This window comes from Cyrtonyx montezumae, unplaced genomic scaffold, assembly GCF_038088225.1.
Source record: "Cyrtonyx montezumae isolate F1298 unplaced genomic scaffold, pur_monq_1.0 scaffold_55, whole genome shotgun sequence".
NCBI lineage: Eukaryota > Metazoa > Chordata > Aves > Galliformes > Odontophoridae > Cyrtonyx > Cyrtonyx montezumae.
The window spans coordinates 303,125-447,303 of NW_027072062.1; the positions used below are offsets into that span (position 1 = coordinate 303,125).

At 45.5% G+C, this 144,179-nt stretch overlaps 1 protein-coding gene and 1 pseudogene across 1 annotated transcript; one reads left to right on the top strand and one right to left on the bottom strand.

The window, feature by feature from the left end:
* Positions 1-14,369: 14,369 nt before the first annotated feature.
* On the top strand, positions 14,370-73,171 carry LOC136056593 (transitional endoplasmic reticulum ATPase-like). Its single transcript, XM_065748879.1, has 17 exons — positions 14,370-14,522; positions 24,526-24,637; positions 24,963-25,135; positions 32,687-32,829; positions 60,939-61,069; positions 62,700-62,831; positions 63,220-63,322; positions 66,457-66,590; positions 66,841-66,976; positions 67,921-68,033; positions 68,177-68,341; positions 68,442-68,564; positions 69,302-69,514; positions 70,552-70,860; positions 71,745-71,900; positions 72,232-72,386; positions 72,770-73,171. Exons 1-17 carry the CDS (start codon positions 14,506-14,508, stop codon positions 72,873-72,875), a joined length of 2,421 nt encoding a protein of 806 aa, XP_065604951.1. The 5' UTR covers positions 14,370-14,505; the 3' UTR covers positions 72,876-73,171.
* Positions 73,172-84,133: 10,962 nt separating this feature from the next.
* Positions 84,134-92,154, bottom strand: LOC136056592 (dnaJ homolog subfamily B member 5-like; annotated as a pseudogene).
* Positions 92,155-144,179: the final 52,025 nt, after the last annotated feature.

Consider the following 144,179-nt stretch of genomic DNA (forward strand, 5'->3'; position numbering starts at 1 on the left):
AATAGTTGGTTCTCAGATTCTATGTTGTTATTCGTTACTTCCAGTTGGTGTAGCACCAGGGGCCAAGCCACAGCAAATACAGCTAGCTGGTACTCCTTTGTAATAAGTACACCCTTATCTAAACCTTGGCAATAATCCGTTAAACAGGCCGGAGAAGGAGAAACAGTCCCCGTAACACACAGGGGTACCAATTTTTTTACAACAGTGGCTAAGCCGTAATAGGGTGACCCCATAAGTCATTTGTTCTAGGGGGTTAACATTCTCCCCCCTGCCCCATTTGAAGATATTACAAATGTATGACAACCCTGCTGATGATATACATATATTTATTTATTTATTTTTCCAAGCCTCAGCTTGGAAAGCCTTCCTTTTTCTCAGTCCTCGTGATCAACTGCTTTGAAATCGGCACAGCTGAAGCTGCAGTGGCTGATTTGAGGTACAGGGCGGGTTTTGGGGAGGTTCCTGTCTCACCGGAACCGAGTGAGAGCGGCCAGATCCTTCGGCTGTTCTCGCGAGAGGCTAACGAGGCGTAGGCGTTGCCAGGGTATCAGCGCCCTCGCCCACACCCCTCAGCTGAATAGGGCTCAGGGAGGGCAGCGAAGTGTCACTACCCACTGTTTGTTTGTGTTTATTTTATAGATATATATATTTTAATTATTATTATTTATTTATTTTTAAGTTATTACAATTCATATCTATATATATATTACTATAAACTATTTTTAATTTCTTTATTTACTTTCAATTTTTCATTTTTTGGTTTTTATTCTTTTTTGTGCCATGGTCTCTACTAGACAGAGGGCTTGCCTTAAAAAGGCTGTGGCGACCCAGACAGAAGGCCTGCCTAGAAGCATGGCTACACAGGTCTCTGGTTGCAAGGAGTGCCAGAGCCTGCTACTGCTGGATGAAGGTGGTAAGCAGTTCTCCTGTGCAAGGTGTGAGCAGGTGGAAGATCTGCTTAGCATGGTGGCTGAACTGAAAGAGGAGGTTGAGAGACTGAGGGCCATCAGGGACTGTGAGCGGGAGATTGACTGGTGGAGTAGCTCCCTAGAGCGCCAGAGAGAAAGGCGCCGGGGAGATCCCCCGCAATTGGTGGTGGACTCCCTGACCTATCCCTGTAGGGCAGAAGGGGGATATCTGAGGGATAGGGAGGGCTGGCAGAGAGTCCCTGCTTGGTACCCTGCTCAGTACCGTGGGCAATCTCCCCCTCTGCCTCCCCAGTGTCCCCAGATACCCCTAAGCAATAGATTTGCAGCACTGGATGTTGAAGAGGTGATAAGGGGTGAAGTGCAGGAAGATTCCCGCAGGAGGTCACCAATGGCAAAGCAGTCAACTCTGCGCATTGAGACTGCTACTACTAAGAAAGAAAGAAAGGTGATCGTAGTGGGTGGCTCCCTTCTAAAGGGAACTGAGGGCCCCATTTGCAGACCAGACCCAAACCGCAGGGAAGTGTGCTGTCTCCCTGGGGCCCGGATCAGGGACATTGCTAGAAGACTCCCGGATTTGATACACCCCACCGACTACTACCCATTACTCGTAGTTCAGGCAGACTGCAATGAAATATCTCAGAGAAGTCTGCGAACTATGAAGAGATTTCAGGGGATTAGGGCGATTAGTTCAAGGGGTGGGAGCACAAGTGGTGTTTGCTTCCATACCTTCTGGGGTGGTGAAGGACACGGAATGGGCTAGGAAAACACAGGTGATGAATAATTGGCTGAGAGGTTGGTGTAGAGACAGACACTTTGGGTTTTTTGACCACGGGGCAGTTTACTCGGCTCCTGGCCTTTTATCTTGTTGCGGTGATCCCAGGAGGATGGACCATGGCCGCGCCGGAACGATCTTCTTAAGATGCCGATGCAAGGACTCAGAGAGACATCAATATGATTATGCAGCTGAGCCAACTTTATTGCGCAGGTTACATACTTTTATACCCCTTGAACATATGCTATTTTTAGAATAATTGTTAAGCAGTGGTTCTTGCACTGTCCTTGCAAGATAAGTAGCGTCCAATTAGTTCTTCTTTTCCCACACATACCAGGGCCATCTGGTTCCACTGCAAACTTACTCCCTCATCGTTACTCGGTCAACGGTGCACCACTTCTGAAAATTCAGTGATCTGAACATGCTGTTTTGTTCGCACTGCTACAAAGATAAGCACACACAACCTCCTTTCCTAAGCTAGTTCTCCACAATTCCCCCTTTTTCTTTTTGCGCTAACAAAACAGCAGAAGGTAGTTTGGACAGTAAGCGTTTTACAATGCCAAGTATAACTTTACTGCAAAATCATAACACAAATTGCATTAGTAACATAACTACACCTTGTACGCAGCATCCCAACAACCTGATTTACAGCTCTCTTCATTTTGTGTAAAACTTTGTAACAGCATTGAATGGTTCATTTAGGTTATCACAACTTAGTCAAGGTTTCAATAGTTAACACGCTGAACGTAAGAAAAGATACAAGGCAATCATATCATAATGACAAGAAATACTATTAAACTTATTAACAAAAGAACAAACATATATTCTACCTACGGCTTAAGTTCCTGCAACCTGAAAAAGTGTCCCTGAGGGTATCATTCTATGTGACTCAGTAACTGATTAGGAAGAATCTTTTAATTTTTATATACTTTGATATAGTGGTTTTCTAATGTTCCCTAAGATTCATATAACACGTGCCCTTAAAATCTTCACCATCATACCTTCGGTTAATAATGGAAGATCAGTGGTGGCACAACTTTGTTAAGTTGCCTGTCAGACAGAATCAATATCAGTGGGTAAACCTGCTAGAGCATCACTAGTGGTATAATTTTCCTTTGCTAGCTAACATCCTAACTTGGTGACTGTGATTAAAACTCAAGTGGTGCTGTGTTGCGGTGACCCCAGGAGGATGAACCACGGCCGCGCCGGAACGATCTTCTTAAGATGCTGATGCAAGGACTCAGAGAGACATCAATGTGATTATGCAGCTGAGACCACTTTATTGCGCAGGTTACATACTTTTATACCCCTTGAACATATGCTATTTTTAGAATAATTGTTAAGCAATTATTGCTCTTGTCTTGCTCTGTCCTTGCAAGATAAGTAGTGTCCAATTAGTTCTTCTTTTCCCACACATACCAGGGCCATCTGATTCCACCGCAAACTTACTCCCTCATCGTTGCCTGGTCAACGGTGCACTACTTCTCAAAATTCAGTGATCTGAACATGCTGTTTTGTTCGCACTGCTACAAGGATAAGCACACACAACCTCCTTTCCCAAGCCAGTTCTCCACAGTGCTTTTTCAGGGTATGCTGGATCTGAGAAACAGGACATCTCAAGAACAGGAGCAAGCAAACTGCACATTCAGAGTAGCACAAAGGGTTAAAGTTTAAGTCAGCATACACTCAGACACACACAGACATCTATTTTCAGATAGGAGTAAGCATGAAGCAGAAACTCTCTAAACAAGTGCATTATCAGCTATTGACCCTGGAGAAATGGCAAATCACCAGAAAGAACAGAGAAAAGGAACATACCAGTGGTGGATGTGAAAGGCAGTGCTAGCAAGGCGTCCCCTGCTTCAAGGTGCACTTTTCCTCTCTCACCCATCACAGATTTCCTCCAACTTTAATTCTTCTCAGAGTTTGCAAAGTTTTCTCCATTTGTACACTGCATATGCGTGGCCAGTGCATGATGCAGAATCCAAAAGGAACACCTGCTTGCAAAACAGAATAAACTATCAAGATTAGCTCTATCTAAAAATATTTACAGTAATAAATATCAGTTGCCCTAAATCTTTCAGAATACTTTGTTCCTTCCCAAGATCATTCTTCTGTTTCTGGCTTTTAGGTTACTAATATAAGTGCTAATTAAAGGAATCAGTGAACTTAAATATCTGTTGGGCAATATTTCTCTGTTAGAATCATATGCCAAATTGAAGTAAGATAGTGTGCTTTTATCTCATGTGATGCATAGTTATGAAGAACTGTCTTGATTAATTAATTGAAAGAGAAGTGATCATTCTAAAAACAAGATCATTCCTTTGCCTGGGATTCTTTTTCAGGTTTGTTTTAGCAAATTAGAAAAGAGCTAATTGATAGGCTAACAACATAACTGTGCGTTCTAAATACATTAAAAGTGCTATTTCCATAGACTCCAACATTAGTAACATCAAATCCTATCTAATTCACACTCGATTTACTACTAAAATAGAAAAAGCACACAGCAACCTAGATAATGCCTAATAATTCTGATTCTTAAGGCTACATTGGTAACACAGAAAAATCACCCATTTTTGTCATACCATGATCAGTGTTATTAGTGAGATACCATTCAATGGCTAATCCAGCTGTTTCTCATCACATACTATGGCATACATAAGTTATCAAAAAGTACAACAATTTGCAAAAAAAAAAAAAAAGACAATAAGAAAGAAACACACAATCCCAGTCCTTATGAGGGTTGGATGCTATTTTCTGCCTTGAGATAAGGCCAAATGTATCACGCTGGAATCCATGTAAGGTACTCATGTTTTCCCGTTGATCCATGCAATGTAGTTATTTCTGGTCATGCCAAGGGCGAACACAGCGAGCAGGAATCCAAATTGGTCCATTCTGATCTGTAGAGACACAAGAATAACCCCTACCGGAGAAGATTAGTGTGGCTGGTCCAGACCATTCTCCTGTTGTTGGATCCCTATACCAAGACCTCCATTATGATGACTGCATTGTGGACATTTTTGTACAAACAGTCTTGCATCAGCTTGACTGATATGAAACTGCCTCTGCAATCCTTTGTGGTGAATGATATTCTCTCAGCTTATTAGATATAGGTAATCTGTCATTGCCTTTCTCTTTGTTTGTCAATGGCATCCTTCTTAGACATTGTAGACATTGCTGCCTAATATCCCCCACATCCCCCTTTTCTTTTTGCCATTGACAAACAACTGCAAAGGCATGAGTACTTTGGACATAGATAACAACCGATAACCAAAGGTCTGGACAATACCGATAAGATATTCCTGCTTTGATTATTTTGCTGATTTCCTGCAATGTATCAGAAGCTTCCTTAGTCAAGGTAATTTTAGTATTGGCGGACCGTTTTCTCCAAAGTAATTGTACCAATGGTTCTAAGTGACGATTTGTAATCCCTACTGTAGGTCGTAACCACTGTATATAGCCCAGAACTGTTTGTAAATCAGTTACATTGTGCACATTCACATCAAGCTCTGCAACTTGCGGTTGAATCATTATGTCAGACAAAGACCAACCAAGATACAAATACGGACTTGACCGTTGAACCTTCTCAAGAGCTACCTTAAGGCCGAGCTCTTTAAGATGCTCAACAATGATTTTTTCCCATTGTTTTGTGAATGATTCCTGCTAGCAAAAAAGGATATCATCCATATAATGGTAGATAATAGTGTTGGGTTTTTGCTGCCTGATTGGTACCAACGCCGTAGCTACAAAAAATTGACACAGCATTGGAGAATTTTTAATGCCTTGCGGCAAAACAACCCATTCATATCTCTGTACAAGTTGCATTTTGTTTATGGCAGGTTGTATGGGAACTGCTGAATCACGGACAGAACCACTAATTGATCACCTGGGGTGAGCACCAAGTCAGCCATGGGGGCACAGGTGAAGGTGATATACCTGTGTGAGTGGAAGGGGTGGAGCCTGGTTCCACCTCTCCCAAACCCCATTTAAGGGCTGACCACCACCAGGGAAGGATCTCTTCTTGGTGATCCCTCCCATGTGGAGTCCCCTGTGAGCCTTGTCATCATAAAGGTGAGCCATTTTCTCTTTTGTATTATCTGTTTACTGTTTATATAGGACTACTTAAAATATACCATCCCCTATACTATCTCTTTGCGGAGTACCATCATTGGGAGTTATTTACCTTACGCAGGTACTGAGAAGGCAAAAGGTTTACAACCTTGCTCTGCTATAGGAATTGTAAAAAAAAAAAAAAAAAAAAAAAAAAAAATGATCCTTAAGGTCTACGATCAGTATATGCCAGTTTCTGGGCAACATTCATAGGGATAGCATACCAGGTTGTAAGGTTCCCTTAGTCTCCATCTGATCATTAATTTTTTGGAGATCATATAGAAAATGCCATTTTCCTTTTTTTTTTTAAGGATTACAAAGATTGGAGTATTCCAGGGGCTTGTAGAGGGACAAATATGCCCTGCCATCATTTGTTCTTGAACCAATTGTCGTGTTATTTCAATGTGCCCTTTTCTCATAGGCCACTTTTTCTCCCATACTGACTTGTCAGTTTTCCAACTAAGAGGAATCGGTGGCAGCGCAACAGTGGCCACTATCCTAAATTTTGATTTGTTAGTTGCACACCCAATTGACTATGTCTTGTCCAACCAACATTTGTAATCCTCCAGGCAGAGGGGCTACATGCACCAAGCATGGCACTGGTCTCTCATGTACTATTTTTACTGTTACAGGATTAACAGCCTGTTTAGTTTCAGCTGCACTGCCCACCCCGCTGTCATGGTTTTATGATTTTTGGTACTGGTATTCCACATCATAACATCATGTAGTGCATTTAGAGTTAGAGTTAATGTTCCAGCTCTGTGGGTCATCGATAGTTCCAGGTATGCCTGTCTCAGAAGAGAAGTAGAACATTCCCCAGAGGACTTTGCGATGCTTTGCGTTCTTACGTGTTTACGCTCAGAGGGAAAGATAAAAACTGTCTGCAGTCACGGGACTCTCTCTTCCCTTCGGGACCGAGCTCGGCAGTGGGTGTTTGTTGCAGCCATCCGCCTTCAGCGTTAGCGTAAGGCCTTTGGTTTATCGGACACTCTCTTGCTCATTTTATTTGATTCATTTGCCTCAATTCCAATTATATTGTGTTATTTTCCTTTCTGATATCTTATTTAGTAAATTAGCTTTCCTCCTCAGATCGTTGCCGCTGTTTTGTTCCTAGACCCATCTCCCTTCTCCTTTTTCCCTTTTTCCCCCCTTCCCCGGGGTGTGGGCCCGTGGGTCCCCTGCCTCAATTGTCACAGTACCGGGTCAAACTGTCCCGCAAACTGCTGACACCCGCTAATTCCAGTCACTATTTTTGTTAGCCAATCCAAGAGCCACTTGTCTGTTGCCACAATTGAAATGTCAGCCCCAGAATCGAGTAATGCTGTTACCTGCATCTGTTTTGATAGCATAACGTGACACTGATGGTAGGTCGCTCCCCTAGATCAGTGACTAAGCAAACCATTGCCCCTGTGGAACCGAAAGCACCTGACCGCTCACAGTCCATTCCAGGATTCTGAGGAGTGTCCAGAATGGGGATAAGTTGCCCAATTCGAGTCCCTTTATGGATAAAGATTGGAGCATTAACTGTAAAAACCATAGCATTAATCAGCATCAATTACCCATGTGATACTCCAGGAAAGGACTGTCCCATTAGTATCACATGTAATTTACAAATGGTAGATAGTGGTCCCATAGCATCTAATGGAACTTTTTGCATCTGTGTATCTGTTAAATGAACATCTACTGCTATTGCCACATCCACTCCAAGGCTTCCTTGGGTTTGTGGATGGTGGATATTGAGATATCCTGTTCCCTTGGCCCTGATATGTGTCCCTGCATGACGGGGTTTCGCGCTGCGCTTCCCGTTTCCCTGCTTCCTACAGGTTTTGGAATCGTGTGTAGGTTGGTTACATTTATCACACCACATTTTGTACACTGATGTTTCATATGTTCGAGTGATCTGCACTTACAGCATCTAAAAGTTTCCCAAATGCATGGTTCCTTCCTGCCTTTTGCTTATTGTTGCTTGCACAGCAGCGGTGATATGTAATGCTTGTTGTCTCTGTTCTGTTCTCGCTATGCGTTGTAACATAACATCTACCGACACACCTTGTGGAAGGGTCGCAAGAATTGACTTGGTAGCCGCATTAGCATTATCATGAACCATTACTCGAAATAAATGCAGTTTTGTCTCCTCTGGTAATTCACTACCACAAATTGCAATCCACATACGATCAACAAAATGTGTAAAAGGCTCGGTTACCCCTTGGCGCACAGAAGCGAAAGCTGGCTCTCTCTTTCCAGCCGGTATAGCAAAAATAGCTTCTAGGGCTAGTTGGGCAGATAACTGATGGAAATTCCTTGGGAATGTGACCTGAACCTCCCCACTACTGTACTGGCCAGCACCTATCAGTGGTAAGACCATAAAGGGGATCATTGGGCTGATGAGTTGTCGCCGTGACTTTACCTGCCCAATCTGCCCATTCCTGATTGAATAAAAGCAGTTCAGAAGGGGTTAGTAACAAACGCGCAATATTTTTGACATCAAGTGGTAACAAAACATCTGCAGTAAAAATCCACTGAATAATTTGTTTAGACGCCTCAGATTTTAAACCATATTCAGTAATATTCAGTAACAGTCTTTCTTGCCTGCTGCAATAGCTTCCAGTCGTGTGACTCCCATTGAGCCGTACCAGTCTGATCATAGATGACTGGACACAGTACACGGGAGGCTGCTTGCCATTCCCCATCTAATATTGAGTCCCGTATAACTCCAGACCAACGAGAAGCCGCTGGCCGGGGCCCTGCCGGTGGTATCGGCAATAGTGGAGCGGATGGAATGGCCATTTGAGACCCCGGCGCTGCAGGTGTTGCAATCTTAAGCTCCAGTTGCCGAAGTCGTTCTGTTAGGGATTTCATCTCCTTTTCTAACTGCGCTAGATCTGTATGAGTCTCCCCGTCAGGCTCAGTTTCCGAGGGTGGCATGATAGCGGCTTGCGGAGGGGGGGGGGGGGGTGGGGGGGAGCGACGAGTGGCAACGGCGCGGGGTGGAGGGGTGGGGAGGAGACGGCGAGCGGCTACGGCGCAGGGTGGAGGGGGGGGAAGGAGGCAGGGGTGCAGCAGGAGGTTTCGAGTTCCCTGCTACCCGGGCGGGGATGAGGTTGGAATTCGAGATTGAGTCCCGGCATGAGCTGTTTCCCGTGCTAAGGGGCGGCGGCGGGGGTGGAGGGGGGGGCATGGGGAACAGTCAGAAGAATTTGCCCTTTCCCGTCGAGTTAGTTTGAGCGCTTCCTAATCAGGGCTATCCTGCTCCTTTACTCGTTCAGTACCAGTCATTTCAGCAGACTGAGCCCCCTCTCTGCCCTCTACAGAGGAAGATTCCAATGCCGCTTTTACTTGGGCTGCTGTTGAACAAACGGGGTGCCCTATGCCTGGTGATGGAAAGTCTAACAGGTTTATCGTAGTTGTTGGAGATGTAGTTGGAGTGGAGGAACAGACAGGGCTTGGACAGCCACTGCTGCAATCTGATGCTCTGCCTGCATATGGTTCAAGCTATTGATAATGGCCCGCCAGGTTGGGCCTAGCAATACTAATTGTTTTCCCTCCTTTTTATCTTCTGTAACTGCGTTCCACATATGATTTCCAATCTCACGCCACTCAGAGATACTGAATATCAGTGCAACCTCTGATAAATGTCCATTTTTTCGGGCCCATTTTATCAGCTCCAAAATGCCTTTTGGAGATGCCTGCTTGCCTCCCTTAGAAAGAATACATAGAAACAGTTTCTCTGCAGCTTCCCACTCCATGATGGCACAGAGGGCAGGTCGTGACCCCGCTTCCAGCTACCGCAACACTTAAGTCGTTTAGAATGCTGCAGTGCCAACCATCTGTGAAGCACCAGTCACCTTCCTCACGTCCCAAGCTCGGCAGTGGCTTCAGGGTCCCTGTTCGGGCGCCAGATGTTGCGGTGACCCCAGGAGGATGAACCACGGCCACGCCAGAATGATCTTCTTAAGATGTCGATGCAAGGACTCAGAGAGACATCAATATGATTATGCAGCTGAACCAACTTTATTGCGCAGGTTACATACTTTTATACCCCTTGAACATATGCTATTTTTAGAATAATTGTTAAGCAGTGGTTCTTGCACTGTCCTTGCAAGATAAGTAGCATCCAATTAGTTCTTCTTTTCCCACACATACCAGGGCCATCTGGTTCCACCGCAAACTTACTCCCTCATTGTTGCCTGGTCAACAGTGCACCACTTCTGAAAATCCAGTGATCTGAACATGGTGTTTTGTTCACACTGCTACAAAGATAAGCACATACAACCTCCTTTCCTAAGCCAGTTCTCCACATTATCTGTTGATGGAATGCAACTATCTCAAAGGGGGAAACGAATCCTAGCACAGGAACTAGCTGGACTCATTGAGAGAGCTTTAAACTAGCTGTGATGGGGGAGGGGGATAAAGCAGGGCTCACCAGTAAAGAGCCTAAGGAGGCTGTGCTGGAGAAAGGGGTGAAGCAGATATCTCAGCTGAAGTGCATCTATACCAATGCACGCAGCATGGGCAATAAACAAGAAGAGCTTGAAGCCATTGTGAGGCAGGCTATGACCTTGTGGCTATTACAGAAACATGGTGGGACCTCTCCCATGACTGGAATACTAGGATTGATGGCTACAAGCTCTTCAGAAGGGATAGACAGGGAAGAAAGGGTGGTGGCATAGCTCTCTATATCAAAGAGTGTTTTGATGTTGAAGAGCTTGAGATTGGAAATGATAAAGTAGAGTCTCTATGGATAAGGATCAGGGGGATGGTCTTTAGGAGTGACATCGTGGTGGGTGTCTGTTATAAACCGCCTAGTCAGGATGAAGAAATAGACGAGGTGTTCTATAAGCAACTTGTAGATGTTGCATGATGGCCAGCACTTGTTCTCATGGGGGACTTCAACTTCCCTGACTGTATGGGAACTACTGAATCATGGCCTGAACCACTGATTGGTCACCTGAGGTGAGCACTGAGTCAGCCATGGGGCCACAGGTGAAGGTGATATACCTGTGTGATTGGAAGGGGTGGAGCCTGGCTCCTACTCTCCCAAACCCCATTTAAGGGTTGACCACCACCAGGGAAGGATTGCTTCTCAGAGATCCCTCCTGTGTGGAGTCCCCTGTGCGCCTTGTCATTCTGAAGGTGAGCCATCATCCCTTTTGTGTTATTTGTTTCCCATCTATATAGGATTACTCAAAATATACTATTGTCTATTCTATTTCTTTGTGTTGTATCATCCTTGGGAGTTATTTACCCCACACCTGACATATGCTGGAAATATAATACTGTGCAGAGAAAGAAGTGCATGAGATTTCTAGAATGTGTGGATGATTGCTTCCTGACACAGCTGGTGCAAGAGCCTACCAGGGGAGATGCCTTGCTAGACCAACTCTTCACTAACAGAGAAGGACTAATAGGGGATGTGAAGGTTGGAGATTGTCTTGGCCAGAGTGACCATGAAATGGTGAGGTTTGCTATTCTTGGTGACATCAAGAGGGTGACTAGCAAAACTGCTACCTTGGACTTCTGGAGGGCAGACTTTGACCTGTTCAGGACACTTGTTGTAAGGGTCCCTTGGGACTCTCTCCTGAAGGGTAAAGGGGTCCAGGGAGCCTGGATGCTCCTCAAGATGGAAATCTTAAAGGCACAGGAGCAGGCTGTCCCAGAGTCCTGTAAGTTGAGCCTGAGGAGAAAAAGACCAGTGTGGATGAACTGGGAACTTTTGTTGAGACTCCGAGAGAAAAAGAGAGTCTATGTCCTCTGGAAGATGGGACAGGCTACTTGGGGTGACTACAGAGAACCGGCCAACTATTTGCAGGCAGAGACTTAGAAATGCTAAAGCCCAGCTTGAACTTAGACTGGCTACTGCTGTAAAGGAGAACAGGAAACCCTTTTACAAATAAATTAACAGCAAGAGAAAAACTAAGGAAAATTTCTCTCCTTTACTCTTTAATAGACAGAGCTGTTGTCCACAGGGTACTTGCCCTGACCTGGAAGTCTGGGACAGGGCGCATAATGCACCCCCTGTGATCCAAGCAGAGATGGTCAGAGATCTACTCCTCCATCTGAACTGCCACAAGTCCATGGGGCCAGATGGGATCCATCCAAGGGTGCTGAGGGAGCTGGCAGAGGTGATTGCCAAGCTGCTTTCTACCATCTATCAGCATTCCTGATTATCTGGGGAGGTCCCACAAGATTGGAGGCTTGCCGATGTGACTCCCATCTACAAGAAAGGCCATAAGGAAGACCTGGGAACTACAGGCCTGTCAGCCTGACCTCGGTATCAGGGAAAGTTATGGAGCAGATGATCTTGAGGGAAATCACACGACACGTGCATGGCAATAAAGGGATCAGACCCAGCCAGCACGGGTTCACCAGGGGCAGGTTGTGCTTGTCCAACCTCATCTCCTTCTATGACTGGGTGACCAGACTGGTAGATGAGGGAAAGGCTGTTGATGTAGTCTACCTGGACTTCAGCAAGGCCTTTGACACAGTCTCCCACAGTATTCTCCTGGGGAAACTGGCAGCCCGTGGTGTGGACAGGTTCACTCTTCTCTGGGTAGAGAACTGGCTGGAGGGCTGTGCCCAGAGGGTAGTGGTTAATGGAGTTAAGTCCAGTTGGCATCCTGTTACGAGTGGTGTCCCCCAAGGGTCAGTTTTGGGGCCCATCTTGTTTAATATCTTTATTGATGACCTAGATGAGGGAATTGAGTGTACCCTCAGTAAGTTTGCAGATGACACCAAGTTGGGAGGATGTGTCAATCTGCCTGAGGGTAGGGAGACCCTTCAGAGGGATTTGGATAGGCTGAACAGCTGAGCTCAATGGGATGAGGTTCAATAAGACCAAGTGCCAGGTCCTGCACTTTGGCCACAATAACCCCATGCAATGCTATAGGCTTGGGGCAGAATGGCTTGAAGAACGTAGAGAGGTAAAGGACCTGGGGGTGTTGGTTGATGCTCGGCTTAACATGAGCTGGCAGTGTGCCCAGGTGGCCAAGAAGGCCAACAGCATCCTGGCCTGTATTAGAAATAGTGTAGCCAGCAGGAGCAGGGAGGTGATCATCCCCCTGTACTCAGCTCTGGTACAGCCACACCTCGAGTACTGTGTTCAGTTTTGGGCCCCTCACTACAAGAAGGACGTTGAGGCCCTGGAGCGTGTTCAGAGAAGGGCAACAAAACTGGTGAGGGGTCTGGAGCACAAGTCTTATGAGGAGTGGCTGAGGGAGCTGGGATTGTTTAGTCTGGAGAAAAGGAGGCTCAGAGGAGACCTTATTGCACTCTACCACTTCCTGAAGTGAGGTTGTGGTGAGGAGGGGGTGGGCCTCTTCTCCCTGATAACTAATGACAGGACGAGAGGGAATGGCCATAAGTTGCGCTGGGGAGATTTAGATTAGACCTGAGGAAACATTTTTTTTCTGAAAGAGTGGTCAGGCACTGGAATGGCCTGCCTAGGGAGGTGGTTGAGGCGCCATCCCTAGTGCTGCTCAAGAAGCGTTTAGATGAGGTGCTAAGGGATTTGATTTAGTAGTTGGGTACGGATAGTGATAGGAGGATGGTTAGACTAGATGATCTTGTAGGTCCTTTCCAACCTTATGAACCTGTAAGCCTATCTGGCTTGCCAGTTGTAGGGTGAATAACCTAAAACAATAGTAACCACATAAATTAATGGAGGCAGATGGCATGTTTTCTGTGGCTTATCTGGGTGGCATACAGACAACCACTAGATAAAGAAAGGCTTACCTATCATTGATGGTTAAGGCTTGCCCAGAATTTAACAGGGGAGGGATCTCCAAGAGGTACTTCCCTAGCAGTGGTCAGCCCTTCAATGGGGTGTGGGAGAGGTGGAGCCATACTCCACCCCCATCCAGTCGCACAAGTGAATTGCCTTCACCTGTGTTCCTGTGGCTGACTCAGTGCTCACTTCAGGTGATCAATCAGTGGTTCAGACTGTGATTCAGCGGTTCCCATACACACACACACAAAAAAAAATCTTAAAAATGGATCGAAGTGAAAGGCTTGGTTTGACCCAGCATTCTGCACCCGGACCTCTGTCCTTGCTGTGTGACGTCAGCAGCAGAACAAGTCCCCGTACTCTCACCCATATATGGTTTGCACGGCAGAGCCCGGGCATGCTCAGTGTACCACTGACGCTCTCTGATCTGTCAGTCACTCGCCTCTCACCCTTCTCATTGGCTACAGCTCCCTACTCCGTTTCTCTTTGCTCATGTGCTAGCCAATCGCGAGGCAAGAATCGCCTTCGGAGCATGCCTTCCCACCTCGATTTTCCTATTGGCGGATTTTTGCCGTTGGCTTTCCGGCCCGCGTTGCCTGATAGAGCTACCGTGACAGAGAGGGCCACTGCGATTGGCTGATGGCTGTCACGCTTGACTCATAACGATTGGAAAGAGGAGAGAGAGGGCGGCGGATGGAGAGCTCGTTCTTTTATTTCCTACTTCCCCTTTTTCCCCTTTCCGATTGGTTGAGGCGCTCGCCGGGCGGAATTTCCGATTGGCCAGCGCACGTTGTTGCTAGGGAGGTTAGGAGGCGCGGGGTGGAGCTCCCTCTTCTGATGAGTCGACTCTGAGGTTTAGTCAGCGTGAAGCGTCTCGATTTGCTGTTGTTACGAGTCTATTCCAAGATCTTCTGTCCGATTTAAGGAGCTGTCGCTGCACGCCTATTCTCACCCCTTTTCTCTTTAACGCCATGGCCTCAGGATCTGAGTAAGTGTGGGCTGCCCGGTGGTCGGCCGGGGCCTAGGCCTGGCGGCTGAGGCGCAGGTCCTGGCCCAGCCCAGTTTAGCTCCGCTTCCCTCGTTTCATCGCGCTGTGGTGTTGCCTGAGCTGAGTCAGACGGGGCCGGGCTGATATTTCTTGATCTCGATATGTTGTGTGGCATTTGAGGAGACAGAGGTATTGGGTGGGCTGCTCCTCGCGCCTTCTAGGTCTGGTGCGTGCCCGTGGGGGGGGCCCTGTAGACCTTTGCTGCCTTCACTCCCCCCTTCTCTTCCCTGGTTTTCCTTTCTGGAAAGTGTCGAGTCACGGCAGGATGAAGGTGGGCCGGGTTCTCTCGCTCTGATGCTGCATGCCGTGCCCTGGACTGTTCTGCGTAGGCTAGGCCTCAGCCAGGCAGGGCTTTGTCTCGTGGGTTCCCGGGAGCCAGGGGAAACAGCAGCGCTGCGGACGAGAGGAGGAACAGGCATGTTTCAGTCCCCTCCCTGCAGGCGCTGAGTGGTCTCAGAGCTAGGGCTTGTGTGTGATTTGGCATGAGGAGGCAGACGTGCTGGGCCGGCCCCAGTTGCAGATGAGGTAATCTGGTCTATTTTCATCTTAAGTGTCTTCTTGCTAGTTCTAGGTTGAAGATCATCTCTCATGCTCCTCTAAAATAAGTTGAGTGATAGTGATCTCTCAGCTTCTGTCCCATATATGCAAACCACAGTGTTGTCTTTTTAGAAGAATAAAAATAACACCTGTATGGAGTTTTCTAAATCAAAGAATACTTGAAACAATTAATTGGCCTTGCCAGAGGCACTTTTAGTCCCTTTAGCATCTGTTTATGATCTCATTCTTTTGGAATTCCTGATATTTAGATCTGCTTGGCCCTTTTGAGTCAGTTCCAGTGAGATGTGCCAAGAATTCAGTGTCCATGATGAGCTTGTGTTGGAAATGATAGACTAAGAGATGTCACTTCAGCTGAGTGACATGAACAGGGCCTTTAAAAAGAAACATCTGCTTCTACGATGTTCTTTTTACCAGGTAGAATTTCAAACTTGCTTTTCAACTGGAGAACAGTTGTTCTTTATCTGTAGTTCTTGGTACAATGCTGTTAGCGACCATCTTGCTGAGCTTTAGCAGAGCAAGTATGAGAGCTAAGTGTGGTCTCTGAAGAGGTTCTCGTGTGCCTACTCATCTAACACAATATTTGAGAATTTATCTCAAGCGTGGGTGTGAACTTGCTGCTTGGTTGTCCTGTGCTGCTCTAGTAAGTGGCTCCAATAATCAAAAACGTCGTTCATTAATAGATAAAATGGGGAAAGTAGGTTAGTCTGTAACATGTATGTACGTCCTCAGGATGGTAAGAAACTACTGACAGGTTTGTCTCAAAAGGAAGTTTGTGAGGATGTGGATTAAAAAGGCCCAGCAGCCTACGGAAGGCATATTTTTTTTTTTTTCATTACTGAAGCTGGAGTCATTATGAGTCTGTGACTTTTCACTATGTATTTATCACAGACTTGCAGGAATATCATAGTTACCTAGTTTATTTGGAGTTTTAGAGATCAGTGATTTTTATGAAAATAACAGCTAATCAGTAATTATTTTCTGCTCTCTTCATATTGTCTGTCATAACTCATAGCACTGTGTTCATAACTCTGTGCTCTGATGCAGAAAAATGTTGAAATGTTTTTTTAAAAAGTGCCCCTCACCCTTTTCCAGTGTAAAATGGGTCCTTTACTGAAAAAGAAAAGAGAGCTAAGAATGCGACCTGGGAATCCATTATTGTTAGTCTTTAGGGCTAGTATATATTTGCTTCAATTTTACTGATGTTCTTTATATAAAGTTTGACCATTAATTATGCAGGGGATTATGTCCTCACTTCTGCCCTCTGATAGGGGCAAGCTTTGAATTTCCTTTTAATTCTCATACAGCTCTAAAGCATTTTTGTGTTCAGTTTCATGCTTTTGACAGTGAAAGAAATGAGGGAGAGGGAAAGCAAGCGAGGGAGTAGATTAATGGGATGAGTAGGGGTGATGACCTAGAGAAATTGTGGTTTCTCTCTGACTCATTGAAGAGCTTTGAAAATTATGTAGGGTAACTTGTCTGTCTTTGCCCTTAATTGAAGTTTACCAGCATGCATAGGAAAGTTGGCAGAAAAGGTTTGCAACCCATGTCTTAAGCTTTCTGGCTTAGTATTTGCAGTTCAGGCTCTCCTTCCCTGCTGTGTAGATTCTGGGATTGTCCAGGTGTGGTTAAGGGGCACAGACATATTTTGCTCTGTCATCATGGTTATTGCATGAGAAACCCTCAGGAGAAGTGCAACAAGGACAAGTGGTGATTATGATGTTCTAAATTGCTATTATTGGAATATGGAGTAGCACTTGTCTGTTGAAGTTATTGCTTTGTTTGTAGGAGAAATAACAACATTCCTGCATTGATATCATGTATTTTAACACTTCGCTTGTTTGCACAGATGTTAGGTCAGATAACTGAAGCTGGCCCCATGTATTTAGATATGTTCACTGTTACCTGGAGACTGTATTAAAACTTTTTTCTCCTGTTTAGCAGAACAAAATATGCATCTTGCTATGCTGTTTGGTGCTGCTGGGTAATGGAAGTTAGCTGATTTTTTTTTTTTTAATTTTTTTATGCAGCTTTTGGTTTATTGAAAGCTTTGGTCAAAAGGCTTTCACTTGCTGCTCAGTTTCTCTTCTGTTTGTTTTTATCTTGTCTCAGTGCATTTATTTATTTATTTAAGGCTTCATAATAATCTGCATTCCAAGGTGATAGCTACTTAGGTTACGTAAATCATCACTGCAACTAAGTCTGGCAACAGGCTCTTACCAAATGCCTTTAGATCCATGCCTTGTGTGCAGAGGGGTATGGTTTACATTCAAATGTTGAACAGGCTAAGTAGAAGTACTGTTGCTTTCTAGTGCTCCTTAGTTCAAGTTTTTAAATGTACCTGCTAAATTAATTTCCAGTTTCTAGGAGCTTACGCTGATGCAGAGTCCTTAAAGTACTTTATTTCTATCCACTGTTTATTGATTTCAGTTTTCTTATTGCTGTTAGTTTCTATTAAAAATCTCTATTTTTTAAAAACTTTATTAAGAATGTGTTTTAACTGGAAGATAGAATTTGGATACGTTTAAAAACAAACAAAAAAGCTCACAACAGCCTTCCTTGTGTTGCTTTGGGTTTAAATGTTGTATTTGTAATGTTTAATGTACTCATTGAAAGGGAGGGATGTTAGTTTCTTAACTATTGCAATCTTTAATGAAGAAAGGGAGGAAGATGATTTGCCAAGTTTCTATGTCTCCCTGTTCTAAATTGTCAGGGAAAGGAGGCAGCACTGCATGGCCTGGCTTGGAAAAACATGTTTCTTGAAGGTGCTTGGGTGTCAACGATTTATGCGTTGGTTCGGCCCGGTTCCTTCTCAAGGGAAAAAGGAAAAGGGAGATGGTCCTAAAAATAAAACAGCAGCAATGACCTGAGGAGGAAAGCTAATTTACTAAATAAGATATCAGAAAGCAAAATAACGCAACATCATTGGAATTGAAGCTAAGAAATCAAATACAATGAGCAAGAGAGTGATAAACCGAAGGCAGTATGCTAAATGCTGAAGGCGAGATGGCAGCGAGCAACCACTGCTGAGTCAATCTGAAAGGAAAGAGCCTATGTCTTGTGACATGCGAACAGTTTTATCTTTCCCTCTGAGCAAAAAAACATAAAAATACAAAGCAATGCAAGGTCCTCCGGGGAATGTAGTTCTTCTCTTCTGAGACAGGTATACCCAGAACTATTGATGCTCAATGGAGCTGGAGCATTAACTCTTTTAATTCTTAATTCACTAAATGATGTTATGATGTGAAATACTGTATGGGAACTGTTGAATCAGGACCTAAACTACTGATTGATCAACTAAGGTGAGCGCTGAGTCAGCCACAGGGGCACAGGTGAAGGCAATGCACCTGTGTGACTGGAAGGGGTGGAGTCTAGCTCCACCTCTCCCAGACCCCATTTAAGGGCTGACCACCACAGGGGAGGGATATCTTGTTGGAGATCCCTCCCCTGTGGAGTTATTGGTGAACCTCAACCATCTGCAAAAGGTGAGTCTCTTTATTTAGTGGCTGTCTGTTTACCATCTAGATAAGCCAAGCAAAATATACCATCTGCCTCATTATTTTCTGTGAATACTATTCTTTTGGGTTATTTTCCCTACACCTGTATTTAATGGGATATCACTTTTGTTTGGCCATGTTATACAGCACGCAGCTGTTAACCATCTGATTAATGAATGCTTCTCATCATTATGTTGGACAGCATCATATAGCCTCTGTTTGAGGGCAGGGTGAGTGGTAATGGATGCCTGTTTTGAAATTTGTCTCTTTTACCATAACACTTTCTGGCCCCATGTCCCATAAGCAGAGCAGCCATGCTGGTACACTTTTTTCTAAACTGCTGTACTAGAGCCATTAATTTAGCTGCTGTATATGGGTGAGCTGTTACATGTAAAGTGCTGTGGGCAGGGGGCAGCCCCACTGGTCTCTCCTGCGTTTTTGGGGTTTTTTTTTGAGTTACAACTGGTTGGATCTCAAAGGGATCTAGCTCAAGTGGAACAAGAGCTGACCTTTTAGTGCCTTCATTTTCAGAAACCAGGTTATGTGGGTTCTCTTGTACAGGGTCCCTGGTAACTTCTAGAGAGATATTCTGGACACTCTGTAAGGGAGTGACTGGTTTAGGTGTTTTTCTTGTCAAAATTGCAACTTGTTTTTCTAGATCTTCAATACGGTCACACAAGAGTTGATTTTCATCAAGCAGACCCTCTTCAGTTGTGGTCATCTGGTTCAAGGCCGCCAGCAGTGGCCGTGACACTGCAGATGCAGCTAATTGTCGCTCCCAAGTTGTCAGTACGTTTTTGTGAAGAGAGAGAAAATACTCAGCTAGTTGGGACAGGGATTCATTAATGTTTCCCCTGTCTCGCAAGGGGCCCCCTTTTTCAATAATAGAAGCAATCACATGGTACAGGGATTCTAGTAATCCTGGGATGTGCCTGGGCAAAAGGTCACTTAAGGAGGTGGTCTTTTCCCATGCAAACCACCCCACGATATTATTCAGAAATGTCATAGCGGATGTTTTAAAGGTATTTGGCTGCCTGGCTCACCAAATGTAAAGCAAGTAAAGGCAGTGACAGAGCCTTTATTTGAGGTACAGGCTCTATCAAAAGAGATAATAGAGATAAGGGGAATGAACTCATCCCTCATAGTGACTGTTTAGGTTAAGGAATGCAGCCGCCTCTTGTTTGAACGCTGGCATGCCAGAAGGGAGGGGGGGGGTACCCATGCAGGCTCTGAGCATATCTGTGCTCCCAGAAGCACCACTGAGAGGGAGAGAGGGGATGGGTTGACCTGGGCTCATCTGTTCCAGTCACTCAGATGCTCGTTCACTGGTTCAGGCTGTGACCAAGCAATCCCACTACAATAAGCCATACAAAATATACCATTCACCTCCATTATTTTGTGTGGCTACTATTCTTTCAGGTTATTCACCCTACAGCATCCATCTGGGTACACACCCATCTATCAGCTTGCTTTCTTCCCTTCCAAATCATTAATTAGATTCCTGTCCTACCTAGAATACTTTGCAGGTTCTGACTCAAGTTCAGAGATTTGAAGTTTAATTTCCAGTCTACTGTCAGGAATTAAAGTCTGTTCCTCTAGCTGCCTACCATGCCACCTGTCTAGTCACCTATTATCTTATTCTCAGTTCCCTGTACAGTGTTACAGAACATTGTAAAAGACATCAGAAAGGTGTGAGCTCGCTCCTTCCAGATGGTACTATGAGCATGTAGCACACCAAATGTATACTTAGAATCTGTCCATATATTTAAGGCTCTTGTCAAGAGCAGACACAGTGCCTTGAAAATGTTACAGACAAAATGGGCCTCCCAGCTTAGGATCCAAATTACAGGCACTGATAACTGGGTAAGACCTCAGATTGGCAGTGAGAACAGTCTTCTGCTCCCTGCCCCTGAGAACCTAAAACCAGGCACCAGTAGAATAAAATGGCCTTGGAAGGTGCAGGTAGGACCAGGGTGGTGTGGCCTACTTTCACCTTGTGGGAGATTATAGGAGGTGAGGGGTTCAGTAGTCCTTCCGGTAATTGGTACATGGCCTGCTGAGATTGTGGTCAACACTCCAGTCTTTATTGCTAAAGGGACCCCTATCATGTCTCTGTGGCAGATCAGGGCACTCCCTTTGGTGCCTGATATAGTTGTGCAGCCACAGACATCAGGTCAAAAGGCTTAGTACAGGTGGCCAGGGCATGCCCCTGTACAAGCTGGAGTGTTGACCCAAGACAGGAATATGGCCTGTATCTTGCCCTGGAGGGCAGACCTTCCCCTCTTGGTACCTTTGAAACACCTATATTGCTCCCTGTGAGTCTATGAGTCAACAGAAGGAACCAAATAATGCTGAAGTGTTCCAGAGTTGCTGTAAGATCATGTGCAGCATCTGGTGATGGTCTAACTGGGACTGATGACACATAAGATGGACCTGCACCGTGTGACCGCATGCTTTCAGTAGAAACCACTGAGCACTGGCCCAAAGAATACAATCTATATGCCAATCATCACTCATCCTGGATTACACCGATATGCGTTGCAATGTATTGGGTCTCTGTATTAAGGAGGGCTCACCCTATAGCTACTTGATCAGTGGTTCATGCTGTGAAGGGGTGGAGTGTATGGGAACTGTTGAATCAAAGCCTGAACCACTGATTGATCACCTGAGGTGAGCACAGTCAGCTGTAGGGGCACAGGTGAAGGTAATATACATATGTGATTGGAAGGGGTGGAGTCTGGCTCCACCTCTCCCAGACCCCATTTAAGGGCTGACCACCACTGGGGAAGGATCTCTTATTGGAGATCCCTCCTATGTGGAGTCAACGGTGAGCCTCCACCATCATAAAGGTGAGCCACTCTCTTTTTGCTTGTTGTCTGTATACCATCTACATAAGCCTACCAAAAATATACCATCTTCTGTACTATTTTCCTTGAGTGCCATTCTTGGGGATTATTTGCCCTACTAATACCAAAAATCATAAAACCATGACATTCTACCCCTTATTCCACATCACTACATCATGCTTAATATGTTCACAGAATTAACAAGCTTTAAATACATACATGCATATATATTACGTACGTGTATGTATATACACATGGAATTACTGACTGCACTCCCCCAGCATCAAATTCCCTTGTGGTATACATTGAACATCCCCATTCTTCTGCATTACCCATCAAGCAGACCCCAATCCCTGAGCAAAAACAGTTCCGCGATGAGGTTTGCCTTTTCTGGAAGCTGAAAAGATCCAAACCACGTTTCCCAATGTGCTCTTTGCATGTACTACAGGGACCTTATCTCCCTCGATAGTAGGTAGAGAGCTGGATTGGGCAGGACCAGCGTGATTGATGGATCCTCAGCTGTTGACCAACCAGGTGCCAAATGCTTCTCCCAGAGCTTAAACGTTCCTCCACCCATTGCTTTCAACATTGTTTTTAACAACCCATTGTACCTTTCAATTTTAACAGAAGCTGGTGTGTGATAGGGAATATGATAAATCCATTCAATGCCATCATCTTTGGCCCAAGTATTTACAAGAGATTTTTGAAATGAGTCCCATTGTTTGATTCAATTTTTCTAGAGTGCCATGTCACCACAGGACTTGTTTCTTGAGAACTGAGATGGTGTTTTGGGTGGTAGCATGGAGTACTGCATATGTTTCAAGCCACCCAGAGGTTGCTTCCACCATGGTGAGCAAATAATGCTTACCACTGCGAGATAGTGGCAAGGTGATATATTCAACCTACCATGCCTCCCCATATTTCTATGTTTGCCATCACCCTTCCTCCCAAAGAAGTTTCATCATCTTGGCTTGTTTAATTGCACTGCATGTATCAAAGTTATGGATAACCTGTGCAATAGCATCCATAGTTAAGTCTACCCCTCGGTCTCTAGCCCACTGTTATGTTGTATCTCTTCCTTGATGGCCTAAGGTCTCATGGGCCCACTGAGCTAGAAATAATTCACTCGTGTTGCCCGTCCTTGAGTCACCTTGAAAATGCAAATCAATACAGTATGATCGGAATTCAAGCTAATAAATCCAATGAAATGAGAGAGAGAGGTTGTCTGATAAACCAAAGGCTTTATACTAAACGCTGAAGGCAAGACAGCTAGGGAGCACCCACTACTGTTGTGATCCAAAAGTAAAGGGCCTGTGTCTTGTGACATGCAAACCGTTTGTTTTTTTCCCTTTGAGCAGAAAATGCTAAAAGGCAGTGCAACACCAAGTCCTCTGGAGTATGTAGTTTTTCTTCTCTTCTGAGACAGGTATATCCAGAACTCTTGATGATTCTTGGAGCTAGAGCATTAACTCTTTAGCTCCCAATGCACTACATGATGTTATGATGTGGAATACCAATAAAAAACAAATCATAAAGCCATGACAGTGGGGTATCTCAGGTAATATCACACCATAGATATGTCAGACCTCTCTGATGTACTTAGAAAGATGCAGTGAACATCTCAAACATCACTGCTGCAATTGTCTGTGTTCATGCTCTGTAATTTCTTGCTCTGACAATTCCACTCAAGGTTTGATTTCTTCTGGTTATTTTGTCCTTAGAAGAGCTAAGTGGAAACGAACGTACAGCCAGTGCTGTCGTCCAGAAAGCTGCCTGCTCTTTGTGTATGATGTATGCTGATGTATGCACTCTATGTGTATGCTGCAAAGAAAAGCTTTTGTTTTTTCAGGATTAATCTAAACTGCATCATTTTCTATTATGAAATTAAATGTTGGCACATCTGGATTACTCTGAGGTAAAGTAGTCAGGCACCTATCAAAGCAAGTTGTAGCACTATTGCAATTTTATCTGGTTAACACGCAACTTCTAATAATTCCTCAGGATTAGTTGCTTTTGCAAAGTGAATTATTTGCTGTATTCGGTTTTGAAGGAAGTGACTTAATCTGCTTTTCTTCCATTTTCTTGCTTCTTGATTTACTTGATTTTTGTCAATGAAAACAAGTTGTCATATTTCTTGTGGTATAGTGGGCTAGAGCTACAGTGACCCCTATGAAGATGTTACAGAAAGGTGCTTATACCCTTTAAAAAAAATAAAACAAACTAGTTTTGTTGAGCACTATGTTATTTCTGCTGTTTTGCTAGGTTTAACTAATAGATTTTGACAGGTTAAACTCGTACAGCTCTTGCTGTCAGGGAAACTACAGCATTGTTCTTTAATTCCCTTATTTATCTGGGATTTGACACCAAATAGACTTAAACATTTGTTTCAGCACTAGTTGTTATACGTGATTATAGATGAGTCTAATTCATTTAGGCAAAATACCTTACAGTCAGCAACACCTCACTACTGCTTTTCATAGATGCTTTGTAGCTGTGGGGTAAATAACTCCCAAAGATAATACAACACAAAGAAATAGTATAGATGATAGTATATTTTGAGCAGTTCTATATAGATAGGATACAAATAATACAAAAAAGAAGATGGCTCACCTTCAGGATGTCAAGGCTCACAGGGGACTCTACATGGGAGGGATCTCCAAGAAGAGATCCTTCCCTGGTGGTGGTCAGCCCTTAAATGGGGTTTGGGGGAGGTGGAGCCAGGTTCCACCCCTTCCAATCACAGGTATATCACCTTCACCTGTGGCCCCATGGCTGACTCAGTGCTCACCTCAGGTGACCAATCAGTGGTTCAGGTTGTGATTCAGCAGTTCCCATACAGTAGCTATTCCCATGAGGCTGAATTCATGTTTATACACAGAAAACATTGTTTTGAATGCCTGAAACTGGTGCCTAGGATGAGTATTCTCCTCTATCTTAAAAAAATAATAATAATTTCTAAACGATATGACAAAAAAACCTGTAGAAAATGGAGACCAAAGCAGGGGAGTGACATTGCTTACTCATTACTTCTGTTTTCTTTTCCAGTTCTAAAGCAGATGACTTATCAACTGCTATTCTGAAGCAGAAGAACCGGCCTAATCGGTTAATTGTTGATGAAGCCATCAATGAAGACAACAGTGTCGTGTCACTCTCTCAGGTGCATCATCTGTAAAAACTTAATCTGGGCAACACACAAACTGTTGCTGTATGTTAACTTGAGATGTAATAGCTGCAAGTTCTTATACAAATACTTAATGTTACAAGTGAGGGAGGTGGGTTATTTTGTTTTCTAGCTCTTTTCCATGTTAAAATATATTTTAATTCTGAACTCTTAAGATTCACTGACTTCAGTATTAGCGCTTGACCAGCATAGTTAGATCCTGCGTCTTTGAGGGTTTAGTGTATCTCTTCCAAGATGTAACTCTCCCTCAAATACTTGAATTTTTTTTGTCAAAAGCTCATTCTAGTGTTATTGTTTACAGGCAAAAATGGATGAATTACAGCTGTTCAGAGGAGACACTGTTCTGTTAAAAGGAAAGAAGAGGAGAGAAGCAGTCTGCATTGTTCTGTCAGATGATACCTGCTCAGATGAGAAGATTCGCATGAATAGGGTTGTTCGCAACAACCTGAGAGTGCGCCTGGGTGATGTGATCAGGTAAGAACTGGTTTGCCAGCAATTGCATATCTCTGGATTGCCTAAATAATTTGTTGATAAGTTGATTCAGTCAATAGCAAAGACAGGATCTGCAGGAAGTAATTTTGTATCTTCCAGAGGAGACCTCATAAATGTTTCCAAGTACATGGCTTACATCAAGGATCTCAGTTAATTTCTGCATGTGTTCCTAACTATGATCATACTTGAATTAATACTAAGAATTGATGGTAAAGATTCGTGAAGTCTCTTCAGCACTTACATAAGCCTAGGTCCTGTCATTAAATTAAGTAGTTCAATTATCCTAAATTTAAATTGTCAAATGAGCTCATGTAGACATGAAAAAAATTTAGACAAGAAAAAAATCACCTTAGAAAGCATTACATAATAATGTAATATATCTCACAGTATCTCAAGGCAGCTCAGTGCTTGAGCTAGAGCTATAGAAGTTAACTTCCTAGAAAGAAAGAACAAAGATGTGAAGCTGTCAGATACTAAGATTAAAAGTCCCTGGAAGACCTTTATATTCAGGATATTCACTATATTTCAGTTCTTGTTACTGAAATAATTTCAATATTAAAAACACTTTAAAAGCTTTGCAGGAATTTTGTTGTGGAACACTTGCAGAAAGCAGTGAGAAAACATTGAAGTAAACACTGTAGATAGATCTTTGCTTACAGGAGACAGATTCCATTTTATGATGGGAGTTGAGGAAAACAGTGTGGGCACTTGAAAATACAGAAATGCTAATTTGCAGGCTTAAATATGAGAGGACTGACAGCTTTCCTGAGTATCTTTCTAATTTGTGATCTACAGCGTGTTCTAAGAAAATTGGAGCCTGGTTTTTGGCATTGTACTTCCCAGGGTAACACTTGAAATAATTATATAACAAACTGTATTTCATACAAGCTTTGTAAAGGAGAAGGTTGAGTCTGTACCACTGTAGAGCAATGGAAGCCAATGATAATACCTTCTACTAGGATAAGAGTACACTTAAAGGTATTTGTTAAGATTTAGTTTAAGAAGTGATTTAGAAGCAGGTGGTTCATCCTTTCCAAAGACTGATCATGTCTCAAAAAGCACAGTCTGTGAAGAGAGAGATGCTGCTCCTCCAGCTGCTAATCCTTAAACGAGGGTAAGGAAGGGAGGACCTGGGGGCCCACCCCTTCTCACCTGGTGCTCAATCATTGTTTTAGGCCATGACCTAGAAATTCCCATACAACCACCCATTCATACCACTAGAAAATGCAAGCTTTAAGCAGTACCCTAGTTGCAACAGAACACTGTTTAGACCTAGTCTGTGAAGTAAAGGTGAATTCTTACTGTAAATTGATGTAAGGTTACTGTTGAAATCTTTTCTAGTGTGATGATTCAGCCTCTACTCTTCCCTTCTCTGCTGGGACTGTCCATAGTGATTTTTGGACTTCCAGATGATTGATGCTTAGCTTTAGTACAAGAGTCAGAACTTTTGCATCTCTTGTTTTCATAAGTTTTTCTTGCTGATATTTAATTACTTATTGTCTTTCTGCATCATGGTCTCAGTGCACAAATTAGATTTTGGCAAAATACTTCCTGTAAACATTTTTGGTTTTTTTCCCCTGGGGCAATTTGTTTTTCATTCTTGCTGTATCCTTTCTATAGAGCATAGGATAAAATAATCTATGAAGAGTCTCAAACAAAATAGCATATTAGAAGTAGCATCCTCATTTGTAGTTCTATGTAGGCTTTTCTCAAGCAGGCTGGTGTGGTGCTGAGCTAGGTTAAACCACAAACCTGCTTACTTAATTCTCTTCCCCTGTTAAGGGGGGGAACAAAAGAGAAGTGGAAACAAAATAGAACAAATGGGTTGAGACTTACATAAAAATGTATTTACTATTTATATTAAACAGAAGAAAATGGAAATAAAAACGCAACGGTAACTATATAAATAGCCACAATGCAATTACCATCTGCCAACAAGACACATCAAAAATATGATGGCCTGCCAACCATGCAAGGCTTCACAAACTGATTCACAGCAACTCCCAAGCAGTAGCTGCCCCCAATCAACTTCCCACAGCTTTATGGCCTTGATATTCCATAGTATGGAATAACTCTTAGTCTAGTTCAGGTCACCTGTCTTACACCTAGGGAGGAATAACTGCATGCCCCGGTACAGGGATGATCTGCTGGGGAGGGGCTCTGAGGTAAATAACTCCCAAGGATGGTACTTCACAAAGAAAAAGTATAGATGATAGTATATTTTGAGTAGTTCTATATAGACAGGATACAAATAATACAAAAGAGAAGATGGCTCACCTTCAGGATGTCAATACTCATAGGGGACTCCATGTGGGAGAGATTTCCAAGAAGAGATCCTTCCCTGGGGGTGGTCAGCCCTTAAATGGGGTTTGGGAGAGGTGGAGCCAGGTTCCACCCCTTCCAATCACACAGGTATATCACCTTCACCTGTGGCCCCATGGCTGACTCAGTGCTCACCTCAGGTGACCAATTAGTGGTTTAGGTTGTGATTCAGCAGTTCCCATGCAGGGACCTGTGTGTTCTGGTGGATGACAGGCTGGTCATGAGCCAGCAGTGTACCCTGGTGGCCAAGAAGGCCAATGGGATCCTGGGGTGCGTTAAAAAGAGGGTGGCCAGCAGGTCGAGGGAGTTGATCCTCTCCCTCTACTCTGCCCTGGTGAGGCCTCACCTGGAGTGCTGTATCCAGTTCTGGGCTCCTTGGTACAAAGAAGACCGGGATCTCCTCGGAAAAGTCCAGCAGAGGGTTACAAAGATGATAAAGGGTGTGGAACACCTCCTTTACAAGGAAAGGCTGAGGGTCCTGGGGCTGTTCAGCCTTGTGTGAAGAAGACTCAGGGGATCTGATCTATGTCTATAAATATTTAAGGAGTGGGAGGCTGAGGGACAAGGCTGAACTCTTCAGCAGTCTGTGGTTATAGAACAAGGGAAAATGGCCACAAACTGAGGCATAGGAAGTTCTGCACAAACATGTGTGGGAACTTCTTCACAGTGAGGGTGATGGAGCACTGGAACAGGCTGCTCAGAGCAGTGGTGGAATCTCCTTCTCTGGAGATGTTCAAGACCTGCTTGGATGTCTACCTGTGCAACCTGGTGTAGGGAACCTGCCTTGGCAGGAGGGTTGTACTTTATGATCTCTAAAGGTCCCTTCTAACCCCTAGAATTATGTGATTTTGTTCAGGGGCTTCTTCCTGTTCCAGTGCAATATGGGTCAGCCTGTGGCAAATAGTAGATTTTTTTTTTTTCCTGGGCCAATCAATTCCAGGTGTGCTTGATACCCCTTCAAGTGAAAGCAAACTTTGCCCTGTACTCTGCCACCAAAGGGACTGAAAAAATATATTGGCAATCAGTTGTGGCATATTGCTTGGCTGCCTTTAACTCCAGTTTGTATTCAAGTTCTAGCATGTTGAACACAGCAGCACTTAGTAGTGCCTTGACTTCATTCAGGCCATCATAATCCACTGTGCCTCCACCCTCTCTTGAACTTTTGTATTGGTCATATGGGACTGTTAAAGGGTGAACAAGTCTTGATTTCTCCATAGCTTTCCAATTGATCAATTGCTTATGGATGGGAATCAAGGTCCTGTTTAGAGACCCAGCAAGGTAGGCAGTTGCTTAATGTCCTCTGAGGAAGCTATACCAAAAGCTCACTTGGTACCCTTTCGGGTCCTTGAAGTACCCTCTCCTGAGGTAGTCTGTACCAAGAATGCATGGAGCCTCCAGGCCAAGTCACAGTGGGGTGTTTTTGCTACTCTTTCCCAGTTAGACTCACTTCAGCCTCCAATATAGTTAGCTCTTGGGATCCCCTGTCACTCTAGAAATACAGATGGGTTCTATTCCTTTAGAATTTGATGGCATTGGGGTATATCATGCACCTCTCTCCACTAGAACCTTATACTCCTGTGGTTCTGATGTGTCTAGCCATTGAACCCATACAGTCAAATAAACCAGATTGTTCATTTTCTCCACATGGAGGCAGGGCCCATCTAGTCCTGGTTATTGTATTAATCACTCACTTCCTGAGCATTAAACCAAAAGGCTTGTTATCGACCTCAGAAATAGAATCAGTCCGTCTTCTCTGTTTTGGTGACTGCCCACAGGAAACTGGAACTGCTATTTTCCTGGAGGGATCCCTTTTTTTCAGTTGATTTTTGCAGCTCTTGTACCCGTGTCTCTAGGGTTGAGATGGATTTTCCCACCTACTTCTTCATATCCTCTCTATGGCTACACAGTTAAAACTACAGGTGGCTTGTGGTGTGTATATATTCCCTCCATTGATCAGAGAAAGACTTATTTCTAATTGCTGGAACTCCCAGTTCTCTCCACAGTTGTGATGCAGGCCCATAGGGAGGAAGAGAGATTCTCTTTATATTGGCAAAGTAGGTTAGCCACTTCACCCACCATTGGATTTTCATTATTTTTCAAGCCCATTACTGCCAGAGTGGTGGTATACAGTGATGGTGCACTCTGTACAAATTTCTACCACATAGATCACAGGCATCTCATGTCATCTGAATCTTGGGATAAGTCATCAGTGTCCGGGTCAATATTATACATCTCCAGTACAGCTAATTACCTCAGGTACTGGATACCTTTCTCCATGGTGGTCTACTTGCCTGGGAAGCGTACTGGGTTTTCCAGGAAGGAAGATATTTCCTTCACAGCTGACAAGAGTCACTTCTGTAGGGTGAAGGCTTCTGTCCCTTTTCTGATTGCTTTGTCAATGCCACTTTCCCTAGAGAGGGATTCCAACTGCCTGGTTTCACTTCCAGTTAAGTCCAGGATACTGATGTCATTATTCCAGCATGGGAGCTATCAGGTGACAATAAAGGGCCGTGCCCAGTGGGTAGTGGTTAATGAGTTAAGTCCAGCTGGCATCCTGTAACGAGTGATGTTCCCCAAGGGTCGGTATTGGAGCCCATCTTGTTTAATATCGTTATTGATGACCTAGACGAGGGGATTGAGTGTACCCTCAGTAAGTTTGCAGATGACACCAAGTTGGGAGGATGTGTCAATCTGCCTGAGGGTAGGGAGGCCCTTCAGAGGGATCTGGATAGGCTGAATAGCTGGGATGAAGTCAATGGGATGAGGTTCAATAAGGCCAAGTGCCGGGTCCTGCACTTTGGCCACAATAACCCCATGCAATGCTATAGGCTTGGGGCAGAATGGCTTGAAGACTGTATAGAGGAAAAGGACCTGGGGGTGTTGGTTGATCCTCGGCTTAACATGAGCCGGCAGTGTGCCCAGGTGGCCAAGAAGGCCAACGGCATCCTGGCCTGTATTAGAAATAGTGTAGCCAGCAGGAGCAGGGAGGTGATCGTCCCCCTGTACTCAGCTCTGGTACGGCCGCACCTCGAGTACTGTGTTCCGTTTTGGGCCCCTCACTACAAGAAGGACATTGAGGCCCTGGAGCGTGTTCAGAGAAGGGCAACAAAACTGGTGAGAGGTCTGGAGCACAAGTCTTATGAGGAGCGGCTGAGGGAGCTGGGATTGTTTAGTCTGGAGAAGAGGAGGCTCAGAGGAGACCTTATTGCACTCTACCACTTCCTGAAGGGGGGTTGTGGTGAGGAGGGGGTCGGCCTCTTCTCCCAGATAACTAATGACAGGACGAGAGGGAATGGCGAGAAGTTGCGCCAGGGAAGATTTAGATTAGATTTGAGGAAACATTTTTTTCTCTGAAAGAGTGGTCAAGCACTGGAATGGCCTGCCTAGGGAGGTGGTTGAGGCACCATCCCTAGTGCTGTTCAAGAAGCGTTTAGATGAGGTGCTAAGGGATTTGATTTAGTAGTTTAGTGGGGTAGGGATGGTGATAGGAGGATGGTTGGACTAGATGATCTTGTAGGTCCTTTCCAACATAATGTACCTATGAACCTATGAATATACTCACCTGGATGATGGCTGAAGTCTTTCCACATATCTCACAATTTACTCTGAGTTTGGAGTCAGTTAGTTATGTGTTTTGACTCTTCCTCCTCATGTTCTTGTGACAGCCCTGCTTCAGCTTCATCATGTCCTTCCATCCTCATTTTAGCAGGAATTTCTGTCCTTAATAAACAGTTTTAATTTTGCGGTCATTTTTTTGTCTTACATAAAGGGACAAATGATCATAGAATGGCCTGGGTTGAAAAGAACTGTAATGATCATCCAGTTTCAACCCCCTGCCATGTGCAGGGCTGCCAACCACTAGAGCAGGCTGCCCTGCACCACATCCAGCCTGGCCTTGAATGCCTCCAGGGATGGGGCATCCATGACCTCCCTGGGCAACCTGTTCCAGTGCATCACCACTCTCTGTGTGAAAAACTTCCTCCTAATCTCTAACCTAAACCACCCCTGTCTCAGTTTAAAACCATTCCCCCTTGTCTTTTCACTATCCACCCTTGTAAACAGGTGTTCCCCCTCCTGTTTATACATTCCCTTCAAGTACTGGAAGACTGCAATGAGGTCTTCCCAGAGCCTTCTCTTCTCTAAGCTGAACAAGCCCAGTTCCCTCAACCTATCCTCATAGGAGAGGTGCTCCAGCCCTCTGATCATCTTAGTGGCCCTCCTCTGGACCTGTTCCAAGAGCTCCACGTCCTTCCTGTACTGGGGCCCCCAGGCCTGGACGCAGTCCTCCAGATGGGGCCTCACAAGAGCTGAGTAGAGGGGAGGTGGGGAAATAGTGGACGCAGATTGAGTTCTGCAGTTTAATCACAAAACCATTGCAGGCATTGGAGCTACCATAGGGCCCATTGCATTTTCATCAAATCTGGAGATGTCTTCCCCTTGAGAGGAGTAAATAAAGGTATGTATCATAGAGAGTAGTTTTTCATTGGGTATTATATTTACCCTGTCAGCATTGAAATGCTCTTAGGCAGGTGATGTCAGCAAGGATTTGGATGGAGAGACCTTTCCAGAAGTTGTACTGGCCTGGGAAGAGACATCTGTCAACGGTTTACTGGTCTGGTTCAGCCCAGTTTTGCGACAATTGGTGCGGGGGAACCCATGGACCCACGCCCCAGGAAAGGGGAAAGGGAAAAGGGAGATGGGCCTAGAAACAAAACAGCGGCAACGATCTGAGGAGGAAAGCTAATTTATTAAATAAGATATCAGAAAGCAAAATAACACAATATAGTACAATTGGAATTAAAGCTAATAAATCAAATAAAATGAGCAAGAGAGAGTGTCTGATAAACCGAAGGCCTTACGCTAAATGCTGAAGGCGAGACGACAGCGACCACCCACTGCTGAGTCGATCCCAAAGGAAAGAGTGTGTCCCGTGACCGCAGACAGTTTTTATCTTTCCCTCTGAGCATAAAAATGCAAAGCACCACACATTCCTCTGGGGAATGTAGTTCTCTTCTGAGACAGGTATACCCATAACTATTGATGATCCACGGAGCTGGAGCATTAACTCTTTAACTCTAAATGCACTACATGATGTTATGATGTGGAATACCAATACCAAAAATCATAAAACCATGACAACATCGCAACCTTTTCCAGACTTGCGTGCAAGTGCAAGACGATGTGGATAACTGGCATTTTCTTCTGTTCCAGCATCCAGCCCTGCCCAGATGTGAAATATGGCAAACGTATCCATGTGCTGCCAATTGATGACACAGTAGAAGGGATCACGGGGAATCTGTTTGAGGTCTATCTCAAACCATACTTCCTGGAAGCATACAGACCCATCAGGAAAGGTAATAGTACCTGTTATAGAAGTCTTGATAACAATGATTGTGGTCTAGTTCTGAGACTGAATAAAGGAGGTTTCTAGGGACTTGCACAGATCTCTGCAAAGCATCAGACTGGCATCTTGCTGTGGAGACTAGCTTCAGAGCAGGTAAGACTGCACTGGGCGAGGGATCTGGAGTAAAAAAGGCCAACAAAAAAGCTTTTTTTAAGGTATTTTTGAAGCCAGCAACAGTGCTGTGCTTGTGCTGGGGAGCTGGAAGCTTGTGGGTGGTCTCCTGAGTCAGCAGGGGTAGAACTGGCACATTAGTGGCAGTTTAAACACTCTACAAAGGTGTCATCACCCACCCTTGATGTTTGCACCTGATAATAAGCTTTAAATAACTTTGAGGAGCTAGCTTCCGCCCACACAGCGTGCCAGGTGAGTAACCATTGTCGGTGCCCACTGAGCACAGGGAGATTCAGTGAGTGAGAACAGCCCACACTGCCCATATGGTGCTGCAGCTGTGGGTGTGGGAGGTGGGTCAAGTGGTTAGGAATGTAAGTATTGCCTATCTTTGCTCAGGAGACCATCTTTTCTCTTGGTAGTCTCTGAGACCATAGGCCTAAACATGGTCTCCACCAGACAGCGAGCTTATTCCACGACCGTAGTGACCCAGATGGAGGGCCTGCCCAGAAATGCAGCTGTTCAGGTCTCCAGCTGCAGGAAGTGCCTGAGCCTGCTATTGCCTGGTGAGGGTGGCAGGGATTCCACCTGTGTGAGGTGTGAGCAGGCAGATGAGCTGCTCAGCCTGGTGGTGGAGCTCAAGGAGGAGGTGCAGAGGCTAAGGACCATCAGGGAGTGTGAGCAGGAGATTGACTGGTGTAGTGACTTGCTGGTGTGCTGGAGGGAAGGGTGCCAGGCAGATATCCCAGAAAAGTGGTTGACCCCCTGCCCTGTCACAGTCAGACAGACCTGACTGATAAGGAGGGTTGGAAGAGATTCCTCAATCTGTCACAGAAGCTCCCCCTGCCTGCCTACCCAGCTTCCCCAGCTCCCTCTAAGCAACAGGTTTGAGATACTGGAAATTGAAGGGGAGGTGATGGAGAATCTGCCTAGGAGGGAACCTAAAGCAGTGTTCACCCCATACCTTGAGACTGCCTCTGTCAGGAAGGAAAAAAAGTTGGTCATGCTGGGCAACTCCCTTCTCAGAGGAATGGAGGGCCCCCAATATGCAGACCGGACCTGAGCTGTCGGGAAGTGTGCTGCCATCCTGGGGCCTGGGTGTCACGGTGTAATCCATGACAGTAACCCAAGGGAAACCGAGAAGGGAGAGAGAAAAGAAAGAGGAAAAAAACCAAACTGCAATGGCCACGCGGCGGCCCGAGCAGAGATGCGCGTGCTGGGAGGAGGGGAAACAGCGGGAAGAGATGGGTCTACAAAAAAAAAAAAAAAAACAACGGCACGATCTGAGAAGGAACAGTAACTTTACTAAATATAATAAAATTGAACAATTGAGAGAGAAATGAAGTTTCCAAACCAAAAGCTGTGAGCTTACGTTAAGGAGGAATTGCAGGGGAAGCACACGTGCTGAAGCTCCAGCCGAAAGAAAACACGCCCAGGCAGAGAACTCACCCAGGCAGAGCACAGCCTGGCATCCGGTGCGGAGCTCCGCCCCTCTGCTGCTCCCAACAGCATTAACTCCTTAACTGCCTGCGTGATGTTCTGATGTGGAATACCGGCATCAAAACCACAACACTGGGTCAGGGGCATAACCAGAAAACTCATAAAGCTGGTTAGGTCCACAGATTGTTTTCTGTTACTCATAGTTCAGGTGAGCAGTGATGAAATTACTCAGAGAAGCCTAAGAACTATGAAAAGAGATTTTAGGGGTTTAGGGTGTGTGGGGTAAATAACTCCCAAGGATGGTACTTCACAAAGAAATAGTGTAGATGATGGTATATTTTGAACAGTTCTATATAGATAGAATACAAATAATTCAAAAGAGAAGATGGCTCATCTTTAGGATGACAAGGCTTGCAGGGGACTCCGTGTGGGAGGGATCTCCAAGAAGAGATCCTTCCCTGGTGGTGGTCAGCCCTTAAATGGGGTTTGGGAGAGGTGGAGCCAGGTTCCACCCCTTCCAATCACACAGGTATATCACCTTCACCTGTGCCCCTGTGGTTGACTTGGTGCTTGTCTCAGGTGACCAATCAGTGGTTCAGGTTGTGATTCAGCAGTTCCCATACAGGGTATCTAGTTAAGTAGTGGGAGCTCGAGTGATCTTCTGTTTTATACTTTCAAGGGTAGTGGAGGACACAGAGAGGGCGTGGAAAGCACAAGTAACGAATAAGTAGTTCAGAGGCTGGTGTAGAGACAGACATTGCGGGTTCTTTGATCATGGGGCAGTTTACTCAGCCCCTGGCCTGTTCATGGAACCCACCTATCTCAAAAGGGGTAACAAATCCTAGCACAGGAGCTAGCTGGACACATCGAGAGAGCTTTAAACTAGCTGTGACAGGGGAAGGGGATAAAACAGGGCTCACAAGGGGAACAATGTCTGAGCTGGGGGTGAGGCAGATTGCAGTGTCTCGGGCACGAACTCATGTGAATGATCCAAATCGTTTATTACAGGTTTTAACATCCCTTATATACTTTCACAATTTCTCTCTTGTAACTTTCCCACCTGCCTTTACATATCAACAATGTAACTTCCCAAAACAGTCCTTAATGGTGCATACAGGCGATTATCCAATTTGGGCTGTGAATCTTCCCAAGCCATGCACTCTTCCTCCAATTAGGGCCTGCCATCATGCAGCTTACTTGAACTTGTTTTCCTCTTCTTCTGGAAGTGTCCTTGGTTCTCAGCCTTCCTTTCTCATGCTGTTTATCCTGTTCCACAGCTGCAGCTCTAAATATACTTTTTGTATTCCCACAATTCCCCCTTTTTTATTTATTAGCAAACTATCAACATACTACAAATGAATAACACTCTGTAACAGTATTTCTGAATGCATTTAGGCTATCACGATTTAATCAAGGATTCAATTAATAAAACGCTGAATGTAAGGAAAGAGACAAGGTTATCATAGCGTAAGGACAAGAAATATTCTTAAACTTAATAAGAAGTGAACAAACACACCTTTCACCCATGGCTTTAGGTTCCTGCAACCTGGAAAAGAATCCCTGAGGGTTCCATTCTTTGTGTACCAGTAACTGATTAGAAGATATAAAGTTGCATGTCAAATGGGATCAACATCAGTGGGTAGGCCTGCTAGAGTATCACTAGGGGTATTGCTTTCCTTTGCCAGCTAACATCCTAACTTGGTGACTGCGACTGGAGCTTGAGCGGTGCTGTTTCAGGGTATCCTGGATCTGAGAGACAAGACATCTCAAGAGCAGAATCAAGCAAATTGTGCATTCAGAGCAACACAGAGGGTTAGGGTTTTAGCCAACATACACACACTTACACACATGCAGACATCCATTTTAGATAAGCAAGAAGCAGAAACTCCCTAAGCAAACGCATTATTAGCTATTGACCCTGGAGAAATGGCAAACCACCAGAAAGAAGAGAGAAAAGGAACATGCCAGCGGTGGACGCGATAGGCAGTGCCAGCAGGGCGTCCCCTGCTTCAAGGTGCACTTTTCCTCCCCCATCCACCACAGACTCCCCCCTGCTCCTACTCTTCTCAGGGTCTGCAGAGTTTTTAACATTTGTACACCGAATCCGCGTGGCCAGTGCATGATGCGGAGCCCAAGTGGAACACCTGCTTGCAAAACAGAATAAACTATCAAGGTTAGGTCTCTTAGCATATGCCTTTGTCTCAAATGATGCATGGTTATAAAAAACTATTTTGATTAGCGAATTGAAAGAGAGTTGATCATTCTAAAACACAAAATCATCCCTTTGCCTAGGATTCTTTTCCAGGTTTTTGTCTTTGCAAATTAGAAAAAAGGCTAATTGATGGGCTAATAACATCATAACCGCGCGTTCCTAATACATTAAAAGTGTTATTTCCATAAACTCCAGCGTTGGTAACATCAAATCCTGTCTAATTCACACTTGATCTACTACTGAAACAGAAGAAGCACACAACAACCTAGATAATGCCTAATAATTCTTCACACTCGATCTACCACTAAAATAGAAGAAGCACACAATCCCAGTAATCATAAAGGCTGGATGCTATTTTCTGCCTTGAGATGAGGCCGAACATATCGTGCTGGAACCCATGTAGGACCAGTCCCTGTGGAAACACAAGCATATCCACGACCCCAAGTTATCAGTGGTAAGGGACCTTCCCAATGCCCTGTGGCCATATTCCAAACGTTAACCATTGGCCGTTCCTTGAGCATTGGGGAGGCCCCAAAATGATGGTCCACACGAGTTCTATCTGTGTGATCACGATTCAAAAAATTCAGCACAAGCAAAGCTTTACATAATCTTTCTTGTGGTGTATCTCCCGTATTCCCCCTTTTTTGTTTATTAAGAATGGATTTCAGTGTTTGATGAGCACGCTCAATGATAGCTTGTCCGGTGGGAGAATGAGGAATGCCTGTAATATGTTTAACGCCCCATTCTTGGAGGAAAGTTCGAGTGGCCTTAGAAGTGTACGCAGGCCCATTATCTCTTTTTATAGTGGGATCCCCATAGCAGCATAGGCAGATAACCAGTGTTTACGAGCATCGCGACTGCGTTCACCTGTATGTGCTGTGGAAAATATGTATGAAGAATGAGTATCTATTGTTACATAGACAAATTTTAGACAGCCAAATTCGGGAACATGAGTAACATCTGTCTGCCACAGTTGAAGAGGCGCTGTGCAATGGGGATTTGTCCCAATTTGAGGCAAAGGGGCAATTGCCTGGCAGTCCGGGCATGTTAGAATAATGTTACGGGCCTGATCTGCTGTCAGTTGAAATTGTTTTTGTAAAGCTCTCCTATTCTGATGAAAAAATTGATGAGAGAGTTGCGCTTGCTGGAACAACTGAGGTGTAGCAAAGGCGACAGTGGCTTGATCAGCCGTACGGTTGCCCTCAGCTATAGGACCAGGCAATGCAGTGTGTGATCGAATATGCATAATAAAATAAGGGAGCGTACGGTGAGAGACATAATGTAAAACTCGCTTGAGCTGCGCAAACAAAGCAGGGTTGTTAACTTCCTTAAGAAAAGATCCTTCAATCCGCTGAATGATACCTGTAACGTACAAAGAATCAGTTATTATATTAAGCTTTTGATTTGAAAAAAGTTGAAAAGCTCGGGCTACGGCAGCGAGTTCTACAACTTGAGGTGATCCATTAACAACATGAACATCTGACTGCCATTGTGTAGCAGTCGCGCGCCAGAGAACCACTGCTCGATGTGTCTTGCCAGAGCCATCTGTAAATACAGTAACAGCATTAGGTATTGGAACATGTGAAAGTAAAATATTAGGAGAAAGGGACAGATCACTCAAATTATGCAGTAACTGATGTTTGGGGGGATGGGTGGAGATCTGTCCTGTATAGCCTGCCATAGCAGTTTGTAAAGTGAGTGACTGTGCAAGCAACCAATCTAAATCTTTTTCAGTAGCAGGTATGTAGATGCAATCAGGGTCAAGAGCTCGTAAAATTTGTAAACGATGACGACCTCGCTGTATTAGCATTGCAAACATCTCCACTCGTGATGTAATGGTTTTTGAAAAGGTGTGTGGTAAAAATATCCATTCCAGGATAATGAGAGGATCTTTTCTTGAGGTATCCCACTGACATAACAAGCTATATGGCTGATAGGTATTTGAAATTATTACAAGAGATACTGGTAGTGATAAACAAACACGATGGCAATATCAATGTTGCAGTGATGTTATTACAGAGTCTAAACATTGTAACGCTTGTGGTGTTAACTGTCTTTTAGAGGTTAAATCCAGGTCTCCTTTGAGTTGCTGGAACAGAAGGTGCAACTCTTGAGTAATAATACCCAAAAGCGGTCGTAACCAGTTGATGGTTCCTAACAATTTTTGCAGATCATTCAATGTCTGTACATGAGGTATTATTTTGAGGATTTGTGGCTGAATGGTGTGAGATGTAATTTTCCATCCTAAATATTTCCATGGAGAACTAAGTTGCACCTTTTCTTCTGCCAACAGAAGTAAGCCAACAGATTGAACTGCCTGCCTTACAAGCATTAAAGTGTCCTTTAGACTCTCTTCTCGTTCTGCTGCTATTAATATATCATCCATGTAATGATAAATAAGGACGTGGGGTCTAGCTTTTCGTACTGGTTGTAATGCATTTGCTACAGTCAGTTGACATATCGTTGGACTATTAAGCATTCCTTGTGGTAACACAGTCCAGTGATAGCGCTGAGCAGGGCTTTGTTGGTTGATGGAGGGCACTGAGAAAGCAAATCGTGGTGCGTCATTTGGATGAAGCGAAATGGTAAAAAAACAGTCTTTTAAGTCAATGACTGCTATAGGCCAATTCAATGGTAACATTGAAGGCGAAGGGAGACCAGGCTGCAGTGCCCCCATGGGCTCAATTACTGCATTGACAGCACGCAGGTCCTGTAGAAGCCTCCATTTTCCACTCTTCTTGAGGATAACAAACACTGGAGTATTCTGAGGGCTGGTGGTAGGCACTATGTGACCAGCAGCCAGTTGTTCTTGAACTAGCTCATGTAAATGCAGCAACTTTTCCTTTGTTAAGGGCCATTGATCTACCCAGATTGGTTGGTCTGTTTTCCAAACTAGGGGTATAGGTTGCTGCCAATCAATGGCCCTTATTGAAAGTTTGTTTGCAAAATCATGCCCCATTGACTTAAAAGATCATGACCCCACAGAGTATAGGGAACTGGCAAAATGTAAGGAGCAGTGTGAGCAATGCGACCATCAGGCCCTTCAAAAGATAAAATTCGGGCACTTTGTTTGGGCTGCTGTAAGCCCCCAACTCCTACAATAGCAGAACTAGGGTATTTTAGCGGCCATTCAGAGGGCCAGTGGCTTGACTTAATGATGGTAACATCAGCTCCGGTATCCACTAGGCCTAATAACTGCCTGCCATTTACTAGACACAATAATAATGGTGTGTCTTCTGATACTTGTGTAGTCCATAGCACGGCAGGCTTGTCCGTGCTTCCAAATCCCCCAATTTGATCCCCAATACCAGGTATAGTCATAGAATGAAAAGGGATTAATTGTGCTATTTTTTGGCCTTTGGGGATAAAGCAGGGGGGGGGAGGGTGTCCATGCCATTATCTTAATTTCCCCAGTGTGGTCAGCATCTATAACTCCTGGTAAAACAAAAAGTCCCATCCGTGTAACAGAAGAACGTCCTATCAGGAGGGCACTGCGCCCGTCCCCAAGGGGGCCCATTACTCCTGTTGGAATAAGAGTTACATCGGTATCAGTCAGCCTCACTGACTGGGCAGTGGCCAAATCCACTCCTGCACTGTCAGCAGTGGCTGGTCTGAGTGCACAGGCCAGGCAGCGGCCAGCCAATTTGGGACCATATTTACTGTCATAGCTCACGGTCTCGCGCTCTTCTTCCTGTTTCCCGTCAGATAGCAGGGCCGTGCAGCAACAGGGAGCTTAGATCGGCAGTCTCTCGCCCAGCGTAGCCCCTTCCCGCACCGGGGACATGGTCGAGTAGGAAGAGCAGAAGCATTTTTATCTGCTTTTTTAGGCTTTTTACAGTCCCTTTGTACATGACCAGGTTCCCCACAGTTGTAACACATTATCTTTTGAGCTGTCCCTGCACCAAGTCGAGCTGCCAGGGTGTCTGCTAGCGAGACCATTTTATGGCTTTCTGTCTCTACATCTTGACAGGCCTTAACCATGTCAGTAATGGATGGATCTGCATTCTTTAAGGATTGTAGGACCTTTCTACAGTCTGCATTTGCATTTTCTATTGCTAATTGCTTAAGCAAAGCCTCCCAGGCAGCTTGATTTTCTACTTGTCTCTCTAGCGTATTTTGTATATGGTCAAGAAATTTAATGTAGGGCTCAGCAGCTTCCTTCCTAATTGATGTAAATGATGTGTTAGATGAATTAGTGTCGGGTATCCGACGGATAGCACGCAACACTAAAGTCTTAACTTGTTCAAAGCATTGCCTGTCCATCTGTGCCTGAGCCATTACCCGGACCCCCTCCCCCATGAGTTCCTCTATGCCAATGTGATTAAGGTTATTCAGCTTATTCATAGCCTGGATGGTAGCCAGTTCCCGATACTCTGTCATAAACATGGTATATTGCATGGGAGACAATTGTTCGTAACAAAATTTTCCAGTCGTGAGGGCTCATAATGTAACTGTCACCAATTGCAACCAAAAGATGATATGTAAAGGGAGACTGAATTCCATAATCTCTCACTGACTTCCTTAGTTCCTTCACTGCCTCGTACGTAAGACAGGGATTCCCACTGGGGTGCCTGATTTGCATGATACAACAAACAGGAAAGGCTTGCAACGTGTCAGCATCACCCCGTAATATTGCTTCTTTTCTGCACTGCTCTAAAGCACCATAGTATGCTGTAGAAAATTTTTTCTTTCCCGCTTGTGGGGTAAATAACTCTCAAGGATGGTACTCCGCAAAGAGATAGTATAGAGGATGGTATATTTTAAGTAGTTCTATATAAACAGTATACAAATAACTCAAAAGAGAGGATGGCTCACCTTTAGGTTGACAAGGCTCGCAGGGGACTCCACGTGGGAGGGATCACCAAGATGAGATCCTTCCCTGGTAGTGGTCAGCCCTTAAATGGGGTTTGAGAGAGGTGGAACCAGGCTCCACCCCTTCCACTCACACAGGTATATCACCTTCACCTGTGCCCCCAAGGCTGACTCTGCTCACCTCAGGTGACCAATCAGTGGTTCAGGCCGTGATTCAACAGTTCCCATACACTCCACCCCTTCACGACATGAACCACTGATCAAGTAACCATAAGGTGAGCTCCCCTTGATACAGAGACCCAATACATCGCAATGCTTACATAACTGCCCATCACAACGCATGTTAATGTAATCTGAGATGAGTGATGATTGGCACATCAGTCGAATTCTTCTTTGGGCCAGTGCTCTGTGGTATCTACTGGAAGCATGTAATCACACAGTGCAGGTCCATCTTATGTGTCATCAGTCCCAGTTAGACCATCACCAGATGCTGCACATGCTCTTATAGCAACTCTGGAACACTGCAGTATTGTTTGGTTCCTTCTGGCGACTCATATTACTCCCCATAAGTCTGTAAGTGTTTTAGAGGTACCAAGAGGGGAAGATCCGCTCTCCAGGGCAAGATACAGGCCGTATTCCTGTCTTGGGTTAACACTTCAGATTGTACAGGGGCATGCCCTGGCCACCTGTACCAAACCCTTTGACCCGATGTCTGTGGCTGTACAACTATATCAGGCACCAAAGGGGGTGTCCTGATCTGCCACAGAGACATGATAGGGGTCCCCTTAGAAGACTGGAGTGTTAACCATTATTTCAGTAGGCCATGTACCCATTACCGGAGTGGCTACCGAACCCCCCACCTCCAATAATCTCCCCCAAGGTGCAAGTAGGCCACACCATCGTGGTCCTACCTGCACCTTCCAGGGCCATTTTATTCTACTGGTGTCTGGTTTTAGGTCCTCAGGGGCAGGGAGCAGAAGATTGTTCTCACAGCCAATCTGAGGTCTCACCTCATTATTGGTGCCCATAATTTGGATCCTAAGTGGGGAGGCCCATGTTGTCTGTAACATTTTCAAGGCACTGGGTCTGCCTTCTCTAGGTCTTTCATTCAGGTCCCGCAGGGTCTCGTGGAGTCTCTTTGTCCACCCCTGCAGGGACTGAGAGTCTGTCTTCAGGGCAGCCTTGAGAATACCATTGTAACGTTCGATAAGGCCTGCCCCTGTTGGATTATATGGCAGGTGGAATCGCCACTCAATATTATTTTCTTCTGCCCAGCATTTTATCACTGCCCATGTGAAATGACTTCCTTGGTCGCTCTTGATGACTTGCGGTGTCCCGTAGGCAGCCATCAACCTTGTGAGTGCCTTTATAGTGTATGCCTGGTTGGCTTTTGGTACTGGATAGGCCTGCATTATTAGCCCACTCGTGGTGTCAACACAGGTTAGGGCATATCTCTCCCCCTCAGACCAAGGGAGGGGCCCAATATAATCAACCTGCCACCTCTGTAGAGGATTGTGTCCTCTAGCAAGATGGGCTGTAGTTTCAGGCAACGACCTCAGTCTTATCTTAGAGCAGGCATCACAGTCTCGGCATGCTTGAGCGATGTCTGATAGTTGTACAGGCAGTCCCCACGCTTTAGCGGCTGCCCACATGGTCTTCTGCCCAGCATGCCACAGCTTTTGATGTAGCCAGTAAGCGATATTCTCAGGTGGTGAGTTCTCAACCCATCTAACTTGGGCCAGTGTGTCGGCTTCATCATTTCCTGGTGACTGTAGGGGTTGATGACCAGAAACATGGTAGACACGCACAGTTCTGTGTTTGACTGCATTCCATATGTCTAACCACATATCTTTGCCCCAGATCGGTCGAGAGTGGATAGTCCAATCCTGGGTGGCCCACTGTGCGATCCAAAGAGTGAGCCCCCAATACACAGCCCAACTATCTGTGCAAATATTCAGGATACCATCACCAGGTTCTTCCGTTATAACACTCCACACCGCCCGCAGCTCTGCCCACTGGCTGCTTTGACCATCCCCCTCTTCGAACCAGATTGTGTCTGTGGCAGGATGGTACGCTACTGCTCTCCACTTACTTGGGTTGCCCTTGCTGGACCCATCCGTGTACCAGGCATCTTCAGGAATAGGATATTTTCCTTCCTGGATGAGACTCTTCTGTGGTGGAGCAACCGAAGCTTGTTTTGGTGCATCACTATGATACGTTACTGGGCCTACAATCTACTGGAGCTCTTCTTTCAACAGTGAGGAAGACAGACTACTCCTCTGACTGAGATAGGCAACCCATCGTGCCACCATCTGTGCCTGGGCCACCCCCATCTTAGGAAGGTGGGTCAGATCTCTTACCCACCCCTGGATTGGCAATGTAGTCTTGACTATAACTTTGGCCATTTGGGTTATTGGCTCTACCGCTTGTAATGTGGAATACGCAGCCAATAACTGTTTTTCAATCATACTACATCTTTCCTCTGCTCCATGCCACACCTGAGACCAAAATCCAATGGGGGTCCGAACAGAACTCTGACATTGCCACAGGCCCCAGCCAAAGCCATCTTGAGTTACGTGAACATCTAGCTCAGCTGGGAGGGTAGGATCAAATATACCCAGTGCCTGGGCTTGTTTAACCGCCTGTTGGAAAGCATCCTGTTCTGTTCTCCCCCAATCCCATAATTGGCCCTTTTTGGTAAGTCTATATAAAGGTCTCAGCAGCTGCACCAAATGAGGTATAAAGGAACGCCAATATCCCAATATACCCAGGAATTCCTGCAGCTGCTTTGGTGATGTAGGGACTGGAAATGCCTGAACCTTATCTATGATGGCATCAGGTAATACTTTGGTCTTTCCTGACCAGACTACCCCTAGAAATTTTACAGACATGCCTGGACCTTGCACTTTTTGAAGATTGATAGCCCCTCCTCTTTCACTTAGGAAGGCAGTTAATGAATCTGCTGCCTCCCCTACTGCTTCCAGTGAGTCGGATGTTAACAGGAGGTCATCAATATAGTGGTATAGGTTCACATTGTTCGGTTTTCTCCAATCAGCCAGGTCACGTGCCACCAAATTATGACAGTATGTTGGTGAGTGCACGTACCCCTGTGGCAAGACCTGAAAGGTCCACTGCCTGCCTCCCCACGTAAATGCAAATTGATCTTGTGATTCTTTAGCAATAGGTATGCTAAAAAAACGCATTTGCTAAATCCAGGACACAATGGTAGGTTTTAATTTCCCTACTAAGAGTGTCCATTAAGGAGGCAATATTGGGTACGGCCACATGGATGGGCGGCGTGACCTTATTCAGTTCCCTATAATCCACTGTCATTCTCCATGTTCCATCCGACGTCCGTACTGGCCATATGGGGGAATTACATGGGCTGTGTGCAGGCCTTATAATACCTACTTTCTCTAATTCCTGCACTGTCTTTGATATTTCTTCTTGCCCCCCTGGGAGTCTGTACTGTCTTACATTAGTAATCCAGCATGGTTTCAGCAAACAAATGGGCTCATGTTTCGCATGGCCCCTCAATATTGTCCATATTGCCCAGATACTAATGTACCTCTGCCGTAGTCTGAACTCTCCCACAGTTGTCTGGAGAGACAGACCCCATAGAATGTCTATGCCCAAGATATATTCTGGAATTGGGGCAATCGACACCTTATACTCCCGGAGCAGGAGACACCCAACCCCCAATTTCAACCATGCCTGGGTGACTGGAATAGTCTGTCCCCCAAACCCACCAATCATCACTCTATTACCCTTAAATTTTGTTGGGTCTCCATATATAATTGACGTTTCTGCGCCAGTATCCACTAGAGCCATCACCTTCTGCACATTTGTCCTGGACCAGAATATCGTTAGTTCTACATAGGGCCTCCGGTCACACCTGGAGGCCTTATGGGGACCAGTGTTTTTCATTAATCCATGAATTTTGCCAGATCCAAATCTTTTGCCACAGGTGGCTCAGGCATTGTAGCCCACGACACCTGCGGATGTTTTTACCTTCTGTTTGGTATTATAAAGTCAGCCAGATTCCAGGTTGTTGTCAGTGTTTCTTGTATAATTCGTACTCCCGATTTTCTGGGAGCACTCTGAAATTTTTGATCATTCCAAGCTGTTTCCACAGCTGTAACAAAACATGGTTGGGTTGCCCATCAATTTTGGTAAACGCAACCCCAGCCCATATTAGGCCATTAAACATAGTCTTCTGGGATACCCATACAGGGCCTGATCGGGGTATCCGTGGAGCAGGCTTTTTAGTTTTAATAGGGAAGGCCTCAGCATCTTCCACTACACGAACATTGCGCCTGGTTCTTACGCGCTCCGTCTCCCCTAAGTCTGCTACTAACTGGGCTGCCTGCTGTACGATGGCTTCTAATGCCACCAACAGATTTAATAGGGAAACCAACATCCCATATAGGTGGGAGGGGGCCTGCTGTAGTATCAGATCTCTCATGCCCGCTGTAAATTTCTCCGTATCGGGGCTTTCAAAAGCATCTGCGTACACAGCCTCCCTCATACCTAGTTCTCTGATGTAGGTCTGGAGGTCCTCCATAGAGGACCACAAACCAGTATTAAGAGGGATATCGGTTTTGTTGGGCCATGTTAAGCGGCATGCTGCCATCAACAAATCTATAATAGAATGGTTTTCATCATTGTAGTGGACAGCTGAATATAACCATTGTCTTAAGGCCGGGTTTATTGTTATGGATGCTAATTATGACATCTCTGTCCCATTCACTTTCAGCTCCTGCATCCCATAACCTTAGGAGCCATGATGGCATGCTTTCTCGTGGTTTCTGATGGAACCGTTGTACTAGGTCCATCAACTCATTAGCTGTATACAAACGAGCAGTCACATGGAGGCAGGTTTCTGCAGGGGGCCATTGGTCAGGAGGCACCCCTGCTGGTCTATCCTGTACATTTTTTGTTTTTTGAGTTATGATAGGCCGAATCTCAAATGGATCCATCATAGATGGAGTTTTGAGATCTGCCTTAGAGATCTTTTTCCCTGTCATATCTGAGTCTTCTTCCTCTGATTTTTGGGTGTCTTCTACCAATATACTCCGTATTTGTCTCGTGGGGACATTTAGGCCAGGCTTCTTGGTTGTTAATGTACCCAGCTGTTGCTCCAGTTTCTCAATATGGTCTCTTAATAATTAATTTTCAGTCTCTATGTTAACATTTGCAGTATCTAATTTGAGTATGGCCATTACTAAAGGCCAGGCTACTGCAGAGGCGGCTAACCATCGCTCCTTGGTAACGAGTATGTCCTTACCTAATCCTAGAAAGTAGTCGGTCAAATATGATGGGGAGGGAGAAGCAGTCCCTGGAACCCACATGGGTCCCCATTTCTCAATAATGGACGCCAACCCATAGTAGCGTGACCCCATGAACCCTGGAATTAGACCAGGGATTGTCTGGTCTAGGGGGGTAACGTTCTCCCCCATGGCCCATTTAAGCAAATTCCAAATAAAGGACATGCTGAGTAAGTATGGATTATTATTACTAGAGCTGCCTGGCTCACCAAGTGTGGGATAAATAACTCCCAAGGATGGTACTCCACAAAGAGATAGCATAGAGGATGGTATATTTTAAGTAGTTGTAGATAAACAGTATACAAACAATACAAAAGAGAGGATGGCTCACCTTTAGGACGACAAGGCTCGCAGGAGACTCCACATGGGAGGAATATCCAAGAAGAGATCCTTCCCTGGTGGTGGTCAGCCCTTAAATGGGGTTTGGGAGAGGTGGAACCAGGCTCCACCCCTTCCACTCACACCGGTATATCACCTTCACCTGTGGGCCCATGGCTGACTTGGTGCTCACCTCAGGTGACCAATCAGTGGTTCAGGCCGTGATTCAACAGTTCCCATACACCATTCCCTTCAAGTTATCATCAGGGGGGGAAATGTTCGATTTGTCGTCCGTATCTACTGAACCAGGATCTGAAAGATCTTCTGGTTCGTCCTCATTTTTTACCAAGTTACAGGCAGGCTGCGGAGCAGCAGCAGTAAGCGACGTAACCAGAGCGGAAGGCGGCAGGGGAGCGGCTACCATCGGGGACGGAGCGGAGGGCGGGAGCGGAGATGAACGACGGACGCGGGGGGGAGGGCGGGAGCGTGTGGGGGGGCATTGCGATTTCTCTTCTCCCGGGTCGCGGGGGGGGTCGGAGTCGTGGATCAGGTCCGGGCAGGGGCTGTTTCCCGAATCGGAAGGCAGAGGCGGGGGTGGGAAGGAGAGCGATAGAGAATAGCCGGAAGAACTTCTTCCTTGTCGAATTTGTTTAAGCCCTTCCATTATTTGGCCACAAGCTGGTAGAAGTTTGGCATCCGTTCTGTCTTTAGTAATAGAAGCCTCCCAGAGTTTTGTGCCAATTTTGTCCCAGAGTTCTCCATCAATAGAGAACCCAGTTTTCGGAAATTCAGGGACATTTTTGCTTATCCATTTAAGAAAAGTAGCTAGTTCTGAATTAGATACAGGCTGATCCTGGAAGTTTAAAACTAACCGTAGTACTTCGAGATTTACTTGTTGCTCCTTTGTTAGTGAACTCCCCATGGTTCCTGACTGCTCAACTTCTGTCCTGCAGAACGGTGCGGGCGCGCGCGAAACAATCTCTCTGAAGTTCAGTCGGGTGATGCTGCCGGACCGGGCTCGCTCAGCCGCGGCTTGATTTGCACCACACAGTGGGTGCCATTTGCAGTGTCTTGAGCACGGACTCAGATGTGAATGATCCAAATCGTTTATTATAGGTTTTAACATCCCTTATATACTTTCACAATTTCTCTCTTGTAACTTTCCCACCTGCCTTTACATATCAACAATGTAACTTCCCAAAACAGTCCTTAATGGTGCATACAGGCGATTATCCAATTTGGGCTGTGAATCTTCCCAAGCCATGCACTCTTCCTCCAATTAGGGCCTGCCATCACGCAGCTTACTTGAACTTGTTTTCCTCTTCTTCTGGAAGTGTCCTTGGTTCTCAGCCTTCCTTTCTCATGCTGTTTATCCTGTTCCACAGCTGCAGCTCTAAATATACTTTTTGTATTCCCACAGCAGATGACTTAGCTGGAGTGTGTCTACACCAATGCACACAGCATGGGCAACAAGAAGGAGGAGCTGGAAGCGATTGTGCGGCAGGCTAACTATGGCCTAGTCGCTATTTCTAAAACTTGGTGGGACTGCTCCCATGACTAGAGTGCTGTGATGGAGGTCTACAAGCTCTTCAGAAGGGATAGACAGGGAAAAAAGGGTGGTGGCATAGCTCTCTATATCAAAGAGTGTTTTGATGTTGAAGAGGTTGAGGTTGGAAATGACAAAGTAGAGTGTCTATGGATAAGGCTCAGGGGGGATGGTCTGTAGGGGTGACATCGTGGTGGGGGTCTGTTATAGACCGTCTAGTCAGGATAAAGAGGTAGATGAGGTGTTCTACAAGCAACTAGTAGATGTTGCACGATGGCCAGCACTTGTTCTCACGGGGGACTTCAACTTCCCTGATATATGCTGGAAATATAATACTGCGCAGAGGAAGAAGTGCATGAGATTTCTGGAGTGTGTGGAAGATAGCTTCCTGACAAAGCTGGTGGAAGCAAGTGCTGGGTCCTGCACTTTGGCCACAGTAACCCCATGCAGCACTATAGGCTTGGGGATGTGTGGCTGGATGACTATGAAGAGGAAAGGGACCTGGGGGTGTTGGTTGATGCTCGACTGAACATGAGCCAACAGTATGCCCAGGTGGCCAAGAAGGCCAACGGAATCCTGGCCTGCATTAGAAATAGTGTAGCCAGCAGGAGCAGGGAGGTGGTCGTCCCCCTGTACTCAGCACTGGTGAGGCTGCACCTCGAGTACTGTGTTCCGTTTTGGGCCCCTCACTACAAGAAAGACATTGAGGCCCTGGAACGTGTCCAGAGAAGGGCAATGAAACTGGTGAGGGGTCTGGAGCACAAGTCTTATGAGGAGCGGCTGAGGGTGCTGGGATTGTGTAGTCTGGAGAAAAGGAGGCTCAGGGGAGACCTTGTTGCAGTCTACAACTTCCTGAAGGGGTTTGTGATGAGGAGGGGTTTGGCCTCTTCTCCCAGGCAACAAAGAGGACTCGAAGAAACGGTCACAAGATGTACCAATGTAGGTTTAGGTTGGACATAAGGAAAAACTTTTTCTCTCAGAGTGGTCAGACACTGGAATGGTCTGCCCAGGGAGGTGGTAGAATCACTGTCCCTGGTATTTAAGAGGCTTCTGGATGAGGAGCTATGAGACATGTTTTGGTACCTTGTGGTAGCAATGATAATGGGTGGAGAATTGGATTATATGATCTTTTAGGTCCTTTCTAACCTTGTGATTCTATGATCCGTAGAGTGAGATTTTGATGGTGCTGATTTTTTTTAATATTGTGTGAGTGTGTGTTAGAAAAGGCTTATGTAGAACTTCTGATAAAATCTTGTTAATTTAAGTTGCTACTACTGGACAGGATTGAGTATTTGCTTGCTTGTTGATCAACTTCTCCTACACCAGGGCTCATACGTCCTTCTCTGCAGGGCTGCTCTCCAGGAGTTCCTCCACCAGTCTATATAAATACCTGGGATTGCCCCAGCCCAAGTGCAGCACCTTGCACTTAGCCTTGTTCAACCTCATTAGGTTCACACAGGTCCACTTCTCCAGCCTGTCTAGGTTCCTTTGATGGCTTCCCTTCAGTGCGTCAACTGCACTGCTCAGCTTAGCGTTGTCTGCAAACTTGCTGAGGTTGCACTCAATTTTGTCAACTATGTCATTGATAAAGTTGTTGAAGAGCACCAGTCCCAAGACTGACCCTTGGGGGATGCCATTTGTGACTGGCCTCCACCCAGGCACAGAACTGTTGATCACAACCCTTTGACTGCAACCAGCCAACCAGTTCTTAATCCATTGAACAGTTCATCTTTCAAATCTATATCTCTCTATTTTAGAGAGAAGGATGTGGTGAGGGGCCATGTCAAAGGCTTTGCAAAAATCCAGGTAGATGACATCTGTCACTACCCCTGTTCACTGATGCTGTCACTCCATCATGGAAGGCCATCAGATCGGTCAGGCAAGATCTGCCCATCGTGAAGCCATGTTGGCTGTCTAGGATCACCTCTTCATCTTGTATGAGCCTTAACATGGTAACCAGGAGGATCTATTCCATGATCTTCCCAGAGGTGAGGCTCAATGGCCTGTAGTTCCCTGGGTCATCCTTTCTCCCTTTCTTAAAAATGGGAGTAATGTTTCCCATTTTCCAGTCACTGGGGATTTCTCCTGACAGCCGTGATTTTTCAGTTATGATGGAGAGTGGCTCAGCAGCCACATCAGCCGTCTCTCTCAGAACCCTGAGATGCATATACTCTGGTCCCATTGTCAAGGATTTATGGGCTGGTTCAGATTGGTTGTGTGGTGATTGGGGTGGGGGGACCCATGCCCCAGGAAGGGGGAAAAGGGTAAAGGAAAAGGGAGATGGGCTTAAAAGCAAAACAGCAGCAACAATCTGAGGAGGAAAGCTGATTTATTAAATAAGATATTGGAATGTAAAATAGCACAAAGTAATACAATATAGTTAGAATTGAAGCTAGTAAATCAAATAAAATGAGAGAGATAGTGTCCAAAAACCAAAAGCCTTATGTTAATACTGAAGGTGAGATGGCTAGGGAGCACCCGCTGCTGGGTCAATCTGTAAGGAAAGCCTGTGTCCCATAGCCGCTGGAGCAGTTTCCTTTTTGGAGAAGTTCACCTTGGTGGTTGATTATCTTTTACAACTTTTACCTGTACTTGAAGTGCAGGAGTGGATTTTTTATGCCACTTCCTCATATCTGCTCCATGGTCACGTATGTAACGCCACATGGCAATATGTGACATAGTCTTACTGTTGTCATTTCCTTGGGCAGGAGAATGTCTTCTTTTGATAACTAAGACATTGCTGCTTTGGGAATCCTGGTTCCCATCAGATGTATCTGATACCACCATGGATTCATCGGCTCCATCAGAATAAAACATGGTAGACAGTTCCTCCATTATATCTTCTTGATTGCTCTCCATTCTGTCCAGTCTTTCAATTACCTTTGCAATGTCTGAAATATAAGCTCGTAGAGGGGTTAAATTTAACTCAATGTCTTGAAGTTAATTAATCAGTTCATTTATAAGGGGTCTTCTTTCCCTTCTGCTATAAATTGCTGCTAATGTACTGGCATACCTTTCTGATGCAGTCCTTGTGAATATACGCCACGTATTTGGTGTACACCTGACTCTCAGGATCTCATGTTCTTGGTCTCATTCATCAGGAGTGAACATGGGGTCATGTAACATTTCCACCACAGCACATTCTCTCAAATTCCTTATCAGTCCATTTCTTTTTTTCAGGCATCAGATAATCTTTGAAGGGGTATTTTTCTTTCACAACTAACAGCATCTGCTTCCAGTGAGTGAAGGCCCCATTCTGGCATGTACTAATACCTCTGTCAATGGCAGAGTCCCTGGCAATGCTATCCAATTGGTGAGCTTCTTTACTATCTAGCCACACGCTGTTGGCCCCATTGTCCCAAAAGCATAGTAACCAGGTGACATTTGTGTTCATTTGTGTAGCATGAGAACTCTTTTCTTAAACATTGAGTTTCATTCATTTTCAGAGGTTGAGTAATAATGGTGACAATGTCTTTCTCACCTCCTACTCTTTCAGGATTTGTTGTTACCCTCATAGGCATTGGTGACCGTGATCTTACTGGGGATCTCAGCCCACTCCTTTGGACCTCTTTCCCCCTCTTCTCTTACAGTGTCTGCTTCCTCTCCTTTCTCCCCCTCCTCTTTCTTCTCTTCTAAGTGAGTTGAGTTTCTTTTTATTTCTGTCCTCTTACAGGGGCAACTGACATTGATTCTGGTGACTCCTGAGGTTGATCAGATTGGTCAGTTTCAATGCTCTTTCTTTCTAGCTTGGCTTGGAGGCTGTCTTGTTGAGACTGGAGTTTGTATCTTTCGATCTGGAGACTGTCTAAGTGGGATTGGAGGGAGTCCCGCTTGGATTCAAAGGTGTCTTGTTTGTTTTGGAGGGTGTCTTGTTGAGATTGGAGATTCTTTCTCTCAGTTTGGAGATCTTCCTTTTCAGCTTGGAGACTTGCTTTCTCAGCTTGGAGACACTCCTGCCAGGTCTTAAGATTCTCTTTCCTGACTAGGAGGTTCTCTTTCTCAACCTGGAGATTCTGCCTCTCAGCTTGGAGACTCTCTTTCGATTTGGAGACTCTGTTGGTTAGAAGACTCTCTGGATCTGGAGATTAACCTTCTTGGCTTGGACTCTCCTGGAAACTCTCCCTTTCAGCCTGGAGACTCTTGCCCTATTTCAGAGACTCTATGCCTCTCTGGGATAGTATTGAATAAGGCCCAATAAGCATAAGCCAGACCTCAAGTAATTTGGGCCTCCTCAGATCTGTCCAAGCCGCAACATCCCTGTCTCAAATACCTGTTTAGGTTCTCAGGATCTTGCAGGTGTTCAGGAGAAAAGTTCCATGACACCAGTGATGCCTGGCATCAACCAATACCCCCAGGTCCCTTACCTCTCTAAAGTCTCTCCCAAGTCCCTCCAAACTCCCTGCCACTCAGTATTCTCTGGCTTTGGGGAACTCTTTCTCAGAATTTTATAACTGCAGATACTGATGAGGAGTACATTCAGGGAGACTGACACCATGATCATTATGATCATTAGATGAGCATTCAAAAAATGCATAAAGAATTCAAAGGAGAGACTGGGAGACTTTAAAAAAATCTCAAGTTCTGTAGAATTAGCAACTCTGGAGTTGCTCCCTCTGGAACTGTATGCTACATTGTATTCAAAAGCCAGGTAGGTATTTCCATCAGTGTTTTTTAATTTATCATATATACATTTATCTCCATGGATCAGACTGGCAAACTTAATTAAGTGCCGGTACATTCTGAGCATTAAAAGAGAATAAACAATGAAATGCAGTCCCTTTAAGCACAGTTTTAAAGGAGAAAACATTTTTTTCCTCTTTACTAAAACAAGCTAGCAGCACCCAAAAAGTTTTCAGTTTTCTCAGAAAAATTGTCAGTCCACCTGGGTTTCAAGCCTATGTTTTCAGTATAGCACCTACTGTACACATAAGCTTTCTAATGAAGCTCTCCAGTAGCAGAGAGAGAGATTCACTCTAAAGTATGTCTCTACCCGGCCAAGGTGGTCTATGCCCGCTTTTTCCACTGAAAATGTCAACAGTTTACAGGCTGGTTTGGCCTGGTTCTGTGACAATTGGAGTGGGGGGACCCATGGACCCACACCCTGGGAAAGGAGAAGGGGGAAAGGGAAAAGGAAAAGGGAGATGGGCCTAAAAACAAAAGAGCGGCAACAATTTGAGGTGGAAAGCTAATTTACTAAATAAGATGTCGGAATGCAAAATAACACAATATAATACAATATGATTAGAATTGAAGCTAATAAATCAAATAAAATGAGCAAGAGAGAGTGTCCGAAAACCAAAGGCCTTATGCTAACGCTGAAGGTGAGATGGCTAGGGAGCACCCACTGCTAGGTTGATCCAAAAGGGGAAGAGCCTGTGTCTCGACACATGAACAGTTTTTATCTTTTCCTGTGAGCGGAAAATGGAAAAAATGTAGAGCAATGCTAAGTCCTCTGGGGTTAGTAGTTCTTCTCTTCTGAGACAGGTATACCTGGAACTGTTGATAAATCCATGGAGCTGGAGCATTAACTCTTTAACTCCCAGTGCATTTCCTGATGTTATGATGTAGAATAACAAATAACAAAAATCATAAAACCGCAACACTCATGGACTTGCATACATTCAGTTTTATGAGGAGCTCTTGGACTTGTTCCACTGTTACAGTGTGTTGTAGTAGGCGTGGCTGGGGCTAATTACAACACAGTGGGATGGAATCTGCTCCTTTCACCCACGCTTAGAGGTTCAGGGTCCTGGCAGACATGGGGAGTCTGACCACCAGTGAAGACTGGGGCAAAGCTCTTATTGAGCGCCTCAGTTTTTTCCATGTCTGTGGAAGCCAGTTCTCCATCCTCATTTATCAGAGTAGGAATACCCTCCTTGGTCTGTTTCTTCCTGCCTATGTACCCGCAGATCCTCTTCTTGTTATTTTTCACATCCCTGGCCAAGTTCAGCTCCCTCTGTGCCTTGGCTTTCCTGATCTTATCTCTGTATGTGTGTATTACATCCCTGTCTCTGAGGGTGTGGATCTTAGGCCAGGAGCTGGCAGGGCTCGTTGAGAGAGCTTTAAACTAGGCATGAAGGGGGAAGGGAAAAAAGTGTACCTTGTTAGGGTGGAGCGAGTAATTTAGAGTTGTCAGCTAGATCTGATGGGGGAAGAGGGTGAAGGTCAATGGGACAGAGAAGGGCTTGGGAGTGTTGTTGTAGGAGATAGCAGAGAAATATCTCTGGATCATCCTGTAGGATCTTGTGAAGACTTCCCAGAGGAGTTACCATTGCGAGTTCCTTGCCTGAATTCCTCTTGTGTCCATTTAAGGATACCTGCACCTGTTGTTTCCCTAAAGCATCTGTACACTAATGCACACAGCATGGGAAATAAAAAGGAAGTGTTAGAGGTGTGTGTGCATTTGCAAGGCCATGGTCTCATAATGATCACAGAGAGGTGGTGGGACAGCTCCCATGACTGGAATGCTGTCATGGATGGCTACGTGATTTTTAGGAAAGACAGGATGGCGAGGCATGGTGGTGTATTTGCTCTTTATGTGAGAGGGTAGCTAGAACGTATCAAGCTTCACCTGGGGGAGGGTGATGTACCAGTGGAGAGCTTGTGGGTGAGAATTAAGGGTCAGGCTGTTGTGAGTGACACTGTTGTAGGGGTGTATTATAGGCCCCCTGCTCAGGAGGAGGAAGTTGATGAAGCCTTCTACAAGCAGCTGGAAGTGGCCTCATGATCTCAGGTGCTAGTTCTTGTGGGGGACTTGGGTGGAGAACTGGCTAGAGGGCCGTGCCCAGTGGGTAGTGGTTAATGGAGTTAAGTCCAGCTGGCATCCCATTATGACTGGTGTCCCCCAAGGGTCGGTATTGGGACCCATCTTGTTTAATATCTTTACTGATGACATAGACGAGGGGATTGAGTGTACCCTCAGTAAGTTTGCAGATGACACCAAGTTGGGAGGATGTGTCAATCTGCCTGAGGGTAGGGAGGCCCTTCAGAGGGATCTGGATAGGCTGAATAGCTGGGATAGGTCAATGGGATGAGGTTCAATAAGGCCAAGTGCTGGGTCCTGCACTTTGGCCACAATAACCCCATGCAGTGCTATAGGCTTGGGGATGTGTGGCTGGATGACTGTGAAGAGGAAAGGGACCTGGGGGTGTTGGTTGATGCTCGACTGAACATGAGCCAACAGTATGCCCAGGTGGCCAAGAAGGCCAACGGAATCCTGGCCTGCATTAGAAATAGTGTAGCCAGCAGGAGCAGAGAGGTGATCGTCCCCCTGTACTCAGCACTGGTGAGGCCGCACCTCGAGTACTGTGTTCCGTTTTGGGCCCCTCACTACAAGAAGGACATTGAGGCCCTGGAACATGTTCAGAGAAGGGCAACAAAACTGGTGAGGGGTATGGAGCACAAGTCTTATGAGGAGCGGCTGAGGGAGCTGGGATTGTTTAGTCTGGAGAAAAGGAGGCTCAGAGGAGACCTTATTGCACTCTACCACTTCCTGAAGGGGAGTTGTGGTGAGGAGGGGGTGGGCCTCTTCTCCCAGATAACTAATGACAGGACGAGAGGGAATGGCGAGAAGTTGTGCCGGGGAAGATTTAGATCAGATTTGAGGAAACATTTTTTTCTCTGAAAGAGTGGTCAGGCACTGGAATGGCCTGCCTAGGGAGGTGGTTGAGGCACCATCCCTAGCGCTGTTCAAGAAGCGTTTAGATGAGGTGCTAAGGGATTTGATTTAGTAGTTTAGTGTGTAGGGATGGTGATAGGAGGATGGTTGGACTAGATGATCTTGTAGGTCCTTTCCAACATAATGTATCTATGAATCTATGTGGATGTATCCCATCAGGGCCCATGGATTTATGTACATTGATGTTGCATAGATGCTCTTGGACCATCTCCTGCCTCACCAAAGGGGAGCTTTCCATTCCCCAGACCTGGGGAACTTCAGTTATCCAGATATTTGTTGGGAAATCAACATGGCCAAGCACGCACGCTCCAGGCTGTTCCTGCAATGTGTTGAAGATAGCGTTCTGATGCAGGTGGTGGAGGAGCCGATGAGGAGTAGGGGGTTGCTGGACCTTGTTCTTAACTAATAAGGATGGGCTTATTAGGGAAGTGAAGGTTGGGGGCAGATTGGGATGTAGTGATCACGAGATGGTGGAGTTCAAGATCCTGAGTGGAAGGAGCAAACCAAAAAGTAGGATTGCTACCCTGGACTTTGGAAGAGCTGACTTGCATCTCTTCCGGAACCTTCTTGGAGCTATCCCGTGGGCTAGGGTGTTAGAAGGCAAAGGGGCCTGTGAGATCTGGTTAGCATTTAAACAGCTCTTCTTCCAAGCTCAGGATCGGTGAGTCCCTGTGAGTAAGAAATCGAGTAAGGGTGGCAGGAGACCTGTGTGGATGAGCAAGGAGCTAATGCATAAACTCCAGGGGAAGAGAAAGGTCCATGAAATGTGGATAAAGGGTCTGACCACTTGGGAAGAATATAGGAATGTTATCAGGGCTTACAGGGATGTGCCAAGGAAGTCCAAGGCAAACCTGGAATTGAGGCTGGCAAAGGAGATAAAGGTTCATAAGAAAGGTTGTTTTTTTTAAAGTATGTCAACAGTAAAAGAAAGACTAGGGAAAACGTGGGTCCCCTACTAACGGAGGCAGGTGTTCTGGTAACAGGGGATGCAGAAAAGGTGGAGATGCTGAATGCCTTATTTGCTGCTGTCTTCGCTGTGGGAACTCCCCCTCAGGACTCTTGGACCGTGGGAGTAAGTGAGAGGGTCTGGGGAATGGAAAGCTCCCCTTTGGTGAGGCAGGAGATGGTCCAAGAGCATCTATGCAACATCAATGTACGTAAATCCATGGGCCCTAATGGGATACATCCACATGTGCTGAGGGAGTTGGCAGAGGTGATTGTTGAACTGCTCTCTATCATCTTTGAGAGGTCTTGGAGAATGGGAGAGGTGTCTGAAGACTGGAGGATAGCCAATGTTACTTCAGCCTTCCAAAAGGGCAAGAAGGAGGATCCGGGGCACTACAGGCCAGTCAGCCTCACCTCTGTCCCTGGAAAGGTGATGGAACAGTTTGTTCTGGTTGCCATCTCCTGGCAGTTGGAAGAAAAGAGAAGAAGAAATCAGGCATAGTCAGTGTGGGTTCACCAGGGGGAGGTTGTGCTTGACTGACCTGGTGGCCTTCTATGATGTCATTACTGACTGGGTGGATGGGGGGAGAGCAGTGGATGTAGTTGTCACCAGTTTGCGGGACAGTTTGACCCGGTACCGTGACAATTGAGGCAGGGGACCCACGGGCCCACACCCTGGGGAAGGGGAATAGGGAAAAAGGAGAAGGGAGATGGGCCTAAGAACAAAAAAGCAGCAACAATCTGAGGAGGAAAGCTAATTAACTAAGATATCAGAAAGGAAAATAACACAATATAATATAATATAATTGGAATTTAGGCAAATGAATCAAATAAAATGAGCAAGAGAGTGTCCGATAAACCGAAGGCCTTACGCTAACGCTGAAGGCGGAAAGCTGCAACAAACACCCACTGCTGAGCTCGGACCCGAAGGGAAGAGAGAGTCGCGTGACCGCTGACAGTTTTTATCTTTCCCTCTGGGCGGAAATATGGAAAAATGCAAAGCATCGCAAAGTCCTCTGGGGAATGTAGTTCTTCTTCTCTTCTGAGACAGGTACACTCAGAACTTTCGACCATCTACAGAGCTGGAGCATTAACTCTTTAACTCCCAGTACACCACATGATGTTATGATGTGGAATATCAATAATACAACAAAAATCATAAAAACATAACAGTAGTCTACCTTGATTTCAGCAAGGCATTTGACACTCTCTCACAGCATCCTTATAACAAAGTTGAGGAGGTGTGAAATAGATGAGTGGACAGTGAGGTGGGTTGAGCACTGGCTGACTCGCAGAGCTCAGAGGGTTTTGATCAGTAGCGCAGAGTCCAGTTGGAGGCCTGCACTTAGCGGTGTTCCTCAGGGGTCAGTGCTGGTTCCGGTCCTGTTCAACATCTTCATCAATGACCTTGATGAGGGCATAGAGTCTGCCCTCAGCAAGTTTGCTGATGAAACGAAGCTGGGAGGAATGGCTGACACACTGGAAGGCTGTGCTACCATTCAGCGAGTCCATGACAGGCTGGAGAGTTGGTCAGAAGGGAACCGGATGAGGTTTAACAGGAGCAAGTGTTGGGTCTTGCACCTAGGGAGGAATAACCGCATGCCCTGGTACAGGGATGACCTGCTGGAGAGGGGCTCTGAGGAGAGGGACCTGGGTGTTCTGGTGGATGACAGGCTGGCCATGAGCCAGCAGTGTACCCTGGTGGCCAAGAAGGCCAATGGGATCCTGGGGTGCGTTAAAAAGAGGGTGGCCAGCAGGTCGAGGGAGTTGATCCTCTCCCTCTACTCTGCCCTGGTGAGGCCTCACCTGGAGTGCTGTATCCAGTTCTGGGCTCCTCGGTACAAAGAAGACCGGGATCTCCTCGGAAAAGTCCAGCAGAGGGCTACAATGATGATAAAGGGTGTGGAACACCTTCCTTATGAGGAGAGACTGAGGGACCTGGGTCAGTTCAGCCTTGAGTAAAGAAGACTCAGAGGGGATCTGATCCACATCTATAAATATCTAAGGAGTGGGAGGCAAAGGGAAGAGGCTGAACTCTTCTCAGCAGTGTGTGGAGATAGGATGAGGGAAAATGGACACAAACTGAGGCATAGGAAGTTCCGCACAAACATGTGTGGGAACTTCTTCACAGTGAGGGTGATGGAGCACTGGAACAGGCTGCCCAGAGCAGTGGTGGAATCTCCTTCTCTGGAGATGTTCAAGGCCTGCCTGGACGTCTACCTGTGCAACCTGGTTTAGGGAGACTGCTTTGGCAGGAGGGGGCTGGTCTCGTTGATTTCTACAGGTCCCTTCCAGCCTCTACAGTTCTGTGATTCTGTATTCTTCCCAGGCTGCACAACCCTGCTTCAGTTTCCTGTGCGTTTCCCTCTTTTCTCTCAGTTTAAGCTTCAGGTCCTTGCTCAATCACACCAATCACCTGTCTCCTCAGTTTCTTCTGCTGGGGGTTGGAGTGCTCTTGTGCTCGCTGAAGGGTGTCCTTAAAGAGCTGCCAACTCTGTTCTGTTCCTACACCCTTAAGGACCCATCCGAAAGTTCCTTGAGCAGCCCGAAGTTCGCTCTCCTGAAGTTCAGGGTCCTGACTCTACTTTTTGCCAGGTCTGCTTTCCTCCAGGTCATAAACTCCACCAGGGCATGATCACTACAGCTCAGGCTGCCTCCTGTCTTAACCTCTCCCTCTCAGTGCTGTCCTCTGCATTGGTGAGCTCTAGGTCCAGTAAGGCTTCACCTTGGGTCAGTCTGTCTAGTACCTGGTTAAATTAACTTCTTCAAAGTAATTGAATTAATAACTGGGAGAGCACTTAGAAAACCAAATGTGTTTTTAGAGCTGTATTAGTAGCACCTCTGCTGAAGCAAATAGGTCCTAATAAACACTAATTGAATAATGTTTTCCAGCTTCTTTAGGTGAGTTTAATCAGGAGTCATAGTGCAATATTAGCTCTTCTTTAGAAGCAGAATAATATATAACTAATAGCAACTTATAATAAATTCAGATTAAGTTTTTATTATGTTAGGACTTTTTGCCTCTTCCCTGGTTGCTTCTGACTAAAATTTATCCTATCTCATGACTTTTCACTTTTGATTGCACAATTTACTGTCCCTGGGCTACACTCTGGGAGTAGGCAGCTCTTATAAATTGATAGCTAGTTTCTAAAGGAGACAGGAACAACATGGAACATCTTACTGTTGGACTCTATTTGTAGCCTTTTTCAAAAGATTAGGGACTACTTGGACCTCAGACAGGTTTGTGACTAGGTTGCTGATCAAACACACATTGTAAACCAATTAGAACTTTTTTTAAAAAACATCTGAATTATTTTTAGGAAGCTGTGTTTTGTGAATAGAAAGCATTCTAGAACAGTTAAACTGAAACCAAATGGGAAAATGTGGTTCATTGCATTTAATTCTTTGGTATTTACCCAGAGTATTCTTTTCTCATTTGCTGTTTGATTCTGAATTAAATTTGATATGTTTTAACTGCTACAGATCTAAATGTTGCCCGGGTTGTCACAGTACATGCTGCTCTCGAGTTTAAAACACAGAGCAATATTAAAAATACCTGTGGTATATGCATGTGTGACCTACTTCCTTGTCCTATGGGGCTGCTATTAGTATAGAGGTTGATGTTTTGCAGATGTCAGTTGCAGTAGGTTATTGAAAATGTGAGATTTTACAGGTGACATCTTCTTGGTGCGAGGAGGGATGCGTGCAGTGGAGTTCAAAGTGGTGGAGACAGATCCAAGTCCTTACTGCATAGTGGCTCCGGACACAGTAATCCATTGTGAAGGAGAGCCCATCAAACGAGAGGTGAGTAAAATCCTGTCACACAGTTCTTGTACTGAATCCACTCTGTCTAGTGACATCTGTTTCTGTGACAGTGTGTGCAGTTCCTGGTTTGGCATTTTGTGTATAGAATGTAATGGTTAGAAGCTCTGGCTTCATGGGATGATCTACTCCTGACAGTACTCAGAGAAATGTGCTTCCAGTATCCTTCCTCAGATATTGAGATAACACTGATTCTTAGTTTTGTTAAGCTAATTTGGTAGCAGCTGTTTTTATATCTGCTTCCAGATATCTCATGCTGGAAGTTAAATGGAATTTATGGACATTAAATGCATCATTTAATTCTAAAGTTCCCTTGATCCATAGCAGGGAGGGCTTAATGTGCTGTTAGATTTTATGCCATGTGAAGAGAAAGCAATTAATGCTTTTTGAGTGAGAGATTTGATTTCCAAATAGTTTATTTTTATTTCAGTCCCTTAAAGTATTTAGCCTTGAGTATCCCAAGTTTAAGGCAGCCTGCATGGCTTGTCTGTCAAGAGTTAGGCACTTTACTTTTTATGAAGACTAGGAAATCTCAGGGGCATGGGATAAAGGTGGTTGGTATACCTTGTGAAGTGACTGCATTTTTACTACCCACAGGTCAGAGAGTGCTGGTTTGTAGTTAGCTGCCTTCTGAAAAATTCACCTCAACAGTTGTGAGGCACCAGGGAATCATTTGTGCTCTTCAGGACACAGCAGAGGTAGTCAGGAGCAAATTCCTCCAAATGAGGAGGAGTTGGAGGTCAAAATAAACAAGAGGCTGGGAGAATGGGTTTATGCAGACTAAAGAAGGGAAGGTGAAAGGGCAGGCTTACTGACATCCACCTGATGGAGAGTTGTGACTGGGGCCAAAACTAGAGGCAATGGCAGAAGCTGGCTTAAGAGAAATTCCCAGTAGGTATTAGGAAAAAGGTTTCCCTAAATTTTAGGGCAGTAATCTTTAAGACTGAAGACCTTCAGTGCTTTTTAGGTACAGACTGAGCAACCTGCTTGAAGTAGTAGTCCTGGCTTTGTAGGACTTTGGTCTGAGGCCCTCTGAGATTCCAGGCTATTTTATGATTTTAGTGTTTCCTGATGTTAAGGATAACTAAGACCAGTAGAGATTAGCACAGCTGTGAGCTGAATGAATGCTGTAGGGCTGTACTGGAAGAATTAGTTACAGCTGGTTTTACCTGCATGTCTGAATCTCAACTTTCTCTTAGTTTGAATCAGTCCCAAAAGAAAACACTACGTCTGAGAACTGTATGGTAGTTACAGATATCACTGACAGTTTAAGGACTAAGTAAATTTTATACTAGATTTCATTGTCTGTTTTTCTGTTAGCTGCAGAGGATCACACTGTTTTGTGCTAGTCTGTAAGGAATCTGGTAGTAGAGGCTGTCATTCAAGAAGGTGGGTTCTAGTGAGGACATGGAGGCACTTGCCATTGTATGTCTGGGAATCACAGTGCTAAGAAACAATCGTAGAAGACATGAGGAAGATTTTGAAAATGAGAATCTCAAAACAACAAAGAAATGGCACCAAACAAAAGCCCAGATTCTTGGTTCTGTGAGTTAGGAGGAATTACTGAATTACTGTTTTCACTCAAATGCCTAATAAATTTCCTTCTTGGTAGGATGAAGAAGAGTCATTAAATGAGGTAGGCTATGATGACATTGGTGGCTGCCGGAAGCAACTGGCTCAGATCAAAGAGATGGTAGAACTTCCTCTCCGACACCCTGCGCTCTTCAAGGCCATAGGGGTGAAGGTAAGTGCCTGTGTGTAACAGGTGGATGAGTGATCTTACCTTTATTGATACTTCTTGATGTGGAAGGCTTACTTATTGGATGGGAATAAGTAACTTTTGTATTTATTTTTTGAATGCTGGTGTTAAGAGAGTATTTATTTTACATGTTTCAGATGCAGATTAAAGTACTGGCACTTACAGAATGGAGTTTTGAGTCAGCACTGCCGTAACTGGCAAGGTTTTTGTGTCATACAAAGGAGTAAGGGTGTTGATGGTAGGATGGCAGCTGTTGCATGAGCTTGTATCGCAATTTTGGACTGACTTTATCAAATGCTTTGAATTTCACTGTGAAGCTACTTAGGCATTCATATACTAGCTTATTACCTAAGTCAATTGTCTCCGACCCCAGCCTCCACGTGGAATCCTGCTGTATGGTCCCCCTGGCACTGGAAAAACTTTGATTGCCCGAGCAGTGGCCAATGAAACTGGGGCTTTCTTCTTTCTGATTAATGGTAAGTTTTGTCTGATTTTCACCCAAATCTTCTGTATAGTCATTGATCCAGGAACTGGTAGTGAATGGTTTAGATAAGGCTTATGTAGTCGCATTGCTTTCTTGACATCCATACTTGCTTCTTTCTAGAGCCTCTTTGGAGATGCTTAGAGGCTATTTGTGTAGAAGCATCTGTAGTGGCACTGTCCTTAAGCTTGATTGTTTCATAGCAGTGGTTGAAAGACAGCTTTGTGATGGGGGAACTGGGAGTCTGTCTAGCTGGGTGTTCATTTATGTTGGGGCAGAGCTAGGAGTGAGGCAATGAGGTTATTTTACATACATGGGCTTGCCTGCTTGTTTCTGTTGGTGCTAACATATTTTTTTTTCAGAAAAGAAGCTGGTCTGTATTGCATTTCTTTTTCTTTCAAATAAAGTACAATATCTGTTTTGTTTCACATAATATTAATTGGGAGGAACTTTCCTGAAAGATATAACGAGTACTTTAGTTCAACAAGACCAACTGCAGGATCCTGCGCTTTGGCCACAACAACTCCAGGCAGTGCTACAGGCTTGGGGCAGAGTGGCTGAAAGACTGCATGGAAGAAATGGACATGGGGGTGTTGGTCAACGCTTGGCTGAATATGAGCCAGCGGTGTGCCCAGGTAACCAAGAAGGCCAGTGGCATCCTGGCTCGTACCAGAAATAGTGTTGCCAGCAGGAGCAGGGAAGTGATTGTCCCCCTGTACTCAGCCATGGTGAGGCCACACCTCGAGTACTGTGTTCAGTGATGAGCCTCTCACTGCAAGAAAGTGTCAGTGTTTTACGGGCTGGTTCAGACTGGTTCCGTGATGGTTGGGTCAGGGGCCCTACGGACCCACACCCTGGGAAAGGGGAAAAGGGGAAAAGGAAATGGGAAATGGGCTTAAAAACAAAACAGTGGCAATGATCTGAGGAGGAAAGCTAATTTACTAAATAAGATATTGGAAAGCAAAATAACGCAATGTAATACAATATAATTAGAATTGAAGCTAATAAATCAAATAAAATGAGAGTGTTTGAAAAACCGAAGGCCTTACGCTAAACGCTGAAGGTGAGATGGCTAGGGAGCGCCCACTGCTGGGTTGATCCAAAAGGAAAGAGCCTGTGCCTTGTGACACATGAACAGTTTTTATCTTTCCCTGTGATCGGAAAATGGAAAAATGCAAAGCAACGCACAGTCCTCTGGGGTACGTAGTTCTTCTCTTCTGAGACAGGTTTACCTGGAACTTTTGATGATCTACAGAGCTGGAACATTAACTCTTTAACTCTTAATGCACTACATGATGTTATGATGTGGAATACCAATAACAAAAATCATAAAACCATGACAGGAAGACTTCAAGGCCTTGGAGTGTGTCCAGAGAAGGGCAACAAAGCTGGTGAGGGTTCTGGAGCACAAGTCTTTTGAGGAGTGGCTGAGGGAACTGGGGTTGTTTAGTCTGGAGAACAGGCGGCTCAGAGGAGTCCTTATTGCTCTCTACAACTGCTTGAAAGGAGGTTGTGGTGAGGTGGGGGTCGGCCTCTTCTCCCATGTAACTAATGATAGAATGAGAGGTAATGGCCTCAAGTTGTACCAGGGGAGGTTCAGGTTGGATATTAGGAAAAAATTCTTCTCTGAAAGTGTGGTCAGGTGCTGGAATGGGCTGTCCAGGAGGTGGTGGAGTCACTGTTCCTGGAGTTCTTGGTGTTCAAGGAATGTTTAGATGTTGTACTAAGGGACAAGTTTTAGTGGGGAAGTATTGGTGGTAGGTAGACATTTGGACTGGATGATCTTGGAGTTCTTTTCCAACCCTGATGATTCTGTGATTCTGTTCTATGATTCTAAGTGACAATATTTCATATTGATCACTCTCACCTATAGCAGTTGAGATAGATGCTAGTGTATGTCCATTGAAGACCAAATTCTGAATTTTCCTCAATGCTTTTCTGTTCCATTTTAGAGTCAGTGCTGGAATAACCGAACATTTGTACTTCAGGACTGCTGCTTTTATTTTCTTTTCTCCTCCCCCTTCTCCTCCTTGATTTGCTTTTTATCTAAAGATGTCATAAGAATGACCAACGGTAGGGAATTGACTTGCTTTTTATCTCAAGATGTTTTTACCCAATGTCACCCTTGTCATCACGTGCTTCCTAAGTGTGGGGAAAGTGTCAATGTATAATACCAAGACATCTTTTTCTCCAGAGACTTATACTTCTGTCGCATAATGAAAATAACATTCGTTGTTGTAATTAGTGATATTTTGTTTGCTCATTTCAAGACTGCAGCTGCAGGTGGTGCTGCAGGCAGAGCTGGTGTGAATTGATGAAGTGAAATACTTGAAGTGAAAGTCTTTAATTCCTGCCTCCACTGGTGGCTCTGCAGCTGGCTCACTTCAGTCAGCTAGCTGCTTTGTGTTCCTGAGGGTCAGGTTTCTTTTCCTTGGATCTTTCAGAAGAAGCATACTTTTTCTTCATGACCACTCCCAACACTGTGATGGAAAAATCTAAATAGAATAGACCTGTAAGCATTAGAATTCAGCAACTGTAGGAAATCTCAGGGAAATGCTGTCCTTCAATCTGGGATCGATGTTTATACTTTAAAAAAAAAAATGAGGGGAGGTTGTGTGGGCTGTTTTTTGGCTGGTTCCTTATTTGTTTGGGGCTTTTTTATGTGTGTGTTTAGTTTTGGAGCTCGTTTAGAGGCTTTTACAGAGGTAAATGTGTACCTGTGCAATGCAAGTTGAAGACAACTTCAGTGTCTTACAGCTTTTTCCTTCCCTACCCCGATAATTTATCACCATGTAATTTGACATCTTCTCTTGCAAGCTAGGACTGGCATTAACAGTGTGTGGTGGCATATTACAGAAAAGCTCACCAAGTGTGAAATAGGGTAAGAAAAGAGACGGCTCACTGACTAGCACTGAATTTTGTTAAACTGAGAACACTAGAGTAATGATAGAAAGTATGCATACATAATTCCACATACTGTTCTCTGTTCAACTGCAAATTTAGCGAACTATGTTGACAGTGTTTGTTTTGACTTGAAATACAGATACTCTCTTGTAAATGTTTTACTGGAAAAAATTTAGCTGCATGACTTCAGCTGCTTCTGGGTGCTGAAGTGCTACTGTTTCTCAGGTCCTGAGATCATGAGCAAGCTGGCTGGTGAGTCTGAGAGCAACCTGAGGAAAGCCTTTGAAGAAGCTGAGAAGAATGCTCCTGCCATCATCTTCATTGATGAACTGGATGCCATTGCTCCAAAGAGAGAGAAGGTAAAACTTAACCTGTATAGGAGGTAAAGAAGTGCCTGTGCACCCTTTTTGGTAACAGTTGGCATGAATTTCTGAGTATAGGGTAAAGCAACAGGTAGCTTAATGCTTGATTTCAGTCAGGCATTAGAGTAATTGTATACAGATTGCAATGTTTCTTAATAGTTTGTGGCTGTGATTTCTGTCTGGTCTGGTGCAGCACTAATTTCTGTGCTGTGCTGCACAGCTTTTAGTCTAATCATTTTTTTCTCAGACACATGGAGAGGTGGAACGTCGCATAGTGTCTCAGCTGTTGACTCTTATGGATGGACTGAAACAGAGGGCACATGTGATTGTTATGGCAGCTACCAACAGACCTAACAGCATTGACCCAGCACTCAGGCGGTTTGGTAACTAGGATTGTCATCTCTGTTTTGTGTATTGGATACTTTATTACAGACTATGCTTCGGGGCTCTTGAAAAGATTGAGCAGAAATTGATATTAAACATCTGTGTGTTTCATAGACTGTGACTTGTCTCCAGCTACTTGTTTGAAATTAATTTCTAGGCTTCCAGACTTTTATATCATTTTCTGTCTTATTAGGTTAGAACTTGTAGAAATACCAAAATATTTTGAAATTGTGTAGTAGCCTCTGTTAGGCGAGTAAATAGCTGCTTGAGGGGAACGTTCGTGCCTCAGGTTGTAGAAGAATTTTCTGACCTCTCTTATTGGTGAGGATCTTGATGGTTTTCAAACCTCTTCAGTGTGAATGTTGCATGGATGAGCTGTTGGTAAAGTCTGTAATAGCAAAGAAGTCAAGTTTGCAGGAGAAAATGGCATCTTCAATATGCAGAGGCATGACTAGAGGCAAATGATAGACATATGTACCTTAGTTATATTGCAGTGGCAGTTTTTACTTTGCACCATTTGGATATTGATGAGTAATGTAGAAAGTTCTGAAGAACTAAATCTGTCTTGTAATTTGCAAACTCTTATGCTGAGGAAACAAAGACAGAAGTAAGCAAAAATGTCTCATGATATGTTGGTTAGGGGAAGCGTATTTTTCTACAAATGAGGCTTGGAAAAAAGTTACTAAATCAGTAATACACTGCTTGTTGTAATCTAGAACTTAAGTTAATACAGTATTCTTTTCCTAAACAGCTAAGGCCTTTCTTCCTTCTCTGACCTAACTACAACTATGCTGATATACGCTATAGAGAATATCAAAGCTGTGATGTTTTCTGAAATTGTGCATTTGTAGCTTGTCATTATGTTGCTCAGTCAGAGGAAGACAGCAACTGCAGCTTCTTTGGTTTGCAGAATCAGCAGCTCATCCTGTTTTGTGCTCCCCAGGTCGTTTTGACAGAGAGGTAGATATTGGGATCCCAGATGCAACTGGGCGCCTGGAGATCCTGCAGATCCACACGAAAAATATGAAACTGGCTGATGATGTGGATCTAGAACAGGTGAATAGCAGCATGCTATTGGGAAAGCTTGTCTCTGCAGATGAATGTTCCTGATGCTGTGTTTTGTAGTGGAACTGTTGTGACTTTGCCCTTGCAGAGTGCTTGCTTGTAAGCCTGTGAGTCAGTCAGTGCTTTGCTTTCAGGTGGGAAATGAGACCCATGGACACGTTGGTGCTGACTTGGCTGCTCTTTGCTCAGAAGCTGCTCTTCAGGCTATCAGAAAGAAGATGGATCTCATAGATCTAGAAGATGAAACCATCGATGCTGAAGTGATGAACTCCCTGGCTGTGACCATGGATGACTTCAGGGTAATGCAAGAATGCCCCTCTTCTAGGTGCAGCATCTAATTACTTATTTGAAGTGTGTGAACATGACATAATTATATAATGTCATTTATTCTAATGAAAGTGGGCTCTGAGCCAGAGCAACCCTTCTGCTCTTCGGGAGACTGTGGTGGAGGTGCCACAAGTTACCTGGGAAGATATTGGTGGCCTAGAAGATGTAAAGAGAGAACTCCAGGAGCTCGTGCAGGTAAGGGTTTCCAACAGATTTTATTTTATTTTTTGTTAGTCAGCTTAAAAAGTAACTATGAATAAAAAATAAAATCCAGAATCTCTTCACGTTCCTGTTCAGGCTCTGAACAGAGTAAATGTAGAGGCTCTTACGGGAATTGCTTGTAACAGAGTGAAAATACCGTGGTGTGCCATCTTAGTGAACTGTCAACAGTTTACGGGCCGGTTTGGCCCAGTTCCGTGACTAATAGGGTGGGGGACCCACAGACCCACACCCCGGGAGAGGGGGAAAAGGGACAGGGTAGGGAGATGGGCCTAAAAACAAAACAGTGGCAATGATCAGAGGAGGAAAACTAATTAAGATACTTAAGATACTAAATAAGATATCGTCTTACTTTGCATTCTGATATAATTGGAATTGAAGTAATAAATCAAATAAAGTGAGAGAGTGTTTGAAACCGAAGGCCTTGTGCTAAAGCTGAAGGTGAGGGATCCTCCACTGCTGAGATGAGCAGCAAAAGAGAAAGTCTGTGGGACTTGCGTGCAGTTTTATCTTTCCCTCTGCTATTTAGGGCAGCTTTACAATTTAGCTGTGGTCCTTATCAAACCAGTCTGTTTCTAAAAATGCCAATGGCTTGAAGCAGGCAAAATCATTCATTTAACTCACTAGAAATCTCCAGTTTTGTTTCTGGTAGGAACAAGGTATACGTCTGTTCTGGCTCATTACTATTATTATTATTTTTTTGTATCCTTTAGTATCCTGTGGAGCACCCAGACAAGTTCCTAAAATTTGGTATGACCCCATCAAAAGGGGTTCTGTTTTATGGGCCACCTGGTTGTGGTAAGACGCTTCTGGCCAAAGCCATTGCTAATGAATGCCAGGCAAACTTCATTTCCATCAAGGGGCCTGAATTGCTTACCATGTGGTTTGGAGAATCTGAAGCCAATGTGCGCGAGATCTTTGACAAGGTAGGTGTTGACAGGGTAGCTCCTTGTGCTGTGTTTATGCTGAGATACCCCCAGAATATTGTTTCCACTGCACCTGTCTTACTGGCCTGGTTATTGTTTGGTTATTTTGATTTTCCCAACTTGGTTTGTGAGCAGGGGTTGCTTTCCTGAATATTAGGGTATTAATCCTCTTTGGGAATATAGCTATTTAACTTGTGTTCTCCCACTACAGTTTGCATCTGCTGTTACAGGATGATAAATGTCCCAGTGCCTTAGCAGTGGTTAGGGTGACATAAATATCCTTCACGTCCCTTAAAACTTACGTCGACGCATCATCTATTACCTTCTACAGATTTTAAAAGTGTTCTACATGTAGTTGTCCTGCAGTGTGCACATAGGAAGGAGTTCCACTCCTGCTGCTCAGTTTCCTGTAGTGTCACATCCTTTCCAAAAAGGTACACACATGGAAAACCTTGGGAATCCACACTCTTGTGGTCAGGGAAGCCACTGAAAGAGTGATGTTGGAAGTGATTGAGAAAACAATGTAAGTTGGAAAGGAACCTCAGAGGCCATCTGCTCCAACTGTTTGTCCAGGGCAGGGAGACAACTTGGAAATTTGGTTTGTATACATTAGACCCTCATGTATGTTAGTTCTGAACACCTGCCAAGGATGGAGAATCCTTGACTTCTGTGGGCCTGTGTGCTACTAGCAGTTTGCACCTGTTCTTGCTGCACACTTCAGAGGATCTGGCTCCCTTTGCCAGACCTTTTGATATGTTGTGACTACTGATAACCCAGTGCCTAAATAACTAACTGACATCCTCAGATCTTGCAGGGAGAACTCTTGTCTAAGCAAATTTGTTCCAACTTTCCCTCTAGGTATCAGTTACCACCCTTCTGTTCCCAGTTTGGGGAAAATTCTCCTTGTTTTTTGATGTTAGCAGTGCTTAGGTATTCCTTTGAGCCGCTTTAATTCTAGGGTAGGCTTAGCATGAAATCAGTGCTCCTCACCTGGTAGTGTTTAACAGAGGTTAACTGTTTTTATTTGATTTTTGCAGGCCCGCCAAGCAGCCCCTTGTGTGCTCTTCTTTGATGAGCTGGACTCCATTGCAAAGGCTCGAGGTGGGAATATTGGAGATGGTGGTGGTGCTGCAGATCGTGTTATCAACCAGATCCTGACAGAGATGGATGGCATGTCCACCAAGAAGAACGTCTTCATCATCGGTGCCACCAACAGGCCAGACATCATCGACCCAGCCATCTTGCGCCCTGGCCGCCTGGATCAACTCATTTACATCCCCCTGCCTGATGAGAAGTCCCGGGTTGCTATTCTTAAGGCCAACCTGAGGAAATCGCCAGTTGCGAAGGTAGGATCTATGCTATGACTGTATCTGACTTGGTTTTGTTGTGTGCTGCACATGTTCCTTATGAGCTGCAGACCAAGATAGTTAGTGACTGTTCTGTGCAGTGCAGAGCTGGGAAATCTTCCAGCCTTGAAGAATGAAAATAAGAGGTAAGGGGAGGCTCTAGCTCTAAAACTAGGTATCAACATGGCTAGGCATCAGTACATAAGCACAGCAGGTCTTATCACAGAGTAGAGTTTTTCCCATGGAAAATGCCTGTTATGGCAAGGTGGAAAAGAATCTTGTACTCTGAAAGAAAAATGTAGAAAATGGGTTGGAAATATGAAATTGAAGAGGAATCATTGCAGTTGATTGTTGCAAAACTCTTTCAGACAAGAGTTATATCCCTTGCCTGGGGATCAGACAGTAATTAAACTGATAGTTAAACAGAGAAAAGCAGGTGTCAAGTGAGTGCACAAGCTTTTTTTTTACGTCAAATTTACCTTTTGAAGTACTGCTGGGAAGGAAAGCTTTAAAGGAGGTTGCAGTACTGCTTGTGTCAGTTGACAGGGAGGAGAGGAAGTTTTTGGTCCTCTCTGCCTATGCTCCATCTCCATTTCCAGTCTGACACTGTCTCATTTGACTCCTAATGCTGAGACCAAGTCATATCTGAAATCCCAAAGTCAGCCTGTCTCTTATTGAAGATGATCAGTGGAGAGGCATTTGTAACTACATAGGATATATTCTGCCCTTGTATGCCATTAACTGAAAATGAGAGCTTTAACAGCTTATCTTTCTAAAACTGGCCAAAGTTAAGGCAGTGCATTGGTACCATGGGATCTAAAGGCACTTCTTCATCACCTGAGAGTGCAGGGTGTAAAGGATATGCTTCTCTTGTTTTTTGATAGGATGTTGACCTGGATTTCCTAGCTAAGATGACCAATGGCTTTTCGGGGGCTGACCTGACAGAAATTTGCCAACGTGCCTGCAAACTGGCCATCCGTGAGTCCATTGAGAGTGAGATCAGGCGAGAACGTGAGAGGCAGACCAACCCTTCTGCCATGGTGAGTGGGGGCACTCTGAGCTTTCCTTACTCATGAGATAGACAGCTCGCTTCTGCCTGTGAGCGAGGGATGATGTGTTCCTCTCCATAATCCTCCAATGAGGACAAGTAGGCTCTCTGCAGTGCTGAGCTGAAGCACTCTTTGTTCTGTTCTTGTGGGAAGGCAAGGGCCTCCTAGCGTGCCTCATCACTGGCATTGCTAAACAGGCATCTGCTGCAGCATCCGTCTCTAGACCTTGTCTCAGTGGGTATTGATGCATCCTGACCCAGAGGAAGATGTGGGCAAGTGTTGGACTGCACGTGACTCGTCTCAGCCCTCTTTCCCACTGCAGGAAGTGGAGGAGGATGACCCAGTTCCTGAGATACGCAGGGATCACTTTGAGGAGGCCATGCGCTTTGCTCGCCGCTCTGTCAGTGACAATGACATCAGAAAATATGAGATGTTTGCACAGACTCTACAGCAGAGCCGTGGTTTTGGCAGCTTCAGGTAACTGAAGGGAGGTGACTTGCTTAGCTCTAGGAACAGAGCACTGAGGGCAACTTTATTGTACTATGGGTACTTGCACTGCATTTTTCCCATTCTCCCCAGAGCATACAGCAGCCAGCTGAGCATGTGGTGGGTACAGACTGTACTGCAGGTCAGTTGTATCTGCTCTGTTAGTGCTCCTGAAGCCCATCAACTCTTTTTCCTTTAATGCAACATCTGGCAGCAGTGTAAGCCTTTGCATGACCTGCCATAAGCCTTCACCATATTTCTCTCCTCTTGTACTTGGCATCAGGGTGTTGGTTTGGAGGGAGGGGATTGTGCTGAGCTGTGAGGAGGCTTCTGAACATCATCTCTTCTCTCCCCTTCTGCACTGCTGCATGCAGGTTCCCATCAGGTAACCAGGGAGGCGCTGGGCCAAGCCAAGGCACAGGAGGTGGCAGCGGGGGCAACGTTTACAGTGAAGACAATGATGATGATCTTTACGGTTAACTTGCTGTCCTCAGTGGACCAAACTCCAAGTCAGGCTAAGTTGTACAGGGAAAATTCAATGTTCAGTGGACTCCTGATTTCTTCATTCCTCAGTCAGAATAGTGTAGCTGCACATCAGACTTTGTACAGGGAATGTTTTCTGCAAACAAAAATCCAGACCAATGTTCATTTGGGAGGCAGACTGAATTAACAAGTAGGGGGAACTGACTTAATTTCTGAGAAATTTCTGTTCTAGTTTTATGTGGCAGAATCAGAAACTTTAGCAAAGGGTACAATACTAGCCTGTATTAAAACAAGTAAACAAAATAAAAATAAAAATTATAAAATAAAATAATAAAAATCCCACAAAACTCTAGCTAGGCCCTGGCAATTCCTTTGTGTGATGCTGTCACAGCATTAAAGTGTTGCCTCTGTAAGCCCCATGTCTCACTTGCTGTCTGAGCATTCCTCAGCTGCCCTTCTTGTCTGGTGTTCATCTGTGTATTTCCCTGGAGCATGTGTGTGCATTTTCCCTGGTGGAGTGTGTAAGGTTGTTCTTCATCCTTATGTCTCTTAGCTCATGTTAACAGAAGAAATTGTTTGGGCAGTCTCTCCTGTGCCATAATTTGGAAGTAAGCACCAAGTAAGCTGGCAGGTACCTAGCATTGCTCTTCTGATGTTGGCTGTGAGCTGTTGGGTCTCCTGTTGCGTTGGCTCCTGTACAGCAGAGAACTCCTCCAGGAATCCTCCTTTTTATCTTGCCTTGCTTGAAGGCAGGCATGAGGGAAATTCTGGGCTGTCTCTGAAGTCTGTGGTGCAGCACAACCCAAATACGTTTGGGAACAGGGGAACTTTCTCTGATGCTGTTAGTAGCAGAACAGTGTTCATCAGGCTCTGTGGAGAGATTTCTCCTTTTTGCAGGAATGGTTCATGTACCTCTTTGGGCTTCTGATGGAAGGTTTGGTTCTTTGCTGTGAGCCTGCCAATTGTTGTGCCCCCAATACTCAGTAGTCGGGTTTTGATCAGGCTCTTGTGCTTTTCCTTCTTTTCCTGGCCTGCTTCTTGCTTTGTTTTCCCTTCTCCTCCTCCTCCCTTTGGGAGGATTGGCTGACACACCTGAAGGCTGTGCTGCCATTCAGCAAGACCTGGACAGGCTGGAGAGCTGGGCAGTCAGAAACCGGATGAGGTTTAACAAAAGCAAGTGTAGAGTCTTGCACCTAGGGAGGAATAATTGCATGCACCAGTACAGGCTGGGGGATGACCTGCTGGAGAGGAGCTCTACAGAGAAGTACCTGGGTGTCCTGGTGGACGACAGGTTGACCATGAGCCAGCAGTGTGCTCTCGTGGCCAAGAAGGCCAATGGCATTCTGGGATGCATTAAAAAGAGCGTGGCCAGCAGGTCAAGGGAGGTGATCCTCCCCCTCTACTCTGCCCTGGTGAGGCCTCATCTGGAGTACTGTGTCCAGTTCTGGGCTCCCTAGTACAAAAAAGACAGGGATCTCTTGGAAAGAGTCCAGCGCAGGGCCACAAAGATGGTGAAGGGCCTGGAGGATCTTCCCTATGAAGAAAGGCTAAGTGAACTGTGGGTCTCTTTAGCCTTGAGAAAAGAAGACAGAGAGGGGACCTGATCCAGGTTTATAAATATCTGAGGTGTGGGGGACAAAGTGGCAAGGCCAGACTCTTTTCAGAAGTGTGTGGAGACAGGACACAAATTGGAGGCTTGCCGATGTGATTCCCATCTTCAAGAAAGGCCGTAAGGAAGACCCGGGGAACTACAGGCCTGTCAGCCTGACCTCGGTATCAGGGAAAGTTATGGAACAGATGTTATTGAGGGAGATCACACGACACGTGCATGGCAATAAAGGGATCAGACCCAGCCAGCACGGGTTCACCAGGAGCAGGTCGTGCTTGTCCAACCTCATCTCCTTCTACGACTGGGTGACCAGACAGGTAGATGAGGGAAAGGCTGTTGATGTAGTCTACCTGGACTTCAGCAAGGCCTTTGACACGGTCTCCCACAGTATTCTCCTAAGGAAACTGGCAGCCCGTGGTGTGGACAGGTTCACTCTTCTCTGGGTGGAGAACTGGCTGGAGGGCCGTGCCCAGAGGGTAGTGGTTAATGGAGTTAAGTCCAGCTGGCGTCCTGTAACGAGTGGTGTCCCCCAAGGGTCAGTTTTGGGGCCCATCTTGTTTAATATCTTTATTGATGACCTAGACGAGGGAATTGAGTGTACCCTCAGTAAGTTTGCAGATGACACAAAGCTGGGAGGATGTGTCAAACTGCCTGAGGGTAGGGAGGCCCTTCAGAGGGATTTGGATAGGCTGAACAGCTGGGCTGAGAAAAATGGGATGAGGTTCAATAAGACCAAGTGCCGGGTCCTGCACTTTGGCCACAATAACCCCATGCAATGCTATAGGCTTGGGGCAGAATGGCTTGAAGAATGTAGAGAGGAAAAGGACCTGGGGGTGTTGGTTGATGCTCGGCTCAACATGAGCCGGCAGTGTGCCCAGGTGGCTAAGAAGGCCAACAGCATCCTGGCCTGTATTAGAAATAGTGTAGCCAGCAGGAGCAGGGAGGTGATCATCCCCCTGTACTCAGCTCTAGTACGGCCGCACCTCGAGTACTGTGTTCAGTTTTGGGCCCCTCACTACAAGAAGGACATTGAGGCCCTGGAGCGTGTTCAGAGAAGGGCAACAAAACTGGTGAGGGGCCTGGAGCACAAGTCTTATGAGGAGCGGCTGAGGGAGCTGGGATTGTTTAGTCTGGAGAAGAGGAGGCTCAGAGGAGACCTTATTGCACTCTACCACTTCCTGAAGGGGGGTTGTGGTGAGGAGGGGGTAGGCCTCTTCTCCCTGATAAGTAATGACAGGACGAGAGGGAATGGCCACAAGTTGCGCCAGGGAAGATTTAGATTAGACCTCAGGAAGCATTTCTTTTCTGAAAGAGTGGTCAGGCACTGGAATGGCCTGCCTAGGGAGGTGGTTGAGGCACCATCCCTAGCGCTGTTCAAGAAGCGTTTAGATGAGGTGCTAAAGGACTTAATTTAGTAGTTGGGTAGAGATAGTGATAGGAGGATGGTTGGACTAGATGATCTTATAGGTCCTTTCCAACCTTATGAACTTATGAACTTATGAACTTATAAGGACAAGGGGGAATGGACAGAAACTGCAGCACAGAAGGTTTTGCACAAATGTGCGCAAGAACTTCTTTACGGTGAGGGTGATGGAGCACTGGCACAGGCTGCCCAGGGGGGTTGTGGAGTCTCCTTCTCTGGAGATATTCAAGACCCGCCTGGATGCCTACCTGTGCGACCTGGTGTAGGGAACCTGCTTTAGCAGGGGGGTTGGACTCAATGATCTCTTGAGGTCCCTTCCAACCCCTATGATTCTATGATTCTCTGAACTGAAAAATGTGCTACTGCTGTACTTAGTATTTTATGTGAGAGAAGCCCTGGGTCTGGCAGCTGATACCTTCTGTGTCCTGGTGTGTGGATGCTCGTCCACCTGTGGCTGGAGCCCACAGCTGTACCTTGCTTTTGATTGCAAATCTGACATCAGGGCCTGTGCCCCCAGATAGGGCTAGTAGCTGCATGCAGCTACTAGCCCGAGTTCTCACAGCAGTTGCCTGCAGCTGAATTCAATTCTCCTTTCCCCGCCTGACATGAACATGCAACTTTGGCCACCAGCAGATAGGTGGGCATCCTTTGCTAGCTGTCTGGCTTACCCAGCTTGAGGTTGGATTTAACAGTATTTGGGATGTACAGCTTGGCAAGGGGAGACCTGTTTAATGCATGCACAGAAGCATTGCCATTGGCCGTATGTGGCCCAGCCCTGAATCATGCAGGGCAATGCATCTTGGCTGTAAGATGCACAGAGCAGCTGCCTACTGTCAGCTTTTAGGGGGTTGCAGGAACTGAGAATTTTTTGTAAAGATACTTAACAAGATTGTGTGTTGAAATGAGTTTTTGGGGCAATCTCTGCTATGGCAGGAGTTTTGCAGGGCCTAGGCTGTGGGATTTTTGGCCTTAAAGACTGTTAAATGTGGAAGGGCTCCATCAGATTACCTAAAGGGAGGGAAAAGAGGCAGAAGGATGGGGCTATCTAGGAGCAAGGGGCTTGCAGGGAGAAATGCACAGACATTGAGAATGCTGCTTAAATAGCAAAATCACCTCCTGGAGGCTGCATTAGGAAGCCATGGAAGCTCAGCTGAAAGCTGAATTACCCCTGCTCAGGTGGTCCAATCTCAGAGCCTCACTACTGCTGCAGTTGTTTTGTCTTCAAACCACCTGGGTTCAGGACTATGGTGAAAATGCTACTAGCTCCTGGGGTTGTGCTGCTGCTCTACAAATTTTGCTGTCAGACACCTAGGGAAGGGAAAGGACTATTTCACAGCAGAAGGACATCCTCTTCAGGACATGTAAAAGCCTTGCCCAGCTCTGGTAGTGTCAACAGTTTATGGGCCTGTTTGGCTGGTTCTGTGACTAATGGGGCAAGGGGACCCACAGACCTCTCAGACCTGGACAGGCTGGAGAAGCAGGCCCGTGAAAACCTAATGAGGTTCAATAAGGCCAAGTGCAGGGTGCTGCACTTGGGTTGGGGCAACCCCAGGTATTTCTACAAATGGGGAAGATCTCCTTGAGAGCAGCCCAGAGGAGAAGGACTCGGGGGTCCTGGTGGACATGAGCTGGCAGTGCACGCTTGCAGCCTGGAAGGCAAACTGTGTTCTGGGCTGCATTAAAAACGCGGTTGCCAGCATGGAGAGGGAGCTGATTGTCCCCCTCTACTCAGCTCTTGTGAGGCCCCATCTGGAGGACTGCGTCCAGGCCTGGGGGCCCCAGTACAGAAAGGACGTGGAGCTCTTGGAACAGGTCCAGAGGAGGGCCACTAAGATGATCAGAGGGCTGGAGCACCTCTCCTATGAGGATAGGTTGAGGGAACTGGGCTTGTTCAGCTTAGAAAAGAGAAGGCTCTGGGGAGACCTCATTGCAGTCTTCCAGTACTTGAAGGGAATGTATAAACAGGAGGGGAATGCCTGTTTACAAGGGTGGATAGTGAAAGGACAAGGGGGAATGGTTTTAAACTGAGACAGAGGTGGTTTAGGTTAGAGATTAGGAGGAAGTTTTTCACACAGAGGGTGGTGATGCACACTGGAACAGGTTGCCCAGGGAGGTCATGGATGCCCCATCCCTGGAGGCATTCAAGGCCAGGCTGGATGTAGTGCTGAGCAGCCTGCTCTAGTGGTTGGCAGCCCTGCACATTGCAGGGGGTTGAAACTGGATGATCATTATGGTCCTTTTCAACCCAGGCTATTCTATTATATGACCCATGCCCCAGGAAAATGGAAAGGGTAGGGACATGGGCCTAAAAGCAAAACAGCAGCAGCAATCTGAGGAGGAAAACTAATTTACTAAATAAGATATTGGAATGCAAAATAAAAATATAATACAATATAATTGGAATTGAAGCTAATAAATCAAATAAAGTGAGGAAGTGTGTCTGAAACCAAAGACCTTACTCTAAAGCTGAAGGCAAGATGGCTAGGGAGCACACACTGCAGACCAGCAGCAAAAAAGAGGAAGTCTCAGGACTTGCATGTGGTTTTATCTTTCCCTCTGAGTGGAAAGTGGGAACACAAAGTCCTCTGAGGTATGTAGCTCTTCTCTTCTGAGAGCCAAGTACCCGGAAATTCAGCAGTCCATGGAACTGGAGCATTAACACTACATAACATTATGATGTGGAATGCTGATAACGAAAATCATAAAACTATGATAAAAGCTTTGCCCAGCTCTGGTAGTGGGTGGATTTATTCCCTAACAACTTGGAGATGTTACCACCCACCCCTGAGCTTTGCCAGCACTGTTGTCAGATCCTGTCTGACATCCCTTCAGTCTGTGCAAATTGGGGCAGGAAGCAGATGGGCAAACAGGCAGAGGGTGATGGTGTGTGTGTATTTCCCAATTCTTAGGAGCCTAAGGTTTCCCTGCCTCCTATTTATAAATGCTAATTAAATCTAGTAGAAAGATTAGAAACCATCCTCTTTCTTTGTTTCCTGTGGAATCTGGCTCCTAGTGGGAGCTCCAGGAGTAAGTAGGTAGAGTTGGGGTGCTTGGTTGAGTCTTTTCATTGCTGCCATGGGCAGAAGATCCTTGGGATGTCTGCTGGGGCCCTAAAGCTGTGTTCATGGTGCTCCAGCCCTGCAGCTCTGCCTCATGGGGGAACCACACAATCTTCTAGGGCCTTGTCACGGTTTGCAGGACAGTTTGACCCGGTACCGTGACAATTTAGGCAGGGGACCCACGGGCCCACACCCCGGGGAAGGGGAAAGGGGAAAGGGAAAAAGGAGAAGGGAGATGGGCCTAGGAACAAAACAGCGGCAACGATCTGAGGAGGAAAGCTATTTTACTAAATAGATATCAGAAAGGAAAAAATAACACAATATAATATAATATAATTGGAATTGAGGCAAATGAATCAAATAAAATGAACAAGAGAGAGAGTGTCCGATAAACCGAAGGCCTTACGCTAACGCTGAAGGCGGACGGCTGCAACAAGCACCCACTGCCGAGCTCGGTCCCGAAGGGAAGAGAGAGTCCCGTGACTGCAGACAGTTTTTATCTTTCCCTCTGAGCGTAAACACGTAAGAACGCAAAGCATTGCAAAGTCCTCTGGGGAATGGAGTTCTTCTTCTCTTCTGAAACAGGTATACCTGGAACTATCGATGATCCACGGAGCTGGAACATTAACTCCTTAACTCCCAATACTCCACATGATGTTATGATGTGGAATATCAACAATACAACAAAAATCACAAAACCATAACATTCCACCCCTTATTCAACATCATTACATCATGCTTAATATATATATATATATACATAAAGAAACAATGATTAACAAGCATTAAATACAAACACATACAACATACATATATACATATATACACAGTAATAGAATTACTGAGGGCGCTCTCCCCACATCAAATTCCCTTGTGGTACACACTGAACATCCCCATTCTTCTGCATCACCCACCAGGTAGACCCAGGTCCCTGAGCAAAAACAGTTCCACGGAGAGGTTTGCCCTCTCCAGAAGCTGGAAGAACCCAAACCGCTTTTCCCAACATGTTCTTCACATGTACTACAGGGACCTTATCTCCTTCTACAGTAGGTAGAGAGCTGGATTGGGCAGGACCATCGCGATTGATGGATCCTCTGGTGTTGACCAACCAGGTGGCTTCTGACAAATTCTTCTCCCAGTGCTTAAATGTTCCGCCACCCATTGCTTTCAGTATTGTTTTTAACAACCCATTGTACCTTTCAATTTTACCAGAAGCTGGTGCATGATAGGGAATATGATAAATCCACTCGATGCCATGATCTTTGGCACAAGTATTTACAAGAGAATTTTTGAAATGAGTTCCATTATCTGACTCAATTCTTTCTGGAGTGCCATGTCGCCATAGGACTTGTTTCTCAAGCCCTAAGATGGTGTTTCGGGCGGTAGCATGGGGTACTGCATATGTTTCAAGCCACCCAGTAGTTGCCTCTACCATGGTGAGCACATAACGCTTACCACTGTGAGATCGTGGCAAGGTGATATAATCAACCTGCCATGCCTCCCCGTATTTATACTTTTGCCATCGCCCTTCCTCCCAAAGAGGTTTCATCCTCTTGGCCTGTTTAATTGTGGCGCACGTATCACAGTCATGGATAACCTGTGCAATAGCATCCATAGTTAAGTCCACCCCTCGGTCTCTAGCCCACTTATATGTTGCATCTCTTCCTTGATGGCCAGAGGTCTCATGGGCCCACCGAGCTAGAAATAATTCACTCTTGTGTTGTAATTCTCTCACCCGTGCTCGCAGTGCAGGGGTGGGTTTTTGATGCCATTCCTTCATATCTTCTCCATTTTCACGTAAGTAACTCCACAGAGCCGCACGTGACATGAAGTTAGTGCTGTCATTTGCTCGAGCAGGACGGCGTTTGCTTCTGAAAGCTGCAATCTTTTCAACCCTATCAATCAGTCGGGATACTTTCTCTAACACGTCTTCCATCTGTCCTTCTAACCTTGATATGGCTGAAATGGAAGCGTGTGATGGCGGAAATTTTTGTTCAAAGTTTTGAAGTGTAAGAATCGGTTCAAAAACTGGGGGTTTTCTGTCTTGGTCCTCATATCTGTTGAACGTTGTCACTAGTGTACCGGCGTACCTTTCTGGTGCTGTTTTTGAAAGCTTCTGACATATTTCGGGTGTACTCCTTACTTTCTCTGGATCATGGTCCCGATCTTCAGGATCAAACGTGGGATCATATAGCATTTCCGCCACAGCTGTTTCTCTCAAATACTGGATGCCTTCCTCAATAGTTTTCCATCTTTTCACTTTAGGTGCCAGGTCACTCTTGTGGGGATATCTTTCCCTCACAGCTACTAACATTCGTTGCCAGAGGCTGGCGATTCCATCCATATACCGGCTGATCCCTCTGTCGACAGCTGGGTCACGGGCAATGTTTCCTAGTTGGCGAGCTTCATTACTGTCGAGGGACACACTGTTGGCCCTGTTGTCCCAACACCGAAGCAACCAAGTGACAATACTCTCATCCGGACGTCGAATAAACTCCTTTCTTGAGCCTTGGATCTCAGACATTTTCATGGGTCGACGAAACGTGGTAACTTTGACTCTCTCATCATCCTCATCATCACTATGTCCATGCCTCTCACTTTTCTTTGTTGCCTTTCTTGGTGGTGGTGGTGTTGAGGACCCCCCCTCGCCTGGATCTTCCTCTTCTTTCGCCACCTCTTTTTTGCGTTCTAGGCGTGAGGACACACGTTTCCATTTCTGGCCTTCCACTGGGGCAACCGACTTTGATACCGGTGCTTTCTCTTGCTGGTTAGATGTGCCTGGGAGGTTTTCATCTTTGGTATGAGCCTCAGTTTGGACACTCTCTCTCTCCAGAACAGTATATATACCTCGGTAAGCATAAGCCAAGCCCCAGATAAGCTGTTCCACCTCAGATCTTTCTGAGCCACAACACCCATTACTCAGATACAGGCCTAGCTCCTCAGGATCCTGCAAGTGCTCAGGAGTAAAATCCCATGGCACCGGGGGTCCCCATGCTTCTAATTTCTTTCCTAAAACTCTCCACTTTCCCTGCCATTCAACATTCTCTGTTTCTGGGAAAAGCTTCTTCCATGCGATGTAAAATCCTATAACAGAGAGTACGTTCAGGAGGACTAATATCCCAATCGTTAACATAGTCCCTAAGCTGTAATCTTGAAAATTCATAAAGAACTGAGAGGAGAACCTGGACACCCATTCAAATATTGTTTGGTTTGTTAACATGGTATCATTTGTTACATTATCCGGGGTGCCCAGGTATCTGGTAGATGCCACCATCACTGCTTTTAGTTTGTCATATAGAGACCAGGCTCCATAGATCAGACTGGCAAGCTTAACCAAGTTCCAGTATGTTTTGAGCATTAAAAGGGAAAAAGCAATGAAATACAATCCCTGTAAGGGCAGTTTTAACAGAAACAGTAAAAACATTTTTTTTTCTTTTACTCAAACAAGCCGGCAGCACCCGAAAAGTTTACAAATATCCCAGAAGAACTGGCAGTACGCCTGGACTTCAAGGTCGTGTTTTGCCGTACAGTACCTGCAGTACAGATAAGCTTCCTAACAAAAGACAGAGATTCACTCTAAAAGTATGTCTCTGTCCGGCTAAGGCAGCTAGTTTTGCCCCACGTTGGGCGCCAAAAAATGTCAGCGGTTTGCGGGACAGTTTGACCCGGTACCGTGACAATTGAGGCAGGGGACCCACGGGCCCACACCCCGGGGAAGGGGGAGGGGGGAAAAAGGGAAAAAGGAGAAGGGAGATGGGTCTAGGAACAAAACAGCGGCAACAATCTGAGGAGGAAAGCTAATTTACTAAATAAGATATCAGAAAGGAAAATAATATAATATAATTGGAATTGAGGCAAATGAATCAAATAAAATGAGCAAGAGAGAGAGTGTCTGATAAACCGAAGGCCTTACGCTAACGCTGAAGGCGGACGGCTGCAACAAACACCCACTGCCGAGCTCGGTCCCGAAGGGAAGAGAGAGTCCCGTGACTGCAGACAGTTTTTATCTTTCCCTCTGAGCGTAAACACGTAAGAACGCAAAGCATCGCAAAGTCCTCTGGGGAATGGAGTTCTACTTCTCTTCTGAGACAGGCATACCTGGAACTATCGATGATCCACGGAGCTGGAACATTAACTCTTTAACTCTAAATGCACTACATGATGTTATGATGTGGAATACCAGTACCAAAAATCATAAAACCATGACAGCTCTGTGTCAACCTGGACACTTTCAGCTGCTTACACCCCCCCCCCCCAATTTGAAGTCAGTGATTTCTCTTTGTAAAAATGATGCCTGGGGAGAGTGTCTTAGTCTTCTTGCCACCAGCTGGAAAGAGACACAGAACTGTAGTGGTGGAGGAGCTATACAGAGCCAGGTTGGCCATGTGCTCTGCAGGACTCTTCCTGAGAAAAACTGGCAAGAAGCAAAGTTGGCCAAGAAAGACAAGAAATATAAAGATTCTCCTGATAGGAATCCAAAGTTTTTGAAAAAATACAGCATTTAAAAGAAAATCCATAAATCAGATTGCCTCATGTTCCTCCCAGCTCTACCATAATGCCAAGAAATACCTCCTGAATTAAACTTCCCTATAGAAAAAAATATGTACACGTGCACTTCTTTTCCTATGAAAATCCCCAAGGTTGAACTTGAATACTAGTCAAAACCACATCTCTGCTTACACTTGGCCCTGTTTTTACACTCAGGCTTGTGCTACACACATACTTCATTCTCACAGGCTGAGTTCATGTGGCTGAGCAGTTCCCAGAAAAGTCAGGGTGAACTACTCCAGGAACCTAAATGGGCAGAGGAAACCCTTATGAAGTTTACCTAACAAGCTAAATATATGTATTAAAAAAAAAAGCAGCAATGCAAACTCATCACATCTGAACAAGAAAGCTCCCACCATGGGCTGCCCTGTTGCACTAGCTGGCACAGGTCTGGATGTCAGTGGGGGCAGGAGACTGGAAGAGATTATCCCTAAGTGCTTTGAGCTCTGATGATTGTCACAGAGCAGGGGTGGGTAGGATGGACAGAAAGGGGAAAGAAAGTGGTGGGGTTTTTTTTTTGCATTTGAAAGTGTTCTGGCACCTCTGCTCTGCACGAGCTGGATGCTGTGGCACATGCGTTTGGAGTATTGCTGCTTGGAGAAGAGTCCCCAGGACTCTAGGAGCATGGGAGGTGTTGCTTGAGTATCTGTCTCGTCTGGCAAGCTATTTAGTCTGGGAAGCAGATTTTGAACTCCATGATCAAGTCTGCTCACTGATTGGGGTTGGTGAAAGGTAGACCTTCCCCACGTAGTCTCTTCACTGTGCCTGGCTTGATATCATTGCAGGGCAGCAGGATCACCTTCCCATCAATGGTGAGAACGTTACTGGTGCAGTGACACAGGGCCTGTAGGGAAAAAGGAAGGATATGCCATCATCCAGTCCTACAGCAGTGCACCAAGAGAGCCCCTGATCCCCTCCATCCCTGGCACTGTGGGGGTATAAGCCCTAGTGGAGGACAGAATCCCCACTCCCCATCCCCTGCTCTTCCCCATGGGCACTGCCAGCAAATAACAACAGGGCAGTCTAAACTTGCTCCTTGCCACCTGATCTGGGAGCTCAGATGGGAGAGCAGCTGAAAACCCAGCTGAGCACATTGGATGCCTCTGCAGTCCATCAGCTGTCGCTCTATGGAGTCTGAGGTTATCTATAACACAGCCACTGCCCCCCGCCACAATTTCCCAGGGTAAAGCCAAGAGCTGATTTCTCAGGCTGCCATCTCTGTCTTCACTTCAGGGCTGGGTGCTGTCTCCTGCTGGCTTCTGCCAGCTTCAGCAGCAACCGAAAATTGGCCTGCATTAGCAAGCCACACAACGCAGGAATGCAGCAAGAGAATCCTTGTTTCCTTACTCTCAAAACTGCTCTGCTGTATGGGCAACAGCATCTCCAGGCCTTCAGCATGGAGGGAGGCTGACACTGATGGAGGACTGCAGAGCAATACTTCATGGGGACTGGCTCTGCCCTGCACAGAAAGCAGTCATGCCCCCACCTCTGTCCCCAAAAGCCACCCTGCAAAGGAAGTGGGGGAGGATGCTCTGCAGTCTCCTACCCAGGAAAAACCTCCAGTGCCAGGTAACATGAGAAATGTTTATTTTGTTGGCCCCTGGCTCAAGACTGATGGCTGCTACTTCTGCTGTTTTGCCAGGGTTCTGCACCAAAGTGAACACAGCTACTCATGCTGGGCTTGGCTCTCAGCAGGAGGAGCATCAGGTGCTGCCACAGATGCTTAGAAGAAGGTGATGCCAGGTAAAGGATGTCACGGGTCTGCAGGCATTGTGCCTACCAATCTGCCTGGAAGCCTGCTGGTATTGATTATCAGCCTTCCAAGGAGGCTTATGCAGCTGCTGTTAGCAGTGTCACTTCTCCCTCCCTCAGTATTCCACTGTAGGTGCTCACCTGGAATTGTACTAATAGATGCTTCCATGGAACCCATGAGTCACTGGAGAAGCCTGTTCACACCTCCTGCATCTGCAGCATCCATCACAGCTGGGGTACAAGGAGTCCAGCCACCATGGTGCCATGCAGCTGCCCATCCTTTGGCATCCCCTTTCCATCATCACCGGTGTGACCTCGCACTACTGGAGGAAGCTTGGGTGGGAGGTTTGTGGATGCTGGAGGTTACAAGTTCCTACTGAAGAGCCATCAGGTTGGCTACTGCTCTGACTCAGATTTGGGAAGGAGCAATAAGGAAGTAGATGATGCATTTCCAAGCCCTCCAATCACTCCATCCTTCTCTGGCACCCCAACTGGTCCTTTCAGGTCTGTGGCCAGAAGCCTTACTCCCCATAGTTCTCCAGAATGGCCATGAATGGGACTGCAGGTCCCAGTGCCTGCTGGCATCATACTGTGCCACTCACTCCAGAAGCTAAGCCCAAAGCTCCTGCTAAAAAAGGCAGACTCACAATGATGAACAGTGCAAGCAAAGCACTCAAGACTGCAGCTGTAGGCTTAGCTGATAAAGAAGTTGTGCTATGATTGATTCAACATAGTGAGATGGTGGCATGTGGAGTCAGGGAGCTCCTTGTAGCTGCTTGTGCTCCACAGCACTTAAGCTGCTGCTTCTCATGCCCTGTCAAGCAGAGGGCTGGGGATGGCAATGAGGCCAGTAGCTCCCCAGCATGTTCAGTTTGCAGTGATCAAAAAATCACAGAATTGCAGAGGTTGGAAGGGACCTCTAGAGATCACCTAGTCCAACCCTCATCCTAAAGCAGGCTCCCTAGCCCACGTTGCACAGGTAGGCGTCCAGGCAGGTCTTGAAGGTCTCCAGAGGAGACTCCACCACCACTTGGGGCAACCTGTTCCAGTGCTCCATCACCCTCACTGTGTAGAAGTTACCACTCACATTTGTGTGGAACTTGCTATGCCTCAGTTTGTGGCCATTTTCCCTCATCCTATCTCCACACACTGCTGAGAAGAGTTCAGCCTCTTCCCTTTGCCTCCCACTCCTTAGATATTTATAGATGTGGATCAGATCCCCTCTGAGTCTTCTTTACTCAAGGCTGAACTGACCCAGGTCCCTCAGTCTCTCCTCATAAGGAAGGTGTTCCACACCCTTTATCATCATTGTAGCCCTCTGCTGGACTCTTCCGAGGAGATCCCGGTCTTTTTTGTACCTAGGAGCCCTGAACTGGATACAATACTCCAGGTGAAGCCTGACCAGAGCAGAGTAGAGGGGGAGGATCACCTCCCTCAACCTGCTGGCCACCCTCTTTTTAATGCACCCCAGGATCCCATTGGTCTTCTTGGCCACCAGGGCACACTGCTGGCTCATGGCCAGCCTGTCATCCACCAGAACACCCAGGTCCCTCTCAGAGATCCTCTCAAGCAGGTCACTCCCTGAACCTGTACCGAGGCATGCAGTTATTCCTCCCTAGGTGCAAGACTCTACACTTGCTCCTGTTAAACCTCATCTGGTTCCTTTCTGGCCAACTCTCCAGCCTGCCCAGGTCTCACTGAATGGTAGCACAGCCTTCCAGCATTTCAGCCGCTCCTCCCAGCTTTGCAACATCAGCAAACTTACTGAGGGCAGACTCTATGCCCTCATCAAGGTCATTGATGAAGATGTTGAACAAGATCGGAACCAGCACCAACCCCTGAGGAACACCGCTAAGTGCAGGCCTCTAACTGGACTCTGCGCCACTGATCACAACACTCTGAGCTCTGCCAGTCAGCCAGTGCTCAACCTACCTCACTGTTCACTCATCTATTCCACACCTCCTCAACTTTGTTATAAGGATGCTGTGAGAGACAGTGTCAAATGCCTTGCTGAAATCAAGGTAGACTACATCCACTGCTCTCCCCCCATCCACCCAGCCAGTAATGACATCATAGAAGGCCGCCAGGTTGGTCAAGCACACCCTCCCCCTGGTGAACCCACACTGACTATGCCTGATAACTCTTTTCTACCAACTGCCAGGAGATGGCAACCAGAACAAACTGTTCCATCACCTTTCCAGGGACAGAGGTGAGGCTGACTGGCCTGTAGTCCCCCGGATCCTCCTTCTTGCCCTTTTGGAAGACCAGAGTGACATTGGCTATCCTCCAGTCTTCAGACACCTCTCCCATTCTCCAAGACCTCTCAAAGATGATAGAGAGCAGTTCAGCAATCACCTCTGCCAATTCCCTCAGCACATGTGGATGCATCCCATTGGAGCCTATGGATTTACGTACATTGATGTTGCATAGATGCTCTTGGACCATCTCCTGCCTCACCAAAGGGGAGCTTTCCATTCTCCAGACCCTCTCACTTACTCCCACAGTCCAAGTGTCCTGAGGGGGAGTTCCCACAGCGAAGACAGAAGCAAAGAAAGCATTCAGCATCTCTGCTGAGCAGCTCATCCACCTGCTCGCACCTCACGCAGGTCAATTCCTGGCCACAGTCCCCTGGCAGCATCTGGTTCATGTACTCCCTGCAGCCAGAGGCCTGAACTGCCACATTTCCAGGCAGACCCTCCGAGTCACCACAGTCTTCTTATGGCAAGCCCATGGTCTGGTGGAGACCATGGTTAAACCTATAGACTACCAATAAGAGAGCTGGTCACCTGAGCAAAAGGGTCAGTACACCCTGCCACTCGACCCACCTCCCACACCTGCTGCTGCAGTACTGTATAGGCAGTGTGGGCTGTCCTAACACTCTGACTTCCCCTCCCCATTAGTGGGTAAGAACACCTTTTTCTCACCTGATGTGCTATGTGGGCAGAATCTAGAGCTGCTTTATCCTAGCAGCCAAGGGTCAAGGTAAAGAGATAAAGAGTGAGCAGCATCAGCTCCACCCCTGCTAGCTAAGCAGCCCACCCACAAGCTGTCAGCCCCGGCACAGGCACAGCACCTTGATGGCTTCAAAAAAGCCCAAGAAAGAGCTTTTTGGTAAGCCTTTTTTGCTTTAGATCCCTTTCCCAGTGCAGTCTTATTTGCACTGAAGGTGGTCTCTGCAGCAATGTGATGTCACACAGAGAGCAGAAAGCCCAGCTCAAAAATATGAAGAATTTGCCCAGACAGCATTTTCCACCAGTCTCTCCTTGTGACTTCAAGCAAAGTAAATACCAACACAAGCTCCATTTACAGGCAGCTGAATGGAGATCACAGGTGCCCTGTGGGCAAGAGGCAGTGAGGAAATGATTCAGCACAGCATAGGCTTCCCCTGGCCCAGCACCAGCATCCAGTGCTGGGCAGGTTCTCTGCTCACTGCTCCAAGGGAGGCTCTGAGCACACTGGACTAACTGGGCTGGGCATTGGGACAACCAGCTTGGGGTTAATTTAAACAGATATGGGAATGCTCAAAAGGAAATATCTGAGATATGGCATGCAGGACATCATAAATAATGCAGTCTCTTCCAAGTATTTCTGGAGAGACAAGTCACCACAGGAATAAACCTCTTTGCTTGGATCATTTTTGCACCATAAAGGAAACTCAACTCCCAAGCTTACAGTTAACTTGAGGTGAGCTTGTTTCAGGAGCACACAGCTCTGCCTGGCTCATGGGGTTGCCCTTGCCCCAAGTACAGCTGGTCACAGCCCTTGCCATCAACAAAGCTCTTCCGATGTTTTGGCACACTAAAGAGCTCATGTTTGCCTATCTCAGGTCTGGCCCTTTGATCTTATTTCTATTAAACGCATTTGAGAACATAAATCTGTCTTTACAAAAAAAAAAAAAAAAAGGAAAAACAGGTCATTAAGAAGACAGGCAGCAACTACAGCAGTCTGGAAGGAACTGCAAATGGCAGCTGTCAAAACCATCAACATTAAGTGCAGCTGCCAGCTGGGATTTATTAAAAGGAAGTTAGCAACAGCAAATAGCATATCTTGTACTGGGGTAAGCTCCCCTTCCTCCTCCCACCTTTGCACAGTTTGCTGCTCTGGTGCAGCAAGTTCCACTGTGACCTCCAGGACTGATGGCCTGGATGCACTGGGGTTTGCTTCCAGCCTGAATATTTTGCTTATTTTGCCCTTTGTCCAGGGAAGCAAGAACCCCCAAAATAGCTGTTTTGGGCTGAAGCAGTAGTCAGCAACGATGAGGTATTGCCTTTCTCAGTGCAACTCTGCTCTCTGCCCCCGTGGGGAGGCATCTGGCACCATCCAGGACAGTAACTGAGCACAGTTGGCTCAACTGTATGACGTGCGGAATCAAACTTTATAACCCCAATGAGGTTACAAAATTGTGTGTGTTTAATTCAGCCATGCGCATGCACCAGATGCAAGGGGGATCGCTCCACCTAACTTGCACACTGACAAGCAAAAGCTCATTACATATAAGTCAAGCTTGTACATATTCAGCAAATTTCCCAGAATTCATATACATATTCATTACATTTCTGAGAATTCCTTTGCATACTGTCCCTCCTCCTTGTGCTTGCGCCGTTCATTGTAGGGGGCTTCTGCAATTTTATGCCTCATGTATGAACAAGTAGGGACCATACTTGTGTCAGCAAATTTGGGTTTTCCTTTGTTCCTACCTGAGCTCTCTTCCACATGTGAATACCCCATGCTAAAATAGAAGTGCAAGATATATGGGGGAGAAAATGGGTCAATACCACCTGTATTCACTCCAGAAGCACAACACGTTCGGTAGGGACCTGCATCCTACACCCCACATGGAGGTTGAACAGCTCTCCAGAACTGAGCATGCGCTGGTCTATCTCCTTACTTCAGAGCTCTTTGCTCGTGTCTCACACTCTACTCAGTCCCTCAATGGAATAGGATGAAGACTGACTCCCATCATGGCCCACCTGCCACCTCTCACCCTGTGCCATTTCTCTCTGACACCCACCTCTTTAAGACTGATGTTTGCAATATAGACCATATTGATCCCACCCCTCTTGAAGTGGGAGTGAGGCTTGTCCTTGAGGATGAAAATAATGTCAGCAAGGATGTTGTCTGGGGTGGTGTTCTTTTCTTTGGAGAATGTAATTATGGTTCCCTCCTTCCAACCTCGTTTGATGAGAATGTTGAGGATCTTATCCTCAGTTTACATGGTCTGGCCATCAGGGTTGAGTCTTATGTGGGTCATCTTCATTTTCTTGGTGGAACCATGGTAGATCTCTTCCAGAGACACCTTGAGCTCATGGATGACAGGTGGGTCTTGGACTTTCCTCCATGTGTGCAGGGAACACCATTAATGCCACTGAAACCAAATTATCCAAAGGCACCAAAAGGATCATCATCATCTAGAGACCTAGAAGAGAATGGGGAAGATGAAACATTAACACTCCCTGCCAGAAGAAAGCTGCTGAGACCGTGGCACCCCTACTTTCCATGCAGCAGTGTGATCTCTGCTAGCTCCAGGCAGCACTCCCAAAAGCACTGGTCACCCACCTATGAAGAATGTGGGCCAGGAAGGCACCACCTTAACTCATGGCACACAGTCCTGCCCATACACAGCACGAAGCTGTGGGAAGAGGAGGGTCAGGTTGGGTATTAGGAAAAGGTTCTTCACCAGAGAGTGATCAGGCACTAGAACAGGCTCTCCAGGGCAGTGGTTATAGCCCCAAGCTGGCAAGAGTTCAAGAACCATTTGGACAACACTTTCAGACATAGAGTTTGAATTTGTCCTGCGTGGAGTCACTGATTGGACTCAATGATCTCTTCCCTTCCAACTTGGGATATTCTGTGATTCTACACCCAGCATGCTCCAGCTCAAAAGCTGTTCAGGTTTTTGTCCCTGCTGAAATGCTTGTTTGGTTACCTCCTTTCATCTAACACATTCCCTGACTAGTCCATCTCTATTTTCCCCTGTGGGTAGGCCTCCCCCTGCCCAAATAACTCTGTCTGTCCAATTGTTACTTTGAGCCTGAGCAAGCAACCCCTTCCAGTCTCTAGAACAGCCTCTTTGCCTCTGAGCATACCAGCACCTGGCAGAGCAGCTTCCCATGGGAATGGTTGCCAGAAGGTGCAAACCTGGAACTTCTCTGATGTTTTACAAAGTGGGCTGCTAAAACCACAGTTCTCACCTCAGTGGTAGCTGACATATGCAATACATCTTGCAGGGTGCACATGTTCTAAAACTTGCTGTCCTCTCTCCACCTGCAAAACCAGTTCTCCTACTAAACAGACAGAACAGTGCTGTGATAGACCTCTGGCAATGCTAAACTTTCATTCTGCAAATCACCCCTAAAGACCTCAAATGTGTGGGCTTCTCTGATGTCAGGGAGTTAGTTTGGAGGTCTGCTGACAACCACGTGCTCTGCCAACAGAAGTCCGGCCTGCCGTATAGTTGCTCACTGAGGTCAAAGCATTTTCAAACATGCTGGATGCGATGCTCCCAGGCTGTGAGTAATCTCCATTTTCCCATTTTCCCTGAAGGCAGGGCTTCCCTCTGCAATAGGGAAGACAGTGTTGGCACAATGACAGCCCATCAGAAACAGCTCTTTACTATCATCATCATGCCCTGAAAATAGTCCTCGAGTTCAGCTTGCGTTAACCATTCCTTGGCCTTCCTGGTCAAAAATAAGCCTGCAGAGCATGTTACCATAGGCCAGCTGCATGCTGTGCCCTGCATCCCACTGGCGTGCCCTGCATCCCACTGGCCTCTTCCACGATCCCTCCTGAAGGTATCCTTGAGAGATAAGCAGTGTCCAATTAGTTGCTCTTTTCCCACACATACCAGGGCCATCTGGTTCCACCACAAACTTACTCCCTCACCATTGCCCGGTCAACGGTGCATCACTTCTCAAAATCCAGTGATCCAAACGTGCTGTTTTGTTCACACTGCTACAAAGATAAGCACATACAACCTCCTTCCCTAAGGCAGTTCTCTACAATTCCCCCTTTTTCTTTTCGCGCTAACAAAACAGCAGAAGGTAGTTTGGACAGTAAGCGTTTTACAATGCCAAGTATTAATTTACTGCAAAATCATAACATAAATTGCATCAATAACATAACTATACCTTGTACACAGCATCCCAACAACCTGATTTACAGCTCTCTTCATTTTGTGTAAAACTTTGTAACAGCATTGAAAGGTTCATTTAGGTTATCACAACTTAGTCAAGGCTTCAATAGTTAACACGCTGAATGTAAGAAAAAATACAAGGCAATCATATCATAATGACAAGAAATACTATTAAACTTATTAACAAAAGAACAAACATATGTTCTACCTACGGCTTAAGTTCCTGCAACCTGAAAAAGAGTACCTGAGGGTATCATTCTGTGTGAATCAGTAACTGATTAGGAAGAATCCTTTAATTTTTATATACTTTGATATAGTGGTTTTCTAATGTTCCCTAAGATTCATATAACACGTGCCCTTAAAATCATCACCATCATACCTTTGGTTAATAATGGAAGATTAGTGGTGGCACAACTTTGTTAAGTTGCCTGTCAGATAGAATCAACATCAGTGGGTAAACCTGCTAGAGCATCACTAGTGGTACAATTTTCCTTTGCTAGCTAACATCCTGACTTGGTGACTGTGACTAAAACTTGAGTGGTGCTGTTTCAGGGTATGCTGGATCTGAGAAACAGGACATCTCAAGAAGAGGAGCAAGCAAACTGCACAGAGTAGCACAAAGGGTTAAAGTTTAAGTCAACATACATTCAGACACACACAGACATCTATTTTCAGATAGGAGTAAGCATGAAGCAGAAACTCTCTAAACAAGTGCATTATCAGCTATTAACCCTTGAGAAATGGCAAATCACCAGAAAGAAGAGAGAAAAGGAGCATGCCAGTGGTGGATGCGAAAGGCAGTGCTAGCAAGGCGTTCCCTGCTTCAAGGTGCACTTTTCCTCTCTCACCCATCACAGATTTCCTCCAACTTTAATTCTTCTCAGAGTTTGCAAAGTTTTTTCCATTTGTACACTGCATATGCATGGCCAGTGCATGATGCAGAATCCAAAAGGAACACCTGCTTGCAAAACAGAATAAACTACCGAGGTTAGCTCTATCTAAAAATACTTACAGTCATAAATATCAGTTGCCTTAAAGCTATCAGAATACTTTGTTCCTTCCCAAGATCATTCTTCTGTTTCTGGCTTTTAGGTTACTAATATAGGTGCTACTTAAAGGAATCAGTGAACTTAAATATCTGTTGGGCAATATTTCTCTGTTAGAATCATATGTTGAATTGAAGTAAGATAGTGTGTGCTTTTATCTCATGTGATGCATAGTTATAAAGAACTATCCTGATTAATGAATTGAAAGAGAATTGATCATTCTAAAACAAGATCATTTCTTTGCCTAGGATTCTTTTTCAGGTTTGTTTTAGCAAATTAGAAAAGAGCTAATTGATAGGCTAATAACATCATAACTGTGCGTTCTTAATACAGTAAAACTGCTATTTCCATAGACTCCAACATTGGTAACATCAAATCCTATCTAATTCACATTCAATTTACTACTAAAATAGAAGCACACAGCAACCTAGATAATGCCTAATAATTCTAATTCTTAAGGCTACATTGGTAACACAGAAAAATCACCCATTTTTGTCATACCATGATCAGTGTTATTATTGAGATACCATTCAGTGGCTAATCCAGCTGTTTCTCATCACATACTATGGCATACATAAGTTATCAACAAATACAACAATTTGCAAAAAAAAGACAATAAGAAAGAAACACACAATCCCAGTTCTTATGAGGGTTGGATGCTATTTTCTGCCTTGAGATAAGGCCAAATGTATCACGCTGGAATCCATGTAAGGTACTCCTATCAGACAGGTTCGAAATGGCTTCGTGACTGATGGCAATGCTAGGCAAAATTCAGGATTGTTAATGATATTGCTCCATGTTACCCACATGTTTTTCCGTTGATCCATCCGATGAATTGCAGTTATTCTGGTCATGCCAAGGGCGAACACAGCGAGCAGGAATCCAAATTGGTCCGTTCTGATCTGTAGAAACACAAGAATAACCCCTACCAGAGAAGGTTAGTGTGACTGGTCTGGACCATTCTCCTGTCGTCGGATCCCTATATTGAACTTTGGGCAATCTTTGGATTGATCGTAGGCTAATACCAGAGTGATGTATTACAACAGGGGGATTACTTGTATCCTCTCAGATAAATAAAAAGTTCAAAGCAAATAGAGCTTGATACAAACGTTCATGGATATTTAGAGTTGTCGGTACCTTAGATATCTGCTTTTTTAAAGTAGCACGTGCTCGTTCAATAATCGCTTGACCTGTGGGAGAGTGTGGGATACCAAATAAATGTTGCACACCCCATTTCTGCAAAAAGTCTTGAATGGATTTTGATCGATAGGCTGGTCCATTATCTGTCTTGATAGTATTAGGTACACCCATAATTGCAAAGCTTGCTCTCCAGTGCCTGATTACGTTTCGCTGATTCTCCTGTCTCAGCAGTAGCCTACAACATCCCTGAAGAGGTATCAATACTGATATGTACATATTTTAAATGACCAAATTCTACAATATGGGTAACATCACTCTGCCAGATTTCTAAAGCTTTTAAGCCTCTGGGGTTAGTCCCTATACCAAGACCTCCATTATGATGACTGCATTGTGGACATGTTTGCACATTCAGTCTTGCATCAGCTTGACTGATATGAAACTGCCTCTGCAATCCTTTTGCATTTTGGTGAAAAGCTTCATGTGATATTTTGGCTGCTTCAAACAAATTCAGTGGAACAGTAGTTACTAATTTGTCTGCTAACATGTTTCCTTCCCCTAAACCGAATTCTGTGAGATGACTTCTGATGTGGATCACACAATATAGGTGCTCTCTTGCTCTTAGTAGATCACGTAATCTGATAAACTGCAACACTAACTCCTCATTTCTCAGTTCCCTCAAGTAGGAGTCCTCAATTATTTTACAGATGCCAGCAACATACAGGGAATCAGTGACTAGATTTAGGGGCTCATTGCACCAATTCTCAAATGCCCATAGGACAGCCTTCAACTCTGCAATTTGTAGAGAATCAGCAGCCTTTATGGGCACATAACGGTGCTTCCATGTACCATCCCACCATGTACACACTGCTTTCTTTGCCTTTTTTCCTTCATCAGTATAAACTGTCCCCCCACTAACTGGTTGATCTGATTGTAATGCGGGCTTTACCCACTGCATTTTCTCTAAAAATTTAGCTATCTTTGCGGAAGGCCTCAACATATGTATAACACCTCCATACCCCTCTAGGGTATGGATAATTAGTGGTGTTGAATGTTGTAGTGTCCATTCTAACCAAACTTTTGCGAACGGCAGACTGATATCATCAGGCTCTCTCCCTGAAATAGGAACCACACGCTCTCGACCTTGAACAATGAGTAAAGCTGCCATCTCTGTTCGTGTCAAGACTGATGACTTTGGTTGAACAGCAGGAAACACCCATTCTAAAAGAAAAAAAATTTCTGGTGAATGATATTCTCTCAGCTTATTAGATATAGGTAATCTGTCATTGCCTTTCTCTTTGTTTGTCAATGGTATCCTTCTTAGACATTGTAGACATTGCTGCCTAATATCCCCCACATCCCCCTTTTCTTTTTGCCATTGACAAACAACTGCAAAGGCATGAGTACTTTGGACATAGATAACAACCGATAACCTAAGGTCTGGACAATACCGATAAGATATTCCTGCTTTGATTATTTTGCTGATTTCCTGCAATGTATCTGTAGCTTCCTTGGTCAAGGTAATTTTAGTAGCGGCAGACTGTTTTCTCCTAAGTAATTGTAGCAATGGTTCTAAATGACGATTTGTAATCCCTACTGTAGGTCATAACCACTGTATATGGCCCAGAACTGTCTGTAAATCAGTTACATTGTGCACATTCACATCAAGTTCTGCAACTTGCAGTCGAATCATTGCATCAGACAAAGACCAACCAATATACAAATAAGGACTTGACCATTGAACCTTCTCAGGAGCTACCTTAAGGCCGAACTCCTTAAGACGTTCAACAATGATTTTTTCCCATTGTTTTGTGAATGATTCCTATTGGCAAAAAAGGATATCATCCATATAAGGGTAGATAATAGTGTTGGGATTTTGTTTCCTGATTGGTACCAATGCCATAGCTACAAAGAGTTGACACAGCGTTGAAGAATTTTTCATGCCTTGCTGCAAAACAACCCATTCGTATCTCTGTGCAGGTTGCATTTTGTTTACGGCAGGTACTGAGAAGGCAAAATGTTTACAATCTTGCTCTGATATAGGAATCATAAAAGCAAACCTTAAGGTCTATGATCATTATATGCCAGTTTCTGAGCAACATACATAGGGATGGCATTCCAGGTTGTAAGGTTCCCATAGCCTCCATCTGATCATTAATTTTTTCTGAGATCATGTAGCAAACGCCATTTTCCAGATTTTTTAAGGATTACAAAGATTGGAGTATTCCAGGGGCTTGTAGAGGGACGAATATGCCCTGCCATCATTTGTTCTTGAACAAACTGTCGTGTTATTTCAATGTGCTCTTTTGTCATAGGCCACTGTTCCACCCATACTGGCTCATCAGTTTTCCAACCAAGAGGAATCGGTGGCGGTGCAACAGTGGCCACTATCCTAAATTTTGATTCGTTAGTGACCCGGTACCGTGACAATTGAGGCAGGGGAACCACGGGCCCACACCCCGGGAAGGGGAATAGGGAAAAAGGAGAAGGGAGATGGGCCTAAGAACAAAACAGCGGCAACGATCTGAGGAGGAAAGCTAATTTACTAAATAAGATATCAGAAAGGAAAATAATATAATATAATTGGAATTGAGGCAAATGAATCAAATAAAATGAGCAAGAGAGAGAGTGTCCGATAAACCAAAGGCCTTACATTAACGCTGAAGGCGGACGGCTGCAACAAACACCCACTGCCGAGCTCGGTCCCAAAGGGAAGAGAGGGTCCCAAAGGGAAGAGAGAGTCCCGTGACTGAAAACAGTTTTTTATCTTTCCCTCTGGGCGGAAATATGGAAAAATGCAAAGCATCGCAAAGTGTCATAGTTTTATGATTTTTGGTACTGGTATTCCACATCATAACATCATGTAGTGCATTTAGAGTTAAAGAGTTAATGCTCCAGCTCCGTGGATCATCAGTGACTAAGCAGACCATTACCCCTGTGGAACCGAAAGCACCTGACCGCTCACAGTCCATTCCAGGATTCTGAGGAGTGGCCGGAATGGCGATAAATTGCTGTAAGAGACTAATATTTTATATCATTGCCTCAAAGTTTGCTGATGAACATGTCCGAACATGTCCAAGCTAGTCCTGGGCAAGGGTTGTGAAATCCTTTGCCTAAGGGACAAGCAGATGGGCATGTCCTGGGGCAACGAAAGAGAGATAAGCTGCAGCTCAATGGCCACTGAACACTCTTTTGTGTGGTACTCATCTCCGTGGGGGAAAGCCATCTCAGGAGAAGCTTGCCTGGCAGGCTAGCACGGGATTTGCCACATAGGCAAGAGAAATGAAGGATAAAAGAGGGATCGACCACCATGAGATTGTTGTGGTTTTGTTGGTGTTGCTGTGTTGGTGCCCTTCCATCGGAAACCTCATGAGCTGACCCCTGCTGCTGTACTCCCTCCTGGGCCTGCTGCCTGAGACATGCTGCTTTCTCCTGGACCTCGACGCTCCTTCGAGGTGTTCTACCATCAGAACCCTCACGAGCTGATCTGTTTGCTGCTTCTACGGTGCTGACCCCTCGCTGCTTCTCTGATGCTGACTGATGCTGTTCCTGGACTTTCCCCATGCTGTTTCTCCTGTGCTGACCCGGTGCCGCTTCTCCAGGACAACTGCTTGCTGCTCAAGGCTGCCCGTCGCTGCTGCTGTTCTCCCTGCTTCTGCTGCCCCTGCTCTTCTGCCTCGGACCGTCATAGCCGCTTGCAACCGGACCGCCCCTGGGATCCTGGCTGGTGACTTTCCCCGCGTTGTACAAACCCTTGCTTCTTTCCTATCTTTCCTATCGCTCGCCTTCCCTTCCCCATCACCCTAACAGTGTCCGCTTTCCCCATCTCCCTGGTTTATAGTGGTAATAAACTGGTCGGACCAACATTTGAACCGTTGTTTCTTAATCTCACGCTGAGTATACACATAATCTAAGAACCTTTGTCGCCCTCCTTTATATTGGAGCGTGACAATTGCCCAATTCAAGTCCCTTTAGGGATAAAGATTGGAGGATTATCTGTAAAAACCATAGTGTGAATCACCCCTTTATAACTGGCATCAATTACCCCTGGTATTAGAACTACATGTGATACTCCAAGAGAGGACCGTCCCATTAGTATTGCATGTAATTTACAAATGGTAGATAGTGGTCCCATAGCATCTAATGGAACTTTTTGCATCTGTGTATCTGTTAAATGAACATCTACTGCTATTGCCACATCCACTCCAAGGCTTCCTTGGGTTTGTGGATGGTGGATATTGAGAAATCCTGTTCCCTTGGCCCCGATATTTGTGTCCCTGCATGACGGGGTTTCGCACTGCGCTTCCCGTTTCCCTGCTTCCTACAGGTTTCGGAATCGTGTGTAGGTTGGTTACATTTATCACACCACATTTTGTACACTGACGCTTCATATGTTCGAGCGATCCGCACTTACAGCATCTAAAAGTTTCCCAAATGCGTGGTTCCTTCCTGCCTTTGCTTATTGCTGCTTGCATAGCAGCGGTGATATGTGATGTCTGTTGTCTCTGTTCTGTTCTCGCTACGCATTGTAACATAATCTCCACTGACACACCTTGTGGAAGAGTCACAAGAATTGACTTGGTAGCCGCATTAGCATTATCATGAACCATTACTCGAAATAAATGCAGTTTTGTCTCCTCTGGTAATTCACTATCACTAATCGCAATCCACATACGATCAACAAAATGTGTAAAAGGCTCGGTTACTCCTTGGTGCACAGAAGCAAAAGCTGGCTCTCTCTTTCCAGCCGGTATAGCAAAAATAGCTTCTAGCTCTAGTTGGGCAGTGTATGGGAACTGCTGAATCAGGGCCTGAACCACTGATTGGTCACCTGAGGTGAGTACTGAGTCAGCCATGGGTCACAGGTGAAGGTGATATACCTGTGTGAGTGGAAGGGGTGGAGCCTGGTTCCACCTCTCCCAAACCCCATTTAAGGGCTGACCACCACCAGGGAAGGTTCTCTTCTTGGAGATCCTTCCCACGTGGAGTCCCCTGCGAGCCTTGTCATCATAAAGGTGAGCCATTTTCTCTTTTGTATTATCTGTATACTGTTTATATAGAACTACTTAAAATATACCATCCTCTATACTATCTCCTTATGGAGCACCATCATTGGGAGTTATTTACCTTACAGGCAGATAACTGATGGAAATTCTTTGGGAATGTGACCTGAACCTCCCCACTACTGTACTGGCCAGCACCTATCAGCACATCAGTGATAAGACCATAAAGGGGATCATTGGGCTGATGAGTTGTAGCCGTGACTTTACCTGCCTGATTTGCCCATTCCTGATTGAATAAAAGCAGTTCAGAAGGGGTTAATAACAAATGCGCAATATTTTTGACATCAAGTGGTAACAAAACATCTGCAGTGAAAATCCACTGAATAATTTGTTTAGACGCCTCAGATTTTAAACCGTATTCAGTAACAGTCTTTCTCGCCTGCTGCAATAGCTTCCAGTCGTGTGACTCCCATCGAGCCACACCAGCCTGATCATAGACGACTGGACACAGTATACAGGAGGCTGCTTGCCATTCCCCATCTAATATTGAGTCCCGTATAACTCCAGACCAATGAGAAGGCGCTGGCCGGGGCCCTGCCGGTGGTATCGGCAACAGTGGAGCAGATGGAATGGCCATCTGAGACCCCGGCGCCGCAGGTGTTGCAATCTTAAGCTCCAGTTGCCGAAGTCGTTCTGTTAGGGATTTCATCTCTTCTAACTACGCCAGATCTGTATGAGTCTCTCTGTCAGGCTCAGTTTCTGAGGGTGGCATGACAGCGGCTTAAGGGAGGGAGGCAGCTTGTGGGGAGAGGGTGGGGGGAAGTGATGAGCGGCAACGGTGCGGGGGGGGGGGGGGAAGGAGGCAGTGAGCGGCAAAGGTGCAGGGTGGAGGGGGGGGAGGAGGCTGTGGTGCAGCAGGAGGTTTCGAGTTCCCTGCTATCCGGTTGGGGGTGAGGTTGGAATCAGAGATCAAGTCCCCACAGAAGCTGCTTCCCATGCTAAGGGGTGGTGGAGGGGGGGGGCATGGGGAACAGTCGGAAGAACTTGCCCTTCCTTGTCGAATTAGTTTGAGCGCTTCTGAATCAGAGTTATCCTGCTCCTTTACTTGTTCAGTATCAGTCATTTCAGCAGACTAAGCACCCTCTCTGCCCTCTACGAAGGAGGATTCCAATGCCACTTTTACTTGGGCTGCTGTTGAACAAACGGGGTGCCGTATGCTTGGTGATGGAAAGTCTAATAGGTTTATCATAGTCGCTGGAAATATACTTGGAACGGAGGGAGCAGACAGGGTTTGGACAGCCACTGCTACAACCTGATGCTCTGCCTGCATTTGGTTCAAGCTATTGATAATGGCCCGCCAGGTTGGGCCTAGCAATACTAATTGTTTTCCCTCCTTTTTATCTTCTATAACTGCGTTCCACATATGATTTCCAATCTCATGCCACTCAGAGACACTGAATATCAGTGCAACCTCTGATAAGTGTCCATTTTTTTGGGCACATTTTATCAGCTCCAAAATGCCTTTTGGAGATGCCTGCTCGTCTCCCTTAGAAAGAATACATAGAAGCAGTTTCTCCACAGCTTCCCACTCCATGGTGGCACAGAGAGCAGGTCATGACCCCACTTCCAGCTACCGCAACACTTACATCGTTTAGAATGCTGTGGTGCCAACTGTCTGTGAAGCATCGGTCACCTTCCTCACATTCCAAGCTTGGCAGTGGCTTCAGGGTCCCTGTTCGGGTGCCAGATATTGCAGTGACCCCAGGAGGATGAACCATGGCCACGTCAAAACGATCTTCTTAAGATGCTCTTCTTAAGATGCCGATGCAAGGACTCAGAGAGATATCAATATGATTATGCAGCTGAGCCAACTGTATTGCGCAGGTTACATACTTTTATACCCCTTGAACACATGCTATTTTTAGAATAATTGTTAAGCAGCGGTTCTTGCTCTATCCTTGAGAGATAAGCGGTGTCCAATTAGTTGCTCTTTTCCCACACATACCAGGGCCATCTGGTTCCACCACAAACTTACTCCCTCATCGTTGCCCAGTCAACGGTGCACCACTTCTCAAAATCTAGTGATCTGAACATGCTGTTTTGTTCACACTGCTACAAAGATAAGCACACACAACCTCCTTCCCTAAGCCAGTTCTCCACACCTGTGGTATGTCTAGAGTGCTTGGGACTTCATAAGGCTGGTTGTGGTGACAGTAAAGGGCTGTTTCTGAGTTTCTGATGAACTGCCATTGTGCTAACATAGTCTTCCCTGTTGGCAGCAGGAGGGAACAAACAGAGTGGACAAGCTTGGGGGGCCATTCTGATTAGTGAGTTTATTCTCCTAGGTGGTGAAAGACCTTCTCTTCACATTCTCTCTAGCAGGAGGGCTCCCTGTCCTATCCCAGTGCATGGGGTCCTGAAGACCCTCAAAACACTGACCCCTGGTTCACACTGCTCCAAATAAAATGTATTTGCTGGAAGAGCCCCTGTTGCCAGACTGTTGTGGAAATCACTGCTCAGGGTGGGGCAAATGACAGTCTCTGTCCTACAATGGGTCCAGCTAGCTCATCAGCCTATTCAGCACCCTCTCTCCATCATCTTTCACCGCACTTCTCAGTGCCCTATGTAGACTCTCTTGGGTATCACCAGCTCCACCACCACATCCACCTGCTCACACAACTGTAATTTTAAAGAATTCCAGGCAGGGGAAGGTGCCACCTCCTAGCCAAAAGGATTGGGCATGCTCTGTACAGGAAGAAGGATCACAAAAGGAAGAGGCCAGGTGCACAATTATGAGCAGCACAGACAGGACTACTAACCGAAGGGCTCCAGAAATAACTTGAGTGGCTACAAGCCACCAGGAAATCAAGGCTTTGCCCTTGCATATTCATGCAGAGAACCCAGGTGGGCCCAATACCATGAAATAGAATGGACAGGATCAAGTCCAAGGCCACCAGCACCAGTAACCAAGAATACCAAAGATACTAGGTGTTGCTGGTGCTTAATCCCCATGGGGTAGCAACTGTGATTCCTCCAGGCAACCTCATGCCCTGCAAGAAAGACTAAACCTGCTGCTGTCTCTGTTTCTGATAAATCAACACAAAATCTGGCCCTGTCCGTGGCCCAAAAGACAGAGAGAGAAGACCAGCCTCCCTATCTGTAGGGGGAAAACCCTGAATTAAAAGTACACACACAACATAATAAAGTTGTATATTATATATACAACATAATAAAGTTGTATGACAGTATATTTTCAGATGGATTAACCAGACAGCATAAAGACAATGATAGTCACATTGCTCACACTGCTCCTTACATCTTGCCAGTTCCCTATACACTGTGGGGTTGTGATCTTTTAAGTCAATGGGGCATGATTTTGCAAACAAATTTTCAATAAGGGCCATTGATTGGCAGCAACCTGTGGCAATACAAAAAGTATATTTAGAGCTGCAGCTGTGGAACAGGATAAACAGCATGAGAAAGGAAGGCTGAGAACCAAGGACACTTCCAGAAGAAGAGGAAAACAAGTTCAAGTAAGCTGCGTGATGGCAGGCCCTAATTGGAGGAAGAGTGCATGGCTTGGGAAGATTCACAGCCCAAATTGGATAATCGCCTGTATGCACCATTAAGGACTGTTTTGGGAAGTTACATTGTTGATATGTAAAGGCAGGTGGGAAAGTTACAAGAGAGAAATTGTGAAAGTATATAAGGGATGTTAAAACCTATAATAAACGATTTGGATCATTCACATCTGAGTCCGTGCTCAAGACACTGCAAATGGCACCCACTGCGTGGTGCAAATCAAGCTGCAGCTGAGCGAGCCCGGTCTGGCAGCGTCGCCCAACTGAACTTCAGAGATTGTTTCACGCACGCCCGCACCGTTCTGCAAGACAGAAGGTGAGCAGTCAGAAACTACGGGGAGTTCACTAACAAAGGAGCAACAAGTAAATCTTGAAGTACTACAGTTAGTTTTAAACTTCCAGGATCAGCCTGTATCTAATTCAGAACTAGCTACTTTTCTTAAATGGATAAACAAAAACGTCCCCGAATTTCTGAAAACTGGGTTCTCTCTTGAAGGAGAACTCTGGGACAAAATTGGCACAAAACTCTGGGAGGCTTCTATTACTAAAGACAGAACGGCTGCCAAACTTCTACCTGCTTGTCGCCAAATAATGGAAGGGCTTAAACAAACGCGACAAGGAAGTTCTTCCGGCAATTCTCTATCGCCCTCCTTCCCACACCCGCCTCTGCCTTCCGATTCGGGAAGCAGCCCCTGCCCGGACCCGATCCGCGGCTCCGACTCCCCCCCCCGACCGGGGAGAAGAGAAATCGCAGCCCCGCCCTCCGCTCCGCCCCCGTCGCTCGCCGCGCTCCCGCCCTCCGCTCCGCCTCCGTCGCTCGCCGCGCCGCTCCCGCCCTCCGCTCCGCCCCCGTCGCTCGCCGCGCCGCTCCCGCCCTCCGCTCTGCCCCCGTCGCTCGCCGCGCTCCCACCCTATGTTCCGCCCCCGTCGCTCGTCGCGCCGCTCCCGCCCTCCGCTCCGCCCCCGATGGTCGCCGCTCCCCTGTCGCCTTCCGCTCCGGTTACGTCGCTTACTCGATAAGCTCGATATAGCTCGATAAGCACAAGCCAAACCCCAAACAATCCTTTCCTTCTCAGATCTTCCTGAGTCACATGGCTCCTTACCTAAACACTCACTGAATTTCTCAGGATCCCACAGGTGCTCAAGATCAAAATCGCATAACACCGGGGGTCCCCACGCTACTAATTTCTTTCCTAATTTTTCCCACCTTCCCTGCCATTCAACACTCTCTGGTTTTGGGGAAAGCTTCCTCCAAAGGATGTAAATTACTGTTGCCAAGAGTGCATTCAGAAAAACAGATAACACAGTTGCCAGGGTGGCATCCTGAATATAGGTAAAGACCTGAAAAGAGTACCTGGAAACCAATCCAAATGCCGCATAATCTGTCACGTTAGCCAGGGTGTTTAGGCAGGAGGCACGTAACCCCATCAACACACTAAAGTAGCTGTACGCAGATATGACTCCAGTGCTGAACATGAGGAGCTTAAAAAGACGCCAGCGTGCTATAAGGTACATGAAAACCCTTAGTCCACTTAGCACCAGATTTACAATGGAGTACAAATACCGCTCTGCCCGCATTCTCCACCAATATGGTAGTAAAGTTACAAAGATGGAGGAACCCAAGTCTCTAGCTCATGCTGACTAGTTCTCAGACATCATTGGGCTGTTCTTATAACCCTCAGGAACACTGTCCAGGTTAACAAAGTCTTTTCTCTCCATATTGGGGTTTTAACTTTTGGCAGAACTAGGCAGGAAAAGCACCCTTCCAATCCAGAACAGTAAACCCCACCTACTCATTCTTTAACTTGGTTAATAAAGTGTATGGATTTGTCACCACCAGGTGTATATCTTGGACAATTCTATTAGTTGCCTTCAAATATTGTACCAAATGATAGCTCTTGCCATCCAAATTTAACTGGCACTACTGGAGTGTCATTTTTTGATTTACAATCAATTCATAATCTGAACTCCAAAAAGTTATTTATTTCTTCTATCTTTCTACAGTCTTGTATCCGCAAAGGACAGTGCTTTACCCTGACTGTGCTGGCTCTTGCTTTTAACTGAACTTCTATTGGGGTTACAATTTTGGCTCTGTCTGGCATCCGTGATGCCTGCACTCCTAGGTATGCCTGATTTAAGATTTCTGTAACTTCTGGGTGTACAACATTGTTTTCCCAGTTGATGTTTTATTGGTCTCAAAAGTAAGCTTTCCTTGTTGGCCAGTAGTTTTTACTACTGTTACAAAATCAGCATCTACAGGTAATAACTCTTGATGTAGCACAGAGTAAAAGGTGCCCATATACTTACCCAACCCAACATGTCCTTTATTTGGAAAATGCTTAAATCAGCCTGTATCTAATTCGGAACTAGCTACTTTTCTTAAATGGATAAGCAAAAATGTCCCTGAATTTCCGAAAACTGGGTTCTCTCTTGATGGCGAACTCTGGGACAAAATTGGCACAAAACTCAGGGAGGCTTCTATTACTGAAGACAGAACGGCTGCCAAACTTCTACCTGCTTGTCGCCAAATAATGGAAGGGCTTAAACAAATTCGACAGGTAAGAAATTCTTCCAGCTATTCTCTATCGCTCTCCTTCCCACCCCCGCCTCTGCCTTCCGATTCGGGAAGCAGCCCCTGCCCGGACCCGATCCGCGGCTCCGACTCCCCCCCCGCGACCGGGGAGAAGGGAAATCGCCCTCCCCCCCGCGCTCCCGCCCTCCCCCCCCCCGCGCTCGTCGTTCATCTCCGCTCCGCCCCCGTCGCTCGCCGCGCCGCTCCCGCCCTCCGCTCCGCCCCCGTCGCTTACTGCAGCTGCTCCGCAGCCTGCCTGTAACTTGGTAAAAAATGAGGACGAACCAGAACTAGAGGATCTTTCAGATCCTGGTTCAGTAGATACGGACGACAAATCGAACATTTCCCCCCCTGATGATAACTTGAAGGGAGCGGGAAAGAAAAATTTTTCTACAGCATACTATGGTGCTTTAGAGCAGTGCAGAAAAGAAGCAATATTACGGGGTGATGCTGATATGTTGCAAGCCTTTCCTGTGTGTTGTATCATGCAAATCAGCCCCCCCAGTGGGAATCCCTGTCTTACGTATGAGGCAGTGAAGGAACTAAGGAAGTCAGTGAGAGATTATGGAATTCAGTCTCCCTTTACATATCATCTTTTGGCTGCAATTGGTGACAGTTATATTATGACCCCTCACGACTGGAAAATTTTGTTACGAACAATTCTGTCTCCCATGCAATACACCGTGTTTATGACTGAGTATTGGGAACTGGCTACCATCCAGGCTATGAGTAATCTGAATAACCTTAATCACATTGGCATAGAGGAACTCATGGGGGAGGGGGTCCGGGCAATATCTCAGGCTCAGGCACAGATGGACAGGCAATGCTTTGAACAAGTTAAGACTTTGGTGTTGCGTGCTATCCGTCGGATACCTGACACTAATTCATCTAACACATCTTTTACATCAATTAGGCAGGAGGCTGCCGAGCCCTACATTAAATTTCTTGACCATATACAAAATACGCTAGAGAGACAAGTAGAAAATCAAGCTGCCTGGGAGGCTTTGCTTAAGCAATTAGCAATAGAAAATGCAAATGCAGACTGTAGAAAGGTCCTACAATCCTTAAAGAATGCAGATCCACCCATTACTGACATGGTTAAGGCCTGTCAAGATGTAGGGACAGAAAGCCATAAAATGGCCTCGCTAGCAGACACCCTGGCAGCCCGACTTGGTGCAGGGACAGCTCAAAAAATAAAGTGCTACAACTGTGGGGAACCTGGTCATGTACAAAGGGACTGTAAAAAGCCTAAAAAAGCAGATAAAAATGCTTCTGCTCTTCCTACTCGACCATGTCCCCGGTGCGAGAAGAGGCTACACTGGGCGAGAGACTGCCGATCTAAGCTCCCTGTTGCTGCACGGCCCTGCTATCTGACGGGAAACGGGAAGAAGAGCACGAGACCGTGAGCTATGACAGTAAATATGGTCCCAAATTGGCTGGCCGCTGCCTGGCCAGCGCACTCAGACCAGCCACTGCCGGCAGCGCAGGAGTGGATTTGGCCACTGCCCAGTCAGTGAGGCTGACTGATACCGACGTAACTCTTATTCCAACAGGAGTAATGGGCCCCCTTGGGGACGGGCGCAGTGCCCTCCTGATAGGACGTTCTTCTGTTACACGGATGGGACTTTTTGTTTTACCAGGAGTTATAGATGCTGACCACACTGGGGAAATTAAGATAATGGCATGGACACCCTCCCCCCCCCTGCTTTATCCCCAAAGGCCAAAAAATAGCACAATTAATCCCTTTTCATTCTATGACTAAACCTGGTATTGGGGATCGAATTGGGAGATTTGGAAGCACGGACAAGCCTGCCGTGCTATGGACTACACAAGTATCAGAAGACAAACCATTATTATCATGTCTAGTAAATGGCAGGCAGTTATTAGGCCTAGTGGATACCGGAGCTGATGTTACCATCATTAAGTCAAGCCACTGGCCCTCTGAATGGCCACTAAAATACCCTAGTTCTGCTATTGTAGGAGTTGGAGGCTTACAGCAGCCCAAACAAAGTGCCCGAATTTTATCTTTTGAAGGGCCTGATGGTCGCATTGCTCACACTGCTCCTTACATCTTGCCAGTTCCCTATACTCTGTGGGGTCATGATCTTTTAAGTCAATGGGGCATGATTTTGCAAACAAACTTTCAATAAGGGCCATTGATTGGCAGCAACCTATACCCCTAGTTTGGAAAACAGAACAACCAATCTGGGTAGATCAATGGCCCTTAACAAAGGAAAAGTTGCTGCATTTACATGAGCTAGTTCAAGAACAACTGGCTGCTGGTCACATAGTGCCTACCACCAGCCCTCAGAATACTCCAGTGTTTGTTATCCTCAAGAAGAGTGGAAAATGGAGGCTTCTACAGGACCTGCGTGCTGTCAACGCAGTAATTGAGCCCATGGGGGCATTGCAGCCTGGTCTCCCTTCACCTTCAGTGTTACCATTGAATTGGCCTATAGCTGTCATTGACTTAAAAGACTGTTTTTTTACCATTTTGCTTCATCCAAAAGACACACCACGATTTGCTTTCTCAGTGCCCTCCATCAACCAACAAAGCCCTGCTCAGCGCTATCACTGGACTGTGTTACCACAAGGAATGCTTAATAGTCCAACGATATGTCAACTGACTGTAGCAAATGCATTACAACCAGTACGAAAAGCTAGACCCCACGTCCTTATTTATCATTACATGGATGATATATTAATAGCAGCAGAACGAGAAGAGAGTCTAAAGGACACTTTAATGCTCATAAGGCAGGCAGTTCAATCTGTTGGCTTACAAATAGCAGAAGAAAAGGTGCAACTTAGTTCTCCGTGGAAATATTTAGGATGGAAAATTACATCTCACACCATTCAGCCACAAATCCTCAAAATAATACCTCATGTACAGACATTGAATGATCTGCAAAAATTGTTAGGAACCATCAACTGGTTACGACCGCTTTTGGGTATTATTACTCAAGAGTTGCACCCTCTGTTCCAGCAACTCAAAGGAGACCTGGATTTAACCTCTAAAAGACAGTTAACACCACAAGCGTTACAATGTTTAGACTCTGTAATAACATCACTGCAACATTGATATTGCCATCGTGTTTGTTTATCACTACCAGTATCTCTTGTAATAATTTCAAATACCTATCAGCCATATAGCTTGTTATGTCAGTGGGATACTTCAAGAAAAGATCCTCTCATTATCCTGGAATGGATATTCTTACCACACACCTTTTCAAAAACCATTACATCACGAGTGGAGATGTTTGCAATGCTAATACAGCGAGGTCGTCATCGTTTACAAATTTTACAAGCTCTTGACCCTGATTGCATCTACATACCTGCTACTAAAAAAAGATTTAGATTGGTTGCTTGCACAGTCACTCACTTTACAAACTGCTATGGCAGGCTATACAGGACAGATCTCCACCCATCCCCCCAAACATCAGTTACTGCATAATTTGAGTGATCTGTCCCTTTCTCCTAATATTTTACTTTCACATGTTCCAATACCTAATGCTGTTACTGTATTTACAGATGGCTCTGGCAAGACACATCGAGCAGTGGTTCTCTAGCGCGCGACTGCTACACAGTGGCAGTCAGATGTTCATGTTGTTAATGGATCACCTCAAGTTGTAGAACTCGCTGCCGTAGCCCGAGCTTTTCAACTTTTTTCAAATCAAAAGCTTAATATAATAACTGATTCTTTGTACGTTACAGGTATCATTCAGCGGATTGAATTATCTTTTCTTGAGGAAGTTAACAACCCTGCTTTGTTTGCGCAGCTCAAGCGAGTTTTACATTATGTCTCTCACCGTACTCTCCCTTACTTTATTATGCATATTCGATCACACACTACGTTGCCTGGTCCTTTAGCTGAGGGCAACCGTAAGGCTGATCAAGCCACTGTCGCCTTTGCTACACCTCAATTGTTCCTGCAAGCGCGGCTCTCTCATCAATTTTTTCTTCAGAATAGGAGAGCTTTACGAAAACAATTTCAACTGACAGCGGATCAGGCCCGTAACATTATTCTAACATGCCCGGACTGCCAGGCAATTGCCCCTTTGCCTCAAATTGGGACAAATCCCCGTGGCACAGAGCCTCTTCAACTGTGGCAGACAGATGTCACTCATGTTCCCGAATTTGGCTGTCTAAAATTTGTCCATGTAACAATAGCTACTCATTCTTCATACATATTTTCCACAGCACATACAGGTGAACGCAGTCGCGATGCTCGTAAACACAGGTTATCTGCCTATGCTGCTATGGGAATCCCACATACTATAAAAACAGATAACGGGTCTGCGTACACTTCTAAGGCCACTCGAACTTTCCTCCAAGAATGGGGCGTTAAACATATTACAGGCATTCCTCATTCTCCCACCGGACAAGCTATCATTGAGCGTGCTCATCAAACACTGAAATCCATTCTTAATAAACAAAAAAGGGGGAATACGGGAGATACACCACAAGAAAGATTATGTAAGGCTTTGCTTGTGCTGAATTTTTTGAATCGTGATCATACAGATACAATTCGTGTGGACCGTCATTTTGGGGCCTCCCCAATGCTCAAGGAAAGGCCAATGGTTAAAGTTTGGAATATGGCCACAGGGCATTGGGAAGGTCCCTTACCACTGATAACTTGGGGTCGTGGATATGCTTGTGTTTCCACAGGGACTGGTCCTACATGGGTTCCAGCACGATATGTTCGGCCTCATCTCAAGGCAGAAAATAGCATCCAGCCTTTATGATTACTGGGATTGTGTGCTTCTTCTATTTTAGTGGTAGATCGAGTGTGAAGAATTATTAGGCATTATCTAGGTTGTTGTGTGCTTCTTCTGTTTCAGTAGTAGATCAAGTGTGAATTAGACAGGATTTGATGTTACCAACGCTGGAGTTTATGGAAATAACACTTTTAATGTATTAGGAACGCGCGGTTATGATGTTATTAGCCCATCAATTAGCCTTTTTTCTAATTTGCAAAGACAAAAACCTGGAAAAGAATCCTAGGCAAAGGGATGATTTTGTGTTTTAGAATGATCAACTCTCTTTCAATTCGCTAATCAAAATAGTTTTTTATAACCATGCATCATTTGAGACAAAGGCATATGCTAAGAGACCTAACCTTGATAGTTTATTCTGTTTTGCAAGCAGGTGTTCCACTTGGGCTCCGCATCATGCACTGGCCACGCGGATTCGGTGTACAAATGTTAAAAACTCTGCAGACCCTGAGAAGAGTAGGAGCAGGGGGGAGTCTGTGGTGGATGGGGGAGGAAAAGTGCACCTTGAAGCAGGGGACGCCCTGCTGGCACTGCCTATCGCATCCACCGCTGGCATGTTCCTTTTCTCTCTTCTTTCTGGTGGTTTGCCATTTCTCCAGGGTCAATAGCTAATAATGCGTTTGCTTAGGGAGTTTCTGCTTCTTGCTTATCTAAAATGGATGTCTGCATGTGTGTAAGTGTGTGTATGTTGGCTAAAACCCTAACCCTCTGTGTTGCTCTGAATGCACAATTTGCTTGATTCTGCTCTTGAGATGTCTTGTCTCTCAGATCCAGGATACCCTGAAACAGCACCGCTCAAGCTCCAGTCGCAGTCACCAAGTTAGGATGTTAGCTGGCAAAGGAAAGCAATACCCCTAGTGATACTCTAGCAGGCCTACCCACTGATGTTGATCCCATTTGACATGCAACTTTATATCTTCTAATCAGTTACTGGTACACAAAGAATGGGACCCTCAGGGATTCTTTTCCAGGTTGCAGGAACCCATTCTTTGTGTACCAGTAACTGATTAGAAGATATAAAGGTGCTGTTTCAGGGTATCCTGGATCTGAGAGACAAGACATCTCAAGAGCAGAATCAAGCAAACTTTAAACAGCACCTTTATATCTTCTAATCAGTTACTGGTACACAAAGAATGGGTTCCTGCAACCTGGAAAAGAATCCCTGAGGGTCCCATTCTTTGTGTACCAGTAACTGATTAGAAGATATAAAGGTGCTGTTTCAGGGTATCCTGGATCTGAGAGACAAGACATCTCAAGAGCAGAATCAAGCAAACTTTAAACAGCACCTTTATATCTTCTAATCAGTTACTGGTACACAAAGAATGGGTTCCTGCAACCTGGAAAAGAATCCCTGAGGGTCCCATTCTTTGTGTACCAGTAACTGATTAGAAGATATAAAGTTGCATGTCAAATGGGATCAACATCAGTGGGTAGGCCTGCTAGAGTATCACTAGGGGTATTGCTTTCCTTTGCCAGCTAACATCCTAACTTGGTGACTGCGACTGGAGCTTGAGCGGTGCTGTTTCAGGGTATCCTGGATCTGAGAGACAAGACATCTCAAGAGCAGAATCAAGCAAATTGTGCATTCAGAGCAACACAGAGGGTTAGGGTTTTAGCCAACATACACACACTTACACACATGCAGACATCCATTTTAGATAAGCAAGAAGCAGAAACTCCCTAAGCAAACGCATTATTAGCTATTGACCCTGGAGAAATGGCAAACCACCAGAAAGAAGAGAGAAAAGGAACATGCCAGCGGTGGATGCGATAGGCAGTGCCAGCAGGGCGTCCCCTGCTTCAAGGTGCACTTTTCCTCCCCCATCCACCACAGACTCCCCCCTGCTCCTACTCTTCTCAGGGTCTGCAGAGTTTTTAACATTTGTACACCGAATCCGCGTGGCCAGTGCATGATGCGGAGCCCAAGTGGAACACCTGCTTGCAAAACAGAATAAACTATCAAGGTTAGGTCTCTTAGCATATGCCTTTGTCTCAAATGATGCATGGTTATAAAAAACTATTTTGATTAGCGAATTGAAAGAGAGTTGATCATTCTAAAACACAAAATCATCCCTTTGCCTAGGATTCTTTTCCAGGTTTTTGTCTTTGCAAATTAGAAAAAAGGCTAATTGATGGGCTAATAACATCATAACCGCGCGTTCCTAATACATTAAAAGTGTTATTTCCATAAACTCCAGCGTTGGTAACATCAAATCCTGTCTAATTCACACTTGATCTACTACTGAAACAGAAGAAGCACACAACAACCTAGATAATGCCTAATAATTCTTCACACTCGATCTACCACTAAAATAGAAGAAGCACACAATCCCAGTAATCATAAAGGCTGGATGCTATTTTCTGCCTTGAGATGAGGCCGAACATATCGTGCTGGAACCCATGTAGGACCAGTCCCTGTGGAAACACAAGCATATCCACGACCCCAAGTTATCAGTGGTAAGGGACCTTCCCAATGCCCTGTGGCCATATTCCAAACTTTAACCATTGGCCTTTCCTTGAGCATTGGGGAGGCCCCAAAATGACGGTCCACACGAATTGTATCTGTATGATCACGATTCAAAAAATTCAGCACAAGCAAAGCCTTACATAATCTTTCTTGTGGTGTATCTCCCGTATTCCCCCTTTTTTGTTTATTAAGAATGGATTTCAGTGTTTGATGAGCACGCTCAATGATAGCTTGTCCGGTGGGAGAATGAGGAATGCCTGTAATATGTTTAACGCCCCATTCTTGGAGGAAAGTTCGAGTGGCCTTAGAAGTGTACGCAGACCCGTTATCTGTTTTTATAGTATGTGGGATTCCCATAGCAGCATAGGCAGATAACCTGTGTTTACGAGCATCGCGACTGCGTTCACCTGTATGTGCTGTGGAAAATATGTATGAAGAATGAGTAGCTATTGTTACATGGACAAATTTTAGACAGCCAAATTCGGGAACATGAGTGACATCTGTCTGCCACAGTTGAAGAGGCTCTGTGCCACGGGGATTTGTCCCAATTTGAGGCAAAGGGGCAATTGCCTGGCAGTCCGGGCATGTTAGAATAATGTTACGGGCCTGATCCGCTGTCAGTTGAAATTGTTTTCGTAAAGCTCTCCTATTCTGAAGAAAAAATTGATGAGAGAGCCGCGCTTGCAGGAACAATTGAGGTGTAGCAAAGGCGACAGTGGCTTGATCAGCCTTACGGTTGCCCTCAGCTAAAGGACCAGGCAACGTAGTGTGTGATCGAATATGCATAATAAAGTAAGGGAGAGTACGGTGAGAGACATAATGTAAAACTCGCTTGAGCTGCGCAAACAAAGCAGGGTTGTTAACTTCCTCAAGAAAAGATAATTCAATCCGCTGAATGATACCTGTAACGTACAAAGAATCAGTTATTATATTAAGCTTTTGATTTGAAAAAAGTTGAAAAGCTCGGGCTACGGCAGCGAGTTCTACAACTTGAGGTGATCCATTAACAACATGAACATCTGACTGCCACTGTGTAGCAGTCGCGCGCTAGAGAACCACTGCTCGATGTGTCTTGCCAGAGCCATCTGTAAATACAGTAACAGCATTAGGTATTGGAACATGTGAAAGTAAAATATTAGGAGAAAGGGACAGATCACTCAAATTATGCAGTAACTGATGTTTGGGGGGATGGGTGGAGATCTGTCCTGTATAGCCTGCCATAGCAGTTTGTAAAGTGAGTGACTGTGCAAGCAACCAATCTAAATCTTTTTTTAGTAGCAGGTATGTAGATGCAATCAGGGTCAAGAGCTTGTAAAATTTGTAAACGATGACGACCTCGCTGTATTAGCATTGCAAACATCTCCACTCGTGATGTAATGGTTTTTGAAAAGGTGTGTGGTAAGAATATCCATTCCAGGATAATGAGAGGATCTTTTCTTGAAGTATCCCACTGACATAACAAGCTATATGGCTGATAGGTATTTGAAATTATTACAAGAGATACTGGTAGTGATAAACAAACACGATGGCAATATCAATGTTGCAGTGATGTTATTACAGAGTCTAAACATTGTAACGCTTGTGGTGTTAACTGTCTTTTAGAGGTTAAATCCAGGTCTCCTTTGAGTTGCTGGAACAGAGGGTGCAACTCTTGAGTAATAATACCCAAAAGCGGTCGTAACCAGTTGATGGTTCCTAACAATTTTTGCAGATCATTCAATGTCTGTACATGAGGTATTATTTTGAGGATTTGTGGCTGAATGGTGTGAGATGTAATTTTCCATCCTAAATATTTCCACGGAGAACTAAGTTGCACCTTTTCTTCTGCTATTTGTAAGCCAACAGATTGAACTGCCTGCCTTATGAGCATTAAAGTGTCCTTTAGACTCTCTTCTCGTTCTGCTGCTATTAATATATCATCCATGTAATGATAAATAAGGACGTGGGGTCTAGCTTTTCGTACTGGTTGTAATGCATTTGCTACAGTCAGTTGACATATCGTTGGACTATTAAGCATTCCTTGTGGTAACACAGTCCAGTGATAGCGCTGAGCAGGGCTTTGTTGGTTGATGGAGGGCACTGAGAAAGCAAATCGTGGTGTGTCTTTTGGATGAAGCAAAATGGTAAAAAAACAGTCTTTTAAGTCAATGACAGCTATAGGCCAATTCAATGGTAACACTGAAGGTGAAGGGAGACCAGGCTGCAATGCCCCCATGGGCTCAATTACTGCATTGACAGCACGCAGGTCCTGTAGAAGCCTCCATTTTCCACTCTTCTTGAGGATAACAAACACTGGAGTATTCTGAGGGCTGGTGGTAGGCACTATGTGACCAGCAGCCAGTTGTTCTTGAACTAGCTCATGTAAATGCAGCAACTTTTCCTTTGTTAAGGGCCATTGATCTACCCAGATTGGTTGTTCTGTTTTCCAAACTAGGGGTATAGGTTGCTGCCAATCAATGGCCCTTATTGAAAGTTTGTTTGCAAAATCATGCCCCATTGACTTAAAAGATCATGACCCCACAGAGTATAGGGAACTGGCAAGATGTAAGGAGCAGTGTGAGCAATGCGACCATCAGGCCCTTCAAAAGATAAAATTCGGGCACTTTGTTTGGGCTGCTGTAAGCCTCCAACTCCTACAATAGCAGAACTAGGGTATTTTAGTGGCCATTCAGAGGGCCAGTGGCTTGACTTAATGATGGTAACATCAGCTCCGGTATCCACTAGGCCTAATAACTGCCTGCCATTTACTAGACATGATAATAATGGTTTGTCTTCTGATACTTGTGTAGTCCATAGCACGGCAGGCTTGTCCGTGCTTCCAAATCTCCCAATTCGATCCCCAATACCAGGTTTAGTCATAGAATGAAAAGGGATTAATTGTGCTATTTTTTGGCCTTTGGGGATAAAGCGGGGGGGGGAGGGTGTCCATGCCATTATCTTAATTTCCCCAGTGTGGTCAGCATCTATAACTCCTGGTAAAACAAAAAGTCCCATCCGTGTAACAGAAGAACGTCCTATCAGGAGGGCACTGCGCCCGTCCCCAAGGGGGCCCATTACTCCTGTTGGAATAAGAGTTACGTCGGTATCAGTCAGCCTCACTGACTGGGCAGTGGCCAAATCCACTCCTGCGCTGCCGGCAGTGGCTGGTCTGAGTGCGCTGGCCAGGCAGCGGCCAGCCAATTTGGGACCATATTTACTGTCATAGCTCACGGTCTCGTGCTCTTCTTCCCGTTTCCCGTCAGATAGCAGGGCCGTGCAGCAACAGGGAGCTTAGATCGGCAGTCTCTCGCCCAGTGTAGCCTCTTCTCGCACCGGGGACATGGTCGAGTAGGAAGAGCAGAAGCATTTTTATCTGCTTTTTTAGGCTTTTTACAGTCCCTTTGTACATGACCAGGTTCCCCACAGTTGTAGCACTTTATTTTTTGAGCTGTCCCTGCACCAAGTCGGGCTGCCAGGGTGTCTGCTAGCGAGGCCATTTTATGGCTTTCTGTCCCTACATCTTGACAGGCCTTAACCATGTCAGTAATGGGTGGATCTGCATTCTTTAAGGATTGTAGGACCTTTCTACAGTCTGCATTTGCATTTTCTATTGCTAATTGCTTAAGCAAAGCCTCCCAGGCAGCTTGATTTTCTACTTGTCTCTCTAGCGTATTTTGTATATGGTCAAGAAATTTAATGTAGGGCTCGGCAGCCTCCTGCCTAATTGATGTAAAAGATGTGTTAGATGAATTAGTGTCAGGTATCCGACGGATAGCACGCAACACCAAAGTCTTAACTTGTTCAAAGCATTGCCTGTCCATCTGTGCCTGAGCCTGAGATATTGCCCGGACCCCCTCCCCCATGAGTTCCTCTATGCCAATGTGATTAAGGTTATTCAGATTACTCATAGCCTGGATGGTAGCCAGTTCCCAATACTCAGTCATAAACACGGTGTATTGCATGGGAGACAGAATTGTTCGTAACAAAATTTTCCAGTCGTGAGGGGTCATAATATAACTGTCACCAATTGCAGCCAAAAGATGATATGTAAAGGGAGACTGAATTCCATAATCTCTCACTGACTTCCTTAGTTCCTTCACTGCCTCATACGTAAGACAGGGATTCCCACTGGGGGGGCTGATTTGCATGATACAACACACAGGAAAGGCTTGCAACATATCAGCATCACCCCGTAATATTGCTTCTTTTCTGCACTGCTCTAAAGCACCATAGTATGCTGTAGAAAAATTTTTCTTTCCCGCTCCCTTCAAGTTATCATCAGGGGGGGAAATGTTCGATTTGTCGTCCGTATCTACTGAACCAGGATCTGAAAGATCCTCTAGTTCTGGTTCGTCCTCATTTTTTACCAAGTTACAGGCAGGCTGCGGAGCAGCTGCAGTAAGCGACGGGGGCGGAGCGGAGGGCGGGAGCGGCGCGGCGAGCGACGGGGGCGGAGCGGAGATGAACGACGAGCGCGGGGGGGGGGGAGGGCGGGAGCGCGGGGGGGGGGGGAGGGCGGGAGCGCGGGGGGGAGGGCGATTTCCCTTCTCCCCGGTCGCGGGGGGGGAGTCGGAGCCGCGGATCGGGTCCGGGCAGGGGCTGCTTCCCGAATCGGAAGGCAGAGGCGGGGGTGGGAAGGAGAGCGATAGAGAATAGCTGGAAGAATTTCTTACCTGTCGAATTTGTTTAAGCCCTTCCATTATTTGGCGACAAGCAGGTAGAAGTTTGGCAGCCGTTCTGTCTTCAGTAATAGAAGCCTCCCTGAGTTTTGTGCCAATTTTGTCCCAGAGTTCGCCATCAAGAGAGAACCCAGTTTTCGGAAATTCAGGGACATTTTTGCTTATCCATTTAAGAAAAGTAGCTAGTTCCGAATTAGATACAGGCTGATTTAAGCATTTTCCAAATAAAGGACATGTTGGGTTGGGTAAGTATATGGGCACCTTTTACTCTGTGCTACATCAAGAGTTATTACCTGTAGATGCTGATTTTGTAACAGTAGTAAAAACTACTGGCCAACAAGGAAAGCTTACTTTTGAGACCAATAAAACATCAACTGGGAAAACAATGTTGTACACCCAGAAGTTACAGAAATCTTAAATCAGGCATACCTAGGAGTGCAGGCATCACGGATGCCAGACAGAGCCAAAATTGTAACCCCAATAGAAGTTCAGTTAAAAGCAAGAGCCAGCACAGTCAGGGTAAAGCACTGTCCTTTGCGGATACAAGACTGTAGAAAGATAGAAGAAATAAATAACTTTTTGGAGTTCAGATTATGAATTGATTGTAAATCAAAAAATGACACTCCAGTAGTGCCAGTTAAATTTGGATGGCAAGAGCTATCATTTGGTACAATATTTGAAGGCAACTAATAGAATTGTCCAAGATATACACCTGGTGGTGACAAATCCATACACTTTATTAACCAAGTTAAAGAATGAGTAGGTGGGGTTTACTGTTCTGGATTGGAAGGGTGCTTTTCCTGCCTAGTTCTGCCAAAAGTTAAAACCCCAATATGGAGAGAAAAGACTTTGTTAACCTGGACAGTGTTCCTGAGGGTTATAAGAACAGCCCAATGATGTCTGAGAACTAGTCAGCATGAGCTAGAGACTTGGGTTCCTCCATCTTTGTAACTTTACTACCATATTGGTGGAGAATGCGGGCAGAGCGGTATTTGTACTCCATTGTAAATCTGGTGCTAAGTGGACTAAGGGTTTTCATGTACCTTATAGCACGCTGGCGTCTTTTTAAGCTCCTCATGTTCAGCACTGGAGTCATATCTGCGTACAGCTACTTTAGTGTGTTGATGGGGTTACGTGCCTCCTGCCTAAACACCCTGGCTAACGTGACAGATTATGCGGCATTTGGATTGGTTTCCAGGTACTCTTTTCAGGTCTTTACCTATATTCAGGATGCCACCCTGGCAACTGTGTTATCTGTTTTTCTGAATGCACTCTTGGCAACAGTAATTTACATCCTTTGGAGGAAGCTTTCCCCAAAACCAGAGAGTGTTGAATGGCAGGGAAGGTGGGAAAAATTAGGAAAGAAATTAGTAGCGTGGGGACCCCCGGTGTTATGCGATTTTGATCTTGAGCACCTGTGGGATCCTGAGAAATTCAGTGAGTGTTTAGGTAAGGAGCCATGTGACTCAGGAAGATCTGAGAAGGAAAGGATTGTTTGGGGTTTGGCTTGTGCTTATCGAGCTATAATTGATATTCCGGAGAGAAATGGTTTCCAAACCAAGGTCCAAAGCAATAATGGATACCTCGAAGTTAGACCTGACCAAACGCAGGAAGCACCAGCATCAATGTCGGTTGCACCAGTGGAAGGCCAGAAATGGAAACGAGTGTCCTCACGCCTAGAATGGAAAGAAGAAGCAGAGAAAGAAGAGGAAGATCCAGGTGAGGGCCCCTCCTCAGCACCACCACCACCTAGAAAGGCCACTAAGAAAAGTGAGAGACATGGAGAGGACAGCGATGATGATGAAGTCACTGTTACCACTACTCGTCGGCCCCTAAAGATGACTGAAATCCAAGGTTCAAGAAAGGAGTTTGTATGGCGCTCGGGTGAATCTGTTGTCACCTGGTTGCTGCAGTGTTGGGACAACGGTGCCAGCAGCGTGTCCCTAGATGGCAACAAAGCCCGCCAACTGGGAAGCATTGCTCAAGACCCAGCTATCGACAGTGGAATTAGCAGATGTCTGAATGGAGTCGCTACCCTCTGGGAACGAGTACTAGTGGCTGTAAAAGATAGATGTCCTTACAAAGATGATCTGGAGCCTAAGGTGCAAAGATGGAACACCGTGGAGAAAGGCATCCAATTTTTGAGAGAAACGGCTGTAGTAGAGATGCTGTATGATCCCAATTTTGTCCCTAACAATCCACACTAGGACCGTGATCCTGTGAAAGTAAGGTGTACACCCGATGTATATCGTAAGCTCTCAAAAACAGCACCAGAAAGGTATGCAAGTACACTGGTAGCAACGTTCCATAGATACGAGGGCAGAGACAGAAGACTCCCCGTTTATGAATTGATTATTACAATTCAAAACTTTGAACAACAGCTTCCGCCATCACGTTTCCATTGCAGCCGTGTCAACGGTAGCAGAATTAGTAGGTGAAGTGAAGAAGACACAGAAAATTATACTGGAGGAACTGTCATTACTGATGAATAGGGATGAACCTGTGTCAGTATTGGAAACACCTGATGAAGATGAGCATGACCCAAAGAATCTGATGAAGCAATTGATCAAACTGATGAAAGTCTCGGCCATCAAAGGCAACCGCCTCTCTGCTCAAGCAAATGACAGCAGTAACACCATGTCACGTGTGGCCATGTGGAGCTTCTTACGAGAAAACGGAGAGGACATGAGGAAGTGGCATAAAAAACTCACCCCTGCACTGTGAGCACGGGTGAGAGAACTACAGCAGAGATCAGTCACCAATGAAATTGCTCCGGTCACTGCAGTTAACCAATAGAGGGGCCCTGCCCTCAGCCAGGGGGGGGGAAAGGTATAATAGAGTGTATTGGACTGTGTGGATTAGATGGCCTGGCACATTAGAGTCACAAAAATATAAGGCACTGGTGGACACCGGTGCACAGTGCACTCTAATGCCCTCAAGTTATAAAGGGACAGAATTGATTCATATTTCTGGAGTGACTGGGGTTTCTCAGGAACTGTCTGTGTTGGAGGCAGAAATAAGCCTCACTAGTAAAACCTGGCAGAAGCATCCCTGGAGCTGGAGCATTAAATCTTTAATTCTCAATGCACTACATGATGTTATGATGAAGAATACCAATACCAAAAATCATAAAACCATGACAGTATTCCACACCATAACGTCATGTAGTGCAGTGGGAGTTAAACAGCTAATGCTCCAGCTCCATGGATCATCAAAAGTTATGGATATACCTGTCTCAGAAGAGAAGAACTACATACCCCAGAGGACTTGGCATTGCTTTGCATTTTTTCCATTTTCCACTCAGAGCGAAAGATAAAAACTGTTAGCTTAGATAAAAAACTGTTAGAACTGTGGAGAGACATTGCTGCCCAAATAAAGACTATGGTTGTAAAGGTGCACCATGTAGATGCTCACGTTCCTAAGAGCCCGGCAACTGAAGAAGAACAAAATAACCATCAGGTAGATCGAGCTGCCAAAGTTAAGGTGGCTGAAGTCGACTTGGACTGGCAACACAAGAGTGAATTATTTCTAGCTCGGTGGTCCCATGAGACCTCAGGCCATCAAGGAAGAGATGCAACATATAAGTGGGCTAGAGACCAAGGGGTGGACTTAGCTATGGATGCTATTGCACAGGTTATCCATGACCGTGATACATGCACCACAATTAAACAAGCCAAGAGTATGAAACCTCTTTGGGAGGAAGGGCGATGGCAAAAGTATAAATATGGGGAGGCGTGGCAGGTTGATTATATCACCCTGCCACAATCTCGCAATGGCAAGCATTATGTGCTCACCATGGTGGAGGCAACTACTGGGTGGCTTGAAACATATGCAGTACCCCATGCTACCGCCCAATACACCATCTTAGGGCTCGAGAAACAAGTCCTATGGTGACATGGCACTCCAGAAAGAATTGAGTCCAATAATGGGACTCATTTCAAAAAGTCTCTTGTAAATACTTGGGCCAAAGATCATGGCATCGAGTGGATTTATCATATTCCCTATCATGTACCAGCATCCGGTAAAATTGAAAGATACAATGGGTTGTTAAAAACCATGTTGAAAGCATTGTGTGGCGTGACATTTAAGCACTAGGAGAAGAATTTGTCAGAAGCCACCTGGTTGGTCAACACCTGAGGATCCATCAGTCATGGTGGTCCTGCTCAGTCCAGCTCTCTACCTACTGTAGATTCATAGATACATTAGGTTGGAAAGGACCTACAAGATCTAGAGGGAGATAAGGTCCCTGTAGTACACATAAAGAACATGTTGGGAAATGCGGTTTGGGTCCTTCCAGCTTCTGGAGAGAGCAGACCTCTCTGTAGAACTGTTTTTGCTTAGGTACCTGGGTCTACCTGGTGGGTGATACAGAAGAATGGGGATATTCAATGTTTACCACAAGGGAATCTGATATTGGGAGAGCGCCCTCAGTAATTCTATGTATATATGTACGTTGTGTTTGTATTTAATGCTTGTTAATCATTGTTTCTGTATATATATATAAAGCATGATGTAATGATGTTGAATAAGGGGTGGAATGTCATGGTTTTATGATTTTTCTTATATTATTGATATTCCACATCATAACATCATGTAGTGCATTAAGAGTGAAAGAGTTAATGCTCTAGCTGCGTGGATCATTGATAGTTCCAGGTATACCTGTCTTAGAAGAGAACTACATTCCCCAGAGGACTGTGCAGTGCTTTGCATTTTTACATGTTTCTGCTCAGAGGGAAAGATAAAAACTGTCTGCGGTCACAGGACCCTCTCTTTCCTTTCAGATCAACCCAGCAGCAGGTGCTCGCTGCCATCTCACCTTCAGCATTTAGCGTAAGGCCTTTGGTTTATCAGACACTCTCTTTTACTCATTTTATTTGCTTTATTAGCTTCAATTCCAATTATATTGTATTATATTGTGTTATTTTGCTTTCTGTTATCTTATTTAGTAAACTAGCTTTCCTCCTCAGATCGTTGCCACTGTTTTGTTTCTAGGCCCATCTCCCTTTTCCCATTCCCCCTTCCCCTTCCCTGGGGCGTGGGTCTGTGGGTCCCCCACACCAATCGTCATGGAATCAGGCTGAACCAGCCCATAAACTGTTGACAGTTATGTGCCTGAACACATTCCAGATATCCATTCACATATCCTTGTCCCAGATTGGTCTGGCATGAATCATCCAGTTTTCAGTGGCCCACTGTGCTATCCATAGTGTGAGCCTTTCCTAGGCTGTCCTACTATCTGTGCAAATGTTCAAAGTGCAGTTGCCTGGTTCTTGTGCAATGACCATCCACATAGACCAAAGCTCTGTCCACTGGCTACTCAGTCCTCTTCAAACGTTGTTTTTTTGGTTGTGGGATGGTATGCGGTGGCTCACCACTTGCTCGGGTTTCCATTGCCGGACCCATGTATGTACCATGAATCTTCAGGGACTGGATACTTTCCCTCCAGTATTGGACTCTTCTCTGGCAGTGACCACAGTTTCTTCTGGTACATCACTATGATATGTGACTCGGCCCAATATCTTTTGTAGTTCTTTTAATGGTGATAAATGATTACATTGACCCAAATAGGCAACCCAGCACGCCACTGTTTGTGCTTAGAAATACATACTTGCTTCATAACCCATAAATGAGTTATAGAATTTGTTCAGCAAATCAAGCTGACCGTCCATCAGTACACCAAGGTCCCTTTCTGTCAGGCAGCTTTCCAGACACTCCTCTTCAAGCCTGCAGGGTTACCTGGGGTTGTTGTGACCAAAATGCAGGACCTGACACTTAACTCAATAGAAACTCAAAGTTTACCTTGACCCATTGATCCAGTCTATCCAACTCCCTCTGTAGTGCCTTTCTACCCTCAGGCAGATCAATGCTCCCTCCCAACTTGGTGTTGTCCCCAAACTTACTGAGGGCGTGTCAGCAGTTTGCAGAACAGTTTGACAGGGTACAGTGACAATTGAGGCAGGAGACCCGTGGGCCCACACCCCAGGGAAGGAAGAAAGGGAAAAAAAGGAGAAGGGAGATGGGCCTAGGAACAAAACAGCAGCAACAATCTGAGGAGGAAAGCTATCTTACTAAATAAGATATCAGAAAGCAAAATTACACAATAGAATACAATAGAATTGGAACTGAAGCTAATGAATCAAATAAAATGAACAAGAGAGAAAGCATTCGATAAACCAAAGGCCTTACGCTAACACTGAAGGCGAACGGCTGCAACAAACACCCACTGCCGAGCTCGATCCCAAAGGGAAGAGAGATGGTCCCGTGACTGCAGACAGTTTTTAATCTTTCCCTCTGTATTTTTACGTGTTTCTGCTCAAAGCATCGCACAGCCCTCTGGGGAACATAGTTCTTACTGTCTTCTGAGACAGGTATACCCAGAACTATCGATGATCCACACAGCTAGAGCATTAACTCTTTCACTCCCAATACTCTACATGATGTTATGATGTGGAATATCAATAATATAACAAAAATCATAAAAGCATAACAGGGTGGATTAAATCACCTCATTGAGATCATTGACAAAGATGTTGAATAGGAGTGGTGCCAGTAGCAAGCCCGAGGGGACACCACCTGTGATTGGCTGCCAGCTGGATTTAACTCCATTGACAACAACTGTTTGTTGGACAGTTGTATAGGCAGTCCTCATGCTTTAGTGGCTGCTCATGTTGTCTTTTGTCCAGCATGCCACAGCTTTCAGTGTAACCAGTGTGCAATGTTCTCAGATGGTGAATTCTCAATTAATCTTACTTGGGCCAGTGTGTCACTTCATCATTTCCTGGTGACTGTAGGGGTTGGTGACCGTAGGGGTTGATGACCAGAAACATGTTAGACACATACAGTCCTGTGTTTAACTATATTCCATATGTCTAACCCCGTATCTTTACCCCAGATTGGTCAGGAGTGGATAGTCCAGTCCTGGGTGGCCCACTGCATGATCCAAAGAGTGAGCCCCCAGTGCACAGCCCAAATATCTGAGCAAATATGCAAGACACTATCACCAGGTTCTTTGGTTATAACCATCCATACGGCTTGCAGTTCTGCCCACTGGCTACTCTGACTTTCCCCCTCTTCAAACCAGATTGCGTCAGTGGAGGGATGGTATGCTACTGCTCCCCACTCACTCAGGTAGCCCTTCCTGGACCCATCCATGTACCAGGCATCTTCAGAAATAGGATATTTTCCCACCCGGACAGGATTCTCCTCTGGTGGAGCAACCAAGGTTTCTTTTGGTGCATCATTGTGATATGTCACTGGGCCTAGTATCTTTTGAAGCTTTTCTTTCAGTGGTGATGAAAACGGACTACTCCTCTGACTGAGACAGGCAACCCATCCTGCCACCGTCTGTGCCCAGGCTGCCCTGTCTTAGGAAGGTGGGTCAGATGTCTTACCCACCCCTGAATTGGCAGAGTGGTCTTAACTATGATTTTGGCCATCTGGGTTATTGGCTCTACTACTTGTAATGCGGAATAGGCAGCCAATAGCTGTTTTTCAATGATACTATACCTCTCTTCTGCTCTATGCCAAACCTATGACCAGAAACCAATGGGGGTCCAAACAGAACTCTGATGTTGCCACAGGACCCAGCCAAAACCATCCTGAGTGACATGTACATCCAATTCAGCTGGGAGGGTGGGATTGAATATACCCAATGCACGGGGTTTTTTAAACACCTGTTTTGCTTGTTGGAAGGCATCCTGTTCTGTTCTCCCCCAATCCCATGATTGCCCCTTTTTTGTGAGTCTATACAAAGGTCTCAGCAGCTGCACTAAATGAGATATAAAGGAACACCAATATCCCAAATATACCCAGAAATTCTTGCAGCTGCTTTGGTTTTGTCAGGACTGAGAATGCCTGAACCTTATCTTTGATGGTACTTGGTAGTACTTCGGTCCCAGAATACACAAAGGAATGGCCACATGGATGGGTGGCGTGACCTTATTCAGTTCCCTATAAGCCACCATCATTCTCCATGTTCCATCCGACTTTTGCATTGACTATTGTGAAGGACAGAAACTGTCTGTCTCAGATCTTGCTTTGTAAGGCCTTTCTGGTTATAAGACTTGAGCTAACAACTGCAAATTATCTAGGTGGGTGTTATGTAGCCATCAACCCTTTATCTACAGTGTTTACATTTGAAAGCACTTCTTTGGAAGTGTTTTGCTCAGGAGTGTTCACCGGCAGAAGATCTGGCCTGTGACTGGATAACTGGTATGGGAGTTTGGGGAACAATACCATTGTATCTTGTGAAGGCAAGATACAATTTGGCATTTCCCTACCCCTTTCTTATCTACTGGCAAGGCCCAGAAAATGGGAACAAAAGAGTTCCTATGGAAACCCAAAAGAGCCAGGAGCTGCCTCTCCAAAAAAAGCTGACTCAACCACCTTGGACTTATAAATTATACCTTTGTTAAGAATTTACACATGCACAAGGCACTATGCACAAGCACACAAGACACAAGTATACCCAAGGCACTATGCACAAGCGCATGCACTTCGCGTGGAGAGGAGAAAGGAGAAAAGGAGAGGAACTCCCAAAGAAAAAAAAATCTTTGATGGAAAAGAACTCCCTGAGGTAAAAACCTCTGTAGAAGAACATCTTCCCCCCCCCCCCGGGCCTGCTTGCTGCAAAGCTTCTCAGCTCTCTCCCATCACCCACAGTGACCAGCAAGTTCCTGAGATCAACAGACCTACTGCAAACCTCACTGGATCCACGGTGGTGATTATCTCTCTCTTGCTTTCCACCAAGACTTTTTGCTTTTTATCTGTTTTCTATCGCTCATCTTCCCTTCCCCACACCCCTAAGCAACTAGTATTTGTAATAAACTGGTTGGGCTAACATTTGACCCGTTGTGTATTAATCTCACACTGGGTATAAACAATCAAAAAACCACATCTCTCTCCTTAATATTGGAGCGTGACAGCCATATGGAGGAATTGCATGGGCTGTGTGCAGGTCTTATAACACCTACTTTTTCTAGTTCCTGCATCATCCTTGATATTTCATCCTGTCCCCCCAGGAGTCTATACTGTCTTACATTAGTAATCCGGTATGGCTTCAGAAAACAAATAGGCTCATGTTTTGCATGGCCCCTCAATATTGCCTGTACCACCCAAATACTAATGTACCTTTGCCAAAGTCTGAACTCCCCCACAGTTGTCTAGAGAGCCAGACCCCATAAAATGTCTATGCCCAAGATGTACTCTGGGACTGGGGCAATAGACACTATATACTCTCGGGGTGGGAGATGCTGTGGGGTAAATTACTCCCAAGGATGGTACTTCACAAAGAAACAGTATAGATGATGGTATATTTTGAGTAGTCACCACATGATGTTACGATGTAGAATATCAATAATACAACAGAAATCATAAAACCATAACATCTATATAGATAGTATACAAATAATACAGAAGAGAGGATGGTTTACCTTCAGGATGACAAGGCTCACAGGAGACTCCACATGGGAGGGATCTCCGAGAAGAGATCCTTCCCTGTTGGTGGTCAGCCCTTAAATGGGGTTTGGGAGAGGTGGAGCCAGGCTCCACCCCTTCCAATCACACAGGTATATCACCTCCACCTGTGGCCCCATGGCTGACTCAGTGCTCACCTCAGGTGACCAATCAGTGGTTCAGGTCATGATTCAGCAGTTCCCATACAGATGCTCAACCCCCAATTTCTACCACGTTTGGGTTACTGGAATGGTCTGTCCCCCAAACCCACCAGTCATCACTCTGTTACTCTTAAATTTAGATCGATCCCTATAGATTGATGTATCTGCACTGGTGTCTACTAAAACCATTACTCTTTGCACATCTGCTTCTGTCCAAAATATCGACAGTTCTACATAGGGCCTTCGGTCCCATCAGGAGGCCCTAAGGGAACCAATGTCCCCTGTCACTTTATGAATTTTGCCAGATTGAGATCATCTACCACAGGTGGCTCAAGCATCATAGCCCAGGACACCTGTGGAGGTTTTTTCCTCCTACTTGGTGCTATAATATTGCCCAAATTACAGGTCACAGTGGGTGTTTCTTGTATTATTCGTACTCCCTATTTTTGGGGAATACTCTGAATGTTTTAATTGTTTCTCAGCTGTAATAACTGTAATAAAATATGGTTGGGCTACCCATTGATTTTAGCAAACGTAACCATGGCCCATATAAGATCATTGAACATAGATTTCAGAGAAATTCGTATGTGGCCTGATCAGGGTGCCCATGGGGAAGTCTTCTGGGTTCTAATTGGGAGGGCCTCAGCTTCCTCCATCCCATGGACATGGAGCATGTATGAACTGGGCACAATTTCCCCCAGGTCTGCTACCAGTTGGGCTGCTTGTTAGATAACAATCTCTGAAGTTACTAAAGGATTTAGTATGGAGACCAGTGTCCCATAAAGACGAGAAGGGGCTTGCTGCAATACCACATCTCTCATATTTGCTGTAAATGTTCCTGTGTCCAGACTTTCAAGTGTGTCAGAACACATGGCCTCCCTTCATACCCAGTTTTCAAATGTATGCTTGGAGGTCCTCCATAGAGGACCATAAACCAGTATGAAGCTGTAGGTCTCTTTTACTGGGCCATGTTAGACAGCACACCGCCATCAATCAGCCTATAATAGAATGGATGTCATTATTATACTGGATGGTGGCATATAATCTTTGCCTCAGGGCTGGGTGTATCGTTATAGATGCTAGCTTGGACATTTCTGTCCCATTAACTAATACACTTTCAGTTCCTGCATCCCATAGTCTTAGTAACCACAATGGTATGCTTTCCCTAGGCTTTGGATGGAACTGTTGTACTAGGTTCATCAATTCATTTGTTGTACGTGGGCAAACTGTTACATGCAAGTATGTTTCAGCAGGGGGCTGCTGGTCAGGAGGCACCCCTGCCAGTCTATCTTGTATTTCCTTTTTTTTCCTGTGTTATAATCAGGCGGATCTCAAAAGGAGCTGTGGGAATGAAAGCATAGTTAGAGCAGAAGCTGTGGAACAGGATAAACAGCATGAGAAAGGAAGGCTGAGAACCAAGGACACCTCCAGATGAAAAGGAAAACAAGTTCAAGTAAGCTGTGGGATGGCAGACCCTAATTGGAGGAAGAGTGCATGGCTTGGAATGACTCATGGAGCTGACCTTCAGCAGAGTCTGCAGAACTAGTACGATATCACAATCAAGTTACCTAGTCTTAAATACTATAAGAATAAGGCTGTCCAGGTAATAAGGGGGCATAGTTTAACCATATCGGCATATGTCATGCCTCTGGCCATTTCCTCCAATGACAGGGATCCATCGTAGATGGAGCTTTGAGATCTGATTTAGAGACCTTGCCCTATGAGTTACCCAGGTCCATTATCTCAGAGATCTGAGTGTCCTTGACTGAAATACTATGTATTTGTTTTGTGGGGGCATTTAGTCCTGGTTTTTTGGTTGTTAATGTGTCCAACTGCTGTTCTACTTTTTGAATACAGAATCTGAGAGCCCACTATTAAGAGACTATGTTGTTATTTGTTACTTCCATTTGGTGTAGCACTATTACCAGGGGCCAAGCCACAGCAGATGCAGCTAGCCAGAACTCCTTTGTACTAAGTACACCCTTATCTAAAACCTGGAAATAATCTGTTAAATGGGACAGAGAAAGAGAAACGAGAAAGAAAAACAGTCCCCATTTTTTTTGACAATAGTGGTTAAGCCATAATAGGGTGACCCCATAATTTATGGGATCTGACCTGAGAGCATTTGTTCTAGGGGGGGTAACATTCTCCCCCCTGCCCCATTTGAAGATAATCCAAACAAAAGACATATCAGTTGATTTTTTCTTTCAAGTCTGCCTGGCTCACCAATTGTAGGGTGAATACCCTGAATGAATAGTACCCACACAATATACCAAAGATAGACTATATTTTTGGATGGATTATCCAGATAGTATAAAGACACCCAATAAACTAGGAAGGGCTCACCTGTTACTGAAGGTCAAGGCTCACCTGGAATTCCACACAGGAGGGATCTCCAAAACTGATCCAGCAAGTGACCAAGGTCTCTTATGGTGCATCACTATGATATGTCACTGGGCCTAGAATCTTTTGAAGCTCTTGTTTCAGTGGTGATGAAGACAGACTACTCCTCTGACTGAGATAGGCAACCCATCGTGCCACTGTCCGTGCCCGGGCCGCCCCATCTTAGGAAGGTGGGTCAGATGTCTTACCCACCCCTGAATTGGCAAGGTGGACTTAACTATGATTTCAGCTGATGGGATTATTGGCTCTACCACCTATAATGAGGAACAGGCAGCCAATAACTGTTTCTCAATCATACTATATCCTTATTCAGCTCCATGCCAAACCTAAGACCAGAAACCAACAGGGGTTCGAACAGAACTCTGATGTTGCCACAGGCCCCAGCCAAAGCCGTCCAGAGTGACATTAACATCCAATTCAACTGGGAGAGCAGGGTTAAATATACCTAATGCCTGAGTCTGTTTAACCAGCTGCTTTGCCTGTTGAAAAGTGTCATGTTCCATTCTCCCCCAGTCCAAAAGTTGCCCCTTCTTTGCAAGTCCATATAAAGGTCTCAGCAGTTGCACTAAATGCACTAATAAAGGAACGCCAATATACCAATATACCTAAAAACTATATATATACACACCTAAAAATTCAGTAGTACCAAGTTCACCTTGTTGGTTGATCTGTCTTTAAATTCTAATTTTCAGAGCCTCTATGCCTCTCTAGGGTAGCATTGAATAAGGCCCAATAGGCATAAGGCAGACCCCAAATAATTTGGGCCTCCTCAGATCTGTCTGAGCCGCAACACCCCTGTCTCAAATATCTGCTTAAGTTCTCAGGATCTTGCAGGTGTTGTGGAGAAAATTCCAGGACACTGGCGATACCCATTTCTTTAAAGTCTCTCCTCAGTCCCTCCAAACTCCCTGCCACTCAGTATTCTCTAGCTTTGGGGAACACTTGCTCAAAATATTATAAATACAGATACTGAGTAAAATGATGAGGAGTACATTCAGGGAGACTGACACCATGACCGTTACGAGCATCAGATGAGCATTCATAAAAATGGATAAAAAACTCAAGGGAGAGACCAGGAGACTGTTTAAAAAATCCCAAGTTCAGTAGAATCAGCAACACTCACTGGAGTTGTATGCCACACTGTATGCAGATACAAGGTAGGTATTTCTAAAAGATTTTTTAATTTATCATATATACCTATAGCTCCAAAGATCAGATTGTCAGTCTTAAGTTCCAGTGCATTCTGAACATTAGAAGAAAAAAATGAAATGCAGCCACTTAAGAGCAGTTTTAAAAAAGGCAACATTTTTTTTCCTCTTTACAGAAAGAAGTTATCATCACCCACAAGCATTTACAAGTATCTCATATAAATCAGCAGTCCACCTGGACTTCAAGGCTGTGTTCTCAGTACAGCACCTACAGTATTAGATAAGCTTTCTAACAAAGCTCTCCAAGAGCAGAGAGAAAGATCCATTTTAGAAGTACATCTCTCCCCAGCCAAAGCAGCCTGTTGCCTGCTTTCTCCACCACAAATGTCAACTGTTTACGGGCTGGTTCAGCACAGTTCTGCTACTAATAGGGCAGGAGGACCCACACCCCAGGAAAGGGGAAAAGGGAAAAAAAAAAGAAAGATGGGCCTAAAAACAAAACAGCATCAACGAGCTGAGGAAGAAAGCTAATATAGTAAAGATATCAGGATGCAAACTAACACAATATAATTGGAACTGAAGCTAATAAATCAAATAAAACAAGCAATTGAGATTGTCTGATAAAACTGAAGGCCTTACACTAAACACTGAAGGTGAGACAGCTAGGCAGCACCTGCTGCTGGGTTGATCCGAAAGGAAAGAGCCTGTGTCTTGTGACACCTGAACTTTCTCTTTGCCTCTGAGCAGAAAGCAGAAAAACACAAAGCAATGCCAAGTCCTCTGGGGTACATAGTTCTCTTCTGAGACAGGTATACCCAGAACTAGCAATGATCCATGGAGCTGGAGCATTAACTCTTTACCTCCCAATGTACTACATGACATTATGATGTGGAACACCAATAACAAAAAACCTAAAACCATGACATTAAGCCAAGTGATAAGGCAAGCTACCACTACTCAACCAATCTATTACTGAATAGTTTGCTTCATTATGTTGCAGAGCAGCATATAATCTTTATCAAAGAGCAAGGTGCAAGGTTATAGATGCAAGTTTGGAGACTGCTGGTCCATTGACCACAACACTCTCCAGCCCCATGTCCCACAACCAAAGTACCAACAAGGGTACACTTTTCCTTGTTTTTTGTCAAAATCTCTGGACTAAGTCCACTAATTCGGAAACCATACAGGGGCAAGCTGTAAAATGATGAGTTGTGGGCAGGGGGCCACTGATGATGGGACACTCCTACAGGATTATCGTGAATCTTTTTCCCCCCTCCCCACCCGTGACTATGGGTCAGATTTCAAAACAATCTACCTCAACTGGGAGTTCAAGATCAGACCTGGATATTTTTTCCTTTGGAATACCCAGATCCACTGATTCAGGGACCTGGGTATTCTCCAAAACAATATTTTGAAATTGTTTTACAGGGATAGCTACACTTGATTTTTTTCCCTATTAATACACTAAGATGTTGCTCTAATTATGCAATCTCATTGAGAAACAATTGGTTTTCATTTTCAAGAGTGTTAACTGAAAGTTCTGTTCTATTTAATGCATTTAATAGTGATCAAGCCACAGTATACACAGCCAGCTGTCATTCCTCTGAGAGAAAAATATATTTATCTAACCCATAGAAACATTCCTCTGTGCAGGTCAGGGACTGTAGTAAATTCCTACTATCCTGCAAGCATCATGGTTGTATGATTTTTGGCATTGGTATTCCACATCATAACATCATGTAGTGCATTAAGAGTTAAAGAGTTAATGCTCCAGCTCAGTGGATCATTGCTAGTTCTGGGTATACCTGTCTCAGAAGAACAACTACGCTCCCCAGAGGACTTTGCGCTGCTTTGTATTTTTATGTATTTCCGTGCAGAAAGAAAGATAAAAACTGTTTGCATGTCACAAGACATGCTCTTTTCTTTGGGGATCAACCCAGCAGCAGGTGCTTGCTGCCATCTTGCCTTCAGCAATTAGCATTAAGGCCTTCAGTTTATCAGACACTCTCTTGCTCATTTTATTTGATTTATTAACTTCAACTCAATTATATTGTGTTACTTTGCTTTCTGATATCTTATTTAGTAAATTAGCTTTCCTCCTCAGATCATTGCTGCTGTTTTGTTTTTAAGCCAATCTCCCTTTTCCCCGGGGTGTGGGTCCATGGGTCCCCCACACCAATTGTCACAGAACTGGGCCAAACCAGCCCATAAACTATTGACAGCAAGAGATCCCATTTTTCAACTACAGTCATAAGTCCATAATAGGGCAATCCCAAAAACCCTAGAACTTGCCAGGCAGGGTTTTATCCAAAGGAGTGATATTTTCCCACTCAACCCATTTAAAGATCCTCCACGGAAGGAGAAAAAAAAAAAATAAATGCTCACCCATCTCCCAGGATCCAGGGATTCACTCATTCACGGATTCACTCACAGGGAAAAAATTCCAAAAGGAGGGATCTCCAACAAGAGAACCCTCCACAGTGGCAGTCAGCCCTTAAATGGGGTCTAAGAAGGATGGAGCCTGGCACCATCTCTTCCAGTCACAGAGGTGAATTGCCTTAACCTGTGCTCCCAAGGCTGACCAGATCTTTCCTTCAGGTGCTCAATCAGTGGTTCAGGCCATGACTCAGCAGTCCCCATATAATTAGATTATAAACCAGGCAGTCTACCAGACTCTGGACACTATACAGAGTTGTTTTTTCTTCTGGCACCATGCCAACTATGAAGCTGTTCTTCATTTTAGAAGCACTGTATAAAGGATCAAAGACCATTACATTCAAAAATTTAATTCTTGGAATATAGTGGTTGCAATGGAATTACCTGGTCACAGCTTGAAGCAGTAAACGAGCACCTAAGTGACCAGAGCATGAGAGCCCAGATCCATCCATCCTCTCTCCCTCTCAGGGGTGTTTCTGGGAGATCCTCCTGTAAGAGACTAATACTTTATACCATTGCATCAAAGATTGCTGATGAACTTGTCCGAACATGTCCAAGCTAGTCCTGGGCAAGGGTTGTGAAATCCTTTGTCTAAGGGACAAGCAGATGGGCATGTCCTGGGGCAACGAAAGATAAATAAGTTGCAGCTCAATGGCCACTGAACACTCTTTTGTGTGGTACTCATCTCCGTGGGGAGATAACCATCTCAGGAGAAGCTTGCCTGGCAGGCTAGCACAAGATTTGCCATGTAGGCAAGAGAAATGAAGGATAAAAGAGGGATCGACCACCATGAGATAGTTGTGGTTTTGTTGTTGTTGTGGGTTGGTGTTCTTCCATCGGAAACCCTCATGAGCTGTTCCCTGCTGCCAAACTCCCTCCTGGGCCTGCTGCCTGAGACATGCTGCTTTCTCCTGGACCTCGTCGCTCCTTCGAGGTGCTCTACCATCTGAACCCTCACTGTTCGCTGCTTCTCCGGTGCTGACTGACGCTGTTCCTGGACTTTCCCCACTCTGCTTCTCTTGTGCTGATCCAATGCCGCTTCTCCAGGACAACTGCTTGCTGCTCAAGGCTGCCCGTCGCTGCTGCTGTTCTCCCTGCTTCTGCTGCCCCTGCTCTTCTGCCTTGGACCATCATAGCCTCTTGCAACCGGACTTCCCCTAGGATCCTGGCTGGTGACTATCCCTGCTTTGTACAAACCCTTGCTTCTTTCCTATCTTTCCTATCGCTCGCCTTCCCTTCCCCATCACCCTAACAGTGTCCGCTTTCCCCATCTCCCTGGTTTATAGTGGTAATAAACTGGTCGGACAAACATCTGAACTGTTGTTTCTTAATCTCACGCTGGGTATATACATAATCTAAGAACCTTCGTTGCCCTCCTTTATATTGGAGCGTGACATTTCTAATGGCGTAGTCGGCAGGATAACCTCCGTGACTCACCTCGCTCCTTTATATTGTTGCCTGTTGTCTTTTCTAATGGCGTAGTTGGCAGGATACCCTTCGTGAGAGTGTTGTCCTTCCAGATATAATTTGAACCCTTTTTCTGTGTATGCCTCTTGGAGTTGTGAGGAGTGATATTTTTTGATTTAAATGTTTGTGCCTCTCCAAGAAGATCACTCTGAATTCTGAATTTGATAACTTAAGTGTGAAATTGGAACCTTTTCTGTGTGTACCTCCTGGAGTTGCAAGGAACGATATTTTTGAAAACTTAGATGTGGGCACCTCTCCAGGAAGACCGCTCCAAATTCTGAAACTTTACTGTTTATGTGTATACCTCTCGAGGACTTGTGAAATATGTGCATGCTTCCTCGGGAAGACCTCTCTGCATTTGGTGTTTGATAACTAAAGCTTTTTCGTGTGCGCCTCTTGGGTAGTGAGGAACTGTGTACCTCTCCAAGAAGTTTGTTTACCTTAGAAAGTGTTGTTTTTAGCTTTTGTCTTTTTGTGTACTCCTCTCAGCAAAAGGGAGGAGTGATTGGAACAGTATTTACCTTTGCTTGATAGGTGTGTTGTGCCTCCCTGGGTGGGGGTGAGGTGTTATTTGTGCTTTTGAATACCTCCTCTCCCTCTGTGTAGACCTTTTGTGGGTATTGAGAAAAGTGCCACAATGAGTTGTGAAGATGTATTATTTGAACTTCTGGAAAAGCATGGTGCTAAACCCTCGTTAACAGGAGTAGACTGGGCACGGCAGAACTGGTATAATGTGCAGAGCGTCTCTGACCGTATTAGTGTTCTGCAAAAGAATGCTCGTACCCGAGCTGGAAAAGGGTAGGCATTTATTTGTGCGGTATTGGGCTCTGCTCTGGTTGCAGCTGTAGAATTCCGCGACCAGCAGCTTAAAACAGAGAGCCAAGCTTTACAAGCATTGCATGAATCAGTTAAAGTAAGTCAGGAATTGATAAAAGCTCTGCAAAATCCAATTGTAAACCTAGAAGAGCAAGTAGAAAGAGAAAAACATAATTCTGATCTGTTGCAAGTAGCTTTAAGGGAAGTGTTAACGAGTAAGGATGCCAGTGGTACTAGTGCACCTCAAGAGAAAACTTATCCAAGGGAGGAATTGCAAGGTATAAAGGCAAGTGTAGACAAGTTAGAAGCCTCCCCAGCTCAGTTGCGTCCTTTAATAAAAACTGAGTATTCCTACAATAATAGCGAGGATTTAGATCCTCAAATGAACATTAAAGAAATCCCTTTCTCTACTACTGAGCTAGCAAAATTGAAAAGAGATTTTGGCCGCTCTCCTAAAGAATCAGAAACAGAGTACGTATGGAGGGTCAGCCTCACAGGTGGAGATCAGATACTTTTAACTGAAAAGGAGGCTGAAGGTTATTGGGGACCAGGAGTATTTTTAACTACTGGTAACTGTCGTGCTCCTTGGTCCCTTACACAGAGAGCTGCCTATTGGGCAGGTGGTCTTAATCCCCTAGAAAGGGGAGACCCCCTTGCCATTACTGGAACTGTTGATCAACTAGTAGAGAATGTTCAGAAGGCTGCCTGTCTCCAAATGATATATGACAGGAAGCTGCAGTTACACCATGAATCACCCATGATGTTGCCCGTTGATCCTGAGAGAATGACCCCTCTAATCAGGGGGCTTCCAGAATCACTGAAACCCATAGGCATACAGTTGCAAGGAAAGATACAGGCTATGCCTCAGGGAGAAAGAACCCGGGCAATGTTAGAAGGAACTGCAACCTCTAATAATTTGCAGTCAGGATGCAGAGTATGGACATGGGGGGAGGTTGCCCAAGAGTTAATTAACTATGGAAGAAAATATGGGCCGGTGGTTTCTTCCTCCAGTAAATTTGAGCCAAGAGGAGTAAGGCTTGCAGCAGCCAGACTTGTCCTCAGGCCACCTAGCCCAAAGCTTAATGAGACTGAAAAGCTTTCATGCCCACTAAGAACGGGTAGGCGAAGCATTGATCATAAACGTAATGGTCTTTGGACTCTGGGCTGGAAAAAGGGCATTCCATGAAACTTGATGGATGGACTGACAACAGATAGGCTCGAAATGCTGGTGACTGGATGGCTGACTAGATCTGAGGAAAGCAAAACCCTAGGTCCTAGTTGCCTCTCCAGCACCAGAAGAACTACCAGAGTCATCAGGAAACTAATTCCTTCACCTCTCAAGTGAGTGGGGGGGTGAAGGGTGAATGTTAGGAAGCTCACGACTGGCACTGAAGGGACATTATTTGATTTGTTTTCATTAGGCATATAAACGACTACCTGTAAACTGGACTGGGGTATGTTATGTTGGAGTAATCCGCCCAATGTTATGCCCTTGATCTCCTTGCAGATCAAGCCTCACAGATGCGGGCAGAAGTAATCCAGCATTGCATTGTTCTGGACTACCTGCTAGCTGAAGAAGGGGGTGTCTGTGGCAGATTAAATGATTCCACTTGTTGTCTAAAGATTGATGATAATGGGAAAATTGTCAAGCAAATTGCTCACGGTATACGAAAAATAGCACATGTTCCTGTCCAAACTTGGAAAAGCCCAGACCTTGACCTCTTTTCCTGGCTCCCAGGTGGCCCATGGCTAAACATATTTTATTTATTGTGTGTTATTGCAACTCTTATGTTCGTTCCTTGTATAATACCCTGTTTTATTCAGTTGTAAACTTGGGCAACATGTGCTATCTTCTATGTACTTTACAACCTCCTCTGCTGATGAAATGAAACGTATCAGGGCAACAATTGTAACCAAGACTAAAGAATCTTTTGTAACATAGGAAACTTTTGATTCCCTCCCCCCTCCCTCCTTTACCCTTCTGCTTCCTATCTTTTTCTCACCATCATGGATCACCACTGTCCAATATTTAAGCAACCATTGAGTCACGGTGTGGTGTATGAGACTAATATTTTATATCATTGCCTCAAAGTTTGCTGATGAACATGTCCGAACATGTCCAATCTAGTCCTGGGCAAGGGTTGTGAAATCCTTTGTCTAAGGGACAAGCAGATGGGCATGTCCTGGGGCAACGAAAGAGTGATAAGCTGCAGCTCAGTGGCCACTGAACATTCTTTTGTGTGGTACTCATCTCCGTGGGGAGATAACCATCTCAGGGGAAGCTTACCTGGCAGGCTAGCACGGGATTTGCCACGTAGGCAAGAGAAATGAAGGATAAAAGAGGGATCGACCACCATCAGTCCTCGTGATCAACTGCTTTGAAATCGGCACAGCCGGAGCTGCAGTGGCTGATTGAGGTACAGGGCAGGTTTTCGGGAGGTTCCAGTCTCTCGGGAACCGAGTGAGAGCCGCCAGTCCCTTAGGCTGTTCTCGCGATAGGTTAACGAGGCGTAGGCGTTGCCAGGGTTTCAGCGCCCTCGCCCACACCCCTCAGCTGAATAGGGCTCAGGGAGGGCAGCGAAGTGTTACTACCCACTGTTTGTTTGTTTGTGTTTATATATATATATATAAATATTATTATTTATTTATTTTTAAGTTATTACAATTCATATCTATATATACAAATATAAACTATTATTTATTTATTTACTTTCAATTTTTCATTTATTTGTTTTTATTCCTTTTTTGTGCCATGGTCTCTACTAGACAGAGGGCTTGCCTTAAAAATGCTGTGGCGACCCAGACAGATGGTCTGCCTAGAAGTGTGGCTACACAGGTCTCTGGTTGCAAGGAGTGCCAGAGCCTGCTACTGCTGGATGAGGGTGCTAAGCAGTTCTTCTGTGCAAGGTGTGAGCAGGTGGAAGATCTGCTTAGCATGGTGGCTGAACTGAAAGAGGAGGTTGAGAGACTGAGGGCCATCAGGGACTGTGAGCGGGAGATTGACTGGTGGAGTAGCTCCCTAGAGCGCCAGAGAGAAAGGCACTGGGGAGATCCCCCGCAGTTGGTGGTGGACTCCCTGACCTGTCCCTGTAGGGCAGAAGGGGGATATCTGAGGGATAGGGAGGGCTGGCAGAGTCCCTGCTCAGTACCGTGGGCAATCTCCCCCTCTGCCTCCCCAGTGTCCCCAGATACCCCTAAGCAATAGATTTGCAGCATTGGATGTTGAAGAGGTGATAAGGGGTGAAGTGCAGGAAGATTCCCGCAGGAGGTCACCAAGGGCAAGGCAGTCAACTCCGCGCATTGAGACTGCTACTACTAAGAAAGAAAGGAAGGTGATCGTAGTGGGTGGCTCCCTTCTAAAGGGAACTGAGGGCCCCATTTGCAGACCAGACCCAAACCGCAGGGAAGTGTGCTGTCTCCCTGGGGTCCAGATCAGGGACATTGCTAGAAGACTCTTGGATTTGATATGCCCCACCGACTACTACCCATTACTCGTAGTTCAGGCAGACTGCAATGAAATATCTCAGAGAAGTCTGCGAACTATGAAAAGAGATTTCAGGGGATTAGGGCAATAAGTTCAAGGGGTGGGAGCACAAGTGGTGTTTGCTTCCATACCTTCTGGGGTGGCGAAGGACACAGAATGGGCTAGGAAAACACAGGTGATGAATAATTGGCTGAGAGGTTGGTGTAGAGACAGACACTTTGGGTTTTTTGACCACGGGGCAGTTTACTCGGCTCCTGGCCTGTTATCTGTTGATGGGATGCACCTATCTCGAAGGGGGAAATGAATCCTAGCACAGGAGCTAGCTGGACTCATTGAGAAAGCTTTAAACTAGCTGTGATGGGGGAAGGGGATAAAACAGGGCTCACCAGTAAAGAGCCTAAGGAGGCTTTGCTGGAGAAAGGGGTGAGGCAGATATCTCAGCTGAAGTGCATCTATACCAATGCACACAGCATGGGCAATAAACAAGAAGAGCTTGAAGCCATTGTGAGGCAGGCTAACTATGACCTTGTGGCTATTACTGAAACATGGTGGGACCTCTCCCATGACTGGAATACTGGGATTGATGGCTACAAGCTCTTCAGAAGGGATAGACAGGGAAGAAAGGGTGGTGGCATAGCTCTCTATATCAAAGAGTGTTTTGATGTTGAAGATCTTGAGGTTGGAAATGATAAAGTATAGTCTCTATGGATAAGGATCAGGGGGATAGTCTTTAGGAGTGACGTTGTGGTGGGGGTCTGTTATAGACAACCTAGTCAGGATGAAGAAATAGATGAGGTGTTCTATAAACAACTCGTAGATGTTGCACAATGGCCAGCACTCGTTCTCATGGGGAACTTCAACTTCCCTGACATATGCTGGAAATATAATACTGCGCAGAGGAAGCAGTCCTTGAGATTTCTAGAATGTGTGGATGATTGCTTCCTGACACAGCTGGTGCAAGAGCCTACCAGGGGAGATGCCTTGCTAGACCTACTTTTCACTAACAGGGAAGGACTAGTAGGAGATGTGAAGGTTGGAGATTGTCTTGGCCAGAGTGACCATGAAATGGTGGAGTTTGCTATTCTGGGTGACGTCAAGAGGGTGACTAGCAAAACTATTACCTTGGACTTCCGGAGGGCAGACTTTGACCTGTTCAGGACACTTGTTGCAAGGGTCCCTTGGGACTTGCTCCTGAGGGGTAAAGGGGTCCAGGAAGCCTGGATGCTCCTCAAGATGGAAATCTTAAAGGCACAGGAGCAGGCTGTCCCGGAGTCCTGTAAGTCAAGCCAGAGGAGAAAAAGACCAGTGTGGATGAACCGGGAACTTTTGTTGAGACTCCGAGAGAAAAAGAGAGTCTATGTCCTCTGGAAGATGGGACAGGCTACTTGGGGTGACTACAGAGAACTTGCCAAGACTTGCAGGCAGAAAATTAGAAATGCTAAAGTCCAGCTTGAACTTAGACTGGCTACTGCTGTAAAGGAGAACAGGAAACCATTTTACAAATATATTAACAGCAAGAGAAAAACTAAGGAAAATTTCTCTCCTTTACTCGACGAGGCAGGGAATGTAACCACAGATGATAAGGAAAAGGCTGATGTTCTCAATGCCTTCTTCACATCTGTCTTTAATAGACAGAGCAGTTATCCACAGGTTACTTGCCCTGACCTGGAAGTCCGTGATGGGGCGCATAATGCACCCCCTGTGATCCAAGCAGAGATGGTCAGAGATCTTCTCCTCCATCTGAACTGCCACAAGTCCATGGGGCCAGATAGGATCCACCCAAGGGTGCTGAGGGAGCTAGCAGAGGTGATTGCTGAGCCGCTTTCTGCCATCTATCAGAATTCCTGGTTATCTGGAGAGGTCCCACAAGATTGGAGGCTTGCCAATGTGACTCCCATCTACAAGAAAGGCCATAAGGAAGACCCGGGGAACTACAGGCCTGTCAGCCTGACCTCGGTATCAGGGAAAGTTATGGAGCAAATGATCTTGAGGGAAATCACACGACACGTGCATGGCAATAAAGGGATCAGACCCAGCCAGCACGGGTTCACCAGGGGCAGGTCGTGCTTGTCCAACCTCATCTCCTTCTATGACTGGGTGACAAGACTGGTAGATGAGGGAAAGGCTGTTGATGTAGTCTACCTGGACTTCAGCAAGGCCTTCGACATGGTCTCCCACAGTATTCTCCTGAGGAAACTGGCAGCCCGTGGTGTGGACAGGCTCACTCTTCTCTGGGTGGAGAACTAGCTGGAGGGCCATGCCCAGAGGGTAGTGGTTAATGCAGTTAAGTCCAGCTGGTGTCCTGTTACGAGTGGTGTCCCCCAAGGGTCAGTTTTGGGGCTCATCTTGTTTAATATCTTTATTGATGACCTAGATGAGGGAATTGAGTGTACCCTCAGTAAGTTTGCAGATGACACCAAGTTGGGAGGATGTGTTGACCCACCTGAGTGTAGGGAGGCCCTTCAGAGGGATCTGGATAGGCTGAACAGCTGGGCTGAGCTCAATGGGATGAGGTCCAATAAGACCAAGTGCCGGGTCCTGCACTTTGGCCACAATAACCCCATGCAATGCTATAGGCTTGGGGCAGAATGGCTTGAAGAATGTAGAGAGGAAAAGGACCTGGGGGTGTTGGTTGATGCTCGGCTTAACATGAGCCGGCAGTGTGGCCAGGTGGCCAACAGCATCCTGGCCTGTATTAGAAATAGTGTAGCCAGCAGGAGCAGGGAGGTGATCATCCCCCTGTACTCAGCTCTGGTACCGCCACACCTCAAGTACTGTGTTCAGTTTTGGGCCCCTCACTACAAGAAGGACTTGAGGCCCTGGAGTGTGTTCAGAGAAGGGCAACAAAACTGGTGAGGGGTCTGGAGCACAAGTCTTATGAGGAGCAGCTGATGGAGCTGGGATTGTTTAGTCTGGAGAAGAGGAGGCTCAGAGGAGACCTTATTGCACTCTACCACTTCCTGAAGTGAGGTTGTGGTGAGGAGGGGGTGGGCCTCTTCTCCCTGATTAATAATGACAGAACAAGACGGAATGGCCATAAGTTGCACCGGGGACGATTTAGATTAATTTAGATTAGACCTGAGGAAACATTTTTTTTCTGAAAGAGTGGTCAGGCACTGGAATGGCCTGCCTAGGGAGGTGGTTGAGGCCCCATCCCTAGCACTGTTCAAGAAGCGTTTAGATGAGGTGCTAAGGGATTTGATTTAGTAGTTGGGTAGGGATAGTGATAGGAGGGTGGTTGGACTAGATGATCTTGTAGGTCCTTTCCAACCTTATGAACCTATGAGATTGTTGTGGTTTTGTTGTTGTGGGTTGGTGTTCTTCCATTGGAAACCTCATGAGCTGTTCCCTGCTGCTGAACTCCCTCCTGGGCCTGCTGCCTGAGACATGCTGCTTTCTCCTGGACCTCGCCGCTCCTTCGAGGTGCTCTACTATCTGAATCCTCACGAGCTGATCACTGTTTGCTCCTTCTACGGTGCTGACTGTCGCTGCTCAGACTGACGCTGTTCCTGGACTTTCCCCATGCTGTTTCTCCTGTGCTGACCCGGTGCCGCTTCTCCAGGACAGCTGCTTGCTGCTCAAGGCTGCCCGTCGCTGCTGCTGTTCTCCCTACTTCTGCTGCCCCTGCTCTTCTGCCTCGGTCCATCGGAGCCGTTTGCAACCGGACCGCCCCTGGGATCCTGGCTGGTGACTTTCCCCGCATTGTACAAATCTTTGCTTCTTTCCTATCTTTCCTATCGCTCGCCTTCCCTTCCCCATCACCCTAACAGTGTCCGCCTTCCCCATCTCCCTGGTCAATATTGGTAATAAACTGGTCGGACCAACATTTGAACCGTTGTTTCTTATTCTCACACTGGGTATATACATAATCTAAAGAACCTTCGTCGCCCTCCTTTATATTGGAGCGTGACACCCTCCCCCCCCCCTTCCTTCCAACACACCAGAGTTGGAACAGGAGGCAGCTGCATTCCTGAATCCAAACAGTTGCCATGAGCAGTGAGTTAATTCCCCTTTCTTTGTTATCTTGTTCCATAGCCCCTATAACTCAAATAAAAGCTCTGTCCTTCGCCTTTGTTTTTACAGTGGTTTCTTATGAAGTGCATCATTCTCTGTCTTGAACTTATATACATACACATATAAAACCAATTAATGGCACTGATGGAGACACCTACCTGGTACATGTATGCAGTGTTGTATGATTTGAATATTGACAGTTATATCCCAGTCAATGGTCAGATTGGCCCAGTTCCACGAGTAACAGAGTGAGGGACCCATAGGCCCATTCCCCGGGAAAGGGGGGAAAAGGGGAAAGGGTGGGGAGATGAGCCTAAAGACAAAACAGCAACAACAATCTGAGGAAGAAAGCTATTTTGCTAAATAAGATATCAGAACGCAAAATAACACAATGTAATTGGAATTGAAGCAATAAATCAAATAAAATGAGAGTGAGTGTCCAAAACCAAAGGCCTTACAGTAAAGCTGAACGTGAGATGGCTAAGGAACCTCCACTGCTGAGAAGACCAGCAAAAGAAGAAATCTCCAGGACTTGCATGCAGGTTTATCTTGCCCTCTGGGTGGAAAATGGGAATGCAAAGTCTTCAGGGGAATGTAGTTCTCTTCTAAAAACCAGATACCCAGAAATCCAGCAGTCCATGGATTTAGAGCATTAACTCTTTAACTCACAGTGCTTCACTGGGTGTTATGATGCGGAATACCAATAACAAAGTAATCATAAAACCATGACATGATTGTAATGCTATAGCATAATGGAAAATACAGCAACAACAGTAGTAGCACAATCCTAGGCTGCAGCAAATGAGAGCAAGCCCAAATGCACTAGCTATGAACACAGAAACTACAGCAGAAGAACTGCTACCTTTGGAAGGCCTCCAGGAAGCAGGAATCTCCAAGTGAGATACCCTCACCTCCACTGCCAACCCTTAAATAAGGTCTGGAAAGGGGTGGATCCTGGTTCCTCTCCTTCCATTCACTCAGGTACATTGCATGCACCTGAGCTCCCTGGGTTGGCCCTGCCTTCCCACCAGGTGCTCAAACACTGTTTCAGGCAGTCTTAGCATTTCTGTTACACTTATTCACCCAAATTTGGCCTATAAGATCTCTGATTATTTCAGACAGACATGCATGACTGCTTGGCATATAGAAGCAATATATAC

Bases quoted from the DNA above. Each gene is read 5' to 3' on its own strand.
- LOC136056593 (XM_065748879.1), top strand. The intron at 68,565-69,301 runs GTAAGGGTTTCC...TGTATCCTTTAG, and splicing joins AACTCCAGGAGCTCGTGCAG to TATCCTGTGGAGCACCCAGA. The intron at 69,515-70,551 runs GTAGGTGTTGAC...TGATTTTTGCAG, and splicing joins TGCGCGAGATCTTTGACAAG to GCCCGCCAAGCAGCCCCTTG.